Source organism: Mirounga angustirostris, unplaced genomic scaffold (genome assembly GCF_029215605.1).
Source record: "Mirounga angustirostris isolate CCGP_5_RB_7025 unplaced genomic scaffold, mMirAng1.0.hap1 SCAF_1, whole genome shotgun sequence".
In the NCBI taxonomy this organism is placed as follows: domain Eukaryota; kingdom Metazoa; phylum Chordata; class Mammalia; order Carnivora; family Phocidae; genus Mirounga; species Mirounga angustirostris.
In genome coordinates, this window is record NW_026991709.1 from 26053712 (window position 1) to 26197890 (window position 144179).

At 39.2% G+C, this 144179-nt stretch overlaps 2 protein-coding genes and 1 pseudogene across 4 annotated transcripts; 2 read left to right on the forward strand and 1 right to left on the reverse strand.

Moving 5' to 3' along the window:
- The first annotated feature begins 11666 nt into the window (after positions 1–11666).
- BTG3 (BTG anti-proliferation factor 3) lies at positions 11667–31456 on the forward strand. 2 transcript variants are annotated; one of them, XM_045902643.2, is made up of 5 exons: positions 11667–11834; positions 15964–16142; positions 20040–20177; positions 25804–26011; positions 30778–31456. In XM_045902643.2, the coding sequence occupies exons 1-5, from the start codon at positions 11820–11822 to the stop codon at positions 31015–31017; spliced, it is 780 nt and encodes a 259-aa protein (XP_045758599.1). In that variant the 5' UTR covers positions 11667–11819; the 3' UTR covers positions 31018–31456. The 2 variants fall into 2 exon arrangements, with proteins under 2 accessions (XP_045758599.1, XP_045758600.1); XM_045902644.3 differs by lacking the exon at positions 11667–11834 and adding an exon at positions 12196–12335.
- A 153-nt stretch (positions 31457–31609) lies between these two features.
- On the reverse strand, positions 31610–87435 carry CXADR (CXADR Ig-like cell adhesion molecule). Of its 2 annotated transcripts, XM_045902629.3 has the most exons (8): positions 87269–87435; positions 65249–65415; positions 60615–60819; positions 54472–54627; positions 52649–52771; positions 51994–52132; positions 50760–50943; positions 31610–31969 (listed from the first exon to the last, which is right to left on the reverse strand). In XM_045902629.3, exons 1-8 carry the CDS (start codon positions 87309–87311, stop codon positions 31928–31930), a joined length of 1059 nt encoding a protein of 352 aa, XP_045758585.1. In that variant the 5' UTR covers positions 87312–87435; the 3' UTR covers positions 31610–31927. The 2 variants fall into 2 exon arrangements, with proteins under 2 accessions (XP_045758585.1, XP_045758584.1); XM_045902628.2 differs by lacking the exon at positions 31610–31969 and having other exon boundaries at positions 46719–50943.
- On the forward strand, positions 55629–57693 carry LOC123863613 (large ribosomal subunit protein eL43-like; annotated as a pseudogene).
- Positions 87436–144179: the final 56744 nt, after the last annotated feature.

Consider the following 144179-nt stretch of genomic DNA (forward strand, 5'->3'; position numbering starts at 1 on the left):
TGGTTCACTTCCTTTGGCGGGTGTGAGGGAGCCAGGGAGAGGTCTGCTTCTCTATATCAACTTTCTCTCTATCCATTTCTGCTACCTTTGTCTTCTTGATCTATGCCATCCAATCCACCACCCTCTTGGAAAGCAATATATTTTGGGGTTGCTTTGTTTTCTTCTTACATTCTAGCTCTTAATCTCCTGGCTATATCCAATCCTCAAATGCACATTTATTTCCCACCCAGACTGATGTGGAGATATCCTGGGTTATTCTCACACTGCTCAGAGAGCCTGATATATATAAATAAAACAACCTGCCCAGGTGTTTTTCTAAACAAAAGTTATTTTTCCTGTAACTTCATTGACTTCCCCTCTCTCCACAGACAGAATTTATCATTCTCCCCTTTTTGTTTGCATAGCACTTTAAAAAATATCTATATTGAAACATTGAAGCTATGATTATTTTTATTTATTTATTTATTTATTTTAAAGCTATGATTATTTTACGTGTCTGTCTTCCCCAGTAAATTGTCAGCTCCTCTAGAAAAGCAACTGTGATGGCTAATTTTGTGTCAACTTGGCTGGGCCACGTGCTGAGCAAATATTTGGTCAAACATTATTCTGGGGTTCTGTATGAGATTAATATTTAAATCAGTAGACAGACTAAAGCAGATTGCCTTCTAGCATGTGGGTGGGCTTCACCTAATTAGTTGAAGGCCTGAGTAGAACAAAAAAGCTGACACTTCCCTAAGCATGAGAGAATTCTTCCTGCCTGACTGCCTTCAAACTGGGACACTATCTTTTGCCTGCCTTCAGACTCACTGTAACTAACATCAGTCCTCCTGAGTTTTGAACCTACTGACCACTGGATTAAAAATCGACTCTCCTGGGTCTCCAGTTTACCAGTTCATCCCACAGATCTTGAGACTTCTTAGCCTCCATAATAACATGAGCCAATTGCTTGTAATAAACCTTTTTAATATGTACACATCCTATTGGTTCTGTTACTTTGGAGAACCCTAATACAGAAATGATATCTTATGCATTTCTAATGGTCCCAGAACTTGGCACAGTGACAAACAACATGTAGATGCTTCTTTTAATGGTTTATTGAATTAACTAGTATTTTAATATAGTGTTTTAATGGTCTCCTAAATGTAAGACTTATATTTGATTAGTTAGTTAGTTAGTTAGTTAGTTAGTTAGTTAGCTAGTTAGTTTTGAAAATAGAAAATGTTAGGCCCTACAATGGTATGAGAAAGAGTGAATTCCTTGCTTTTTTAAAAATTGCAGCTAAAATGTTAGTCAACTAAGAAAAGGAGGAAACTAGGGCACCTGGGTAGCGCAGTTGGTTGAGCGTCCAACTCTTGATTTCAGCTCAGGTGGTGAACTCAGGGTGGAGTCTGCTTAAGTTTCTCTCTCTGTTACCCCGTACCCCTCTCTCCCTGCTCTCTCTTGCTCTAAAATAAATAAATAAATCTTAAAAAAAATTTTTTTTTAAATTGAAAAAGAAGGAAAGTCCTAAACTAGACTAGAATTAAACTACTTTCCATGTTTTATTGATCCATTCTTTAAATTTGGTCACACATCCATTCTTTTATCAGTTTGGGTCTGAATTTTCTCCTTATGGACCATGAAGCTAACTCCTCCCATTTCTCCCTGGTTCTGGCATTTCATCCCTCTTATCTTTCCCAGTGCCAACTATAGGTTAATTTTCCTAATACATTGTTTTTATCTTATCCCAAAATTTTTAGCAGCTCTCCACTATCTACATCCTTCACCCTAGTATTCAAAACTGCTCACAATCTGATCACAACTTACCTTTTCATCAGACTCTCAAGCAAATCCTCCACCCTTCCTGCTATGTTGGTTAATACACACCTCTTTTATATACATTCAACTAAATTTAGTCCAGTTCTTAAAATGCCTTCTCCCTTACTCTTAGCAAGTCCAAATCTCTCAAGAAATAGTGGAGAAAGCACCAAGTCTGGATTTAGGAAACTTCGGGTCTAGTCTTTTCCAAAAGCACCATGTTGTGTGACAGGGGGCAACTGAGTCAAATCACTTCTCTGGAACTCAATTTCCTTATCTGTATGATAAGGAGGAAAGACAAGAGGATTCTAAGTTCTTTTTCAGTTAAAAAAAAAAAAAGTTATGTTTTCTTCATCTACCAGCACAGCTCTGTCATTAATTCAATAGTTCTTGAGTATCTCTTATGACCAATGCACACCTCTGAACCCTTAAACTTTTTTTTTTGAATGCTTAAACTTTGAACTCTATGAAACCTGAATAGCCCTCACCCCACCCCTAACAGCTGGACTTGCTGACTCAAGTGCACTTATTTTCTATGCCATTAATTTGCCACATATTATTTTTAGATCTTAAATATAGTATTGTCTCCTTAGGAGCAGCGGCTTATGCTTCTGCATATATCCTTGACAGAAAAAGTTCTCAAACTTTGTAAAACGTATACTTGAGAAACTTATTAACAATGTTGATTTCCAAGCCTCTCATCTATCTCCTTCCAATTCTGATTCCATAATTGGTAATCGACGTTAGAAGTATTCCTCCCTATCCCGTGATTCTAATTCAGGTGGTCCAGTGACAAGACTTTGAGAAAAAACTGTTCTGCTGTTTTTTCTTGCCTGCACTTAGCATGGGTTCAAAAACTTTATTTTTTTTAAAAAAAATGTGTTTTAATTCAGAAGGATAGGTATGCTTGCATTGAGAAAATTCTTTTTTTAAAGATTTATTTATTTATTTGAGCGAGAGAGAGAGAGCTCATGCGTGCTAGCGGGGGAGGGATAAAGGGAGAGGGGAATCCTTGTACAGACTCCCCGCTGAACCGGGAACCCAGCACAGGGCTCGATGCCAGGACCCTGAGATCATGACCCTAACCAACTGAGCCACCCAGGTGCTCCGAATTGACAAAATTCTTAAATAGAAAATAGCTCAGGAGGGATGGATAACTCTAAAATATTCTGCCGACGTTATCAAAGATAATAACCAGGAGGAAAGTAAAGAGAAACATGCATAGGGAACTAAAGAGACTGCATAAGGTGCTGCTGGATGGATCAGCTACAGATTAACAAAGACCCGGGTTGAAACCCTTAACAATGGTGAAGGGAAGGTTAAATGTCAGGATGAGCTGATACTCCCACAAGGGGCTGTTTAGCTAACTTCAGAGAAAAGTGTTCAGATCTTTTTGTAGTGTAGATGGAGATAGAAAGCAAAATCTTCAAAAATCTCATTTTGTGCTCATTCTTTGCTCCAAGCAAAGCAATTTTAAACAAGAAAGAACAAAACAAACATCATAGGGAGGGGAGTTAAAGAAAAAGAAGGAATGGTAACTCTGAGGGGATTAATATTTCTAATTCTAGAGTCATTTATAGATTAAGGGCTCACTGTCAATAATTTTTGAGGAAATATTTTAAATAAGAGAAATACCAAGAATTTGCAAATGAGATATATCCTTATTTTGAAAAATGGAAAAAATGAATTCTGAAAATTACAGACTTGAGCTCTTTCAAGTTTTAGAACAGATTATTAAAAAGCTTGTCAGCACTTAGAGATGGAAGAGATGAAAACTTTGAGCTAGTTTATGTACGCCAAGGATAGAAATGCCAACCCTGGGGGGCACCTGAGTGGCTCAGTCAGTTAAGCATCCAACTCTTGATTTCGGCTCAGGTCATGATCTCAGGGTCGTGAGATAGAGCCCCACATTAGGCTCCTCGCTCAGCAGGGAGTCTGCTCAAGATTCTCTCTCCCTCTGCCCCTCCCTCCCTCTCTAAAATAAATAAATAAGTCTTTTTTTTTATTTTAAAGATTTTATTTATTTATTCATGAGAGACAGAGAGAGAGAGGCAGAGGGAGAAGCAGGCTCCCAGGGAGCAGAGAGCCCGATGCGGGACCCTAGGATCATGACCTGAGCCGAAGGCAGACGCTTAACCATCTGAGCCACCCAGGCGCCCAATAAATAAATAAGTCTTAAAAAAAAATGCCAAACTGGTTTCTTTTATGATAGATTGGGCATAGATGCTATAGAAGTTGCCACTGATGACTTCAACAAGGTATTGGACAAACTAATAATATTCTTATGAATAAGTTTTTTTTTTTTTTTTTAAGTTGCTCTATTAGGTCAATTCAGTCTTAGTCGACTCATTTTTCTCAGACACGATTAATGGAGTGAGGGCTCTAGGGCTTTTTGGTGATTTGCATTCATTCAACAAATATTTATTAAACATTTTACCATATGCCAGGAACTGCTGTAGGTAGTGGGAATCCAATGGTGAATAAATCAAAGTCCCTGATCTCCAGGGATTTTAGTAGAGGGAGACATAATAAACCAGTAAACAAATATATTCTATGTCAGCCAATGGTCAGAGAAAGGAAAAAAAAAAGGGGTTAAAGGAAAAAAAAAAGCAATGGCAAGTGGGTATTTCTTTTAAAGGCTGGTCAAAGAGGCTGATAGAATCTGGTGATAACTAAGCAGAAACCTGAAAGAAGTGATGGAATGAGCTGTGTAATTATCCAGGGGAAGAATATTCAACATTGCAGGACAGCAAGCATACAGGTCTTAAAATGGAAGCATGCTAGGTCAAGAGGCCCAATGGTAGGCAGAATAATAGTACCCCAAAGTTGTCCATGTCCCAATTCCCAGAATTTATGACACTGCTATATTTCAGGCAAAATAACTTTGCAGATGGAATTAAAGTTCCAGACCTTAATAAAGAGATTACCTTGGATTATCAAGGTGGGTCTCACATAATCTCGTGAACCTGAAAGGCAGAGAACTTTCTGGCTATAGCAAGGGAGATTTGGCAGAAGAGTAAACCAGAAAGATTCCAAATATGAAAAGAATACTATACATTGTTGCTGGCTCTGAGATGTAAGGTCCCCTGAGCAAGGACCAGAAAGAGACCTCTGGAAGCTAAGGGCAAGCCCTAGCTAACAGCCTGCAAGGAAAAAGGGACCTCAGTCCTACAAACATAGCACAAAATTCTGCCAACAACCAGAGAAAACAGTTAAACCAACCCTAATTCTGACCTGCAGAACTATGAGATAATAAATTTGTGTTGTTTTAAAGTGCTAAATTTGTGGCAATTTGTGGTCATTTGCTTTGGCAGCAATAGAAAACTAATATAGACTACACTGGATTGAAACAGGTAGGGAAGGGCGCCTGCGTGGCTCAGTTGGTTGAATGTCCGACTCTTGATCCTGGCTAAGGTCACGATCTCTGGGGTTGTGAGTTTAGGCCCGGCACTGGGCTCCATGCTGGACCTAGAGCCTACTTAAAAGGAAAAAAGAAAAGAAAGAAAGAAACAGAGTATAATAGGAGATGAAACAAGAGAGGTAGAAAGGATGGATTGCAGGAAGAAGGTAAGCAAGAGGGTGGCTGTTGTGGGGCCTTCTAGACCACTTTAAGGCCTTTGTCTTTAATCACAGATGAAATGGGAGCAAGTGGGGTTTGAGGGTAGGCATAACATGATTACATTATAAAAGGACCACTTTGAACTACCTTGCATAGAACCCAGCTGAATGAATATTGCAATAATTCACACAACAGTATAAACTAGGGAAATCATAAGGGAGATAAGAATACTCAGATTCTGGGTATGTTAGGTTGAAGCATACAGACTTGCCATTTGAGTGGCTCAAAAACAGTCAAAAAAATCAAAGGATGAGTCAAGAGGATTTGCTCATGGGTGGCCTAAGGGGTGTTGGGGAAATAAAGGAGTCATTGTTGACTCCAAAATCATTGGCCTGAGCCAAGGGTACAAGAGTTGTACTGAGATAAACAGTGCAGGAGAGGGGCAAGTTTAGTGAGGGCTGAGGGGCAAGGGCAAGCAAAGAATCACCTTGGGACATGTTATGTATGAAACGCCTATCAGACATCCAAGTAAAGATGTTCATTAAGCTGTTAGTTATATAAGTGTGTCGTCTGAGCTGGAACTATTAATTAGTGAGTCCTCTCACAACAAACGGTGTTCAAAGCCATGAGATCAAGAGTTCAAATACGCAGGAAATGAGTGTAAAGAAAGAAGAGTGGTGCTTCCTGGCTTACTCCTTTTTGAAAGTCTTTCCTAGATCATTTTTTTTTTCCCTGACTTGTATATACAAATAAATGAATAATCTCACAATCTGAAATATTTTCTAAATATTTAGTTATGTATTTTTAATGAATTACCTGCTGAAGGGCCCCAGGCTGCCCCAAAATGTGCCACGATGACATATTGATTATTTTGAGTTAAAGTTACTTAAGAAATAACCAGTGCAAGAAGAACACTCTGACCCTCCTTTGTCTCCTGAAAGCAGGAAATATATCTCCCAAGTGAAAGGTATGTTCCCTCTACCAGGAGGTAAAGAGACATCCTTAGCACCAAAGTAGGGAATTCAGGGCGAAGAAGCCTATATAAACAAACCTTGTTACTTTTACTAATTTACTACCCAGACCAAATTCTCTTTAGAATTCCTTACTAATTGAAGCTTTTGAACATAAATTTACTTTGTCCTGTCAACCCCTCACAGATTTATGGTTCTCTGTCCAAAAAATATAGAAGCTACATGCCTTGGTCATTTCTTTAGGTCTCAATTTTTTTTTTTTTTTTTTGTTCTTTTTTAGGTCTCAATTTTATTATTGGGCCTCTGTGCACACATTATTAAACTTTTTTTTCTCCTATTCATCTGTCTCATGTCAATTTAATTCTTAGACCAGCTAGACGAACCTTGAAGGGTAAAGTTAATTTTTCCCTTTCCAACACTGCTTTAAAAATAATAAAATTGAGTAATATCTATACTATTGCAGAAAATTCAAAATAAAGAGCCATCACTTAATTTCAGGTATTCCAAATTAAACACAGATCATATAGTTGAAAAACCCTAGTGAAATTAGCATAAACTATACACCCATATCAAAAGACAAATGAATTATATTCCCTCAATAGCTGTTGCTCTGAGACATTTTCACATCCTATAATTATTTACATTTTTATATAACATTTACGCTGAACATCTGGTGAGGAGTATTATTCTTTCAATTCATTTCAGTTCCTCAACACTATGAGAATTCAGTATTTACATGTCTGCAATTAAAAGCAAAAGCAAAACAAAATTACCAACCTAACAACTTTGTTCTACTGTTTGTTTCCTTCCACACCTATTGCCCCCATTGTGTTTTGGCTGTTGCTCATGATATACACAGGTCACAGCTAGTTTATTGTTCTCACCAACTTTTCTTCTGAGAAAAAAAAAAAGTATTTGTGGGCACTTTAGATTAGTATAAAAACACTAATATATATATATATATATATAATATATATTACATGCTACCTATATATATTATATATATAAATTTGTCACAAATCTGTCATGAATCTCTCATTCTCTCACTCCTTCTCGCAGAAAGAGATAAAGCTTTTATTTATATATATGAGATTATAAATATTTACATATATGTATTTCATACATATAAAGTTTTTTTAATCACAAAAAATATTACTGAAACATTCCTACAAGGTAGAGAAAAACCTGACCTGCTGCAATTATCTCCCTAAACACTCCTGGGAGCACAATTACAAAGTATTTTTGCCAACCACATCACAAACAATTATTAATGTACTAACTTTAGTTCCATGTTTTGAGTTTCTCCTGGGCCAGGTGTGGAGTGGGAACATGTTCTTTATGGAAACATCTCTTTGGATCATCTGCTGACAAAGCACATTTTTAAAGCGTACCCATAATCACTCTAATTAGGCCATCAAATGTCAGGACTTGCTGTGTGAATTTGATTAATTCTAGCCATCTCTGTGGTGCAACTGAGAAGTGACCCTCCATTGGAAACAATTTCCTTATGCTATGGCCTTTCCCCCCTCTACCTGTCTGTACCGAAAAGTAGTAAGGAAAGTTTGCAATGCTGCCCTTATAAGTCTGTGAAACTTCCTTTCAGCTGGGAGCTCAAGCATATCCAAACCCTTTTATATGCCTGCAATACTATTGCCTTTATACCTTTTTGTGACACTGAATTTATAATACAACTTGTAATATGTAAGGTAGATTGTTTACATATCTCTATCTTCCACTAGGTTGTGAGTCACTTATTTGTCGTATTTTGATCCTCTCTAATGGACACAGTATTCTCAATGCTCTAGCACAAATATTTGACAAGGTTATGCAGAAGAGGGCATGTGAACACATCCACTCCTCCCTCCCCCACTCTTCCCCATCTCCACCATCAAACAACTGAATGAAAAGAACAAAGAAAAATAAAACAAGGGGATTTGTTTTCTTAATGAAAACATGCCTTATATTGTTCACTAAGGGATTTGTATTTTTAAACTTAATTATCATTGTGCCTTTGAGGAAATACTATTGAATGGAGGTCACTGTGATGGTTAATCTTAGGTGTCAACTTGGCTAGAGCATGGTGCCAGTTGTTTGGTCAAACACTAGACTAGATATTGCTGTGAGGGGTGTTTTGTAGACGTGATTAATATTTACCATCAGTGGACTTTCAGTAAAGGAGATTACCCTCAATAATGTGGGTGGGCCTCAATCAGTTGAAGGCCTTATGAACAAAAATTGTGGTTTCCAGGAGTAGAATAAATACTACTTCCTCAAGATCGTAACAGAAATCCTACCAATAGATTTTGGACTCAAGACCGCAACTTCAACTCTTGCCTGAATTTTCAGCCTGCCAACTAGCTGCCCTACAGAATTCAGATTTGCCAGCACCCACTATAGCATGAACCAATCCCTTAAAATAAATCTCTCTCTCCATTTATGCATCCTATTGGTTCTGTTTCTCTGGAGAACCCTGACTAACGCTGCATTTCGAAGTAGTTCTATCTTTTATAATACTTCTGAACCTTTTGCTAATTGAATATACCATATTCTTAATTTTCTTACATGGAGTTGGAGTAGGGGTTTATATACTACTTACTAATAGAAGTCAGTTTCTCTGTTGGTACAAAGAACAAGAGAGTTGTCAAAGGAACGCCGGAACCATGGCACATGTCCTGCCAAGCATGGAAATTTTATACCAGAGGTTTCAAATATGAAGCTCTATTTGAGCCCAGAGTGTGCAGCCTATCTAAATATTATACCCTATTCCCTAAGTTAGGAACATTTTCCTAAGCTGGTTTATACAAATTAACAAATCTTAAGCAATTACCAATAAAGAGTCTGCGTAGTTTGATCAAAACATTTTCTTCTAAAAAAAAAAAAAATGCCATATTTGGGGCATGGCTGGGGCAGGGAGGAAGGTTTCAACAATTAATGCAACTCAAAATAGGAGGTTGGTGTGCCCAGTTTCCATTGCCTCATTCATCAAGAGAGTTTGTGTTGTGACTCTTGGAAGTCAGTTTTATTGCATGATGTAATGGAGAAAATAATGAAGATTACAAATTTTCTTTATGCTTATGTGTTTTTAACCACTGCCAGTTTATGGATATTTAAGAAGTTGAAGCAAAAAAAGATTTAGTTTCTTTTAATTTAGCCAAATGGTTAGGTCCTAGAAATTTCTGAAGAAATACATTAAAGTGTTTTTAGAATTAAAGTCTGAGATCCCACTTGGTAGACCTCCAATGGCCCTCAGAGGTTGCACACTTTTCCCTGATGTTACATAACGGAACTCTCTCCGTCCACTATAAAAGCAACGGTTTTGTATTCCGATTTAAACTTGACATGTGGATTGAGAAGATGGTATTTGAAACTGTTCTGTTCACAATGCTGAACTTCTCCGAGCTCAAAGGAATAACAGATTTTGTTTATTTATTTATATTTTTAAAGATTTTATTTATTTATTTGACAGAGAGACACAGCAAGAGAGGGAACACAAGCAGGGGGAGTGGGAGAGGGAGAAGCAGGCTTCCCGCTGAGCAGGGAGCCTGATGCGGGGCTCGATCCCAGGACCCTGGGATCATGACCTGAGCTGAAGGCAGACACTTAATGACTGAGCCACCCAGGCGCCCCTAAGGAATAACAGATTTTAAAGAGTTACACAGTTATTTAGTGGAAAATAAGTCCTGATTATGAAAGCAATTCATAGATTTTGGTGATTGAGTGAGTGTTGAGTCGTGTTCTCTGACTTTGGGATACCACCGCAAGAGGTGTGTGATTATAGACACTGACCTATTATGGCGGCTCATTTTCAAAACACACACACACTCATACACAGACACACACACACTTGCCTTAAACTTGTTCTAAAACTACCATACCCATTAACACACAGTATTACTGAACATTGGAGTTAACTGTGGAAAGGAATCAACTGTGAAAGGAAAAATACATATTAATGGGTAATTTTATCAGCTCTGCTTCCCTCCTCCAGCCTCCTAAAGAGGATCGTGCCTTGTAGATCAATTCTTTTGGGCTTTTGTCATTCAGAATCAGGAAGAAAGAGAGATGAGGGGAAAGATCTGAAGCACACACCTCCAGGGCTGGAGAAGAGTAGGGCACGTTTTGAAAGACAGATGCATACAAGCAGCTGTCTTATGTGAAAACAGTGGATGAGAGAAAAAAAGAGAGATGTTTAAGATATGTTGTTACGTATCTGCTTCACAGTGTTTGGACTATGAGAATTTTTTAAGAGTTATTTCAAAATTAGGTTTCAGGTATTTGCCTGTGTATTTTGAATATGGTCCCGCTCTAAGACTGGACTCTGTGGGTCACAGATTTATAAACATCACACAAAATACTAAACTCAAGCTATAGAAATTTCTGGACAAATTCTTAGTAATGTTTGTGGCTACTTGGCTATTTTATGAACTTGTAGAGATAAACGCCTTTATCAGTAAAATAACCTCAATCAGATTGTTAGAGGGGTTTAGAATGATGAAAACACCCTCCTATCTCCTAGAACAGTCCAGGGTGTAAATATCAACATCCTTTTTAAATCAACCAATAAGTAGCCATAGGTCGAACAGTATAATTTTTTTTCTTAACAAATAAAACTTACTGTTCTGGTTTTGGAATTTCCTATTTATTAATGCTAAAAAAACATCGCTTTGAATTGTGAGTAAGCTATAATCACCAGAATCAGTAATAAAAATAATACCGTAATTTTAAAAAATTAAAATATTCATAGAACTGGGCTGAAAACATGCTCCTAGGCCTAGAAGGCAGTGAAGAATCTGGTCAATCTACAATTTCAACAATCAGTGCTTGAGCAATTTACATGTTTCAGCTGGAAACAGTGAAAACTGGCTCTCTTTCGCAAATAATTTTTAAAAGAAATATCTTGAATTTTCCTGGTCTGATGTATTAAAGTGCTTTCGCAAAACCAATAACATGGTGCCAATTCAATGTAAAAGATTGGAGAGAGATGCTCCTTTTTTCAGAATGTTAAAATGCACCTTTTCCACATCTGTATTTGCTCAAAGATTAAGCTTTGTATCGCGGAAACCCTGGAGTAGAAACGTCTCAGTAACAGAACGCTTGGACTCTCAAGGTTTCATTCATCCGGCCAACATCCCTGGAGCCCCTCTTTTGTGCAACACACCTTACTCAGTGCCAGGCCGGGACATCAGTCAACGGGGGGTAGCCCCTGCTCCGAGGAAGCCTCCGGCCAGGCCAGGGAACGGCTCAACTGGGAGTTGTAAGCAAACAACCTAAAATATCACAGAGCAGCTACACAGTGGACCCGCCTGAAATTACAACGAGGACGAGGATCCGTCCATAAATGCAAAGTCTCCCCTCCATCTGATACGGGTCGCCACCCCACCTCTCAAGAGCTGGAGCAGAGCTGGGTCTAGAACTCGTGGACGGAGGTTGTCAGGGGCAGGTTGGCAAGGAGAGCCCAGAGGGGAAAGCGGAGGCCCAAGCGCGACCCCCGGATGGCGATGCAGCAGGTAGGGCGGGCGGCTGGCGGGGGTCAGCTCGGCCCTCCGCGTGGATCCCCACAGGGGAGCGAAGGCCGAGGCGCTCCGGGCCTAGCCGTCGGACTGGAAGGGTCTCCGCGCCGCGCGGCCCGGGTCTCGGGGGCGGGCTCTCGGCGAAGCCCCGCCCCTCCGGCTCCTACCCCTCCCCCCTCCCCCGCCCCCAAGGCGCGCTAGCCGGTCCCGCGCGGCGCCAACCCTTTCCCGGGTCATCGCCCCTCCTCTCTTCCGGGCTGCGAGCCCCCCGCGCGTCGCCTCAGGGCTGTGCTCGCTCGCTCGCGCGCGCGCGCGCTCTCCCGCCCGCCCTCTCAGCGCGCGCTCGGTCGCCCGACGACGCGGGAGCCACACGCTCCGGACTAGGCTCGCCGCGCTCGCTGCCGCCGAGCGCCGGCCCGCTGAGGCGGCGCCCTCGGTTCCCGGCCCGGAGACGGTCGGGACCGCCAAATCTGCGGCCCCAGGGCGGCGGCGGCGGCGGTGAGGAGACCGGGCCGGGGGGGAGGCGGACATGGTGGAGCTGAGGACACCGGGAGGAGGGTGGTCCCGACGCCCCTGAGGCCACGTCGAAGGCTCGCGGCAGGCGGCGCGCCGGGGAAGGGGGAGGAGTGGGGATCGAATCGGGTTGCATCGGCCCCGGCCCGGCGCGAAGGAAGGACTGTGGACGGAGGGGGGTGGCCCGAGAGGGTTTCCGCGGGACCCTCGGCGGGATGGGGACGGAGGAGACGCCGCCTCGAGGCTCCTGCCACGCTTCCACCGCGCGTTACCCTCCGCTCGGGGTGGGCGACAGCCTTGCGCCTGCCCACCCCCCTTCCGCGTCCGTGCGTTTTCTGGAGCCGGGGACCGGGCTTGCTGTCTGGGGGGGGGGGGGCGGTTCGAGCCCGAGGGGAGCCCCGTCCTGGATCCCAGGGCCACCCGGAGACTGGAGTCGGGCCGGTGGCAGCGGACCGGCGGGCGAACGGGAAGGCGCACCCTGCGAGGGAGGCTGTTTGGGGGGAGGGGGAGGGGGAGGGGGCTCCCGGCCCTTCCCCCTTAACTCGGGGAAAACCGCGACTGCAGAAGTTGGACGCGCTTGCAGGCCGTTCTTTCCAGAGTGGGTGGAGATGTTTGATGCCTACTCACCTAGCACTCTTAAAACCCAAGCGTGAGTGCTGAGCAGCAGGTTTTGATGGCTTAAAAAGTCCAAGTCCCGGCCCCGTGGGAAATGCCGTCTCCTCAGCGCCCGGAGAGCCCGCCTTGTAACGCCGCTGAGGCGGGTCAGGGGCTCCTCACCCCCACGGCCAGGATCCCCGCTTCCTCAACCTTGGGAACGTCTACCAGAAATACGTGTGTCTAGAAACGGTTGCGATGAGCCTCTCGTTGGAACACAGGGAAGAGTACAAAGTTATAAACTCCTGGAAGGTTGGGCTTGGTTTTCCTTTGGGTTTTACGCACGCCACTGTGAGCGGAGGAGCCTGTGGAACAAAGTAGAACTTGAGGAGTCGCCGCCGCGGCGACTACGTCCCGGGATGACGTCACCGTGCGATATTTAAAATGGGAGCTTTTCGCTCCGAGTGTGGGTGGAGGAATTGCGGCCACTTACTCGAGGCGCCGAAGGTCTTATTGGCCCAGCTTGCTTCTAGTTTCGCCCTCTGACTTTATAACTGCGTCTTTCACCTTTTGGTACTCCCAGAATTCTAACTGCTGGGAGTGGGTTAATTTTTCTGCTATTCCAGGCATCATTCCTTCAAACCGGAAAAAAAAAAAAAAGTAATTCCATATGACTCATCTTGTGTTACAAGCAATAGCAACCACTAAGTGGTTCTTTCCTTCCTTTCTTTTATTTTTTGATATGAAACAGAACAAAACAAAAAGGAAAACAAAACCCTAAACTCAGATATGTAGAGCACAGTAGACAAATTTAATGAATGGGGAGAATGATACAGTTAAAAGGATTCAGTACTTTTCTTTAGTGTGGTTCTTTGTTTTTTCTTTGGTAGATGGAAGCTAATGTAGTTCCATCAGCAAGCAACTTTCATCCCAAACCGTATATTAAATTGCAGTGGGTTTTCTTTCCCATTATAACGTGGTAGGATATAAATATAACTTTATACAGTGGAAATGGCTCAACATTTTTCTTAGGAGGATGCCTCGGCAGTTGTGGAAGACTGGGGTTGTATGTACCTCCGCAGCTCTTATATCCAGTTCCTCTTGTCTGGTAGCTGGCCAGAAAAGGTGGATTTGGCATTCTAGGGTTCCAGTAGGAAGGTTTGGGTGTCTTCCCATCTGAGATCAGGGTGGGTGTGTGCTGGCAGCCATACCCACCCTGATCTGTAGAATTTATTTCACAGTGAGATCCCTTGTTTGAATTTGCACAAGGAGTAAAGGAATCATTCTGAGAGACTTTAAGAGGTTTCAGAAAACAAATGTGTGAGAACACAAACTATCAGCTAGGTTAGTTTGTTTTTATAGTAAACATAGCAGAAGCTGTATGTCTTTGATAATTGGCTCTGAAAGGGGTGATACTGCTTAGTAAATGCAGCATCTGAATAACTCCAAGTTACTTAAAGCAGCCAAATGAATGAGCTCATCACATAAAGACAGAATATACATCGAAACAATACCAGGATAAGGTTTTTGCCTTTATGGATTAATCAATGGTAAATCAGATCTGCCATTTAAAGAGAGTCTTTCTTGAGGCAATTCCACAATGCAGCTAAATCTCTGATTATTTCTTTTTTTTTTTTTTTTAAGATTTTATTTATTTATTCGACAGAGAGAGAGCGAGAGCAGGAACACAAGCAGGGGGAATGGGAGAGGGAGAAGCAGGCTTCCCGCGGAGCAGGGAGCCCTATGTGGGACTCGATCCCAGGACCCTGGGATCATGACCTGAGCCGAAGGCAGACTCTTAACGACTGAGCCACCCAGGCGCCCCTCTGATTATTTCTTATAGTTTAATTTTTCTGTGGATGACCCTGAATTTCTGTTCTCTTAAATGTTTTGATAGAACCACTGTTTTTGGTCATATCTTTTAGGTAACTATATCTCTGTTCCTGAAAGAATACTTAGAGAACCTCAGTGCTGGATTTTTTTTTTTCTTTATGTGTAACAGCTTTGTTATTCAAATAGGATTCACATAGCATGCAATTTACATATTTAAAATCTACAGTTCATTAGTTTTATTGTATTCACAAAGTTGTGTAGCCATCACCACAGTTAATTTTGGGATATTTTCCTCACCTTAAAAGGAAACCCTATATTCATTCATTGATGCCTCTCCTTTCCTCCCATCATTCCTGCCCCTAGGCCACTAATCTACTTCCTGTCTATATGGATTTGCCTATTCTGGAAAACTCATATAAATGCAGTCATACAATATTTGGTCTTCTGTAACTGGTTTCTTTCCCTTAACACAGTGTGTTCAAGGTTCACCTCTGTTGTAGCATGTATCAGTACATCATTCCTCTTTTTGTTGCTGAAGAATATTGCATTGCATGTATGTAACCACATTTATCTCTCCATCAATTGACAAATGTCAGTGTCCATCAGTTGGACATTTAGGTGCTTCTATTTTTTGGCTGTTAAGAATAATGCTGTGGACACTTGTGTACTTGTTTTTGTGTAGAAATATGTTTTTACTTCTTTTGGGTGTATAGCTGTGAGGATAGAATTGATTGGTCTTATGGTAACTCTAACTTTTTTTTAGGAATTACCGCTGTTTTCTATAGTAGCTATACAATATTGTGTTTTAAAGTTCAAATTATTTCACAGAATTTTAAACTTAAATTCTTGTAGCTAAACCTTGACATGTTTAGTAAAAAGTATATAATGGTATCATTGTAGTGCTTTTCTTTGAGTGATATCTCTGATTTTATTTTGGCCAACAGGAGCAATTTGGTGTGCTTTCTTTACTGAACTTCACAAAGCTAAGTGATAAGATTCTTAGTATTATAATAAGGTCTTTATGGCCTAACTTAGTGATTATTTGTTCCTTTTTCCAGATATGAGCCAATGAAACACAAGATAAAATTGAAAGAAGGGAGCTGTGAAGGAGGGATATTTTGCAGAGCTTTATCTTCCAGTTTTTGTGTTTTGTTTTTTTGAGAAAAACTTTTATCTTTCTTTGCAGGGAAAGATGAAGAACGAAATTGCTGCTGTTGTCTTCTTTTTTACGAGGCTAGTTCGAAAACATGACAAGTTGAAAAAAGAGGCAGTTGAGAGGTTTGCTGAGAAATTGACTCTTATACTTCAAGAAAAATACAAAAATCACTGGTATCCAGAAAAACCTTCAAAGGGACAGGCCTACAGGTAAAGGATTAGACTGGACAGTTGGATTGGACTAAGAGGCTGATAGCTCCTGAAATGAGTACAAGGCCAGAGAACTGAAAGGTGTCTAGTTCATTTCTTTCAGTTTAACTGCAAAATACAGAACTCTGGGATGTCTTTTGGTATTTTCTTTCCTTACGCATTTTAAAATACAGGTATTTGTTGATGGAGTTCCAGTACCTGGACTTGGGAGGCCAATACTGTCAGCTCATGGGAGTTAGTCTTGTGGTTGTAGTTTGGCTTCTGACTGAATGCATTTCTTTATGTATCACAGGTACTTGAGGGTTTTCACAATTCTAGAGGATCCCTAAAACTCACCCATAAATGGGCATGGTAAGAGTTGAGAGAAACGAGTTTCTTTGTTTCTACAAATAAATTACATGTTACATGTTTTTGGAAAAAGTAAAAGTTTTATGGCAAACAAGAACTAAGAAAATTAGACCCCTAATGCATTGTTGACACAGAAATAATTTCACTGGGCGCCTGGGTGGCTCAGTCGTTAAGCATCTGCCTTCGGCTCAGGTCATGATCTCCAGGGTCCTGGGATTGGGCCCCGCATGGGGCTCCCTGCTCGGTGGGAAGCCTGCTTCTCCCTCCCACTCCCCCTGCTTGTGTTCCTTCTCTCGCTGTCTCTCTCTGTCAAATAAATAAATAAAATCTTAAAAAATAATAATAATAATTTCATTTATACTATGCATAATTCTTTATGGTAGAAGCCACTGTAACTTTTATTGATGAGGATAACTTATTACAACCTACAAATGGTAAATATTAGCTCCACGATTTGAACTCAGGTCTAACTGACTCTAAATTCTTATGGGCTTCTGCACAACACAATTTGACCATTGCCCTGTCTCTGAGAAGGAAAGTAACTCTCACTTGCAGCTGTCTTTTTGTACTCTGGTTTATAAGTTACATTTATAGCTTAGAGTAAAGAAGAGCAAGCTCCTGCAAAACATGTTCTGGCATGCTCATTCCCTAGTATTTATGTGATCACTGTGTTGAGAACCTGGGTTCTGCTAAATAACTCAGCTGTCAAACCGTGCCCCATTTGTGGAGGTGGCCACAAAAAAGTAAAAGTAGAACAGTTGTGACTACAGAAATTCTTTTATTTATGCATATTGCTGCCCCCAAAGTTTCCTTCTCAAATCAGCACTTCTGTGCTTTGATGTAAAAGGGCTTCCTTTCAGTCACTTAGCTCTTATAAGTGCAAGACTATTCAGGGAGTCTACAAAGGGAGTGGAGATATGATTTGTTTAGTTCTCATTTGCTGAAAGCCACAGGTGAGCATGTTTTCTATTGAAGAGTCAAAGTTATTGATACATTTTCCTCTTCATTTTTATCCCAGGAGGTTTCCTAGTAAATTGGAAAATGTGATAAAGTAGAAATGTGGATGTTCCATATAAAGCAGACTCCAGTTATTTTTTATCTTCTCACTTGATTCTCTTAATTTTTTTCCTGCACATCTTCATTTCTGATAGAGTGAACAACTTTTGTGAGTTAGAGCTGTTGAGGGTTTTTACACTGATGTAATTGACATTGGACAAAGGCTTTTGGAAGTGCCAAACCAACTTTTTACTATTACTGAGAAAAGAGAAAAGAGACACTGTCAAGTAAATGCTTAAAGGTCAGACAGTTTCATTTCCATTAATTCTAAAACTTGAGGAAAAAATTAGCTAAACAGGATTAAATTGGCATATGATCAGAAGTGTCATTATTGAGTCATTTTGAAGCTGTCTTTGAAGTAGAAAACTATTAGACTTAATGGTGGGTTGTTACTATTATAAAAATGAATAGAATATAGGATTAGCCAGAGTGAGACTCTTGAATCCATAGAGTACGTTGGAAGGTTCTTTTTCTTCTAAAGTGTTTATAAATTAAAATTGTTTCTCCACAATATCTACAACTAAGAGGCTTTTGGAGGGCAATTTGGCAATATTATCAAGATCTGTAAAAATACTCCTATTCTTTGAACAGTAAGTCTCCTAAAAATCTATTCTAGAAGTATAATCAGAAATGCAGATAAATATGTATGAATATGGATGTTTCTTACACTGTATAATTGCAAAAAATTGGAAAGAACTGTCAACATTAAGTAAATGATAGAGTGTTTTTATGCAGCTTTTAAAATCCTGTTTTTGAAGACTGCTTAATGGATAAGTAGTCACAGTATAGAGTTAAAAAAAGCACAAAAATATGTAAGATATGCAAATGAAGCAGAGTCTCTAAGCATCTTTATTTACATACATGTTTTTTAAGCTTAGAGCCTACATCACCCTTATTTTAGATAATAAAAACACATACTTCTAAGATCTATCTCCTTACCTATAACTGCTTTTGATCCTGGGGCACATGGGACTTTTGAATCAACCTATACAACACTAGAATTTGTAAACATAGACCATCTTAAAGAAAGGAACAAATAGCATCTTACGTGCTGCAAAACAATTTTTTTTACTCTGAATTGCTTACTTGTTAATGGTCATGTTAAGATTAGCACAGACAGAATAGGATATTTAATAAAATCGACTTTGGAGTCCAGTGGTCCAGATAATACCCCCTGGATTCACCACTTTCTAGTTGTGAAGTTGGGCAAGTTACTCAACTCTGCCTCCTTTCTTTCTTACAATGGGGAAATGGTATCTAACTTACAGGATAATTGTGAAAATAAAAAGTTAATACATGTAAAGCACTTAGGAAACTGTCCATTGTGTAGTAAACCTTCAGAAAGAGTTATTACTATTTAGAAATCTGTATTAGCTGTTACTTAATGAGAACTTTTTTACTGTTGTAAGTGAAAATTGAAATCAAATAATTTTTTAAAAACTTTAAACAGCATGTTCTATTGATGTCATTGTATTTAGTGGTATAATTACTATTTGTCAATGAACTTGTATTTTCCATATTTGAGAGCTTTGCATCTGAGGAAGAGGTGAAATGACTTAATCTAAATTCACCTAATAAATAAGTACTAGGACTAGTACTAAAACCTGGCATCTCTTGATTGATTTCTTAGTTGTAGAAGCAGTAAATACTTTTATTGTAGCCACCATTTCTGTACATAAGCAAAATGCTTACTTTAACATGTATTTTTGCTTTCATCCTGGGAGCTATCTTTGAACATTCCATAGGTAGATGTGATATTTCTTAGGTTTAAAAAATGGAATAGAGGCTCTATTGATTTAGTTTTGGTTTTTTTTTTTGTTTCGTTTTGGTTTTTTCCATTATTTTGACTTTTTTTTTTTTTTTTTAATGAAAACCCTTTGGTAACAAATAAATGAGATAAGCCAGTAACACTTTGGATTATATTTTAATCATAACTATGTAATATGAATGGTTCTGTGTCCTGGACTGATTATATATTTATAGAACAATTATAGGTGAAGAAAAGGACACCTTTCTTAACACTGTCTGGGATTTATAAGCAGGGAAAGACCAAAACATCACAAGAATTTCAAAATCTTTGAAACATTGGTTAAGGTCTATTGTTATTTGGAGATTTTGTTATATAGTAACTTGACCTATTAATACTTCTACCTTTAGAGCTCTAAGTAATTTCATGTAGCTTTAATGCTCCTTGGTCTTTTAATGTACATGTGAGATTGAATAGTTTCTGGCTAAAATGATGTAAAGCCAGTTCTTATGATTTCCCTGGGCTCGGACAGATGCCCTCCTCTTTACACCAGGCTGAGTAGTCTTACTGATGATGCTGCCTCTTTGCCTTCAGTTCACATTTATTATCTATTTAGGATAGATATGCTCCTGGTTTCTCCATCAGGGTTGGTTTGTTTTAAATTCACATTGGCAAATACTAATACTATAACAAGGTTTATGATTAATATTCAGTTAAAGTATTAACATTACTCTACTTTGTTGTAGATGCATTCGTGTCAATAAGTTTCAGAGAGTTGATCCTGATGTCCTGAAAGCCTGTGAGAACAGCTGCATCTTGTACAGTGATCTAGGCTTACCAAAGGAACTCACTCTGTGGGTGGATCCGTGTGAGGTGTGCTGTCGGTGAGTTCTTGAGTGTGCCAGCTGAACTGATTACCATGCTGGAACTGATTTTATGAACTTCTCTCAGGTACTGCCTGCTTGTGTGTGTTTTTGGCTGGAAGCTGTTGTTTGGGCTTTCTCAGTTGTGAACTTTGTAATCTGAAGGTGAAAGACTAGTTACATTCCTTTTTTACAGCTAAAGAAACTTAAAAACTTGATTGGGTAGGGTTTTCCTAGGGCTCTGCCAAGAAGTTTATTATATACCAAGAAGCAGAATTTAGACACCTAGACTTCTATAGGTCAGTTATTGTCTTTCATTGGTGGTACACCTGTCTTTCCCCTCTTCAAATTAGGAAAGAAGTTAAGCCCAAATAGTAGTGGGTAATAATAACTTTTGCTTCGTTTCTGTTTCTGTTTGTTTCTATTCTTGCCTCCCTCTCCCTTTTTGATTTTTAAGTGACCTAGTATTATTTTCATGGTTTTGTTTTTATAGTGGAAATTATTTCTCATCTAATGAGCAGAATAGTAAAAGGTGAGTGTTAGGTATGATATCTAATTGAATTCCATTCATTCTAAAAAACATCAATTGTGGACCAGGCATTCTTAGTTGTGGTTTTTTTTAAGATTTTATTTATTTATTTGACAGAGAGGGAACAGGAGCGGGTGGAGTGGGAGAGGGAGAAGCAGGCCTCCCGTGGAGCAGGGAGTCCTATGTGGAGCTCGATCCCAGAACCCTGGGATCATGACCTGAGCCAAAGGCAGATGCTTAACAGCTGAGCCACCCAGGCACCCCAGTTGTGGGGTTTTAAAAAATGAAAGGACATTCTGCTGTCAGGTTGTTCAAAGCATAATAAGGGAGAAGAAAGAATAAGCAGATTACAACAGTGTGATTTATGCTGTAATAGAAATATGTACAAAATGCAGTGGTTGGTGGCACAAAGAGAAGGTTACTGCCTTTGCTGGGAATTAGAAAAAACTACCAAATGGGGGATTCTAGAGCTGGGTGGGGAAGGATGCAGTTGACTAGATGACAGGGTGGGAAGGACGTTTCCAGGCGGGAAGAATTCGGATGAATAGATGCATGGAATCCCCAGCAAGTGATTTCCTACAGCTGTTCCTTTAGGGTATTTCTTTTTGGTTTTAAGTGCATTTCAACCTGTTGACTACAGTAGAGATGCTTTTTAATGCAATCCTAATATATTCCAAAGGTGGTCATAGCCTTTGACCTGATCTCCAACAATAAAAGTAGAGGTGATGACATGTCATGACAAAAATACATGGTAATTCTTCCACTGAATTATTCTGGACCACCATGGAGCTACGTGGTATAAGCTGTTTGTGTAAGCTTCTTGCTTTGGGAAACTTAGGTACTAGATTATCCAGCACTTCTTTCTCAGTTAGAAAAAGGAGCAAGACATCTCAATTTTGGTCCAAGAAGGTCAAACATTTTTAGATTCTGGGACTAATTTAGGACTCATCTTAGGCTAAGGTCAGACTTTATAGATGTTGGCCACGGAACCCCTGCTGAAGACCTCAGTATATAAGAACTAGCTATCACAAAGTTACTATATTGAATTGCTTACTTTTTTATTAGGCCTGCACTTAGATCCTGACTCACTTATTTAACACACAGCTTTTCAGCCATAAAAAATTATAAGCAGTGTTTGAAAGGGGCTTTTTCATGTAGTTATAAAGCTACCAAAAGAATATCATATAGTCTTATATGGAGGCGGGAGCAAAAAAGCTAAAGAGTTGGCAAAATGTATTATTACCCAGTCAAATAATGAGTATTTAATACAATGATTTTACATCATTAGGGAAATGTTTCTATGTTCAAAAATGCTTAAAAGGTTGGGTAATTATATAAACATTTTGGGCATATTTATTTGAAATGGCTTAAACTAAATCTTGGCACCTGAAGATAAAAGCTTTATATAAATAGACCTTCTGCTTAGGTGGATACTTCATTATGTAATGATTCCAGATAATGAAAAATTATTGTTCTTTCATCTTATTAATATATGAAAATCTTTGCATTCAGTAGCCTTTTAATAATTTTACACACAATTAAACTTTTGCCAAAAATTGGCTGTGATGTGATATTTTTTCACAGCTAATAGAAATCACCTTCAGAATGTGGGGTACTCATTCCATGATAATAAAACCCCAAAGAAAGACATGCTAGCAATTGAGTAGAGGTGATTGTAAGTTAATAGAGGAGATTGCAGTATTGGTTAGTGCTTTGGGACCAAAACTGTAAAGATAAATATTCTGAAAATTAAAATAAAGCTAATCTAGCAGTTATATAATTGAACAAATATCTGAGAGTCACTAATAATAATAACTCATTGGTACACTAGAGACTAAACTTATAAAAAAATTGAAATGCACTGAAGGGAACATTCTTCATAGTATGACTGAGTTATTCCATCAGGATAAAATATTGGAAGTATACAAAGTGTTATGTAGTTAGAAAGGTTATCACTTATGGGGCGCCTGGGTGGCTCAGTCTTGTTAAGCGTCTGCCTTCGGCTCAGGTCATGATCCCAGGGTGCTGGGATCAAGCCCCACATTGGGCTCCCTGCTCAGCGGGAAGCCTGCTTCTCCCTCTCCCACTCCCCCTGCTTGTGTTCCCTCTCTTGCTGTCTCTGTCAAATAAATAAAATCTTAAAAAAAAAAAAAAAAGGTTATCATTTAGTGAACTATGTGAGGAGATACAGAATAGATAACAGATCCTTCCTATAAAGAGAATGCCTGAGAATGGCTCATAGCTTTCTTATCTATCCAACATATTGTATATCCTTTTTTTTGTAATTTCTGTAATCCTTTTCCTGATACAACAGAGCATTAGATACTATTGATTTGTTTCAAATTAACTAAATTGGACTTAATTTTAGCAGTGTGTGGTTGAAAAATGGAAAGTTTAAAAGTTGTCCATTACTAATTCTAAGACATTAACTGCCCACACTAATGTTACAATAATATAGTAAACTGCTTCACTTACCATGAAGAGAATTCTCATACCAAAATCCTAGAAAGGGAAAGATGCGGTACCTAATTGAACTTGCATGTCAAAGAAATCTGAGTTAATAAAGCTAGGTGTCTGCCCTTGATTTAGTTTTCTGTTTCTACAAAGGTAAGGGATTTTTCTCAAATTGCCTGCCTTTCTGTTTACTTGAATTTTGACTCCATTAATGGGCAAAACTGAAGGTAGGCCTAAACCCATTGTTAATATTGCTGATATTATTAACATATGAATTAACCTTTGTATTGAAATTTGTTGAGTCTTTAAACCCAGGGCAGGATGGAGAGGTACATTTCCATTGCTAAAACTTAGCTAAGTAAACTGGAAATTATAGTACAAGAATTCTGTGTTGTGAAGAACTTGCCTAACTGCTCAGGCATTTTATACTAGGAGGAATCGCTAGCTGAAGACCAACCAGTATCCAGCCAGTTCCAGCTTTCTTGCCCAGCAGATAGGAAACTGTAGCCTGGAGACATTAAATGACTTGCCCCTTGTCACAGAGCTAGTTAGTGGGAGAACCGGAACCAGAAACATGTTCAGTGCTCTTTCCACCATCTGTAGCAACTCCTTTTATGAGATAAACTGAAAAAGAATAGAAAAAGGAGTTATGTCCCATATTTAGGTAGCATTTATGGCCCCATTCAGCCTGTGTGAGAATGGAAGACAGCACAGCTATATAAAGAAGTAGAACTCATCTGTGAGGCTACATGATTTCCGTAAACCTTTCAAAGGCTTTATTGCAGCTTGGCCTTTTACTTTATTATACATATCCTGATTCAGAAATAATTTGAGACAAGACTTACCTCAAAATGAAATTGACATAGTTATTATTAACCCTGTTTCTCTCTCTTTTTTTTTTAAGATTTTATTTATTTGACAGAGAGCGAGAGAGAGATCACAAATAGGCAGGCAGGCAGAGGGAGAGGGAGAAGTAGGCTCCCTGCTGAGCAGGGAGCCCGATGCGGGGCTCCATCCCAGGACCCCGGGATCATGACCCGAGCCGAAGGCAGACGCTTAACCTACTGAGCCACCCAGGTGCCCCTAACACTGTTTTTCTATCCAGGTTTTTGGTTTTTTAAGCTTAAAATTACCTGGTCTCCCTAACTTTAATTACATATTGTATAAGAACTGCTTAACAATTCATTTTCTTTGGGGCGCCTGGGTGGCTCAGTCGTTAAGCGTCTGCCTTCGGCTCAGGTCGTGATCCCAGGGTCCTGGGATCGAGCCCCACATCAGGCTCCCTGCTCCGCGGGAAGCCTGCTTCTCCCTCTGCCACTCCCCCTGCTTGTGTTCCCTCTCTCGCTGTGTCTCTCTCTTCAAATAAATAAAATCTTAAAAAAAAAAAAAAAATTCATTTTCTTTGTCCTAACACTTACTAGAAATTGTTTCATAGTGTTTATGTTGTGCAGTCTTATTCAAATAGATTGGTGGGTTTCTCCTATTCTCCAAATGAAAACTAGTTTTACAGGGCACCTGGGTGGCTCAGTTGGTTAAGCATCCAACTCTTGATTTCAGCTCAGGTCGTGATCTCAGGGGCATGAGATCAAGCCTGCATTGGGCTCAACGCTGGGCGTGGATCCTGCTTAAGATTCTCTCTCTCTCTCGGGGAAAAAAAAAAAAGAAACTGCTAGTTTTACTATTAATTATGCTATCTTCCCTCATTGCAGAATTTTCCTTTTTTTTTTTTTTTTTTTAATAGCCAACAGCCAAAGTTACATATTCTAACAATTGATCTTCTAGCTCAAGGCTCTAAAAATATTTTGGCATGATTAAAAGTAAAATAAATTTTACTTTTTAAAAAAAAAATTAAGATGAGAAAGTGAGTTTTCCTAGGAATCTCCATTAGGTAAGCAATATAATTCAGGAAAAACCCCTTTATTTTCAGGGGTTATTTGTTTTTCAGTTGCCTCAGTTCTCATTTTTGTCAGTGTGGATATAGGCAATCCAGGCCCCTCTTTTATTTAATCATGGTAAAAGTAAATCTCAAAGGAAATGTCTAGTTAATTTGTGACTTGAATTACTAGTATATCTACATTACAGTGGTTAAAAACACATTAAAAAATTTTGCTGTACAGCCAGTTTAATGGTATATACAAAAATGTAATCAAAACAGTGAATTTCTCTTTAGTGTTTTAAACAATTATTTTTGTTAGTGGCAGTAGGAAAGAAAATTGGGAAGAGAATGGAATCACTTTTATTTGCATTAAATAAGCCAGAGGTAGAAAATGATGGTCTGCCTATTGGCATGGAATTGGGTTAAGATACTATATATATTTTTAAGATTTTATTTATTTATTTGACAGAGAGAGAGACAGAGAGGGAGGACAAGCAGGGGGAGTGGGAGAGGGAGAAGCAGGCTTCCCGCCAAGCAGGGAGCCTGATTCGGGGCTCGATCCCAGGACCCTGGGATCATGACCTGAGCCGAAGGCAGATGCTTAACGACTGAGCCACCCAGGCGCCCCTGGGTTAAGATATTATATTATGTAGGATTATGTTCTGGGAGTGTTCCTTCTTTGCTTTGGACCAATGGCATATCCAAGCCTGTTTGATTGTTTTATGGACAATTTCTTGCTTTTGTTGATGGCACTTCAAGGTTTATGAGTTTGTTTTTTTAATCCTTAGGTATGGAGAGAAAAACAATGCATTCATTGTTGCCAGCTTTGAAAATGAGGATGAGAACAAGGATGAAATCTCCAAGAAAGTTACCAGGGCCCTTGATAAGGTTACCTCTGATTATCATTCAGGATCCTCTTCTTCAGATGAAGAAACAAGTAAGGAAGTAGAAGTGAAACCCAGTTCTCTGACTGCGACCCCAAGCCCTGTGTACCAGGTAACCATGGAATGGCTGTCTAGTAAAGGTTGTGACCTTGCCAGGTCATTCCAGGTAGTCCTGTTCATGTTGCCCACGGTTTCTGATTTGAGAGTTTGAATGCCAGTTCTTTTCCACGTAAAAGGAAGCTGTTCCTTTGAGATGTAAAGGGGCATCCTGAGTCATTTATCAAGGGTCTGCTTTTACTACTCAATTAAGTAGGATAAGTACATTTTTTTAATTAATTAATTTATTTATGAGAAATAGATTTTAAAAGGTGTGGGAAAGACGAAAAAGTCATGGTGATAAAACATTCCTATTTTTTAAATCTTTATTGTATTAAAAAGTAGGTATTCAGTTTTTGTCGTCTTCAGCACTTCTGATTCATACCGTTGGGTTTAGCTTTCTTTTCTCCATGATTAAAGAGAAACTTCACTGAAGTATATGAGTTAATTTTTCACTCAAGTCAAAACAATACCTCCTTTACTTCAGCAGTTGAAGCAACCATGCATGCACTTACAAATTCGTCCACTTATTTATTATTTATACCCCACATAACCAAAGAATATTTAATATACTTTAAAAAATTCTCAGTATGATAATACTCTTCGACAGAAAAGATAAGTCAAAAAAATTTAAAGAAATCTTTTGAGTTGAGCCTTACTCTGTACATATACTTTTTTCTAATTTTGAGTGTATTTTAAAATATACCTATTTTTATTAATTTGGCCTTAATTAGACATTATGAAACATAACAGGTTCATGGTAGGGTTGGATTGAGTTTTAGTAAGAATTTAGACCTGAGTAAGAGTTTTGAGTATAAGAAACTAAATCTTTCAATTCACCATACATTTATGTAATGAACATGCTTTCAGTATAACTTAATTTTTCATTTCTCTCTTTTCATTTGTTGAATTATCCTTCTAGGCTTATGAGGAAGACTAGTTCTGAGGATTATCATTTTTAGGGATATATGTATATATGAATATTGTAAGATAACATGCACTTGCTTTAAACAACTTCAAACAGTGTAAAAGAATGTAATAGTGACCAGGTCTTCCCTCACTACCCCCAACCACCAGTCCTGTACCTTTCCATGGAAGTATTCATTACCAGTTATATTTGTATTCTTCCTGAGAGATTCCCTATATAGATAAGTAAACATAATATTTGTATTTCAGGTATCATTTTTAAGACTTTTGTCATAAATTTGGGGCTTTTTTTTTTCTCTGCATGACATATTATATCTCTAAATTACAATTGTTAAATTGCCTGGAATTCATTCACATGTGGCAATTTTATCTCAGAATTTTATTGCTACTCAACAAAGCAAGAAAGTCAGTCTCAAATTGAATTGATTGCTGCTGATACTTTACAAGTAAATTGACCTTTAATTTTTAGATTTTCCTTTTAAATTGTATTTATTTCCCCCCATGTTGAGAAACTTTTAGGATAAAATTATAACAAAGGCATGAAAATTGAAATGTCTATTGTATGCTTTTAAAATAAAACATTTTTACTTGACATTATATTCATTAACAAAACATTTCATGACAGAGAAGCATGGCTGTTAAAAGCTATTGTGTAGAAAGCTGGTGCAAGTGGCCCACTTTAATCTTTTCTTCCTATCTACGTTTTCATCTTGAACCTGCTGAAAGGTTTAAAAGGGGCCTTATCAAAGTAAGGATACAAAGTTCCTAGCTTGGGATCTTTGTTCTCTTAGGAGTCTGTTTTTTAAAGGTACCCCCAGAGATTACTCTACTAATTAAGAAGTGAGGATTGTCATTTCTCCCCAAATTGATCCATAGATGCAACTCAGTATCAATCAAAATCCCAACAAGATTTTTCTACAAAGTGATAAATTGATTCTAAAATTTATAAAAAGGAGAATCAATTTAGAGGCCTTACACTTATATAAAGCTATTATGTCTATCGAGACAGTGTGGTAGATTTAAAGACACAAATATGTTAATGGAACAATATAGAGAGCCCAGACACAGACTTGAATATGTACAGTCTTTTTTTTTTTTTTTTTAAGGAAAGTGTCAGAGCAGTTCAGTAGGGAAAGTCTTCAAGAACTGGTACTAAACAATTGGATACTCTATATAGGAAAAAAAAAAAAAAACCTAACTTCTTCCTGACAGCATACACAAAAAATTTAATTTGAGATGGGTCATAGACCTAAACATAAAAGCTAACTTCGACACTTTCAGAAGAAAATATTGAGAGATATCTTTATTAGTTGAGATAAAGATTTCTTCCAGGGGATACAAAAAACACAAGAAAAGAACTTGATAAATTTGACTTCATCAGAATTTAAAATCTTTGCTCATCAAAACAAACCATTAAGAAAATGAATGGAATGGGCAAAGCATAGACTGGAACAAAATATTCTCAGTACATACATCAAAGGACTTGTTTCTGGAATATACTTTATAAATCATTCCTATAAATCAATAATAAAAGACAAACGACCCAATTAAAAATAATGGGCAGAAGATGTGAATAGACACTGTACAAAAGAAGTTATATAAATGTCCAATAAACACATGAAAAGGTGCCTAACCTTATTTGTCATCTGGGAAATGCAAATTAAAACCACAATGAAACACTACTTCTTCCAGAATGGCTAAAATTAAAGTCTCACACCACCGATTGTTGGCAAGGATATGAAGTAGCTGAATTCATAAACTTGGTGGGAGTGTAAAATGGTATAACCACTTTGGAAAACTCTGGCATTTGTTAAATATGCATCTACACTATTACCCAACAATCACACTCTTAAGTATTTAACAAGAGAAATGAAAATAAATATCACAAACTCATGTATTAGAATATTCTGTTTATAGCAGATTTTTTCATAACAGTAAAATGAAAAACAACCAAAATGTCCATTAACAGGTAAATGGGAGAAAAATTGTGAGGTATTCACACAGTAGAATAATAGCAATAAAATAGGATGAACTAATAATAGACACAATATGGAAAGACCTCAAAAACATTTGATTGAGCAAAGAATTTTGCCATACACAAAAGAATACATGCTAGATGATTCTATTTACATGAAGTTCACAAACAGGGAAAACTCAGTCTGGTGATAGAAATCAGAGCAGTGGCTGCTTGTGGGATGTGAGGATTAACTGGAAAGGGTAATGTAAGCTCTAGAATTTTGTCTTCTTTCTGATAGGGTTTTGTTTTGTTTTTTTTTAAATAAAGATCTTATTTTTAAGTAATCTGTACACCCAAAGTGGGGCTTGAACTCACAACCCCGAGATAAAAAGTCTCATACTCCTCCCACAGAGCCAGACAGGCACCCCTTCTTTCTGACAGTTTTAAAACCTTTTCAGCATCCCAATATAAAAAGAAATGAAAACATTTCATTTTGCTACCTGTTTGTAGTATAGGTCAATTATTAGTTGGAACTCTAAATTCTTTATTTCTTCATTATTTTATATAATCAAGAATTAACTATACTAAGGTTATTCATTGAAGCATTATTTTATTTGTTGTGCATTGTTTTGTTTTTTAAAGATTTTATTTATTTATTTGACAGAGATACAGCGAGAGGGAACATAAGCAGGGGGAGTGGGAGAGGGAGAAGCAGGCCTCCCGCTGAGCAGGGAGCCCGATGCGGGGCTCCATCCCAAGATCCTGGGATTATGACCTAAATCAGAGGCAGATGCTTAACGACTGAGCCACCCAGGCGCCCCTGTGCATTTTTTTTAATAGTAAAACACTGAAACGGCCTAAATGTTCCATCATTGGGACACTAGTTAATTTAGTTGTGGCATAGTCATTGCATTACATCTAGCTGTAAAATAATGGAAAAGGAATTTATGTATTGATATGAATGTCTCTGAGATGTATTTGTCAAGTGTAAAAAAGAGTAAACAAAATTGTATGTGCATGTTTTTTAAAATGTGTGTATAGATGTACCCCCAAGTATATGCATGAAATATTTCTAAGGGTATACACAAAAAAAAAATAATTCGTGTCAGTTGCCTCTGAGAGGGTAACTGGGTAGCTGATAATCAGATAAAGAGGGACTTTGTCCTGTATATGGTTTTATACCTTTTGTATTTTCTATGATATGAATACAATTTTATACAGAACATAAATTTTAAAATACTTGTACTAAAAAGAGAAGATTAGAAATCAGAGAATTCAGAAACTCATAGTCACAAGGTATAGCATTCTGAGCAGGGGGTCCAAAACTGTTGATAACTTTTTGAGTAATGTGAACTTGATGTCCCATTTGACTTAGGGGATAATCTAAGACTGTTGTTCCTAAACACAAACTGGCTACATCAGAATCACCTACATTGTGGTCAGAATACCTGGCCTCTGATTCTAAAATTTTGTTATTCTTACTGTTCAGTAGACCAGGGCTAAGGCATGAATATTCTGTGTTTTAAAAGCTTTTTAGGTGACTCCTTATTAAACAGCCAGCTGTGGAAATCACTGGTTTAAAACATGATAGGTCCTTTCAGCCTTCCATTGATTTCTGTTTTGATCTTTTCTGGTTGTTTTATTTATTTTTGTTTATTAGAGTGCTGTTTTGTGTTTATTCATTTTCATTCATTCAGAAAACTAATCAGTCACCTATTACATATGAAGTTTTTAACATATTTAGATCTGACCATAGAAATGTCATTAGACACCCATACTCTTAAGGGTATGGGTGAGTGATTTTGTTTTTCTTCAGTGGGTAACCTGGAAATTCACCTTGTTTTTACATGTGACTAATTTTTCCTTTGAATTAACTTACTGTTTTCTCTTTCATGCAGATTTCAGAATTGATATTCCCTCCTCTTCCAGTGTGGCACCCGTTGCCCAGAAAAAAGCCAGGAATGTACCGAGGGAATGGTCATCAGAATCACTACCCTCCTCCTGTTCCATTTGGTTATCCAAATCAGGGAAGAAAGAATAAACCGTATCGCCCAATTCCAGTAACATGGGTACCTCCTCCTGGAATGCATTGTGACCGGAATCACTGGATTAATCCTCACATGTTAGCACCTCACTAGCTGCTTTTGATTCTGTTGGTGTCAGTGTTGAGAGAAGGTAGAATAAGCCTGACCACATTAAAAGTTAAAAGTTCATACTCATAGTAGTAAAGTTAGATGGGCCAAACCGTCAAACTTATTTTTATAGAAAAGTTATTGATAATAATCTTTCTTAAAAAATATATATGCACTTTAGATATATTGATATAGTTTGAGAAACTTTATTAAAGTTAGTCAAGTGCCTGAGTTTTTAATATTGGACTTGAGTATTTATATATTGTGCATCAACTCTGTTGGATACGAGAACACTGTAGCAGCAGACGATCTGTTCTAGCACCTTTGAGCATTTACTTTATGGAGAGTATGTAAGTTATTTATACACAAGGAAATCTATTTTATGTCATTGTTTAGAAGAATTGCGTGAAATCATGTAGTTGCAAATAAAAAGTAGTTTGAGGCATGACAATGTGTGCTTCTTTTCTGTGCATAAAAAAAGGGAGAAATAGCAAAGGGGATTATTTCACTTTAATGTGTTTAAATATTTAACAAAGAAAAAATATAAGAATTTAAATTTTTCTTTAAAAAAATCAACTTTTTATTAAGCATAACTTTCCCCAAGGCAACTGTATCAAAATGTGCATATAAAAGTCTACAGGTTATTAGTAGTACTAATTGAAAATATAAATACAATAAAACATCTTTCAGCCATCAAAGTTGCTATAGATAGGACTTTCCTAACCAAGAATTTAGCCTGTATTCACTTTGATACGGCATCTGACTTACATGCTTAGTGCCACTGCATATAAAGCAGAAATGTTCTTGTATCTCTATTCTGGTTCTTTTTTTCAACACATGAAAGTCTTTAATAGATGTCTGAAATAAAGCCAAATAGTACAGTACTTCATTCGGATTCTTCAGTACTTCTTCATATTTATACCACCGTAATGCCATCAGTCTTGTAAGCGTACTTGAACTACAAAAAAGAAAGAGATGTAAGAATTTGGATTTTTTCCCCCAAAATTAAATTTTTTAAAAAAGATAAATACTTTTTCCCTTTACCCACATCTTTATAGTCATAAATTATTTGACTATCAGAAAATCACAGCTTGCTAATCATTAGAAGGCCTTGGTTATTCCAAATATTCCTGTTGTCATTTTTTTCTGATAAATTCTATTTAAGTATAGAGTACCAGAGAAGTGCACAAATCATAAGGATGCATATAGCCCAAACGTTTGAAAATATGTGGAATTTAAATTCTGCAACCTCAACAGGAAACTTGTTTTTAAACCTTAGAGACTTTTCTAGTTTTAATATTATCTTTGATAAACAAATATCTCTTTTAATACATTTCTAAACATGATAATCCTTTTTTCCTGAAATATGAATTGCTATTCAAAACAGCCTATTTTTCTAGGGGTAACTGGCATCACAGGAGATTAGTTTTATTTAAGTTTGAAAATGTTTCAGTTTTGTGTGATAATGGCGGTTGTAAAGGTGGCAGGTTTCAAGTATTTTTATCATGGAGTTAGATAGCATTTGTTCTTTTAGTTTGCCCATGTTGCAGTTACAAGCTTGTTGGAAGAATTAGAAGCATAGTAGCCATACTGTCAAGAAGGGAAGTATTTTTGGCACACATCTAGTAACCAGATTTTTCTTTCCACATTAGATTACTATAAAACCTAAATCTCTCATTCATTAGTGCTGACAGCTAAATGGCTGAGTGCCTTGAAAAAGACTAATTTTGCATTTGACTGTGTGTTAGACATACTACCTGTAGAAGATTTTGCCCTTTGATTGACTATCCAGCCTCCCACCTAGCTAGAAAAGTTATTAAAGCAAAAGAAAACTCATCAATACAGCTTTTCCAATCCATTCTAATGAAAAAATCTTTCTCTCAGTGGTTGGGTCTTAAATTCAGTCTAGTAAGCGTGAGGTACAAGTTTGTCAAACTTAACGGTATTTAGGACTCCAGGAGTTGCAACATCTCTAAGTCTGTCTCCCTTAGACAATTTAGGACTGCTCTAATGAAGACTATTGCTTCGTAATTTCAGCTTGAAAGCCTTTTCAGGCTCTTTCAAACGGGATTGTGACACAATAATTTGTTTTAATTTTCCACCTTATATTTGTAGGTGTAACTGCAAAGCTCTAAATTCAGATATTAAACTTGGACATGAAAATTTTAATAGGTAAAAAATACAAGTTATTTTGGTAAGTTCTATTATATCAATACTAAAGTGCTTATTTCCGGTTTTTTAGTGTTATCTTAATATATTTTACTTTTAAGCAAACTTACAATTCAATCTAAGATTAATAAAGCATTTATGTTGACTTCTACTCAACTATCACTGTTAAAGTGATTTCTTATTGATTGGGAAGAAGCAAAACTTAAACACTATCATGTGCATTCACCTTGCCAGAGTAGCCGTTCTATCCATTTTCTAGATAACATTAAATAAGTTTTAAAATTTTTCATATCTTTGTGCCAATAACTTATTTAATCCTCATAATAACCCCATGAGGTAGGTACCATTATTATCCCAATTTAGGTAAGGACTCTCAGAGAAGTTAAAAAATGCCCAAGATAATAGCTGAGAAATGAAGCCCTAACTCAAACCAACCTGGCTTTTGTAAAGCCAATACTTGATGGTGATACCTGGGTTCAGTTCATTATTGATAATACTGTGAGAAGTTTCAGTATCAAGCCAAGATTTGAAAAAAAGTAACAGATGAAGCAAGTGAGGATACAAGACATTAAAATATCTGTTGGTTAACAATAAAGCCTTGACAAAGTCCCTTATTTGTTTGAACTATAAGTCAAACTGCAATAGGAAATACAGCACACTTGACAGGATTGAGATGACAAAGCAAACTGTACCAATGATAGGTCAGGGGAAAGATCACATGGAGAAGTAGTGGTATTATTAAGGCCCAAGTTTATCATCAAAAGAAGTTTAACTTCCTTTAGTTATCAAGTATTTGGTGAGTTAACATCGTATTCAGTGTTCTTATAATATTCTCTGGAGTCTGTACTGCAGTTGTGAAAGGCAGTAATACTGTGAGATTTGACAGGAAACAACAATATCACTAAATTACTAATGGAGCATAGGCTTATACTGGGACGTTGTCATGCAAGCGCTAATTCAAGAAAAGGCTTATGTAATTCCTGTTTAAAATGTACACACTTTAGGGGCGCCTGGGTGGCTCAGCCGTTAAGCGTCTGCCTTCGGCTCAGGTCATGATCCCAGGGTCCTGGGATCGAGCCCCACGTCAGGCTCTCTGCTCAGCGGGGAGCCTGCTTCTCCCTCTCACACTCCCCCTGCTTGTGTTCCCTCTCTCGCGGTGTCTCTCTCTGTCAAATAAATAAATAAAATCTTAAAAAAAAAAAAAATGTACACACTTTATTCACCACGGAGTTTATGGTCTGTCTCCCAATTTATATAGCATTAGGCACCTTCCAGATTCCTTTGTTCTTTCATGTAATTTAATATATTTTTTTAAGATTTTATTTATTTATTTGAGAGAGAGAATGAGATAGATCATGAGGGTCAGAGGGAGAAGCAGACTCCCTGCCGAGCAGGGAGCCCGATGCGGGACTCGATTCAGGGACCCCAGGATCATGACCTGAGACGAAGGCAGTCGCTTAACCAACTGAGCCACCCAGGCGCCCCTCTTTCATGTAATTTAAAGGATAACATAAAGAATGACATGGAAACCCCATCTAATCCTTGTCAGAAGCAAATTCCCCATTAGTACTTGTAGCAGATACACCACTGCAATTAGCGTGGTTTGATGTTTATTCCTTAAAGCACATGATCAGCACAAATAAAAGTGCTAAACTTTGTTTTTACCCTCAAAGGAGTAACTTGCTACAGAAACGACTCCCATAAGTTACATAATTGGAGCCTTGCTTAAATTTCATAGGTCTTGAAAATACCAAGTATTCTGATGTAGACATCCGTAACTTGGCTTTTTTAAAACGCCACCATTTTTGAAGGGCAATTAAAATTGTAAATGCATATCTTTTGACCAAGAAGCTACTTCTAGGAATTTGTCTTCAGAAATACTCAAACAAGGGGGCCATTATCTATGTAGAAGTATTTATTGCAAAATTGTGAATGGCAAAAACAAAAATCTAAGTAGCCAACAAGTAAACAGTAAAATCTGAACATCTACTAAAGAGAATACTATGGAAAATATCATGTAGCTACAAAAAAATAAATAAATAAATAAATTGGGGAAATACTGCAAGTGGGAGATGAAAAATATTTCTATGATGGTGCCAAAAATTGTCCAGAAAAATAAATACCAAATTAACAGTAGCTAGTGTTCTCAGAGGCAGGGGAAGGGGTCAGATACAAAGAACTTTATTTTTGTAGATTGTACATTTCACTCTTTAGTTATACTGAGCATTATTACTTTGTAACTAGTGGGGCAGAAAGACAAAACATTTTTTATGAGCACTTAATTTAAGACAAGTTTGGGGGAGCCTGGGTGGCTCAGTCATTAAGCGTCTGCCTTCGGCTCAGGTCATGATCCCAGGGTCCTGGTATCAAGCCCCGCATCAGGCTCCCTCCTCGGCGGGAAGCCTGCTTCTCCTTCTCCCACTCCCCCTGCTTGTGTTCCCTCTCTTGCTGTGTCTCTGTCAAATAAATAAATAAAATCTTTAAAAAAAAAAAAAAAAGACCAAGTTTGGTGGACTTATTTTTAACAAATACAAATGTATCATTGATAGCCAAATTGCATGTATGTTTCATGGGCAGTCTATTACATTTCTGAATTAAAGGATTGCAATGTGGTTAAAAATTTTGTTTGTTGATCATACTGTGTCTAGAAGAAAACGCCAAAGAGACTCCAAAGAGAAAATTTCCACACCATGTTCCAAAATAATAAATGCTTTTAATAGAGTGGTAGTATTATATACTTTTACTCCACTGTTTCCAGTTATATGTAAATATTAATTTCATAAGAAAAAATTTAAATAGTGCTTTATGGGAGAGAACCCCTAATACTAAGAAAGAGTACTAAATACCTGGAAATAAACTAACAACAGAAAGGAGTGAGTCAAATGGAGAAAAATTTATAAAAATTTACAAAAAGAAAAAGAACCAACTAGAAGAATATGCTGTATTTCTAGATTGACTCAACACTATGGAAACTTCACTTTTCAAGTTAATACGTAAAGTCAATACAAATCATAATTAAAATTCTGATAAAATTGTAATGGAACATGAAACCCTGATTTTAAAAAGTTTACATAATGGTAGAATAATTCTCAAAAATAACCAAGAATTATTTTTAAAAAACAAAGGACAGGGAGTATTTTTACATGATTTCTCAATATATACTCAAAAGTATAAAATAGGACTGAACAATGACCAATGAAACAGAATTACAAGTGCACGACCAGAAACAAAAGTTTAATGTATGGTGAATGTGACTTTTCAAATTGAAAATAATTCACTAATAAAAAAATTAATAGTGAACTGTTTGAGTATGCATTTTTAATTTTTTTTTGAAGTTAAAGTTTATTTTTTTATTTATTTGAGAGAGAGAGAACACGAGCAGGGCAGAGGGAGAGGGACAAGCAGACTCCTGGCGGAGCAGGGAGCCCAGCGCGGGGCTCGATCTTAGGATCCCAGGATCGTGACCTGAGTAACGGCAGACAATTAACCAACTTGAGCCGCCCAGGCATCCCAAAGTTTATTTTTTTAAATAATCTCTACACCCATTATGGGGCTCAAACTCACGACTCCAGGATCAAGAGTCACATGCTTCTCCAACTGAGCCAGACCGCCACCCCTGTATGCATTTTTTTTTTAATTAAATTCCTACCCTAAGCTATAAAAATATATCCCAGATAGATTAAAGATAAAATGTTAATTATGAAACTAAAAGTACTGATAGAAAATATGAAGGGAGATATTTACTAACTTTAGCTTAGGAAACTTTTCCCAATTTTAACAGGAACGTTGGTGGTTTGGAATTAAAAAGTAAGCTGCATATCAAAGCCATCATAAAGTTAAAAGAAACTCCAAAGAGAAAATTTCCACACCATGTTTAAAAGAAAATGAATTACTATTCTGAGAATATGAAAAGCTTCCACATACAATTATTTAGCAGAGCTAAATAAATACAAAAAGATGCAAATGGCTAAAAGCAGAAGTGTGTTAATGGCACATTAATGACAAGGGAAATATAAGTTGAAGCCATGAAATAACCATTTTTCACCTAACAAATTGACAAACATTGGAAAGATCATGGTTTGCAATCTTTGTGAAAGACAACTTAACAATGTTTTTAATGCATATATTCTCTTAACCCCATAATTCAAATTCTGTATACCTAGAAGATAACCTATGGAACTACTTTTGCAAATGTATAAAAATGTACAATTGATGCATTATTTGCCATAATAAAAGATAACTCATTCATACTATGTAAGAACATGAGACCAGTAAAAGAATGATTTGAGTCTACTCATGTGAGAAGATGTTCACCATATTGGGGGACTACCAGTAAGTCCCTTTCATTCTAAGATAAACCTATGTGTGTTTTACTATTCTCATCTTTTTTTTTTTTAAAGATTTTATTTATTTATTTGAGAGAGAGAGAATGAGAGACAGAGAGCACATGGGAGGGGGGAGGGTCAGAGGGAGAAGCAGGCTCCCCGCCGAGCAGGGAGCCTGATGCAGGACTCGATGCGGGACTCGATCTCAGGACTCCAGGATCATGACCTGAGCCGAAGGCAGTCGCTCAACCGACTGAGCCACCCAGGCGCCCTTTACTATTCTCATCTTACACGAGGAAACTGTCGAGAATATTCAAGTAAGTTGCCCCAGGTGACCTAAATTATCAGGGCTTCAGATCCTGGTAGTTTAACTCCAGGACACATGTTGGGAACATAGACTAAACTGTTAGGAATAGTAGGTGAGCAGTTTTTGCCATTTAGAAAGGAATAGAATAGATATTTTGGTGTTATTCTCTTGATGTAGACGGATTTGAATGAAAAAGAATAAACTACCTTATTAAAATTATTGGCCACAAGAGGGCATCAGATATTCTTTTTTCCAATTTAGAAGTGGAAGGCTGTATTTGTAGTTAATCTCCCTTTTCCATGAAAAGCACTAGTGGCTACAGTTTTTATTAAATTTTTTTTTTAGCTTTTAAGTTTTTAAAATTTTTGGTTTTTTTTAAGTTAAACCATTGCTTTTCCTATGGATCTACATGTAGGATTTTCATTGGTAATGGGGAATTCTAAGTATGCCATGCTTACACATTTCTTTATTAGAATTATTTTTCTGCTAACAAAAGTAGTATACGTTTAGGAAAAAAAATACCTAAAAGCACAGAGAAAGATCATTAATCACCTATAATCACTCGAGCAGAGATAACCACTGTTAATATTTTATTAGATGGGGATATTTAAAAGGAGGACGTTTTGGGGCGCCTGGGTGGCTCAGTAGTTAAACGTCTGCCTTCGGCTCAGGTTGTGATCCCAGGGTCCTGGGATCAAGCCCCGCATCGGGCTCCCTGCTCGGCGGAAAGCCTGCTTCTCCCTCTCCCACTCCCCCTGCTTGTGTTCCCTCTCTAGCTGTCTCTCTCTCTGTCAAATAAATAAATAAAATCTTAAAAAAAAAAAAAAGAAAGAAAGTTTATGCTTGGGGCACCTGGGTCGCTCAGTCGTTAAGCGTCTGCCTTCGGCTCAGGTCATGATCCCAGGGTCCTGGGATCGAGCCCCACATCGGGCTCCCTGCTCAGCGGGAAGCCTGCTTCTCCCTCTCCCACTCCCCCTGCTTGTGTTCCCTCTCTCGCTGTGTCTGTCTGTCATATAAATACATAAAATCTTTTTTTAAAAAAAAGGAGCTTTTACTTTATATGGTCCTATACTGTTGTATTATGAAACATATTCATTTTATGGTCACACAATTTGAAAATGTGAAACATTTTCTTATGTCTATTTTCTTTTTTTCTAAAACATGATTTTTAGCAGTTTCATGGTATTCATATGTATGTGACTCAACCGATCTTTATCATTAAATATTAAGCTACAAATCTCTTTTGGAAATGTCTTCAGTCATATATCTAAATATATACCACCTTTGTTGGAGTGGCATTGGGTGCAGGGGAGTATTCCTTTCAAGTTTAGAAATAAATGGACAAGTTGAAGGGCGCCTGGCTGGCTCAGTTGGATCCTGTGACTCTTGATCTCCGGGTGCTGAGTTCAACCCACCTTGGGCCTAGAGCTTAATTTGGGGGGGCGGGGGGGGAAGAAAAGGACAAGTTGATCATGTACCAGAACTGCCAACTTTTTGAATTCATATAGGAAATGTGTAAATAATTAATTTTAGAGTTAAATTAATAAGTAATAAGCCAATGTGATTGTTTCACTAAATTCGATAGAAAAAATGTTTTTGCATCTTATAAATCATGAATCAAACACTTCTTCTAAAGAAGTGAAATTAAGTTTACTGATTAAAATGAAAGTATTTAAAAATTTGAGATTTGTCTAAAATGACTGGAACATGAAAAATGTGAAATTTAGTTTTGTCACCTAAGTGAATCTATTTCATGTTTCCCAATGATAAGAGACTATATTTAAAATCTGATATTGATAGCTAGTAAGATCCTTTGGTAAATAATTTTGAAGATACCATTTGTGATGCTTAACAAACTGTGAAATCTGGGAGGGAATACACAAGAAGTTAAAATACAGGATCTAACAGGGATTTGGCACACAGATTTACAACAAAATCCCTCTCCCCTGACATAATTAGGAGTGCCAATCAAAAAAGTTTTAAGTGGAAAACCATTTAAAATGATGTATCCCTTATATAATTTAAACATTATAAATGTTTAAAGTGTATCAATATACTTTGTCATTATTTATGTAGTTAGGAATTTTTCTTAGAATATGGGTCCACGGCAGGGCAGTTAAGCGTCTGCCTTCCACTCAGGTCATGATCCCAGAGTCCTGGGATCAAGGCCCCCCTCAGGCTCCCTGCTGAGTAGGGAGCCTATTTCTCCCTCTGCCTCTGCCCCCCTTCTATCCCCCCTCCCCACTCATGCTCTCTCTCCCTCTCTCAAATAAATAAAATTTTTAAAAAATGTATGGGTCTATTGCTAGGAGTTGTGTTTTCTTTTTCCCATAACCTACATCCATAATATACTGATCCTAATTTAAAGTCTAGTTTCTTTGTAGCTGAATGAAAACATTTTGGAGCTATGTGCCAGCAGAATCATTTCCTTAAATAAGTTGTCTTCACTGTATCTAGTACAGCTGATATGTACAATTTACTTAAACTATGTAATCAGCAACGTTAACAGCAAAAATGGGCTTGGTACCAAACAACATGCACTCTAGTCATAACCCCCAGTGAGAGCATCATTCCATCTGGGAGAAAAGTGAGCTGTCAATGCTCAGGGTGCCCTGGGCACTGGTGACCGTGTTTAGGAAGGGACAGAGAGCCCTCGTTAGGCCAGAGTCGGCTCTTTTCCACTGGCCTTCTGCCTGGTTGGTGTTGCTGCGAGCAGTGAGAGATGAGAGAGAGCCACACACTCTAAATTCCATTTTTCTTTCCTTTCATATGGTTGTCACGGGGCCCAGACTGCCAAGAACTGGAAGTCCTTAGAAAAATACCAGTTCAGGAGTCAGGAAACCTGAATTTTGTTCCCAACTATGTGGCCTGGGGGGGATTGAAACCTTTCTGAATCTTGATTTTTTCATAAAATGGTACTGAACTAGCCTATGGATATTTTGGGTTGTTTTGTTTTTATGAAACTTAAACTGCCATGTCAATTTTCTTAACTAAATTACAAATCTTTTGCCCATATTGCAAAAAGTTTAAATCAAACCTACATAAACTTGGTAACAGCCCTGTTGGCTACTATCCAGTGTATCTTTACCTTCTCCTGGGCATAGCATATAGTATCTTTAAGTTGGCTAAACAGATTACATTCCATGTAATTATTTTACTTTTGTTCTGTTGTTTCTGTGAACACATAAAAGGTCCCCTCCTTGTTAGATCAAAACTAGTGGAGGCTAAATGTCAGAGGACTGTGACTTTCCAACAGGCTCCAATTCAGTTATTGGTATCTTCTGTATCACACTCTCCTCTTAGAATTGCAAGGTCAGGGGCGCCTGGGTGGCTCAGTCGGTTAAGGGTCGACTCTTGATTTCGGCTCAGGTCGCGAGCTCAGGGTTGAGAGCTCGAGCCTTGCATCGGGCTTCCCGCTCCCTCTACTCTCCCCGCCCTCGTGCCCTCTCTCTCTCAAATGAATAAATCTTAAAAAAAAAAAAAATTGCAAGGTCATTCTACTGTTCCCTAGAAGTGTTCTCGCTGTTGACAGTTCCGGGACTACGTGAGAGGGAAAATGTCCTACCTCGCAACATTAAGAGCACGGTGCCAGTAGCCAACATTCAACTTGGAATTGACCTGACCTAACAGGGGACCTAGACAACTCTTCTTTCCAAGGGCAAGATAACTCATTTTCTTCATTAACGTAGTTCTGTGCTGACTCCATGCAACTGCTATGAGCCCAAACACCAGCAACCTGAAGAAACCACAGACAACTTGAGAAAAAGCACACTGTGATGGGGTACGTGTGGCTATGACTTGACGTGCACACAGCCAGAGTGCTGCAATTACCATCAGCAACACAGATTACTGAGAATCTCTGTGTTGATCATTTGGATGTAAAGATGTTCCACCTTTGAAAGGCCTGACATCTGCTTAAGGAGAGAAGACAAGTGACACTCAGCTTAGGGAGAAGTCGGGTTGAACCAGGAGGCTGGCTTAGGAAGGGTTAGGATTACATGATCAGAAAAGGCTAAGACCATAAACAGAGTGAAAGAGAAAGGGTAACCTGGAAAAAAAAAATTCATTTCATATGACAAAGGGCTAATTTTATTAATATTTAAGAGCTCCTCCGAATTAGCAAAATAGTAATACAGAAGAAAAATGAGCAAAGCGTATGAACACAGTTCTCAAAAGTACAGAGGGCTTTTAAACACAGGAAGGTAATCAAGTGAATAAACAAACAGAATTTTAACCCATGAGATAAATTTCTTCTCAGAAATCAAGAAAGATCAAAAAGTTGGATTAAGAGTATGGGTGAGGATTTGGGGCGAGATAAGCACTCTGATCCATTGCAAGCATAAGCTGCTGTTAACAAGAAGCTATTTTAATGATAGCTATCAGAATATTATTTACTCAGCACCTCCTTCTCTAGACATTTACCTTAAGGATATAGTTATACATATGCAAAACAACATGCATGCAAATCTACTGCTTGTAATTTTATTCATTATATCAAAAGGATGGTATCAATTTAAATGGTCCTCAGTTGGAGACTGGTTAAGTTACAGTGTATCACTATGATGCAACATATAGTTTTGAAGACAAAGGTTTTAGGTAGGTAGATAACATAAAGGAGAAGAGATACAGAATAACCTGAGAGGATTTGTTAAATTAAAAATTTCATGTAAAACTTTATTTAAAAAACAAAACATGTATATGCAAGTGTAAGCATAGAAGAAGTGTGGTAGTGGAAGGGCAGTTGTGAAAGTCTAAAATCAGGCTAGAATTTGACCTTTTAAGTTAGAGGTTGTCCTGGAAAGCTTTTGAGCAAGAGAGTGAGCCTAAATGCTTTAAGAAAATTAACCTAGAAATGGAGAGTTTTAATCAACTCTTGTCTAGATCATAGGTGATGGTAGAGCAATGGCCATCTATCTGCTTCCACAATCAGGTGGATTTTTTTTTTCTTCCTGAAGTGGTCCATATCACCTCTTCATGTCTTCCTGGGGTTAAAAACTATTTCTCCAGAAAAATAGCTTCATCTTGTCAGCAAGATTCATAAGACAAATCCATAACTACATCATCAACTCCTTTTTCACTTGAAAAACAGATATGAGGTTAACAGCACATATGGTCACTCCATATTTGAAATAAAGATAGTACACTTCTGGGGGAGGTGATGGGGGAGACGGACACCATTAAATAACTTTGCTGGCATAGTTATTTAGGGGCTGGTATTTTTATTTTCCACTAAAAATTAAGCAAAGAAACCCTCTGGGCATGTGTTCCATGCCAACTTTCACTATTTTATTAGTTCTTCTTCATAATTTCCAATCATCATTACTGACATGGGTTGAATTGTGCGCCCCCAAAACTAGGTTGCAGTCCTAATCCCCAGTACCCCAGAATATAACCTTATTTGGCAAATAGATCCTTGTCATTACAATTAGTTAAAATTCGGTCATCAGGGTGGGCCTCAATCTAGTGGCACTGGTGTCCTTATAAAAAAGCAAAGTTAGGACACAGAGATACCTGTCAAGGAACGGGGATCTAAAGAGACACAAAGAGAAGACAGCCACCTACAAACCAAGGAGAGCAACCTGGGCAGATCCTCCCCTGACAGCAATCCGAAGGGGCCAATTTTGCCAACACCTAAATCTCAGACATCTAGCATCCAGGACGTGAGACAGTAAATTTGTTTAAGCCACCCAGTTTGTGGTACTTTGTCACGGCAGCCCTAGCTAACTAATACTATTATACACAGAAATTAATAATAAATGACTAGTCATTTCAGGCTATTTTAAAAGACTTGAAAACAGTTGACTTTTTTTTTTTTCGGAAATTAAAATCTTCTAAGAAATGGTATTTTAGTTATCTAAGTAGGTCTCCCTAAATTCTGATAAGAAATATTAGTATACCACAAGTAGGCAATGATATTTAAGGCTGTACGTTTTTTGGCCTCTCTGAAGGTGTACTCAAAATATTTCTGGAAGTTTGTGAAGTCCGAGAAAAAAATATACCACCATTAATGACTTAGCACAGAAACCAGTCATCTGCAAAGGGTTTCCTAACAATTCAGAGGTTCCCATACATAGTTATCAAAATAACCCTGGAGAGAAAACAGTCACTAACTTCACTCCAGACCACTCAGCAGCATCTCTTCTCAGGAGGGTTTTACAAGTTTACTTCTAAAATGCTTCTACACTTGTCCAGTTTTTTATAATAATTAGGCTTGTTCTTGTGTTTGCTCCTATCTGATCAGGTCACCCACCCCCTTCTGTATTTGTACAACTTTTTTTTTTTTTTAAGATTTTATTTCTTAGAGTGTGCGAGTGGGAGAAAAAGAATCTGAAGCAGACTCTGCACGGAGCGCAGAGCTGGACACAGGGCTCGATCCCATGACGGCTGTGAGATTATGACCTGAGCCGAAACCAAGAGTCTGACGCTTAACCGACTGAGCCACCCAGGCACCCCTGTGCAAGTTAACCTTTTAAGCCACGTGCACTTTCCTCTCCCCACACATACTCACTCACCCTTTTTCTCCGGACAGTCTTTTTGGAAGCGACCAAGGAAGCGGTCTTGGAGAACATAGGACACATACCAAATCAATGCACACTTGCCCCCAGTGCTCACAGTCTCCTTTCTGAAAACTCACTCAGCATTTACTGAGCAATATGCAAGTCAGAGTTAGGCACTGAGGATAGAGGGGAGTAAATCCACTTCAAACTTGTAAAAGGGCGTATTAAACAGGTTAAACAATTGGAACGCAAAGGATTTGGGCCCTAAAAGACTTGTACTGGCAATGTTGAGGGCCCAGATGCACCCCTAATTTATCTTATAAGTGAGGGGAGGGGTGCAAATCAGGAAAAATGACTCAACTTACACTTGCAGGCCAGGTAAGCAAGACAGGACTGTTCTCTGGCTTAAGAAACTGCACACTTGGGCGCCTGGGTGGCTCAGTTGGTTAAGCGACTGCCTTCGGCTCAGGTCATGATCCTGGGGTCCCGGGATCGAGTCCCGCATCGGGCTCCCTGCTCGGCGGGGAGTCTGCTTCTCCCTCTGACCCTCCTCCCTCTCATGCTCTCTGTCTCTCATTCTCTCTGTCTCAAATAAATAAATAAAATCTTAAAAAAAAAAAAATCTTAAAATCTTTAAAAAAAATTAAAAAAAAAAAAAAGAAAGAAACTGCACACTCACAAAGGTATGAAACCATGGCCCCTTAGCTATTGAACATGGCTACTGCATAAAGATGCACCTGGAGGTGTGGAGAAAATAAACCGTAGAGACGTGGAATGGACCTGGAAAGCTTTTATATCAGGTTGATGATCTGGTTTTTAATCTGATCATATTAACATCTTAAGACAACCAACCCACTATGACTTAGTGGATTAGGGGACAAGGACGCAGGGGAAGAGAGTCAAGATCATGATGGTTTCAGGTACTTTGTTGGAGACTGGCAATGTTTTTACTTCTAATTTCCTGCATCTTCTCCCCCCTTTCTCAATCTCCATTAGTTAAAATTTTCACAGCTCTGTAGTGAAACGAGAAGCAAACTGATAGATCACGGACCTTATCCTGAAATTTATTTCTTGGTTCTTCATTAACTCTAGAATTTTTTCCTGCAACAACTTTTTCTATAAATAGTTACCAAATTTAGAAAAATCACTTAAGTAACAAAACAACACATCACACTTGATTTAGATTTCAGAAATACCAGCACGAAAAACTGATTTGGGTTCCTAGGACTGGCTTCATGATCTTTTCACTGTTGACTTTATTACATTTAGAAATTACATTTGATTATGCCTTAGGCTTAAAAGCTATCGACCATTTTTATTCAAAAACAAATTACTTTATATTCAATTTTATCTCAGTTTCATCAGTTTTGCCATTCGGTACTTATTAACCAGAACTATGACCTGGCCTTTAGAGCTACAAGGTTAAAATATGGTCTAAATTAAAGGCATTAAAGGCATTAAGTTATACTCAGTAGTTTCACTCAGCATATTTTATTGTAATCTTGATTCTTTGAAAATCTGTGTACCACGATCAGCATCCCAGCTCTCAGGGACAAATGCACAGAATTTTCATTATATCAATTCTCTCTTTAGAACCATCCAGCATCCCCCAGGATGTATAATTTTTCTCCCCATTTTAAACACCAGGAAAGTGAAGCTAAGGAAAGCGAAGCTAAGGAAAGCAATTAGTAATAAGCAGAATTTAGACACGTTTGATTATAAGGCCCATCCCTCTTAATCTCTGAGTAGAAAATTTCACCTTAGTATAAACTAGTGGTTCTCAACTGGAGTAATTTTGCCCCCCACCCAGGTGGACATGTGGCAACGTTTGGAGACATTTTTGACTGTCACATCTTGGGGAGGAAGAAAGAGGCCAGGGACGCTGCTCAACATGCTACAGTGCAGAGGGCAGTCCCTCACAACAAAGGATTATCCAGCCCAAATGCTGCTAAAAATGCTAAGACTGAAAAACTCGATTCTAACAAAACATTCCTAAAAATGTCTTCTTACAAAAGTATTACGACCTCACTGTTCTTTTCTGAAATCATTGTTTAGAATCAACGAAAACAGCTTTATACCATAACTAGGTGTTTATGTATTCAAAGCTATTCTTCAAGAACTCAGATTTGAGTTTATGCTATAAGTTGTGAACTGATCGCAAAACTTTTGGAGGCTTCAACCCCAAATATTATGTTATTTGGTGTCATATAAACGCACAGGAGTGGGGGAATGTATGTATGTCTGACATGTTTTCACTGATGTGTGATAGTTTGATCTTTATTCTGTTTAACAGGGGGTGCGGGGGGGGGGGGGAGGAAGAAAGGAAACCCTGAGGAATAGTATACTGAAGTTTTATAAAGTAGTCATTTTTAAAAAGGCACAATGAAGCCACACCATGAGGCAGAAAACTGCTTTCTTGATTTTATTTCAAAAGTACACAAGGTCACAAAACTAGAGCAAGTTTTTGGTTTTTTTATAAACAAATTTGTTCTTACAAATTTCAAAATCTGCACCATTGGATACGTAAGCCAGAAACTTTAAATACAAAATCATTTTTGAAACTGACACTTACCAATTCTCTACTTGCATATGTGAAGTGTCAAAATATTTTTTCTCAGTAGTACAAGTGTATTTATCACAAAAGTTCACAGTTAGGAATGAGAATAAGTGAATAAATTGTGGTTCTCTTAAAACTTATGTCATTAAATTAGCAGAAAACAGAGTTCTTCCTTGATTGGAGCTTTTAGTGTTCATGACCAAATCCAACCGTTATACACCATACTTTTAAAATTACAAAACAGGGTATTTTTTTTTAAATAATAGTAAGAGACTAGATGACGAAATTATTTGATGTTACCATCTATAAGATAAACAGAACCACAAGTCACAAGTTTATTTATTATTTTTCCTTACTTCTGTAACATTGTAGAATTTGTGCTCAGTTATGGACCTTTTTTAGTGTCAAAATAGGCAAACGAGTAAAAAACTCCACCTGCAGAATGTGTTGCCTCTATTGCAAGACTATCTAAAGGCATTGGAAATATTAAAACTTGCCCAGAACATTTATACTACCAAACACAAGAATATTACAAAGGTATATGTACATATATATAATGTCACAAGCCGCTAAAAAGTTAAAGTTGTGCCAACATTTTCTACAAACTACTCCTTAACGTGACACATCAAAGCATTAACCACATAAAATGTTTGTTTTTTCTGTTCACACTGGAATAAGGCATCCGACAGCCCGAAACACTGTGGAGATGATTAGAAATAAACCTTAAACATTCAGAAAACTTCAAATTTACATGCCGCACGCACACAAAAAGACAGAATAGTTATTTTAAGAAGCCATACATTACAGAATTGGATATCCAACTTCATGCAATGAGTTCTTTCTATACTTAATCAAAATGTTTACTTGCCCCTTCACTTGCTCCAAATTTCCAGAACTCAATCTTAAAAATTGTCATTTTAACAAAATCAGGTATTTCTTCATATCCGTAAATCTAATGAACTCCTCCCAAGACACACACAGGCTGTGTTTCCATTGTAACCACTCCTTGGCATAGTTATTTGCCTGAATAAACTGGTCAGTGTAACTGTGGTAAGAAATTTGGGGGGTTCTCGAAGAGGGGAATACTGGTAAGACTGCCAATAAGAAAAAGAACACCAGTGAACTACATATTCCAAGCACAGAACTCATACCCTCCAGTATCATTTCTTTTCAAATGATCCTGTGTAACTCAAAACAAGATGGTGTCAAGTGTCTCAGGTGTCAAGTAGAATCAAATGGATTCTCCTCAAAGATGCAGGGCCGTTCTGGAGTGGCCCGGTTTGGCCTTCTCATGGTAAGGATTGAATAACCAGTTTTGGTTAAATTGCTTGATGATTACTAACAGTCATTCTAGAACAAATATTTCTAGTTCAACTGAATTATCACGGAGAATTACTTGGGAAGTTATCAGTACCTGACTGACCTGACCGCGGGATCAGCTGAAATTTACAATGGGAACAGCTGGAGAAGTAAGTCTAAAACTGAACTTCTGTCCTGGAAACTTAATCCCACCCAGCTGGTCTTCTTACGTCACACAAGTGATGTTTTACGAGCTGCGTTCTCAGGCTGTAAGCGGTATGGAGCTGGAAGCGCTTCTGGGAGAGAGTCTGATCACTCAGAGCCAGATCCTAGACTAGAGAGGAGGAGGACATGTCCACCTTTTACCGTAGTTCCTACTTAGACTGCAGCGAAATCTTTACTGTACGAAAACTAGGGGTGGGAAGGACCAAATGCTTTCATTATTTAAGTTTGTGATCTGTTATTTATTCTTATACTATCTTATAAATTTTATCATATAAAAGAGGCCAAACATCTGGCACTCAAAATTAGCTACTGATATAAAATCATAAACACAGTGCTGGGGATGTTGAAATTTTAAAATCTTTATGAATAACACAACCAGTTAAGTTGCTACCAAAAAGAACAGGGAAGTGGAGGCAAGAGTCAAAGTATGAAAAGAAAAGGTGTCACAGTGATGTGTTTTTAGGAACAGTACCTTCACCTCTAAGCACCTTTCAGGTGATAGCTAGCTCATAGGCACCAGAAATTCATAATAAAAATTAAAATTACCCAAAGGCACAGATGAAAATGTTAACACAAGTATAAAAGCAATATTATATAGGGTTAAAAACCTACTAAAAAACGCTTCCAAATATATAAAACTATACACTAATCCATTACACAGACATTCAGCTTAAGTTCAGCATTAAAAAGTATACACAATACTGTCTAATCTCAAATTCATACGAACATCAATTTATAATGTAGCATTTACCACCACAGCACCCAAAGAGATCAACAGAAACCAACTCCCTACCAAAATCTAGGGAAAAGGTTTTAGAGCTAGTGAAATAATTTATTGCAAACCTTATTTACTATAAAGAAACCGTTGGCTCATTTTACTATATCCACACTCCCTCACAATCTTAAGGGAAATACAATAAACTCACTTTCTTCTACTACAACAGTATTTAACACATTTGGCAGTTAGGAGTATACCTTCTACTCCTTTTCCTTTCATTTCTTCCTTTTTTTTTTTTTTAAAGAATAAATCACTTTCACAAAACTAAGACTCACTCTTTTCAAAGCTCATCTTGATTTTCTGCAACTATACAGAGACATGTTGGCCATACAATAGCAGCTACACATCCTTCCCAAGTCTGAAATACAGAATCGATGGAGGACACCTACTAGCTGAAAATGTATTTCATCATTCGAGTCCATGAAGAAAATATCCTCCAGGAACTGCATTCAAGTGGGTAAATTTAGGGTTACATGTTTCTAGAACATATATTATGCAACACCAACACAACAACCCCCCCCCCCAAAACACTGAACCAACTAGGGAAAAATGTTTTTAAATTTGGAACCAATAATTGGGGAATTTCAAACTGTAACTGTCAAATAATAAGTGAATTATAATTTTTCTTATTAGAAAAATATCACCTCAAGGGCTAGTATTTAGTTGGGAACTGCAAAATATTCCATCCTTGTTCTGACTGGTCATTGTTCTGAAGATGGCCATGGGCCTCAAGGCATCAGATCACTCATCAACAAAACCCATATTCACTACTGCACCACTAACTAGTATCATTGCTGTATGTAGCTGGCAGCAAATGTTCTAAATGAATCAGAGATGCTCTTTTATTTTAGGATATAAAAGACCTTACTATGTCCCTGTTGCCTATAGCAGTCTATCAATTAAATAGCTAGAAATCATTTCATAGACAAGGTTTATGAATGATTCGGAAGTAAAACTAGTAATTTCTAGAACACTGTAGTGTTTTCTATGTTATTAGAGATATTTCAAACTCATATTTAAATGAGCTTCCAAAGAAGCTATAAAAAGAACAAACATAGATGTGTCATAAGTATTTTTGCCATGAATGTTTCTTTACCAATTTGGAGGGGACACTGGATCATAAATTGAGAAAGGCAACCTAAAACTAATGGTAGAAAATAGGGAGTACCACTTTCACATGATTCAAGTATCAACTTAGGGTGCATGTGAGTTCACCAATTTCTTCCCTAGGATTTCATATTCAAAGTGCTCTATCTTAAGTATTGATATTCAGAAATCTATCATATCATTCTCTTAAAGGAAATCTTTTTTCAGTTGGTGAATCTGTCTTTAGTAACTTCAATGCTGTACTCTTTCAGTAGCCAAACAAAACTTTTTAAAGTATAATTTTTAGTTTCTGGTTAACTTCTTGATATATTTTGAGGCTGGTAGCAGAATTGAGAACGGAACAGTCTTCCTACTTGAAGAGGAGAAAAGAACCACGGAAAGCAGAGGTGAAAGCACGCAGGCTCTATACTATAGACCCGTCCTTGCTCTGTGCTGGAATCATCACAGGCACCGCTCCCATCCTACTCAGATTAGGGGCAGCTACCTTAGCAGGTGGGAGAGTCGGACTCTGAGGAGCACGTTCAAAGTCTTCACTCGGTACTTGGTTATATTGAGTCTTGGAATATCCTTCCATATTGGAAGGAGACATGGAGCCCAGGGATGAGTGATTGCTGCCCATGTAGCTCCTGGCAGTGGATGTACGGCTCTTTGGAGGAGGCACATCTTCCCTAGAAAGCAAAGATCCCAACACAAGTTCAAAGAACAAGCTTCTAAAAACCTACAATTATGTAAGCTATGAAAAATGGATACGGGTGAGGAAAGATCCTCTGTTTAAATATGTATATAAAAGTGTGTGCGACACACAAAAAAGCAATCGCAATAAGCTACAATGTCGTGAACTGTGTATTCATCCCAAATCTATCATTGACAAGAGTGTACACCTTCATACATAATAAAATGTGATTTTTACAAAAGTCTGATTCTATAATGTTCTTATAAGGAACAAACTTAAATTTCTTCATACTGTGCTATCCCTGACCAAGATAATCTATAGTGATAGTCAGCCAACACATTATAGTGGATAAGGCACTAACACCTATAGAAATATTTCTACCAGAAAAAAAGAAAAACTTTTTCGTTATGAAAATTACTTCTCTAAGACCTTAGCTGAAAGCTTAGCAGATTTAAATTTGCAAAAGCTGAGAATTCAGGCTTAAGAATTTTTACACCAAGCACTGACAAAGAATATTCACCTGAGTTACCTCTGGTGCAGTTTAAAAAAAGACAAGTGTCAATTTATTTCCTGGATGTTATTTAAGTCATGTTATTTTTTAAAGTTCTATAATGCAACACACACTTCTAGTTAAGATCTACTAGTTTAGAATATTAAAAAATAAAATCACATTACCAACAGTTCTATATAACTACTGATGTCACCTGATACTATCCGGTCTTTCTAAACCTCAACATCTGCTCCTTTTTTTGAAAACTTCATGCCTGTACTTTATTGGGAGAAGGTAGACAGTCTTAAGATAAGCATTTTGCAGTAGCTCTTAAAATAGGATTCAAAATCAGGGCTGGAGGCGGGGCACAATGGCGGTTGGTTGATTCCGCACACCTGAAATTGAAAGTAAACGCTTTCAAATGTATTGAGGGGAAGAGCTACAGCTTTTATCCAGTTCTAATGGGGTAAATGCTTCACATGATTAAGAGAACTAATGCTTTAGAGACATAATACATTTAGTTTATTTTAGTCAACTCTTGTGTCACTTAATTACCTGATATCATGATGAACTTCCTTTTCGTATTTTTCTTCTCTGCGCTTTTTACGACAGCAAAAGACGATAAGACCAATGAGCACTAGAGCAAGCAAAACTCCTACAATAGCTCCTGCAATTGTTCCAGCTCTATTTGAAGCTAGAATAAGATGTTAATAAGAAAATAATTAATGGTAAAAAAAAAAAAATCTGTATCTACTCCTATTGAAGGTTAGGGATACACATTGATGGACTGATTTCACTGTATATATTAACTTTAAGAGACAAATTAATTTTTGGTCCAGTGGGAAAATCCACTGGAAAGAACTTTCTTCTGAACTGTATAATCTATTTCAAGCATAAAAATCATGAAACCAGACTAAAACATTTTAATATTCAAAGCTTTCTTGGCTGGCATATAAGAATGTTCTAATGATACAAGAGTCGATTTGACAACTCTTACCTTCTTAATGTCATTACAATAATGAAGTCTTTATTAATATAGTATTTTTTCCCCCTTTCCAGGACTTAGGATAGCTAATAACCAAGCCAGAGTGCTTTGCCAAAGTTAGCATCCCTTTGCCCTCAATACATACTTGCTGACTGAACCAAAGGAAGCTGTGTGAAGACGACGGACACAGACGTTATCACAACAAGACTGAAAGAAGGTACTTACGTGGAACAACATTCAGGTGTAGCTGGCATTGATCGGAGCCTACTCGGTTTGTGACTGTACAGCTGTAGGTCCCAGAGAACTCAGTAGAGGCATTTTTTACAGATATAACAGGTGAATTCATGTCTATGGGGAAGAAAAGGGGGAGTATGTGGCAAAACCTATCTTTATAAAATTGTATTGCTAAGTTTTTAGAAAAGGCAAATCCTATTAAACTTGACAATCCAGGTAAAAGTGAGACAAACTGAAGCTGGGTACAGTTCCAAATTTCCAGGGAGACATGAGCTCGTCTCCAGAATGCAGACACAGTTGACTCTTAAATAATGGCAGGGGGTGGGCAGGTGTGTAAGGATTCTGATCCCCTGCACAGTTAAAGATCAGGGTATAACTTTTGACTCCTCCGAAATGTAACTGTAATTTTTTTTAAAGATCTTATTATTTATTTTGAGAGAGACAGTGTGCACACGTGAGTTGGGAGGGCAGAAGGACACAGGGAGAGACAATCTCGAGCTGACTCTGCACTGAGCTTGGAGCCTGAAGCGGGGCTCCATCGCATGACCCTGAGATCTCCACCTGAACTGAAATCAAGAGTCTGACGCTCAACAGACTGAGCCACCCACATGCCCCCGAAATGTATGTACAACATAAACAGCCGATTAACACACATTTTGTATGTTCTATGTATTATATGTTACTAAGAAAATCACTAGGAAAATATATTCACAGTACTCTCTGTAAGAAATCCACGTATCAATGGACCTACATAGTTCAAACCTGTGTTGTTCAAGGACCGACTATAATTGTCCTCCAGGTCATTTGTATCACAAGTGAGAGTACCCACGACTGCCTTAGCCAGGTACAGTCTCAGCTGAAGCAGAGCCACACTGATTCTAAAAAATAGTGGGGCACCTGGCTGACTCAACTGGTAGAGCATGCCAACTCTTGATCTCAGGGTGGTGAGGAGTTTGAGGCCCACACTGTGCACAGAGATTACTTAAAAAGACAAAAACAAAAAATTCCATCCCACAAAGGCTCTTTGGGGAAGCAGGAAGATTTCAAAACCGATTTTATCCCCACAGATGGAAGAAACATACAAAAGTCAGAAGGGGTCATATAGTTTGGCCTCTTAGTTTGAGAAAAGAAAGAGGTGGAGAGAAATCCTACTTCAACATGAATCTAGGCAAAACATTCAAGATCCTACTCTTATTATAACCAAGCCAATATCTATATTATGATCGTATTTTCCATCAGTATTACTATCAATTAAAAAATATACAACAGGGGCGCCTGGGTGGCTCAGTCGTTAGGCGTCTGCCTTCGGCTCGGGTCCTGATACTGGGGTCCTGGGATCGAGCCCCGCATCGGGCTCCCTGCTCCGCGGGAAGCCTGCTTCTCCCTCTCCCACTCCCCCTGCTTGTGTTCCCTCTCGTTGTCTCTGTCAAATAAGTAAAATCTTTAAAAAAAAAAAAAAATATATATATATATATATACACACACACTACAAAGAAACTATAATATCCTAAGCAGTGAGATTATAAAAATATTTTCATTAACATGATTATGATATTAAGTTGACATTGTAAAACACTGAATAATTCTCATGGATTCTTGATTGTTCTGTACAGAAAAGGGAAGGTATCTGGGAATTTCTCTCTACACACACACACACAGACACACACACATGCACAGACACATACACACACAGAGACAGACACACACACACGCACAGACACACACAAGCACAGACACACACACACGCACATCCCCACTACTAGATCCAAGTCCAAACCAATGGCGTATAGTTCAACTTGTAATATGACCAGTACCTGGTAACCATAAGGCGGGCAGTTTCTGGGAGTTGGACAATTTCTGCCATTCATATTGTAATGGAAGTGAACCTTCTTTTGGTTCACATTTTAGTTTAAAGTCATTTCCAATTTCTTCTGATCCATCAACGTAACATCTTATACCTGAAGGCTTAACTGAGAAAAGAATAAATTGTAACTTTATACAAGAGAACAGAATTTACGTTTGCCACGATTAAACACACAGTACATCCCATAACCACTGACTCATTGTCATGTGGTTGGTGACAAGACTGAAAGACTAATAAGTTATTAGCACCAGTTTACTCAACTTTATGCAACACGAAGCAGGCATGAATGAGCTCGAGTATCTCAGGTGGGAGCTCTGGGCTCCTTCATTTCAAGGGGGCACATCTGAAAAAAGAGAAGGACGGTGCAGGCGCGCCCCACTTCAGACTCAAGGAAGCTTCCATCTCCCTCTAATCCTTACCTCTTCTACTCAGTGCTTGACATGTAGGTGGTGCTCTGGGAGTCTATGCCATGTCATATCCCTCTGAGTGCTGTTATCTCACTATTCGGGGGATTTATAATAAATAATGCTGATAACAGGAACAATTAACACTCTGCATTATATTAACCCCAAACCATCCAGAGAGCAGGGTTATAAAAAGGTAAACCTGAGGTTATACTCCAGGTCTCTCCGGGAAACTGTTTCGAGCAGCTGCTAAATCCATCCCTTGTCACTCACTCCAAACACTGGCATAACACCTTGGCATTTCGTACTCTTCTGCTGGACTTTATTAAGGCACAGTGAATGTACAATAAAATCAACACCATCGCATCTTGTGGGATGATCATTTTTAACAACTGTAGAAGCACCACCGTTAAGCGTGGCTCGCCTCCTCTTCCAAGCAATTTCCCTCATGTTGAGATCTGATGCCACAACCCTGGTCCCAGGCAGCCACTGATCAAATTTCTATCACACACTAGATTCGTTCTGCTGCTTCTAGAGTCACATAAATGGAATAATACCCATTTACTTTGGCTTTTTGTCTTGCTCCTTTTATTCACGTAAGGCTTTTGAGACTGATCCATGCAGTCTGTGGTTCATTCTTTAACGCTCCGCTGTATTCTATCAAGGGACTAGAACACAAATTTGCCTCTCCATTCATCCACCGATGAACACGGTTTCCAGTTTTAGGGCTCGTGTTAAAACTCAATCAGCTAAACTCAACAGGAACAGGTGTGTAGTCTGTCACCATCAGAGGAGGGAATCTGAAGGATTCGGAGGACGGTCTAAGAGCAGCGTGGACCCATCCTAAAGCAGATGCTGTTTCTGAGGCAGGATTAGGAGAAGCAGGGATTAAATTGGAGATGGGGGCCATTTAGCAACGGAATACCCCAGGAAAAAGATGAGTAGTGCAGAGCAGGGGCACCACGGGGGAAGCAAGAGCAGCCTCTGGTTTACTCCTGCTCCACAACCGTGGGAGGAATAGCGCTCCCGCCAGCCTGCTGGCTTTTACTGCACGTCCTCCATTCTGAGAAACAGCAGGACTGCTTTGTTCTTTTTCAGTCAGAGCTAATTTTTGTTCTTTCAAGTCCTGGATGGGCTTTTATTCTTTCACTGCTGTGAAAACATAAATGGGTTTTGTGCTATTACAAATGCTGCTTGAACACTTTGTAAATATTGATGCATGTTTTCCTTTTTCTTGGTAATTCCTGGATCATATTTGGTAAGTGCATGTTTAACTCAGTAAGAAACGTTCAAACTGTTTTCCAAAGTTGACCAAGAGAATTATTGGGGAGCATCTTTAACAAAGGTTGTTAATCATGATCTCACTTCTTCACACATTTCTTGATAAAACTTAAATTTGACTTTATTTCTCCACTTTCTTACTGCCTGTACCTTTTAACAAGGATGAACACATGCATTTAATTACATTGATGATTTTCCTAAGCAAATGTGTTTCTTTTTCAGATTGATCAGTTACCCTGGGGACTACATCAATTAAAAACTTTTAAATCAGTTTTGCAAATTATTTCATCCTGTGAATCTTCAACGAAGTGAACTTTATTCTCCATTTCTTCAAACTACCAAATAAATCCTTCATTACATAAATTAGCAGATATTGTGAGATATTAAAGCAATGCTTCATACATCAAAAATCTATTGGTAATACAGTGTTCTAACCCTAACCTTCATCTTTTCTAACAAAAATATCCCTTTCCCATAAACCAAACATATCCAATAACGGGCAGTTACTTAAAGTGACTGCTGAGGAAATTCAAGGCCCCACTGAGCTTGAGATACACACCATCTACAGCAGACTAGATGTTACCAACACTGGCTTCTGGGTGTCACTCCAGGGGGGCCCACCTGCTTTCCACTGGGAGGAGAAAGCGCAAGTCTTTCACATGCCAACCCCAACCATTATACCACAGGGAAGGTAACTCTTAATGCATGGCACTTGCCTATATTGAAAGAAAGATAAAAACCACAAAGAACGCAGATAAAAGTCTTGTCTTCTAATGTTTCTTTGGCCTGCGGTTCCAGGATACCTGGCTATTGTCCCCAGAACATTTGCTTCCACCATCATTGGCACAGCCAACAGTCCTTCTCAAGAGAAGGTGCATGTCCATCAATTTGTACTTGGGCAGCGTCCCACCACTGTAGTAATGCTGTACTCCATCATCAGCCCCCCAAGCTAATGGCCTGCACCAGTCTACGGGAGAAACACTCTAAATTCCTACACGGGACAGGATATACTTTTATCATCACATCACCCATCCAGGAATGCTATTTGTGCTTGGTTGAAAATACCCTGCTCTCTGGGCTCAGACCTAGTTTGCCGTGACATAGCTAAAGGCATCAAGAAGGTCCAAATCGTGGCTAAGTGTGGGACCTGTTATGGTGCCTCCCTCAAGAAAATGGCGGAAGAAGATTGAAAGAAGCCAGCACGCCAAGTACACGTGCTCCTTCTGTGGCAAAACCAAGATGAAAAAACAAGCTGTGGGGATCTGGCATTGTGGTTCATGCATGAAAACGGTAGCCAACGGTGCCTGGACCTACAGCACCACCTCTGCCATCACAGTAAAGCCGGCCATTAGAAGACTGAAGGAGTTGAAAGACCAGGAGAAGCTCCACCACTGGAAACACTGCTAGCCTATAATAAATGGGTTAAGTTCTGGAATAACAAAAAAATACCCTGTCTCCAGGTGAAATCGTGCACAGAAAACCATGGGCAAAGTTTGAGGGGAAACAACATATTTGCATAGTCTCAAAGTGGGTCCCAAGATACGTTATTTTTTTTAATTTACAGAGAGGAAAATAGGTTTGTTCTAACAGAGAAACTTTTCTATTTTATTTTGTATTTCAAAATAAAAAATGGAACAAAAAAATGCCCTGCCCTTTACCAATACAAATACCAATACAAATCCCCCAGGGCCAGCGTTCACCAAGCTACCCCACATGCGATTGCGTGGTATACAACCAGGAAATGATTAATTGTGGTTATACTCTTCAAGACCAGCCAATCTGTTTATATCAAAAGGTCTCAATAATATGCCCTTTCAGAGGTCCAGGGGCAGAAGGTGCTAGTGATGTGTGGCCACATATTAACCCTCAATCAATTCCCTCTGTCACTGAGCTGCATCCACACGAACTTCTGGCATATCTCAAAGAGTAGGGCAGGCTCAGGCAATGGGGAAAACTCTAGTAACACTTCACCTCTCACACCCAGGCAACTAAGTCATCCCAGTTCATGTCCACACAGCACACAGGGCACACTGAATAAACGTCGTTACTCTGTGAACACTTTGGTGGCATCTCCTCCAGATTCCCCATAAGCGAATCAAGGTATTAGGCAGGGCCTCCAAGTGAACTGAGCTCCAGTGGACTAACAGTCTGGTCCCTAGAGGGCACTTCATTTTATCTTTCCTCCAGACTATCCAAGTGGATTTCTCAGGTAAAGCTAACAGAAGCTTCCACCCAACAGTCACTTTCAAGAGAAAATTCTGGTAGTTTCTCCCAGCAGCAGCCATGACTCATCTGAAAACATGGAAGAGCGCTATAGGAAATTCTCCTCCGGCTCTGACACAGCTTCTCAAATCAGAGTATTAGTCATTCCCACTCCCCTCAGCAATCATTTACTTTTCTCCTCTTACCCTCCACTTAACCCCTCCTCCCTCCCTGCTTTGGATTCACAGCTCGCTAGGCCATGGTGATCCCCTACAGACGTGACAAAAGGAGTTACTGTGTAAGCGCTTCTCACTTACCCATCCTGACGTATGAGATGCTGGGTGGTGAGGTTTAATGAAAACGGGTCATTTCTCCTGAGTGGCAGTCCTGACTGCTGTCATGAGCATGCTTAGCCACATGACATGCCAACCATTATTACTGACTCGGGTTTCTTCTAGAATATGAGCTGCCTTGTGCTATAGGGGTCCCTTCAGTCAGGACCTGCAAATGCAATCCAGAACCTGGTCCCATGGGAACATACACACGCCCACAAACACTGTGCTTGTTCACACTGTTTCTGGAAATGTCTGCCAACTGCATTCTTCCCAGTGTACCTGCCCACCTCAGGGTCCACAACAAATAATTCTGATAACAGGTAGAGTCTGGTACATTATGGACCAGTTAAAATTCCATCTCTATCTTAACTCAATGCTTCCTGGAGAATGTGTTCAAAGAAGATACACAATCAGAGTTATAATCCCAGGTATGCCTGGGCCTGGGGTAAGAGTTCAGACAAGTTACACCCGCTTTCACATTTACAGAAGAGAAAGGTAACTCCACATTTACTAAATGTAGACATAGAAAGCTAGAATTCCCAATGTTACCATATTCCCTCTCCTGGTTCCCTGTTTAGGTTCACTGGCTTTCATACCATAGGAAACATTTTGAACTAGGGCCATTGAGGATGAAGTGCCTTTTACCAGGACTCCCTTGTGTGCCCACTCAACAATGCGGCCAGTGGAAGGCAGTCTTATCAACCAAGACAGCACCTGAAGTTGCCACTGGAGTGCACAAAAATCCACACTTTTGTTCCCAGTCTCTACCTGCTCTGATATTGATATTCATTCTTTAGAAAAGAGTGATGTTTTAAATGAGTCTGGAATCCAGCACCTCTAAAGTTTTCCACTCCCCCCAACTAATCGGGGTTTCTCTAAAAGAAAAGTAATGAGGTAGAGTTGATGTGGGCAGAACTGCCCTGATTAGTTATCTCCAGGGGTACGCTAGGCAGTTCTAGCGATCCAAATTTCCTACACAAAGTGGGTCTCCAAGTGTAACCCAAAACAGGACACCTTAGGTCACAAAACAGGGGAATTTCCTGTCATAAAATAGAGCTAGACAATTGTGTTTTTCTACATGGCAGCCATTGTACTGCTGGGTAAAGTCTACCGCGCTAAGACTTTATATGTATATTTATGAACAATAACCTTTCAGTTTCTCAGTCAGAAGGAGTCAAGAGTGCTTGTGACAAGCACAGAATCTAGAAGAATAAACATGGCAGTCTTTGACAGTTTACTGATCCCTTTCCTAACTGTCAGAGAGACAACAAGACATCCCAGTGATCATCTGTCTAATCCCTTTATTCTAAGGATAAAAAACAGTGATGCTCAGGGAGGTTAAATGATTATCTGATGTCTAGTGGCCTTATCCCTTTAATATTCCTTCTACTTCATTCCATCTTCTCGGTTCTAAATACTCCAATTATTCATCATAGAAATCTCATTTATTAAAGTTATGTAGTTTGAAAAAAGCTTAAAATGCCCATAACAAACACTTCTGAAATCAATGGAACAGGGTAGAGATTTAAGGATAATTAAATTTTTTATGTTTCAAAAAGGTAGGCTGAGGCCCAAGAAATGAAGAGTTTCTATTTCTTTTTAAGGCAAATCTGAGAATAATACCAAAAAAAAAAAAAAAACCTGGATCTCCTAATGCCCTGTTTAGGGCTCTTCTTTATCACAAAACTCTGTCATTTGCCTTTAAACTCTTTTATGAATTTCATAAAGAAGTCAGTCACTTCTTATATTTTTATTCCAAAAAGTATGCTAGTTTTATGTTTTATGAGGACATTAGAATTACTTCAAATGCTGCTATTACAGAACCGTGTTGTATTACTTTGTAACAAGTAACATTAATACAAACAATTTACCAAGAACTGTCAGCTGAATCTTCTTATTTCCAACACCAGGAGCTTTTTTCACTTTGCACTGGTATGTCCCAATATCCGACAACCGTAAATTTGTTACATTTATTGATGCATCACCAGATTTGAGGTCACTACTTGTAAAATGTACCCGTCCTTTCAGATCTTGATAGTAGTCATCATAAATTTTGTCTCCAGAATATAAAATAATCTGAAAGAAAACCAAAATAAGACAGGGAAAAAACAAATAAGCAAACCCTCTTGTCTCATTAAAGGAGCTCTGGATATACCACGGTACTCTCTGTAGGATCCAAAAAAAGAATAAAAACACAGTATTATCAGGAAAACTACAATTATTCAAATCACAGATTCAGAGAACAGGGCATCACAGGGTGCCTGACTGGCTCAGTAGGTAGAGCATATGCATAACTCTTGATCTCAGGGTTGTAAGTTTGAACCCCATGTTGGGTGTAAAGATTACTTAAAGATAAAATCTTGGAGGGGGGCGGTGCACCTGGGTGGCTCAGTTAAGTGTCTGCCTTTGGATCAGGTCATAATCCCAGAGTCCTGGAATCGAGTCCTGTGTCAGGCTCTCTGCTCAGCAGGAAGCCTGCTTCTCCCTCTCCCTCTGTCCCCACCCCCCACTTGTGCTCTCTCTCAAATAAATAAATCTTTTAAAAAATAAAATAAAATAAAATCTTGGGGCACCTGGGTTGCTCAAGTCAGTTAAATGTCTTGACTCTTGATTTTAGCTCAGGTCATGATCTCAGGGTCCTGAGACTGAGCCTCAAGTCAGGCTCTGCACTGAGTGTGAAACCTGCTTGAGATTCTCTCTCTCCCGCTCTGCCCCTCAACCCACTCACTCTCTCTCTCTCTACGGTACTCAATTTAAAAAATAATAAAATCTTAAAGAGAGAGAGAGAGAGAGCACTGGGATCCTTGGGTATGGTCACACACTTTCATTTTAAATGGAAAACCAGGTGCCACCCACCAGCAGACCTGAAGAGGCTGCTGGCAGCAACAGTAGGAGCTCCAGGAAAAAGAAAAGGCTCCAGAAGTTATCCCAGGAAGATCAGAATGGGCATTGACCTGGTAGGGCATAACCCACACGACATTTCCCAACCTATCCCTTATATCCCAATAAAAACAAATTCACAAGAAAATGTTAATAAATAAATAGGAAAGCCAAGACCCAACATAAGTAATATAGCCCTACGTCAGAGAGTGGTTTAGTTAGACTGGACAAGTACAGAGACGTGTGAATTCCTATACATTCTGTTTTTCAGCTGTCTCAGAGCTTATAGCATGTCAATCACATGTGTCAACTCAGGTAAATACCACCACCCCTATTCAACAAAAAAGGCTGGTGATAATTTACCTGTGGAATCTAACAACAACAAAAAAGGCAACATTTTTTTGTCTTAATACAAAGTCAGAGGCACTTGAGGGTTCTAGACTCTAAAAGATAAAGTCATAAAATGAACCTCTTGAAATACATGTGCCCGGGTTAACGGGACCTTTCAACTAGTCTTCTGAGACTAAAAGCAAAGACCCCTTTCTAATTCCTCTGAGTTTTCTGAGCCACTGTTACAAGCTTTAATGGAGATAACCAAAGGCTAGATTTAGAGGGAAAATAAATTGTGTTAAACTTGGCTTGGAAGAGAATTACAATGGTCATCTCTATCATCCAAATTAACATACTTTATAATTTTTTCACATTTGCTAATGAAATCCTACATTCGGGTCATCTGAGACCCAAGGTTCAAAGAGCAGTGGCACCAAACTCAAGTAATAATCAGAGCACATGACTACAGTCTGTATCCTGCAAGTAATTTTTATCTGAGATGTAATTATGGGCAGTATAATCAGAATCAGTGTCCTCGGCAGGAATTTCTTGATGACAGGGACTTGGGTTCTTTTCAGTATCATCACCTCCCCTGCCATGCTTACCCCACTCCTTGTCCACTAGATTTTTAAATTTATATATTTAATGTCTGCACTCAATACCAGTTCGCTAAGTAGATTAAAAAAAGCAGTTGAAAGGTCCACAGCTGACATTCAAATGAGGCTGTCCTAGCTTCCTCTGTATTTAACTACTGACTCCCTTATTCAATCTACAGTACTCAATCCCTCATTTTGCTATAACTTAGCAGTTTTTTAAGGAGAGTCTGACATGTGTCCTCACTGTTAGTTATTTTGTAAACTCTCTTAGTATTTTCCCAGGAAAACAATACTACAAATGGTGGTCACACGGGGGAGAACTAACATTTACCAGAAAATTCTGACTCCTCTTCACAACCCTACAAAGACAGTGGCGCCGTCCAGTTACCCTCAAAGCTGAGGAGAGCAGTGGCTCTCACAGATGAACATTTGCAAAGTCCCACAGCTAAGATGCAAACCAGATCCAGTTGACTTGGTATGCTTATTGACTTGGTACTGACTTCATTAATTTCTACAGGACTTTTAAGCTGCTAAAATCCTTATGGATACAGTATTTCAGTGAATTCTCATTACAACCCTGTCTTTTTCCTATTTTACAGGAAGATAGAGGCTTATGAAATGCGGGAGGCAGTATGGGATGGTGCAAGGGATCACAAAGTGTGGCAGGAGAGCGAGAGAGACCTGAGTCCAAGCCCCAACTGCATCTGTTGCCAGCTGTGTGACACTGGGCCTCCATTTCCTCTTCTTCACGTGCATAAAAATTCTCATTTTAGGGTGTTCTAAGGCTTAAATAACTATGCATAATTAAAATCTATAAAACACTGCCCAGCACATAGTAAGTGCATAGTACATGATAACTGCTGACTATAAGTGCATAGTACATGATAACTGCTGACTAAAGAGATCACACAGGGAACAAGGATGGCTAACTTCTCCAGCCTGGTCCCCTGCTACAGTTACTCCTAGTTTAAATTAAAATAATGGCTCAGCTAACAGATAACATAGCTGAAATTCTATATAAGCATCCTCTTCTGCATCATCTTTCCGTATCCCTTTTACCTTTCTTTTCGGTTTGATTTTACCGTATTTTAGGTTGAAGGCTAGGTTTTAACCCAGAAATGGACACTAAAACCCAGTTCCTAGTTTGATACTTGTCTCCGAAGTCCCATAGGCAATAAAGCTCTGCCTCCCACTCAGCACAGAAGACTCTGGGTCCTCCTGCCACGAACGGGCACGCCAGGCTACAGGGCATACTGTGCTTCTTGGTCTCTAGACGTACCTTTTCAGAGGGCTTCACTCAGGAGTCCTAAGCCAGAAGCATTTAAGACCCATGCTCTCCGTTCATTCATCTGAACCACGGAAGTGGTCACGGGCTCTGCGGCCCTGGCACTACCAGGGGAGGGATATGCAGAACCTCAGGGAGAATAGAAGCCTATGTTCAAGGTGCTGGCGCTGCCAAGGAAAGCAAGCAGGGAGGCACAGGGTATCTGGGCTGAGCAGACAGAGTGGGTCGGGCTCTATCTTGCTTAGAGAAGACAGAAGGAATTTCCTTCCGGTAGCAGAATCGGGACAGAAGTTAAGTATTTGGAGGAGGTGGCGCTGGTCATTCACAACCTGGGAAGACATTAATTTTTTCCTTCACAAATACATCAGGGGTAAACTGTCTGAATTTGCAAAAACAGTAATTACCTAACTGCACTGTTTCAGTCATTAAATGGCTTAATAATCTCTTCTTTTCTATGGACCATAAATAAAAATAAATTTTCTCTTCCAAATGTGTGTATTACTACTATATTCCTGTAAATATTTGGACTTATTTTTCTCTCCCTGATCTAATATAATGTGTTATTTTTTAGAACTAAACGTGTCAGATAAAGCTAATATGAAATATTCTACGTTAAGTGAAATATTTTAGTACTAATAAATAAAGTGTGATACATGTATTTGGAGAGATTAGCAGGCAATTTTCCTCCTTTGTGCCACTTTTGGCTTTCCAGGCTTTCAACACTGGGCTCTTAATACTTTATAATTAGAAAAATTTCTATAACAGTATTTTGCTATTTCATTTTTTAGATTAAATATTTTATAAACTGTTTTGCTATGAAGATTTTGTTTTGCTTTTTAAGAAATCATTATTCAGGATATTTAACTTGAAGGATATGGAAAACAGACTGTTGTAATATGTACTTGCATTACACTGTTACATTCGATGACCCTTATAGTGGTAACAGAATCCTTGTATTAAAAACTGAATTCTCAAAAAAAAAAATTTAAGAAATAAAACAAAAAACAAAAAAGCTGAATTCTTTCTAATTCTTCACAAAGTCTAGTTTACTTGCTGTCCCCTAACACGTTATGCATGTTCCTACCGTGCTATCTATCATGCCTGCTCCATATACCCCTCCCACCCCTCACGCACATTTCCAACTCCAGGTTTTCAGAACATTCCTAAGTTCCTCTTCTTCCTTAAAGCCTTCACTAAGAAATCTCAGGCCACTTACCCATTTCATTCCATTACACATGTGTCCTCACTTTCCATCCAGTGACCGTCTTCCTCACCCAGACCACAAGCCAAAGAAGTCTGGGGCTTTTTACATAGCTCCCCCATCCCCACCCCTGCCTGTGTGATCAGCATAGTGATGGACACCTAAGAAGTTCCACAGACATCTACTAAGTGAGCAAGCACTCAGCAAACTTACCACTTGATCCACTTTCTGATTATCAGCTGGTGATAGCAGCCACTCGATGTCCAGTGGTCCCTGGTCTTCTGGACTAAGGGTAAATTTGCATGGCAAATAAGCAGTTTCCCCTTTGGCCTTTTCAATCATCTGATCAGGAGTAGTGATACTCAAACTTCTGGTGAAATCTGGAGAAAGAAACATGCACATGGACTAAGCATCTGCTGTTAGACTGGCAGCACGCTTAGCGCACCCCAGCTGTTCAGGAGAACAGGATGCGATTTGTGACCAGAGCGATGAAGTTCAAACTCAGTGGTCCCCAGTTTTCAGTTTGTGCCTTTGTAGAAATGGAATGCCAATATTAGTACCATCTTATCTGATACAATTTCCTTTAAGAGCATTGCGAATCTCCCAACATCATATGAGATACAAGTTTCTATTAGTAGAGGGTATTCTATGTCCAAGCAGATCTTTCAAAGTGAATTTAGCTAGTCTCTAAAAGGTCAGTTATATCATACTAACTCAGGGCTACATTTATTCCTACTTGCCACAGTGCCATAGACAACACTGGTAACTCTTGCTGCTGGGACACATGCTGATGAATTTTGACAGGTTTTCTACCAAGGCTTCTTTAATTCTAAATTTTTATTAAATTAGAGGTGTCTGGCTGGCTCAGTCAGTAGAGCATGTGCTCTTAATCTAGGAGTCATGAGTTCAAGTCCCACATTGGGCATAGAGCTTATGTTAAATAAATATTTATTTATTAAATCAGATTCTATAATTTTTACTGAATGCTTAAAAATACTTTTTTTTTGAGAGCGAGCAAGCGGTGGGGAGGGGGAGAGGGAGAGAGAGAATCTTACGCAGGCTCCATGCCCAGTTGCCTGATGTGGGGCTCAATCTCAATCTCAGGACCATCTGAGATCATGACCTGAGACGAAATCAAGAGTCAGACACTTAATCAACTGAGCCACCCAGGCACCCCTTAAAAATATTTCTAAGCAATAAATCTGATAACAACTCAAAGAGAAGAAATGCTGTGAATTTATGTATTTTTGAATTTATCAAATAGTTGACCTTAATATTATCTAAGACTTCTCTTACTGTTCATTCCTTTCCATTTCTTTTCGGAAAAAGTCCATCATATTACTGTTAAAAAGACATCTTAACATTCCATAACTTATTCTGGAATTTGTATTCTATAAAATTTCCACTTAGATCACAGAGAATTAATGCTGAATGGCAATATCTGAAAAATATATAAAACAGAAATAAGATGTCCTGAGGCCCAAACAAAAATTCCAAGACTCTTCTGATTAAGTCTGTTAAAAAGAGATGGTTTAAACCCACTGTATCTTTATGAGAACTAAACAGGGGCGCCTGGGTGGCTCAGACGGTTAAGCGTCTGCCTTCGGCTCAGGTCATGATCCCAGAGTCCTGGGATCGAGTCCTGCATCGGGCTCCCTGCTCCTTGGGAGCCTGCTTCTCCCTCTGCGTCTCTCTCTGTCTCTCATGAATAAATAAATATATAAAATCTTTAAAAAAAAAAAAAAAAGAACTAAACAGTAAGTCTCCTCTTTGCTCCTAATGGTTTACTATAACCAAACTAGTATCATTCACATGCAAAAAAAGGTAAAAGTAAACTACAAGCAAAATGGTAGTTTGATACATATCAGAGAAAAAATACTGAGTTTAATCCATTCACATTTTGTTTTTCAAGAGAAAAACAATTTTGTTCATACCAATTCACATATAAAAATAGGTTTGTTCACTACATATGTCTTATAAGATCAAAGTTTGAAAAAGTCAACAATTAGATACAAAATGTAAATTTAGTATGTAAATAAACTACCACACAAAACTTATTTTTTAAACTATTTACACTATGAAAGTTTGCATAGCACTAGTTTGTCACATCTGTTTTCCTTGAGATAACCCAACATTTTCTGTATGCAGAACCAAAGTCTCAAATGGCCATTCACTTGGTCCTCCCCATCACCCAACACTGACTTGCAGGGCTGGATGGTGACCTGGAAGAGGTCCTAAGCACGAAGACTATGGTACATAGGGCCTGCCTCTCTCCCCTTCCCTTCCCCTGCTGCCACCAAAATACTATCTTACAGCAAAATTAAGAGTAAGTAAATCCAAGTCCTAATTCTCTATAATGATGATTTTGATGTTTTTTTCAAATAATAAACCCCAACAGACCAAACCAAAATGAAGAATTAAATTATCAGCCATCCCACGATCCTTTCCATTATCCCCAAAGAAGCTTAATACATATCAACTGTCAATTGTAATAAAATGTTAATAAAGCTGAAGCCAACAGATTGAGAATGAAAGATGTTACATTCGAACCATTTATATTCAAGCACCATTGTAAGCTTTTAATCACATTTAAGGGCACTCCTCAAATAGCAGATCCAAACTGGACACAAGACTATCTGCTCCCTTAAATCAGAGGCTGGCCTAACTGACCAACAGAATAGTCTGAGCGCAGCTGTGAGTTCCAAGGTGAAACCTCAAGAGACCCTGCTGCCCCCACCCTCGCCCTCTCAGACCCCTGCCACCGACTGACCAAGCCACACAGGAGAGAACAAAGGTGTTCAACAGCTGCAAGTGCTCCATATGCGGCCACCTTAGAATTTCAAGCCCCCGTTCCAGACCAGCTGCCTGCAGCCCCATGGGTGACCAGAACTTCCCATCTCAGCCTGGCCTAAACTGGCAATCCACAGGATCACAAAGCAACACATAATTTTTTGTTTTAAGCCTCTAGAGTTTGGGTTGGTTTGTTACACAGCAAAAACTGATGATATACCATCCAAACCCAGTGATTCAGTCCAAATGGACTGTTTAATATCCTAAAAAAGGTCCATTACTATTCCAATCTCCATTTCATGTCCACATTTTTATTTAAAATTATGATTTGGTATTTATGTGTATAATCTCAAGTGTTTCTCCTGAATTAATATTCAATCCTCTCAATAAATACTTTCTACCATTTCTAATAAACTCAGTTCCAATTCCTACCTCATTCACTCAGGCACTCTTCTCTCTCTAGCCTACAGTGATTTATCTTTCTGTCTTTCTACAAATGTTCACAGTACTTTACTTTCTGCTATCTGATTACCCTTTTGGCACTTACTTAGTATTTATACTATCTTGGGGTTTTTCCCTTTATAAGCTTTATTGTGAAGTTGACTTAGGTAGCCTCCAAGGTTTTGTCATGTGTTCTAGATGTTGATGAGCTTGTCTTCTTCCCATACCTTGCATCTTTAAGTAAATTTTAAAATTCCATGTCCTGATTTAAATCATTAGCCCCAAAAGGGTTTAAACATTTTTGTGGATGCCTCTATCTCTTGTTGTAGTTCCTTGCACATTAGCAGAAAAGAACTGGGTGACTAGATCATAAATCTGATCAGTTTTATAAAGGTTGAAAAAGAGTATTAATCTACCAGAAGTTGTTCCTGCTATTTGAGGATCTCCTTTCTATAGCTACTACAATTTGTTACCTCCATTTATCTGAGTATTGATACTTTATGTATTAAGGTAAGAACAATCTGGGGCGCCTGGGTGGCTCAGATGGTTAAGCGTCTGCCTTCGGCTCAGGTCATGATCCCAGAGTCCTGGGATCGAGTCCCGCATCGGGCTCTCTGCTCCTTGGGAGCCTGCTTCTCCCTCTGCCTCTCTCTCTCTGTCTCTCATGAATAAATAAATAAAATCTTTAAAAAAAAAAAAAAAAAGAACAATCTGAGTACACTCCAGAATGAAAATTCCATTCCAAAATGAATCAAGACATAGCCCCAAAATATCAAAGCCAGAATATAAAAGAAAATGAACTTTTGTTTAAAAAAAAAAAAAAAAAGTTAAAACTTTCTGGTCCCTCTGTGCTTTTTGAGTTTTTATTTTATAAAAATCAAAAAAGTCAAATGACACCAAACATATTCAAATCCTAACCATGCTGTCTGTACTTCTATTGCAGTCATTAGAATAAAATGCAACTCAGTTTTCATGATAGTTATCTTTCACTCTTTCTTGTTTGACACATAAAAATTACTTTTATCTTAAAACACTACCTTAGGAAACAGTTACATATGTATAAAAATGACCGCAAAGATATATCCTAAACTGTTAAGAGCAGTTATTTTTTGAGAACTGAGATTTTAAGGTGATTGCCCATTTCTGCTTTATACTGGTATTTTCTTAATGTGTGTGCTGCTAAAAAAAATATTAAACAGATTTTTAAATGGCTTTCAGCATTTCTTTCTAAAAAAAAAATGTTTAAAACATTCAACTGCTCTTCAATGTGTTGCACTAGAAATGAATTAAAATCTCAAGATTGTACAAAACAGTTACTGGGTCTCCTAGCAACACTGAAGGGGCTCTCTGCACAGAGGCATAGTTTTTCAAGTGCTGAAGTATGCAACAGTCACAAATTGTAGGAGACAAAAGGCTGACACTAGGTCCCATGCAGCGTCTCTGAAGACTCTTTCGAACAGGTGCTGCCCAATTCTATTTATGCAGCAAATTAAGTGATAATTTAAACTGCAAACTACTTGCAGGTTCAAACACGGCCTGAAAACTAAATCAAATAACAAATCTTATAATTTTATTTAAACTGATATTCAGTGTGGTGAAATATGTAGAACATTATGAACTGCAAGTATTTGCAGAATCCAGTTAATAAGTACTCAGCACTGGATTATATAAGTAAACAAACTGAATCACATCCCATTTTGGCAGTGACTGAAATAACATCTCCCAGTTTTCTGCTTGCTTTTTTTTAATCTCCAAATTTCAAACACTTGGATCTTCCTTCAGAGCTTCTCTTCTGCCCAGTGTGACTTCTACTGGAGCATCAAAATGACACCAGCTCATCAAAGTATTTTTTAGCCTTGATGTTGTCATCGCCTACCAAACTTTAGAAGATCTATTTCTGCCCTAAGAATGGAGGAGAAACGAAGATAATGGAAGACTCTAGTCCTCTAGCAGGAAGGCAGCATTTTGAACCAAGGACCTGCTTTGATTTCTCTAACAGACTTCTTCAAGTTTAAGTTACCCATTGACCTGGATGGTCTTCAGTTATCTTTTTCTTCTTGCAATCTTAAAATCATTGGAAAATGGAAAGTGCTCACAAAACTTTATGGCTGATTTAAAAAGAGAAAGAAGTAAACGTGACAATTTTCAATTATGTTTTGAGTAAGCCTTAAAATTAAAGAACACCAAAGCTATGAAGGAAAAAAACACAAATTTAACTGTATTAGGTCAGAAAACCAGAAGCTAGCTTTTAATAAATTTGCTGGAAAAAGGAAGGTTTTTTTATTGTTCTATCACTTGGGAAACAAAACAGAATAGCTTCCAACATATTTTTCATGTTTTTACCTCTATCAACAAGATACTAAATGTTAAGTCTGACCAGTGATGGTATGTGCACGGGGATTTTAAAGATCACGTCTGAGTCCAGGCACATCTTCTAGGAGGCATTCCTTGTGCCCAAACATGGATTGAATTAGATGTCCTCTATGTACACCTTGGGCAACTGATAAGGCCTCCATCATAAGCACTTTCCTGCTTTACTGAAGTTGCTACTTTACTGTGTGTCCTCCTACTCTGTACCCCCAGTGAACATTTCACATCTGATTTTGAAGTCAAAGACTCAGTTAAAAAAGGGCGAAGGAAGGAGAGAAAGAAAAGAAACAACACAACTCACAGGCACAAGTACCTTCATGTAAGAAAAGGAAAACAGATGAAAGATGGTCCATTTCAAAACAGTGGAGAAAAATTAACAAGTTGTAATGCAGTTAAAAGTAGGTGAAAATCAGGCACCTGGGTGGCTCTGTCATTAGGCGTCTGTCTTCGGCTCAGGTCGTGATCCCAGGGTCCTGGGATCGAGCCCCGCGTCGGGCTCCCTGCTTGGCGGGAGGCCTGCTTCTCCCTCTCCCACTCCCCCTGCTTGTGTTCCCCCCCTCGCTGTGTCTCTCTCTGTCAAATAAATAAATAAAATCTTAAAAAAAAAAAAAGTAGGTGAAAATCAGTTAAGACCTTTCTCTATTAAAGACGGAACTATGATAAAGTATCTGGGGCCAATCAAACAGGAAATCAAAGAAACGAGAGGAAGCACTGAGAAGAAAAAGTAAGTCCTATTTGTGGAGCACTTGTGTTTGCGCATGCTGCCCACTTTCTCCCCTGGCCCACCCTCTCCCACTGAGAGCATCTCTAGCCACTTATCAAAGTACCTCTTACCTGTCACCTCCTTTCTGAAGTTTGCCCCGTTCTTCACAGGCCATGTTCAATTGCCTCCTCTGTATTACACAATGTGTTCCTCTATTGTTGGGAATTGTTTATGGGGCCCCATCCGAAGCCCATACACTGTCACTCAGTTGACAGTGTCTCAGGGCTTCATCTCTGAAGGGTATGTCCCAAGCCTCATTTAATAAACCCCCGGAGGGGCGCCTGGGTGGCTCAGTTGGTTAATTGTCCGACTCCAAATTTCGGCTCAGGTCCTAAGATAGAGCTCTGTGGCAGGCTCTGGGCTCAGTGGGGAGTCTGCTGTAGATTTTTCTCCCTCCCCCTCTGCCCCTCCCCCTGCTCACACTCTCTTCCACTCTCTCTCCAAAATAAGAAATTCAAGGGGCGCCTGGGTGGCTCAGTCGTTGAGCGTCTGCCTTCGGCTCAGGTCATGATCCCCAGAGTCCTGGGATCGAGCCCCGCATCGGGCTCCCTGCTCAGCGGGAAGCCTGCTTCTCCCTTTCCCACTCCCCATGCTTGTGTTCCCTCTCTCACTGTATCTCTCTCTGTCATATAAATAAATAAAATCTTAAAAAATAAATTCATAAAATCTATAAAAAAATGAAAAATAAAACAAAAATAACCCCTCCGACCTGGTGTTGGCCAAAACTGCTGAACTTTAAGTAGAGAACAGGAGCTCAGAGTAGAGGGAAGGTCAAGGAACTGTTTACTGTTTGAAAGAGGAGGTGGGGACGCCTGGGTGGCTCAGTCAGTTAAGCGTCTGCCTTTGGCTCAGGTCCTGATGTCCTGGGTTTGAGTCCCTCATCGGGCTCCCTGCTCTGCGGGGAGCCTGCTTATCTCTCTGCCTGCCACTCCCCCCCTGCCTGTGCTCTCTTGTTTGATCTCTGACAAATAAATAAATAAAATCTTAAAAAAAAAAAAAAAAAAGAAAGGAAAGAGGAGGTGATTAATGGGACACAAAACCATCAGTCCTTGGGGGAAAAGCGTAAGAAGGAGGGCTATGGGAGACCATGAATCCAGGAAAGCAAAGGAATAAAACAATGATCCCTAGAAAGGAGATACAGCTCAGAAAAAGCTGAACAAACCTGGTCATGTGCTGATGCTTATTAGTTTATAATACTCATATTACAAGAAATATTAGCAAATCTGATAAGAAATTAACAGTATACAACTTTATAGTTCCATTAACATGAGAGAAACTGGACATTAAGAAAAACTTAAAAAAACCCTTCTATTTGTAAATATTCTAAAATCACAACTGTAGCTGAAGAGAAGTTACTTGTCCTATTTTTCAACTATCCTTAGAAAACGAAGCAAAAATAAAAAATACTACATACTGATGCATGGTTTCTCAAAATATCTGGAGTCATTCCAAAGATATTAACAAAAAAGGGGAAAAAAGACTAGAAAAAAAAGAATTTAAATTTACATTCCAAAAGTCTTGCGTATTTCTTTGATTTCTTGGGAAGGGCTACATTATGATGACCTTAACATCGATGGTTATAATTTACTCAATATTAATTTCTTGAAAAATGTCAAAGAACGTCTTAAGAGTTACTATTTTAATGTTAAGAAATAAACTGGGTAAATCAGGAACTGATATGTTTAAGGGACATGTTCATCAGGACAAGTTTAATTCTGTTGTGTGTATCTAATAACAAATACTACAGATGCCTGTGTTAGCAATCAAGTCACTAGGATATTCCAATATCTGCAAAAATGCAATTCCCGGAGCACCTGGCTGGCTCAGTCAGTAGAGCATGTGACTCTTGATCTCAGAGTATGAATTTGAGCCTCATATTGGGGGCAGAGTTTACTTAAAAAAATAAAAATAAAATAGAAATTCTTTTAAAAATGCAACTACCGGGGCGCCTGGGTGGCTCAGTCCTTAAGCGTCTGCCTTCCGCTCAGGTCATGATCCCAGGGTCCTGGGATCGAGCCCCTCATCGGGCTCCCTGCTCAGCGGGAAGCCTGCTTCTCCTTCTCCCACTTCCCCTTCCCCTGCTTGTGTTCCTGCTGTCGCTCTCCGTCAAATAAATGAATAAAATCTTAAAAAAAAAAAAATGCAACTGCCATGCTATTTAGATCATTTCCTTGACCCTCCCTCTAATCTGTGGCAACTTTCCTTTTCACTAGGAAGTTGCTCTGGTATTAGCAATTTATAAAAGCCACCTAAATAGTGAGTCTTTCTAGAAAGGAAAAAGAAAAAAACATTTTAAATATGTTACTATTATAGTTAACTACTCCAACTAGGCCTTTCAATATTGCTGGGGGAGAGAAGAAAAACACTTAGAGGAAGGTAGAAATTATGCTCTTTGCTGTCTAGGGGTTTTGCTTGTTTAATTCCCATGTGGGCTACCCAGTACATTATGTTAATATGTACTCAGAGCTAAGAAAATAATACTTAGTTAGATAAGTTAATAAGAATGAGAAATGACATTAAGTGGACTTACATGCTTTTCTATGCAGTTTTTAAAATACAAATTTCCAGGGGGCGCCTGGGTAGCTCAGCTGTTAAGCATCTGCCTTCGGCTCAGGTCATGATCCCGGGGTCCTGGGATGGAGCCCCGCATCGGGCTCCCTGCTTGGCAGGGAGCCTGCTTCTGCCTCTCCCTCTACTCATACCTCTGCTTGTGCTCTCTCGCTCTGTCAAATAAATAAAATCTTTAAAAATAAATAAATAAAATACAAATTTCCAGCTCCCCGCCCCCATCGAGAAATAAACAAGCAGGTGTCCAGGAAATAAACTGAAATGGAAATGGGGAGGGAAATCATTATCTTAACAACAAACAGTAACTAACAGTGACTGGGTGCTTATTATGTGTCATTTCAAAAGTGTACATATATTAACTCTAAATTCTCATAACTCTGAAGGAGGTATGACCATTACCCCATTTTACAGTGAAGAAATAGAGATACTGAGAGGTATCTAAGCTACTAAGGGGAGCAAGATACAAACCTAGGCAGCCTGGCTGCCAAGCCACATTTATTCTGTAAGTAGAAGTTCACCAGTAAACACACTTGAACACAGAGATCTTGTTTCAAAAATCACTATGGGGATGCCTGGGTGGCTCAGTCGGTTAAGCGGCTGCCTCCAGTTCAGGTCATGATCCCAGGGTCCTGGGATATAGTCCTGCATCGGGCTCCTTGTTCAGCGGGGAGCCTGCTGCTCCCTCTGCCTGCTGCTCCCCCAGCTTGTGCACTCTCTCTCTCTCTCTCGGACAAATAAATAAAAATCTTTTAAATAGATAAATACATAAATATCACTATGAATCACCAGTAGCAGGTTTTAGACCCCACTCCAATCACCACGGGTGGAGGAGGGTTTGGAATTCACACTTTTCCTCTGCTATACTGAACTTCTAAGGAGACAGAACTCCTCTGCTATACTAAACTTCTAAGGAGACAGAATTTTAGGTAGCACACGGTTCAGGAGTTTGGGTCAATCTTTATTTGTCAGTTTTTGTTTAATTTTATTTTTAAGTAATCTCTACATCCAATATGGGGCTTGAATTTACAACTCCAAGATCAAGAGCCAGACAAGTGCCCCTGGTTGAACTTTTTTTTTAACAGGGAAATAAATACCAGACTAGGAATCTGTTGTCATTTGTCACAAAACAACAACAACAAAACCCACTATCATCATGGACATGTTGTTGCTTCTTTAGGGCTTAAACATAAATTAAGGGTGTTGAACTAAAATATCTATTTCAGATCTAAATATGTCCTAATTTTAGACAATCGATCAACCAAGGAGTCTTCCCCAACATTCATCTCCTCCCCTTCTTCCTCAACTCAAAGGTAGTAAGCGGCAGTTCTCAAGAGCTCACTTAAACGTGCAGACATTTGTGACACATGAGCGTATTGAATTATGGAAGCAGTTCTGTCCAATAATAGCATGAGCTCCAAAGATCTGGGTTCAAATTCATATTGAGCTTACTAAATGCTTGGCTATAGGCAAATTTCCAGCCTTTTTAAGTTAGTGTTTTTCTCCTTTAAAGTGGGAATTAATAGTAATAATGCCTACTCCATTGTAAGACTTAAAGAATGCATGAAAAGCTTTTAGAACAGTTCCAGCACAACCTGGTATCATCTTTCAATAAACAATATCTAATTTTAGTATACGTGCTGCCGAAGCGAGCACCAATAAACAGTATCTAATATGAAAATTCACTGTCATCTTATAAGCCTGTCACTTCTACTAGGACATAAACTCCTGTAGTGTTGAGAAGATATTTTTATCTTTTATCCCTTACACTTAGCAGTGCCTTCCATACAGGAAGAACTCATCAAAATATGTTATGTAAATAAAGGACTCTGAAATGAATCTACTATGTTTGAAAAAAGCACAACTAGTGACCTAGGCCAAATCTGATTTAGTAATGGCTTTGGGGAGTTGCAATGGGATGTATCTATCTACAGAGTTAAATGTGTTGGTAGGAAGAAAGTGGTGGAGTGTGGTGTGGGGTCAAGGAAGGGTTGTTTTGAAATGAGAAATGTAGAGCATGTTTCTATGAGTCAAAAGGAAAGAGCAAATAGAATGAAAGAGGTTTAAAAATACACAAAGCAGAAAACTCAGAGACTGAAGGATCAACACCCCACAAAAGAATGATGCCTAGAAAATAGGAAACAAGACACCTTTAAGTAAGAATGGGAGGGGGGTGCCTGGGTGGCTCAGCCAGTTACTTAAGGTCTGACTCTTTTTTTTTTTTTTTAAGATTTTATTTATTTATTTGAGAGAGAGAGACCGAGAGAGAGAGCACATGAGAGGGGGGAGGGTCGGGAGGGTCAGAGGGAGAAGCAGACTCCCCGCCGAGCAGGGAGCCCGATGCGGGACCCGATCCAGGGACTCCAGGATCATGACCTGAGCCGAAGGCAGTCGCTTAACCAACTGAGCCACCCAGGCGCCCAAGGTCTGACTCTTGATTTGGGCTCAGGTCATGCATGATCTCAGGATTCTGAGATGGAGCCCCACGTGGGACTCCACGCTCAGTGGGGAGTCTGCTTGAGATTCTCTCTCCTTCTCCCTCTGCCCCTCACCCCCCACCCCCGCTCACACGCTCTCTAAAATAAATAAGTAAACCTTAAAATCAATCAATCAATTAATAGATAAAAATGAAGGAAAGGACATAAGAGGACTGGTACAACTATGGATAAGCTTACACACTGAGGTATAAGAAATTAAGGGAATGTGTAACTGATCGAATCCAAATGATACAAGTTCATAGTTGATGAAGCTGAGCTTTATCATATCGTTTTTCCTCGTTTTATATATTTGAAAACTTCCATAATTAGGATGTTTAAAAAAATGATACGGCACTATACACCCACCAGAATAGCCAAAATGAAAAAAAAACCACGATGAGGATGTGGAACAACTGAAACTCTCATGCTCTATTGGAGGGAGTGTCACCTGGCACGATTAATTGTGGAAACCTGCTTGGCAATTTCAACTAAAGCTAAACATAGGTATTACCTGTGGGACCCCAGAAACACCATTCACAGGGAGGGAAATGTGTACGCATGCGCACTGAAACACATGAAGGAGAATGACGCAGCAGCATTTTTCACAACAGCAAAAAAATGGGGGGAAAAAGCCCATCAGCAATAAAATGGATAAATCAATTGTGATATAGTCACATAATAGAATACCACATAGCAACGCAAGTGAATAAACTACAGCTACACAAAATCAATAATCTTTCTAACGTGGTAAGTGAAAGTTAGACAAAAACATAGACTGTATAATTCCATTTATATAAAGTGTTAACACTAATCTACATAGTTAGAAATCAGAAGAGTGAAGAATTGACTGGAAAAGCCTGCGAACTTGGGATATGTGAGGGGAAACAGAAGTGACTACTGTTTTGAGGAACTTGGCTCTCTAGGGTAGAAGGAAAGTGGTTAAGTGTGATGTGTGGTCAAGGAAGGGTTGTTTTGTTTGTTTAAAGATTTTATTTGACAGAGAGAAAGTGTGCACAAGCAGGAGGAGCAGGCAGGCAGAGGGAGGGAGCAGGGAGCCAGATGAGGGGATGCGGGGCTCGATCCCAGGATCCTGGGATCACGACCTGAGCGGAAGGCAGATGCTTAACCAACTGAGCCACCAAGGTGCTCCTGAAGGGTTGTTTTGAAATGAGAAATGTGGGATATATTCTATTTCCTAATCAGGGTGAGATTAAATAGATGGTTCTGCTTTGTGAAAATGCTTGTGTTTTTGTTAAAAATATAGTGTCCCTATACTTTATAAATGGACTTTACAAAAAAAAAAAAAGAAGTCTAGCCACATTGGGACAATAAAGTCTTCCCAATGTACCCAGCTGTGCACCACAGTCCATGAGCAGGAGCAAAGAAACTGGCCTGTAAGATCAATCCATATCAGAGACAGAACTGAGGTCTGACCAGGGGACCCTGGATTACTGAAGAAATTCTGATTTTAAAGTAACCAGAAGTGGGGTAGAAGGTGGTAGGGCCCAAAGATCTTAGGGATAGAAGGTCTGATGAAGTTCAGGAAGTTAGGCGACAGTGCCAACAGAGTTCAAGATTTCTTCAGGGGAAGAAGTATAAAGAGAAGGTTGCTTCAGTACACTGGAGAGAAAAATCACTGTATTTGAGAGGTCAAGTAACTGCTGTGTAAGAATGTTACAAAAGGGGTGAGTGGGTGGCTCAGTCAGTTAAGTGACTGACATCGGTTCAGGTCATGACCCCAGGGTCCTGGGATGGAGCCCTCTGACGGGCTCCTGGGGGAGTCTGCTTGTCCTTCTCCCTCTGCCCCTCGCCCCGGCTCGTGCTCTGTCTCTCTCTCAAATAATAAACAATAAATAAATAAATGTAAATTCTAACAGACCAAGATAACGCTATGATGGGAGGGGGTGGGACAGGAGTATGAGGCAAGGCGTATCTTCCTGGTCATTGTGGAAAAGCAACCAAAAATTTGGTGTAAACAGAGGGCAGGAGACTCACAGGTTGAAGGGTTGGTACATAAAGTGGAGGGAGCGGAAAGTGGTCAGGAGAACCCAGTGGGGCCCCAAGAGAATAATCAGAAAACCATACATCTTTATATCAAATAACATTTCTGCTCTGATCCCCAGCCTGCTCTGCTTCTCTGGCCCCACGCTTGCTGACAGTATCAGAATGGTGTCTTCCTCATATCTTCTGAAACATTTATCACAACACCTCACCCATACATACACATTATATGATTTATTGACCCCCAAATGTCTTCCATAGGAATTCAAATTCTAAATAAGAAATATTTATGTTATAAATCAGGACCAGGAAAAATGTAAATTATAGTGGAAAGCCAGGGGGACCTAAGAATGTAAACATGCAGATATTTTTTGTCAGTATTCGTTGAACTGGATTGTGACACCCCTTTCCCCGCCCTCCTGTCTCTCTCCACCCCCCCCCACACAGAGAAATACTCATCTCAGTAATTTCAAATGCAATCAGAATTAAGTCTCAGCCTTTTGTCAATCCATGCAGTATATTACCTTCCCAATGTTCCTTAATACACAGATGCTAATTTCAGAATTCTCTGGCAAAACAAATGCAAATAGCGTATTTTGCATTATGGGTAAAGCAGATCCACTGCCATGGTGAATATTTCATCATCTTACAGTATAATGGGATGGTGAAAAAGTAACCACACTTAGTTACTTGAAATCTAAATATATTTTTATTTCTTCGAAATAAATGAAATCAGTCATTCCCATTCCAACTTGTAAAATACCTTCGAAATAATAAAGGAGTATTGCTCTATTTTTTAAAACCTGCCTTTTCCTCCTTGCTCATAAAAACCTCAGGCTCTCTTCCTTTAATTAACATGAAACAGTAAAAGTGAGTACTTGGCAAAAAACAAAGCAAATACACATACACAAAACTCAGGTAAAGTGTCTTATAAAGATGAGATCACAGAAAATTAGAAAGCAAAGAAATAGATATAAGAGCAAAATGAGTAAATATTATCTCCTTATGGAAAATCCTGAAGGTAATAAAGGGTTAATTACAATAAGAAAATCACCCCTGCTGTAAGCATGTCTAACTTGATTGCTTTAACTCAAGGTAATTCCTTTCTAATATCCCAAAGTGAATTCAAATTTCCCTAGCAACCATCATCAGGGGCCAGTCTATCCTTATTTTCTACGTTCCCATAAATGCATTTATTTCCCTCACACGCAAGTTAAAAATGTGATTTTTTGTGCATGCATTTCTTTTTTCTCCCTCATACCTAAAATGTAAATGCATCGAATAAAGGCAGCTGATATAATTTTGTGCATAGGTAACAAATGTTCTGATAATTCCAAGAAACTAAGTAAGAAACAAGAGACTTTATTTAGCTTGTTACCAACAGGAATACTGTGTGATACAAATAATTGTAATTATCTCATGAGCACATCACACCCATGATTTTTCAGTTAGTAGGATGTTCGGAGACTAGATATGTTAGAAGGTGACTGGAACTAAAACTCTGATTTCTAGACTTGGGCTGACCAACAGGGTAGCTGCTACCCACATATGACTACTGAGCACTTCAAACATGGCTACTGCGATTTGAGATGTAGTATGAGATTTCAGACTTAGTATGGGGGACAAATTTAATCTTATTAATGTTTAATTTGATCACATACGGAAATATTTTGTATATACTGGGCTAAACAAAATATATTCTTTTTGAAGAACTGTAATGTCTCACAACTCTAGACTCAAGTATTTCTACAAGGCACAACCTGCTGGGGCTGAGGAGCCCAAGAACTCCAATTCCATCTAAATCCCACCACCCCTATAACATCTGCAGATATGCTTAAAGCAAGCCAGAAAAAAAAGAACACAATATATATATTCAAATTAATTTCACCTTTATTTCTTTTTACTTTTAAATGTGGCTACCAGAAAACTAAATTACATATGTGACTTCCATTTCATTTCTACTGGACAGCACTGTTTAGACCAATGTCACAATCTATTGGACTTAATTCCTATAAATGAGAATAATACAAAATGTTCTTCCTACCGGGAGGTTGTCAGGAGAGCAGATTCAAATGAGGCACTTATAAAATTGTCTTAAAAAATAAGTTACATCGGGACACCTGGGTGGCTCAATCGGTTAAGCATCTGACTGTTGGTTTCAGCTCGGGTCATGATCCCAGCAGGGGAGTCAGCTTGTCCCTACCCCACACCTCTCTCTCTCTGGATGTAAGTTACATCGTAACAACTATGCATTTTGGTTCACTGTGATGATCTAGATTTAGTGACTGCAACATGTTTATAGCACTGATTCAAATTCCATCCCTGATGAAGTTATATAAATAATGCATATACTGATACCTTTTATTACAAAATATAAATTTAAAATTTGTATAATGTTCTTGTGTTTTTTGAAACAACATATATGTGTATGTTTACGGGGGAAAAAAAAGGTACAATCACTTTTCTAGCCCAGAGTTACCAGTTCATTCTAAAAGTATCAGATTTCACATTGTACAACCAAGTAGTTAGAGATTCTTCTCAATTCTTACTGTACAACAACCCAGGGCACAACACACTCAAAAGGTTTTGTCTGGCCCATTAGGGAAAACCCCCATGGGAATTGCTGGTATTCAAGAGTTCAAAGCTCTCTTCACTGGGGAATCCAAGTGAGACTGAAAGGGTTAGCTACCGTCACTCTAACAATTCAACAGAGATGTGGCTGAACTTGGTTCACTGTATCTGAATATGTCCTGAGATTCCTTGAGAGCATGGGATCTGTGCAGCCAAACTACCCCTCCTCTGGAGAAACCTATAAAACTCACTCAGAACATACATTTACACTATGGGATGGTGAAAAAGTAACCACACACTTAGTTACTTGAAATCTAAATACATTTTTATTTCTTGGAAGTAAATGAAATCAAAGTCATTCCCATTCCAACTTGTAAAATACCTTTGAAATAACGGTGATTTAATAGTTTCAAAGGAAATTTGCATTGTCTCAGTTAACCAATTAATACTGGTTAATTTGACTGTAAATCCTTTTTCTCACCAACTATCAAAAGACAAACTAAACCATGCCATTGATCTCACACCTACCCTAAAAATAGACTGTTATTATCTCCCTCCCTTAGCCTACCTTCCCTTTGTTAACAGGACAGGCCGTAGTCTTTCTCTTCTAGAGCACACTGCTAATTAAAATAAATTGCAGAAGCGCCCGAGTGGCTCAGTTGTTAAGCGTCTGCCTTCAGCTCAGGTCACAATCCCAGCATCCTGGGATCGAATCCCACATCCAGCTCCCTGCTCAGTGGGGAGCCCGCTTCTCCCTCTCCCACTCCCCCTGCTTGTGTTCCCTTTGCTCCTTCTTTTCTCTCTCAAATAAATAAATAAAATCTTAAAATTTACTTAATAAAATAAATTGCAAATACTGCTGAGTAAAGTTAAAGCCTGTAATGCTTAAACTCTAATTGGCTAACTCTTTATTAGAAACCTGGAAGAGTGAGTCAATGAGGTGAGGGAAGAAAGGTGACAGAAAAGGCCTGTGGGAAAGCAAAAAAGAGAAACTGTCTCTTTAAGTCACCATTTCACCACTGAATATAGAAACATTTTCAGCTTCCTTTGCATTTTTACACAGAGGCAGTAATGGATTCAATACAGTGAACAAACTACAAAGCAATACCAATGATAAGGCCCCAAGAGATCACCAAACCAAACTATGAACTCGGAACCAGCTTCCTCAACAGATCACTTCATCATGCCAGGGTGATTATTTTCCCAACTCCCTCCCATTCCACCATTTGTCATTTCAGCCCCCCCCCCCGCAAAAAGTTGAGTAGAAAATAAGGTAGGGAACCAGCACCAGAAAAGGTTGCTGGTTTTTACTGATACATAGCACCACACGCTACAGAAACCAGTCTAATTCCAATACCAATCTAACAATTATTCTAGAATATTAGATTTTTCTTTAAAAAAAAAAGTTCATTTTACTCAGATAATTTTTAATTTGTCTGGTTTCCTTTATCATTTTAAAGTCCAAATCCATGCCTTGCTGGCCACCAAATGAACCAAATTAAAAGTTCCCAGTATCAATTCTTGCCTTTATTTGAGAATGATTTGTATATAATAGAGGAAAGATGGAAACAAGGGGATTGGGAGAACAGGCTGCAACAGAAGATTAAAATGAGACTGAGTGTTCACACAAATTCTCTCCATTACTGAATGCAGAGCAAAGCTGACAAACATCAAGCTGGCCTGTGCAGGATGTTGAGCCCAGCCCTGCTCACCTCTTCCATGGTGTACCTATTCTTTTTTGTTGTTGTTATGATGTACCTATTCGTGACCTTCAAATGATCTTTCCCTCTAGGTCTTTTTCTCAAGTCGATATACATCAATTCCTGTCTGGAACACTTTCCCCATTTATTTCATTAACAGACACTGTGCACACACTGGGAACGAATTAGGAACAAACAGATAATCCCTGACATCATGAAATGTACAGTCTGTTGAGGAAAAACAATTATAATAAAGGCCCACTTGATAAATGTTAGAACACACTCCAGTAATGTAATGTACTCGGAGTAGGGGAAAATTCACTTACCGGACACCAACAAAGCTATTTCAACCATCTTAATAGATGCTGGCATAACCTGGACTCTGGTGGCTGGAGGGATACAAGTGACTCAGAAACTGACTGGATGTAAGCAGACGAGAGAATAGGAAGGTAGGGTACCCAGATGTCTGCCACTTAATGGGAGACGGAACAGTGGTTATGTAGACAGGTTCAACTGGAGGTGCCTGTGGAAAGTCTAAGCAGGGGATGTCAAGTGGGGGTTTCAAATGATGGGAAAAAGCCTGGGAGACACTAGAAATTGGAAGCTGTCAAGACATAAATGCTAACTGAAGCCATAAACTGAGGAACCCCAACTGCTGAACAGGGAGCCCGATGCGGGACTCGATCCCGGGACTCCAGGATCATGACCTGAGCCAAAGGCAGTCACTTAACCAACTGAGCCACCCAGGTGCACTTCTTGAATGCCTCCACAAGCTTCTTAGTGCCACCACGGAGGGTGGTATAACTTGACAAATGTCAATCATCTTTCGTCTCCTACTAAGTTCTTGGCACAGCCTTAGAGCTTCACCCACCCAGAGTGTGGTCAGCAGTGACATCATGAGGAACTTGTTAAAAAGCAGAATCTCAGGCCTCACAGGACTTTCTTATAAGAACGACTCAGATACACATCAAAAGTTCAAGAAGTGCTGGTTAGATGCTTTAATGAACTGAATTTCTCATCTGCCAAGACACATCATACCCTTTCAGATCTCCAAGCCTTTGCAAAAGCTGTACCATCTGCTGGGAATGTCCTATCAAAACTCTGCACCATGCAAAGTTCTATACTACTGTAAGGGCACCTAGCACAGGCAAAGAACATAGTAGCCAATAAATATTTGAATGACTGGATCATGTAATCAATTAATTAATGGATGAGTTTGGCTCCAGACTTGCAGAATCTGAGACATTCAAGTGCACGCAGGTGGAATGTGAATGTTAGGCAGTTGGACACAGTGGCCCAGAATTCAGAGGAGAGGTGGACTGAGCTGGCACTATTTTTAAGTCACTAGCAACTATTTGGAGGTTATAGTAATGGATAGATGAGGTCACCCACATTTAAGATGGAGAGAAGAGGACTATGGGCTAAATCATGGGGAAGGCTGGGATTTAAGGGACCTACTATGAAGTCGATGAAGAGCAGGTTAGCAGGGTGGGAAAGAACCAAAGTAGGTATCAAGGAGCTCCGAAAAGATAAATGGACTTGGCACACTGTTATTGTTAACCTCTGTCAAATGAAGTGGAATAGAACAATGAAATCAAAGATAAGGCAAGAGCTTAGCACTTCTTTAGACTACCAACTGAATGAGACGAGGCTATTGGAATGACCACGACAAGGACCATCTTTATTTGATGAGAAGGGAGAGAGAGCTGGAACTGATGAGAGCCACCTCATATACACAGGCCTATCGATAAAAAGGCTGCAAACTTTCAGTCACATGCCATTTGCTGAACATTTGCTATCTGCCACACACCATAAGCTAACACTGGGACTATAACAAGAACACAAGTAATGCCCCTGCCTTGTGACCTATGAGTGCAATGAGATAAACTGAGTAACTGATGGACACCCCACAACAAATAGGGTAAGGAGCCAATGTAAAGTGGCTTGCCTCGGAGGAGGGGCAACATTTTTTTAGGTAGTTGGTATAATGGCCAAAATGTAAACAGTAAGAGAGGTATATGGAGGGGATAAAGTTCACATTTAATCTTCATATTTTTTACGCAAAGGAAGACTCCAGGAAAGCAAAATGATAAAACATTTCACTTTGCTCCGTAATGACTCTGAGATGGTAGGATCCCTATTCTTGACACACAAAGCACTGAGGCACACGGAAAGGACAGAGGGATAGAAATTTAGGAGGTCAATTAGAGGTAACCGAAGAGGAAAGTGGCTGCTTTAGAGGCAAAAACAGCATAGTGGTAAGAGCAAGGATTAAGGAGGAAATTTGTGACCTTGGCAAATTAAGTTATATAACTATTCTGTGCCTCAGTTTCCTCACATGTACAACAGGGATCATTATAATACATACCCTCCAGGGTTGCTAGGTAGAGGAGTATATGTAAAGCCCTTAACAGTGCCCTGGCGTTTAATAACTGTTCGATCAAGGCTTTATTTTACTACTACTTCTACAGCTCTACTACTACTGCTACTATTATTACTGGTAGTATGACCTGCTACTGGGTAGGTAATAAAATGCATCAAAAGGACGTCCACTAGCAACCAGAATATATAACAAAACTCTTTACAACCCATATGGAAACAGATCTAGAGAAAAAATAGCACTGCAATTTTTTAATATGTAAGCCTCCTCCGCTTTGTTTTGCCAAATGTAGAAGCCAGTCATGTTACCGCTCAAATCGAATTCATAGCAATGAATGCTTAAAATGGCAAGAGTTATCTGAAGAAATACTCAAAGCCATACATCAATTACATAGCTTTTTGAGTTGTTCCCTAAGCAGGAAAACTGTACCTAAAAATAGTTGTCTTGTTAAGCTAAAGCTAAGCTAAAGTCTTTTCATTGAGAAGTTCACTATCCTAGTACACAGTTTATGAGGAGAATCACTCTATCAAAAATATCTTCAGTTGAGATTATTTCTAACAAAGTGAGGTGTCCAGAAAAAATGAAATCCAGACAATTATCTGGACATCCCCGGAGGAAAACAAATCCTCTACATGGTTTGTTATTCCACTTTTCTGCTCTAGATGTAGCCTAAAATAATTTTCCCAGAAAGAACATGCGTTTTCCACTTCAACTTCAGTTCAGTCCTTGACAAAACAAAGATGGGAACGTACCGTGTAAACTGGTTATTGACCCTTTATCTTTTCCGGAAGGCTTACTTTGGAAATTTCACCCACGTCTAAAGGATATGTATCAAAAAGGTGGAGGTGGTGCTATACATCGAAGATTAGACTTGTTAATAGAATGCTGATCCCATGAGTAATGCTCACAGATGTGGCATCCAACAATGGAATTAACATTTCAACAGGAAGCAGAGAGCCATCCCAACAAAAAGGGCCACCCGATCCTTTCGAACATTAAAAAAAAAAAAAACAACCTTCCGGAGGGTGCACAAAGTGTGCCTCCTGAGAGTCGCACCTATGGATTTTTTTTTTTTAATTAACCATTTGGTTCTAAACGTGACATGTGCTTACCTTGACAAACGAGATCAGTCAGTTAAAACACTGGTTGAAAACAGATCAGTTTTTTAAAGCGTCAAATGATCATGCCTTCTAATGGTCCACACATTTTTTAAATGCCTTTTTTTCCCTCCCGAGAAAGGCGCAGTCGAAAAATGTACTTAGCGAATCCTTTAGGAATTGCCCTGTACAAGTCATCCCCTCTTATCTTCAAAATAAATTAACTCATCATAAACGCAAACCGAGGTTACGAATTTCTTCTTTGCACTTTGCTCCGAGGCTGCAGAAATCATGACTAAATACAGCAGGAACCTAGTTTGGATTTCCAACCGTCTACTTCGTCGAGCTACCTTCTAGTTAACAGCTTGTGCTTGGGCTCGCCTCTTCTACGAGATCGAGAATGCTCAAGCTACTGTTCGTCTCGTGCTTGGTTGGGCTCGCCTCTTCTATGAGACCAAGAATATGCTCAAGCTACTGTTCGTTCAGCGCTTCTTTCCTAGAGGTAGCTTAGATGATCGGAGGCACTGAAAAGCTCGGTGTCTATTTAATCATGGCGTTTGTAATTCAGCCTCCCCGCCTGGACTGCTCAACACCTGGAAACTCGCAGCCCAAGGCTTTTGAAATCTAGTAACCCCAGAAGGACACGACACGGCGCCTAACAAGGGAAAGGGCAAGAGCAAATAAAGCAAAGCTCGCACCCGCAGCAAAGAATGGTCTGGGAAAGACGCCAGGCGCACCCGGCATGCCGCGCCCACCCACCCGCGCCCGGGGAGCCCCTCCACTGCCGCCCCTCATCTCCGGGCTCGGTCCCTACTACCGTCAACTCCCCCCCGCCCCCGACATCTCACGCCCCCGCATGGCTCCCTTCGGAGCCGTTCCACCTTCTCAGCTCGCACGCCTGGCTCCGCAAAGCCACACCAGTGCAATACCGCCCGCACGGCCACCACTGCCGCAGCGTCCCCAAATCGCACCCGTCCCCTCCCCCACGCCTCATTGTTCCCGGGTGGCCGCAGGCAGCGAGCGCCCCAGGGCGGTGCCGGCAATAGGAACCCTAGGAGCCAAATTGCCCCCCACTCACCCGCGACTCCGCACAAGAAGACGAAGCGCAGCAGAAGCGCCATAGTGGCGGCCCGGCCGTGGGCGGTGACTGAAGGTAGGCGGCTCTCACCCGGGGTCTCAGCCGCCCGGTGCCTGCGCGCTCCCGACTGGCTGGCGGCGGCGGCACCTCCGCACCCCCGTCCCACCCCACCCTCGCCTGGCAGGTGAAACACGTCACTTCCGGTAGTGACTGAGCCCCGCGGCGCGCGCCGGCTCCGCCAGGAGCGTGGGGTTGCCATGGCAACCAGCGCGGGCTGCCCTAGGGATCCTCGGGAGTAGGAAACTCCCGCGCCAGCTGCGCTCCGCGTTGGGGTGAGCGGGCAGCCCTTCGCCCCAAGCAAGAGCCGGGGTCCCTGCTTCAGTGCCTTCAGTTAAATCGGGGTTTGCGCGCTAGGGTCGGGCCAGCCCCTCTCCCCAGACAACTGAAACTGCGGTCGCGCCCTTGCTTCAGGGTGCGGCACCGGACAATACTCGCCCGCCTGCCCCGGGATCCTGAAGGGCGGCGAATGTGGTTGGCCCCGCGGGCACTCACCCCGCCCTCCCCTCAGGGTAGTAGGGAGTGGGGGTGGTTTCCAGCCACGCGTCCCACCTCTGGAGGTTTGCTGCGAGGTCTCCCACCTAAGCCTCTGGGAAAGCGAACTGAGCAGCGCCTCCCCCACCCCCCGCCTCAGCATTTCCTCCCATTTCATTGAGTCGGTGGGCTGCTGTGGAAGGCTCGAGAAGGTGTTTCCCCATCTCCAGTAATGACTGAACCCCTAGACTGCGGCTCCGGATTTGGGAAGTACCTGGGCTGGTTTTTTGACCCTTTGTATTCAAAGGTTATTCTCTCCCTAAAATTAGCCATCAAGGACCAGTGAGCTTTAAAAGTGGGGTTAGGTAGGGGTGGTTAAAGGCTGGAGGAGGTGTTGGGGGGACCGGGGAATTGGAGATTTTGAATCGCCTGGTCAACCTACAGTGTCACTTCCTGGTATCCTCCATACTCATTCTTGTGTCATTTGTGTTCTTATTTGCTCTTTGCAGATAACGTTTATTTATAACTGCTGATAGACTTTGGTGTTCTCGACAGTTCCATCATCAGGAGTGAGTGAGAGGAGAGAAGCAGTGTGGTGCAGTGGGTAAGTTCTTGGGTCCGGGAATGGGACAGTTAACTGGGCAAGTAATTTAAATACACCTAGCTATGAAAATTAGGTAAGATAATGCATAAAAGAATGTTTGGCCCTGTGCCTGGCACATAGTAAATACTCAGTCAAGTGGTAGCTAATAAAAAATGGTATTGGAAAAATTCTTATTATTTATTGAACCAGCAAAGGAAAGTAAATCATTTATTAGTAAGACCAGAGTTGCTCAACTGAAATTTAGCCTGGTGGTCTGTTATCCTGACTGCACATTAAAATTTTCTAGAGGGGTGCCTGGCTGGCTCAATCAGTGGAGGGTGGGACTGTTGATCTCTGGGTTTGAGTTGGAGCCCCACCTTGTGTGTAGAGATTACTTAAAAATAAAATCTTTTAAAATATTAAAATAAAGGGGGCGCCTGGGTGGCTCAGTTGGTTAAGCGACTGCCTTCGGCTCAGGTCATGATCCTGGAGTCCCGGGATCGAGTCCCGCATCGGGCTCCCTGCTGGGCAGGGAGTCTGCTTCTCCCTCTGACCCTCCTCCCTCTCATGCTCCCTGTCTCTCATTCTCTCTGTCTCAAATAAATAAATAAAATCTTTAAAAAAAAAATTAAAATTAAATTATCTAGAGAACTTCTACAAAATACCAATATCTGAACCCCCACTCCACTGATCCTGATTTAACTTGTCTCCAATGGAATTGTGACTGATCTAAGAAGAGTCCAGAGTAACTGCTAGGGATTTCCTATTAAGGAAACAAAAATTCTCCTGGATATAATTGAAGGTATAAAATATTTGGAACTTAAATTTTTACTCAACACATTATAATTCATGAAATTAGACAAAATTAAGTATTAAAGTTACATAATCTATTTCATATCTATTTCAGACTGTTATATAAAATTTTTCCTACTCTTAATCACTTAAAAGCAGCACAGATTTATTATGTGTCTCCTCTAGTAGAAATTAAATTCATCCTTCATGGGTTATCTCAACCACTTACTAGAGGAAATCTTATGAAATTATCCAAAAGGATTTTTATCTTAATCCCTTCGCTTCTAGTACCTTTTTTTTTTTTTTTTTTTTTGCAATCCCTACCTTTTGCTTCCTTCTGTGGTACACATTTTCATACCTATTAGTCACTTACCTTACTCTGAATATTTCTGGAAGGCCAAAAAGGCACATTACTCATCTTTGTCACTCTTGGAAACCAGCTCACACTAGGTTCTCTAGTATTTGTTGAACTGAATATATTCAATTCATATATTGATATATTGACATATATTAATAAAAAGTATTTAATACACATACAATAACTCAAATTATTATATCTTGATATATCTTTTTAGAATATATTATTAAAAATGTAAATTTTAAAAAATTAATGTTTTATACTTCATTAGATTACTGAACACAAATTTTTCCAAGTGTATCATCTCCAAGGTTTAAGTAACTTTGGAAGGAGCAATTTATCTTATTCAGGAAACTAATTCTTTATACAATTATATTAAAGCTGGGGAAAAAGAGGAAAAAACTTAAATGGAGTCATCTTTAGACTTTGGTTTGTAACTACATTATTTCATATAAGCAGCAGCTAAAATTATGCAAATATCTGAAACTTATCAATGACACCTTAAAAAGCCTTTGTGACTGTAGTTAGCTTGGAAATTATGTCTCCTGAAAGCTGTAATGAGATAATCTCATTAATTTTGGATCATGCAAGTTGATTGATATTTTCAAACCAAGCTAACAGTAGTGCACAGCCATTAAATGAATTGTCCTATCTTAGTAAAGCACCAAGCACTCCACATTGTATAGCTTCTAAACCAGCAGACAGGTGATTCTTGGTCTGTCAAGAAGATGGTAATTGTGGAGACACAAACAACTATGGTTAATATAGCATTTGTTTTTACAAAGATATCTCAGCGGTAATGGATTTGTCAACACACCAAGAGATGATTAAAATCTTATGATCACATTCAGAGATTGACTTCTTTTTTTTTAAGATTTTATTTATTTATTTGACAGAGAGAGAGAACACAAGCAGGGGGAGTGGGAGAGGGAGAAGCAAGTTCCCCGCTGAGCAGGGAGCCCCACGTGGGGCTCTGGGGCTCAATCCCAGGACCCCAGGATCATGACCTGAGCCAAAGGCAAATGCTTAACCAGTTGAGCCACCTAGGTGCCCCAGAGATTGACTTATTCTTAATTAAAGGATTTTTACCTCTTCAGAGCTGGAATATAAAGGCATATAAAACAAGAAACTTTCTTTCATAGGTGACACTTGTTATTTTTACTTTCTGGAAAATGATCATGCTTTTCTTAAGAAATGAAGGTTTCTGGGGTGCCTGACTGGCTCAGTTGGTAGAGCATGTGACTCTTGATCCCAGGGTCATGAGTTCAAGCCCCATGTTGGGTGTGGAGCCTACTTTAAAAAAGGAAAAAAAATGAAGGTTTCTCAGTATATTACAATACCGAAAGCATGGGCTTCATGGGTTAATACCATCCAAGTCATCTATTTACCCCTGTGCCAATGAGTTTATAAATACATATTTAATTTTATGCCATGTATATAATATTTAGAAATCAAACCTTAGCCAGTGACCTGGAATTTTTTTAGATTATACAGACCAAAATTGAAGATTTTATTGATGGCATTTTAACTTTCTTATCCAAGAACAGTCTCTATTTGTTCCGATTGCTTTCTTTGTTTTGGTCTGTCACTTCATACTAGTTGCTTTCCTCCAATTTTGGCTAATTCGTTGTTTTCTGTTCAAAGGTTAAAATAGGGCAGAAAAAAAGAAGCATATTGAAAGTTCTGGGTTTGTTGGTGACTGGGTTGATCTGGGGAGATCACCAGTGAAATTGCCTTTCTTTTTAAAGATTTTGAGAGAGAGGACATGAGTGCACACAAGTGGTTGGGGGGCAGAAGGAGAGGGAGAAGCAGACTCCCTGCTGAGCAGAAAGCCTTTTGCAGGGTTTGATCCTAGGACCCTGAGATCATGACCTGAGCCAAAGTCAGACACTTAACTGACTGAGCCACCCAGGTGCCCCTACTTTTATAAACAAACAAACAAACAAAAACCCCTGCAATCTAGCACTTGAGTGTAAACACATGGTGGACCAGCTTTTTTTTTTTTTCTTTAAAGCAGGCTACAGTGTGGGGCTTGAACTCACAACCCTGAGATCCAGAGTCGCATGCTCTACTGACTGAGCAGCCAGGCACCCCTGGGCCAGCTTTCTGGAAGGATGGCTGGAATAGCACGGAGGGCATCAACTTTCATGTATAAAGCTCTGTATATAGTATATCTTTTTGATACCCCCTGTCCAAAGACCCACTTTTACCCACCCAGTGTTAGGCCAGCTAGCAGAAGGGGTGAAGGTGGGAATCTCAGTTTCTTAAACTAACTTTTTTTTAAACTAACTTTGAACCAGTCACCCTGTTTTGGTTCATCTCATCCCATTCTCAAATGTGCCTGATGCTATCAAATCCTGAAGCTCTCTGAAGGTTCACTTAGACCACTGCTGGCTTAGAACTCAGCTTTTTTTTTTTTTCCTTTTTAAGATTTTATTTATTTATTTATTTATGTAGGCTCCACACAAATTTTTGTGTTTAATTCCCCATCTTTATGCAAAAATTGTCTTCAATTGAGGTGAAAGTCTTTGTGTGTGTGTGTGTTTTTTTTTAAGATTTATTTATTTGAGAGAGAGAGTGAGTGGGCATGCGAGCCAGGGGAGGGGCGGAGGCAGAAGGAGAGAATTCCAGGCAGACTTCTGGCTGAGTGTGCAGTCTGACTGGGGTTTGATCCCAGAACCCTGAGATCATGACCTGAGTTGAAACCAATAATTGGTCATTCAGTCGAGGAAGCCACCCAGGCACCCCTCATATTTTGTGTTTTGTAGTTTATACAGGTTCTTACTTAACATTAGGTTTCTTTTTTCATATGATTATTTTTTATTGCAAGTGGATTTTGTGGAACTTTTTCTGTGTGAAGTATTTGAGGGTTTTAAGTATTTTCCTTGAGAGGTGATTTGTATTAGCTTCTGCCAGGATCCAGGGGCGCTACCAATCCAGGAAAACTTTAAAAATAATTTTTGGGATTAAGTTCCCAAATGACACAGTTAATACAAATTTGAATCAGAAACCAGCATGAGAGGAGACTGGTCGTTATAAATTCTCAGATGAGACTCATCATTCTCAAATCTTCATTAGTCCTTTTAAATAAAACAACATTCCTGTGCTCTGTAGATTGGCTGGCTATATGTAGAAATCACATCTTCCTTTGTTGACAGCCCTCCAGGTTTTTTCATTTAGCTTACTTCAGTCAGTTTGTTGAATCACTTGAAAAACATTATATATAGTTGCTTCTGCAAGATTCTCTAGTGTCCGGGTGGAATAAATAAATCTTCATCAGGGATTTCCTCAGCAGATTTTCCTCAAAATATCCAAGTTTCCAGGGCCACATTCTGATCATTAGGGACCCTAGGTACTTCTCTCTTTGTGGGCCCCTTCCACTGCAAAAGATCATTAAAATTGTCTTTTCTACTACACCTGAAACCAATTTTACCATATATGTTAACTAGAATTAAAATAAAAACTTGAAATAAAAAAATTTTAAAAATTAAAATAAAACTGTCTTTTACAACTGTGCTGGTATAAAGACAAATTTAATCTAGGCTGGATTATGACATTATTTCTTCTGATTTTAAAAGAAATGAAAACATTTTCAAAGGCCCTGGATAAAATGACTCTGAGCATTTCTTGTCTCTCCCTCACTCTCAATTCCCCTATTAGAAGTTGTTTTGTACCAATATTAAAGGTTTAATAGGAAAAGGGTGAACTTAGACATTTTCCTCTCATCTCTGTCTCTGTCACCTAAGGATAAAAGTATGTTGCTTGTTTTATTGAAGCTCTTCCTTCATCTCCATGTTCTGTAGTTTATATTTTGGCTTTGAGGTGTTTGTGTTTGTTTTCTTGTTTGGGTGAAAATAAATAGGACTGGCGGAATAAACAGGAGTTTATATCCTCTTTCTGGGATTTTACACTAACTTCGCAAGTGACCTTTGGAAAGAAAATTAAACTCTGTGAACTCTATCGTAATCCTCAGGAAGAATTATAATGGCTGGTGTTTATGACATGTACATAGGGCATTTTGAGAACAGATGACTTACTGTTTGCACAGTGCTCTGGGCATTTTAGATCAAAGATGCTGAGCCTAACCAGCATTAAGCCCATTTAATTTATACCCAGATTATATATTTAACTGACAGAAGTGGATGGAGACTCATATACTTTGTATTTTGCCAGTTTCTTTTTGGCTGGAGACAGCTTTCTGTCTGATAGATAATAGCAATGCTTTACATTTATAGACCATATAACATCTTTCATCCAAGGAGTTCAAAGAACTCAGCAATTATGACTCATTGTTCCTTAAAATATCTCTACAAAACTTGAGATGACATGCATTGAGGTAAACTGATTATTGAGGTAAAGAAACTAGAGTCATGGAGGCATTAAAGTGTTAACAAGGTATTTCAGGAGTCAGAGATAGAATTCAGGTAAGTCCCCCTTTCTTTGATTAGACCTTAACATTCCATCCCCATAAAGGGAAGCTCTACAAGGACTTCAGTTGTATTTATGATAAAGATAATACTTCTCAACTATGAAGATTTTAGCTCTTACTTATTTCTCCAAGCTCATCTCCTTATCCCTGCCCTCCCCAGGTCCTCTCCCATAGCTGCACCCACTCTGCAGATACTGTCACTGTGACCAGAACATCTGACCTATCAAGTGGCTCCTATCATCATTCCCATATCAGAGGAAGTGTCTCCTCCTAAAAAGATCCCCTGATTAAATCAAATTCCAGAATAATAGTTTCCCAAAGTACCAGGCACCTCCGCTTTAGAGTACTTGCCATAGTTACAATTGTATATTAAGTGTGTAAATTATTCGATTGATTGATTAATGCCTATCCCACTCACCCAACTGTAGACTCCATGAGTGCAAGGAACATGTCTGTTTTTTCTTACTATTTTAGCCCCAACATCTAGTTTAGTGCTTGGAGCTAAATATGGGCTCAAAATATATTTGGTGACTGAATTAATTTAGATTTGAGGAGAAGTGTTCTTTCAGAATTTGAACCCAAATCCTGAAACTTCAGTTTGTAATTATAATCAGTAAGAAAAGAGTTGGCATTCTAAACTATTATTCTAATATTTGAATAGGAAAATATATAGAATGCCTCAACAACTTAATTCAAACTAAAACCATTAAACTAGTACGATGACAAGAGACCAGTTAGGAAAATGGTGAAAAGGCAGGCGCTCGTTAAAAATGTGATTCAGGGGGAGTCTGAGATTAGACAGAAAGCCAGTGGAATTTTTCTATAGCAAGAGTCCCCACTTGAACCCGAGAAAATGGACTTCTCTATTTTTCTTTGGCTTCCGGTCATCTTCACATGCTAATCTGGGTGGTCAGGAGGGGCTTACTATAGATTTTTCTAGGACACCTGAGGAAGAAGACTGATAGAAGACTAGCTGCATTCAAACTGTCTATTCCCTGGCCTTACTGAAGGGCTCACATGTGAGACTCGTGGAGAATTCCTGCCAGCAAAAGCCTGAGATGTACTAACCAGTTGCTTGAGTATAACACGGAGTAGGTAATAATCTCTCTTCCTCTGAAGTTAGATTTTTTAATTTGGCAGGAAGAACAATCCAAGGGGTGTGTGTGTGTGTCATTGTTATTTTGTTTTGTTTTAAAGAGGGCCTTTCATAATTCTGTCTTTGTTTTGGAAAGAAACTGTAGAGGCAGTACAAGGATAGATCTGCAGAGAGTAGGAAGAAACAAGGGAGGAGATCATTGAAGAAATTATTGTCATAGTTAAAATAAAAGCTGGTGGGGTCTGAACTCCAGTTGTGGTGAAGGAATAGGAGACATTTCGGAAACAGGACTAGCAGGATTTGAGCCCAGTTGGATGTGGGCTGTGAGGAACAGGAAACAAAACCAGCTCAGGTTTCTAGGTTTGGGCCATCAGTGCATAAGGGTGCTATTAACTAAACAGGGAATAGAGGACAAGCAGGTTTAGTGGAGTATAAATGTTAGGTTTTTGGCACCTGGGGGACATCCAAGTGAAGATGCCAGAAAGAGAGACGACCTGGCTGGAGAGCCAGATTTTGAAACCTAGATTACACTCCTTTGAGGAATTTGTTTGGTTTTTGTATTGGTTGCAAATCTCATAGCAGCCATGCTGTAAATGTGAATTTCCCAAGGAAGCTGACAAACATCTATTTAGCCTTGGTCTTCCTGACAGAGCATGATGAAACATCCTTCCTAAGAATGTTTCTCTGGGGACTTGCATTCACAAGGCCAACTCTGCACTCTAGTAAAGCAACTTCTCTCCATCAGACACCGAATTGGGAGCCAACACTTCTTTGCCAAACCTTACTCTTTTCCCAGGAACAATGGAGCATAGAATGTTTGAGGGCAAGTTGTATGTATTTAGGGTATGGGACTAATATTGTTTATGGTTTTAGGGAGAAGGGACTATATTTGCATTTAAATAAGTGAAGGGGAGAATTGGTAGATTATTCAGTGATCCAGCATGGATAGAAGCTGTGGGGATACAGTGGAAAATTGGAGTAAAGGACCCTGGTTAGAGTTGAAAGAGTGAGTGAGTAGCAGGAGCGCTGAATCAACAAGAAAGCAAGCTTGGGACCACAGATCCCAGGCAACTTTGGCAACCTTATTATAAGTTTGGGAAGGTATCAGCTGTGATATTGTGGTTTATAAGATACTGTGATATATATTTGGTCATTTAGAAAAAAAATATTTTAGGGGCACCTGGGTGGCAGCCGGTTAAGCAGTTAAGCATTTGCCTTTGGCTCAGGTCATGATCCCACGGTCCTAGGATCAAGCCTGCATAGGATCAAGCCCTGCATTGCATCGGGCTCCCTGCTCAGTGGGAAGCCTGCTTCTCCCTCTCCCTCTGCCTGCTTCCCACCCTGCTTGTGCCTGCTCTCTCTCTCTCTCTGTCTAATAAATAAAAGCTTTAAAAAATATATATTTTGTTCATCTGAATGACCAGATATATATGAGAAGTCATATATATTTGATCTATTTGATCTTCACATACAGTTCCTGGCCCATAGCTGCCAAAACTCTTGGAATTTCTAGAGCATTAAGAGCAATGGGAACTTTGGGGCACCTGGGTGGCTCAGTTGGTTAAGCGACTGCCTTTGGCTCAGGTCATGATCCTGGAGTCCCAGGATCGAGTCCCGCATCGGGCTCCCTGCTCGGCGGGGAGTCTGCTTCTCCCTCTGACCCTCCCCCCTCTCATGCTCTCTATCTCATTCTCTCTCAAATAAACAAATAAAATCTTTAAAAAAAAAAAAAAAAGCAATGGGAACTTCTTTTGTTAAAATCTTTGGTCTCTTATCTTCAGTTCCTGAAAATGCTTCAGAGCCATAAAGATGAAATGGATGTTTTGTTATTCATAACCAGCCCCTTTCCACCACCACTAGGTTTGTTAATGAGGTGATTTTTGGAAATTCCCTAACTTTTGGGGGCTGGTTGCCAAGAGGACCAACCTGAAATAGAGGGGTAGAACTTTCAGTCCCACCTTTGATTTCTGGGGAGGGGAGAAGAGCTGGATGTTGAATCAATCACCAGTGGCCAGTGATTCAATTAGTCATGCCTATGTAATGAAGCCTTCATAAAAATCCAAAAGGTGCAGGTTCAGAGAGCTTCTCTGTTGGTGAACCAGAACGCTTCCATCTGCCACCATGCCAGGCCCCCAATTCCACAATGATAGAAACCCCTTTGTTTGCGCCCTTGCCCAGTGTATCTCTCATCTGGCTATTGATCTGTATCCTTTAATATCTTTTGTAATATACTTGTACTCGAGTGGATACATGGGTTTCCTGAGTTCTGTGAGCAGCTCTAGCAAATTAATCAAACCTAAGGAGGGAGTCGTGGGAACCTCTGATCTATAGCTGTTCAGTCCGAAGCACAGAAGACAACCCAGACTTGACACCTGGCGTCGGAGGTCCACGCTAGCAAATTATGCCCAAGGAGGGGGTTATTGGAACCCACAATCTATAGCTAGTTGGTCAGAAGCATAGGTGATAAGGTGGGGGAGGGTCCAAATGTAGAACTGAGCCCTCAACCTATGGAATCTGATGCAATCTCTGGGTAGATAGTGTCAGAATTGGGTTGAATTGTAGGACACCTGGCTGGTGTTGGAGAATTGCTTGGTGGTGTAGAACCGCACCCCCCATACACACATTTAAATTGGGGAACAGAAGGGGTGCCTGGCTGGCTCAGAACATGTAACTCTTGATCTTAGGATCGTGAGTTCAAGCCCCATATTGGGGGTAGAGATTACATGAAAAAATTTTAAACTAAAAAGTAAAGAAATCATTTTTAAAAAAATTGGGGAGCAGAACCTTTATCAGCCATGCATTCTGCTAATCAGTGGTGAAGAAGAGGAGGAGGATGAAATTGAGGGGGTGCCCAGGGGAAATGGCAGTGGGCAAGGAAAGGCTATTCTTTGGACCGCCAGGTGACTCCGTGGCTAGGACAGCCTTTCACAGGTACACTGGATGTCTCTAATTTCAGACTGCTAATAGTGAGAACATATCCCAGTTCAAAACTCAAGCTCTAAAGGACTAGGAAACTTGTAATTTCCAATTAAAGGAAAGATTTTACTATTGTATAGAGGACTTGCTATCAAGGTGGTCTTACCTGCCCCTACTTTTATATGTTTAAAAGTCCGTTACACATTCCTTATTCAAAAGCACTTGAAAGATTGAAGAAGCCCCCTTGTCATTAAAAAGCATTCTTGTCACCACTGAGCATTATGATTTCACTTTTATGAACACTTTACTGCATATAAAAATAAACTTTGGCTGATTTATTTATCTGATTTCCCTTCTGTTGCTATTGCTAAGCAAGAAGGGAATATAGGGAGTATCACTGAAAGGAGATTAATTTCTGTTGTGTTGTTGAATCAGACAAACTTCAGATATGACAAATGCTAAATGGGGGTGGGGGTTAGGGTGGAATTTGACCCTTTGTAGAAACTTGAGAAAGCTGAAGAAAGACTATTTAAACACATTTAATATGTATTTATTAAAAAGCTATTAGGTGGCTCCAATTCGTGGTATTTTAGTTTTTTGTAATCTCTGCTAGAGATTAAGTATATTCTTTCGTGACCAAGTAGAGTTGCATTCAGTGCGTATGTTGGATTCTGTTACCATGATAGGAATTTTGCAGACTGTTCTGCCGATGTGTTAGGCCATATCTTTTTTGACTTTTTTATTACAATAGTATGTGTTTCCTACTTGCTTGATTGAGGAAAGAAATGGACTTCTGGTGAATCGTGCCAGGATATCCCATATGGCTCTCAACAAACGGCTGCTGGTTTCCTGACATTCTTTTAGATGCTCTTTCATGCACTAAAATTGCTTAATGGACAGGAGACGAATCAAATGGACAAACATTGGCAACTCACATAGAAACTCAGATGACAATTCAAAATGGATAATTAGGTTTGGTCTGCAGAACTGCAAAAAGCCATCTGCCAAAAGACATGCCTGCAGATTCTAGGGGCTGACTTCTTAGAGTGGTACTAAGATTCCAGTTACTCTCTCAAGGTTGAGAGCCCAGTAAAGACAGCAAGAAGAAGGGTCTCAATTCAAGTCGAAAAACAGATAAACCAAAGTAGATTATAATCTTCAACAGAATAAGGAAATAAACATTTAGCCTCCTGATATCCTAGGTCAGCTCCTTTCACACCCTTTTATCTTTCCCCTCAGGCCCTAAAGGGCTGCTGAGAATTTTCTTTTCTCCGTGTTTATAGTGCTATATTTTAGAAGCCTATGCCTAATCCAAGCTTCTTGAGATTTACTCCTACATTTTCTTCTAAGAGTTTTAAGTTTTAACTCTTTTCATTTAGATTTATGAGCCAAACTTCTTATTTTGCATATGGATATCCACTGTGTTAGAACCATTTATTGAAAAGTCAGTTTGTCCGTCATATAATTTTTTCGGCACCCTTGTTGAAAATCAGTTGACCATGGACGCCTGGTGGCTCAGTCAGTTAAGTGTCTGCCTTCAGCTCAGGTCATGATCCCAGGGTCCTGGGATCGAGCCCCACATCGGGCTCCCTGCTCCGCCGGCAGTGTGCTTGTTCCTCTTGCTCTGCTGCTCCCCCTGCTTATGTGCTCTCTCTCTCTCTGTCAAATAAATAAATAAAATCTTTAAAAAATTTAAAAAAATAATCAAAAGACCATAAAATGTAAAGGCTTATTTCTGGACTCTTTTCTATCCATTGATCTATAAGTCTATCTTTTTAATTTTTTTTTAATATAGGTATATCTATGCCAGTATTATACTATCTTATATACTGTAGCTCTAATAAACTTTGAAATCAGGAAGTCTTCTAACATTGTTCTTTTATTCAAGATTGGGTTGGGTATTCTAGGTTCCTTGCATTTCCATATGCATTTTAAAAATTCAGCTTCTCATTTTCTTCTAAAAAACTAGCTGGAATTCTGACAGGGATTACACTGAAACTGTAAATCAGTTTGGGAAATGTTACCATCTTATTATTAAGCCTTTTGGCCCATAAACATGGGGTATCCTTCCACTTCTTTAGGTATAGTTCTCAGGGTAATAAAAGTCTTAAATTTCTTTGTTAAATTTATTATATTTGATGTTGTTATAAATAGAACTGATTTCTTAATTTCATTTTCTGATTGTTTGAGGAACCAATGGCTCAGAAATGTTAAGTTGCCCAAAGGTCAAAGATGCTAGTATATAGAAATACAACTGATTTTTGTATGTTGATTTTATATCCTGCAACCTTGTTGAACTCATTTATTCTAGTAGTTGCTGTTTTTTGTTTGTTTGCTCGTTTGTTTAGTGGATTCCTTAGGATTTTATATATACAAGATCATGTCATCTGGAAATAAAGATAGTTTCATTTCTTCCTTTACAATCTAGGTGTTTTTTACTCTTTTTTCTTCTCTAATTGTCATGGCTCGAACCTCTAGTACAGTAGAAGTTGTGAGTGGAAATTATTCTCTTGTTTCTGATGCTAGGGGGAAAGTATTCAGTCTCTTACCATTAAATATAATGTTAGCTATGAGTTTTTCATAGATGTTCTTTATCAGATGAGGATGTTTCCTTCTATCCCAAGTTTTTTGGAGAGTTTTTATCATGAAAGTGTGTTGGATTTTGTCAAATGCTTTTTCTGCATCTGTTGAGATGATCATATGTGGTGTGATGCTGGGCACAGAAGCCTAAGATATTAGGAAGAATTTGTATTTTCTCCATCAGCTACCTCTAGTGTGATATGGAATGTAGTGAGGTTAAATACAAAGTCGGGTTAGGACAAAAGACCCCAATAATTAGACAATACAACTGATAGACAAAATGGGTCCCTCATGTCAAAGGAGGAAAAAACTAAAATTTTTAAACAGGTTGAATGACCATGTGGAGGAAAACCAGTCAGCACAACCTAAGGTGGCAAGCTTGCACAACATTCAGCAAAATTTGCAAAAGACCCCTGCAACATATCCTGTCATGCTCTCAAATGGCTGCCACATCCTGAAAGTGCTACCAGAAATAGTGAACTCTATCCTCCTTGCCACTCCACTCATTATACTTGCAGTTTGGGACTTAAGTCTGACCAGTCCCCATAAAGGGCACAGAATTTGCAGTTTTTGTCCATTTAACCCTGAGCCTAATCCTTCCCCTTTGGAGTGTACTTTCAGTTTGCAGCCAAAGGTTGTATTTCCCTGGTTTGCAAGCTGCATGGCAAAAAAGCTTTTCCTTGTCTCTAACAAAATCCTGGCATTCCAGGATGTTTTTTGTTGACAAGGGTCTAATGTAATCATTACAGGGAGATCAGTGAAACACAGCTGGTTTCCAAAGAGGAATATAGAACTTGACCCATTTAGCAAACATTCTGATTTTAGTATTGGTTGGTTAGAGTATAGATGAACCAAGTGATAGCCAAAATGGATGATGTCTATGGGAACCAGTAGAGTAGTGGTTTGACTTGGGTTGACCCTGAGGTACAGATGTGAGTGCACGTTTTTATTTAGAATATGATTCCAGGAAACACAAGTAAGGAAATTGGGAAGTGAGACAACCATGGAAAAAAGCCAACAGAAGGTATGTTGATGAGCAGAATGACTCTGTGGATAATGGATCAATCCCAGTGGGAGATCCTGGTAGATTATATAGAGTAAGTCTTGGAGTTGTCCCATCTGAGGAATGAGGAACTGGGGTGTTTATTTACCAACTCCCATCTGTTGATGGCTGGAGACTGTGCCTGGCATATTAACTCTCCAGCATTCTCCATCTGTCCTTTAGGGGTCCAGCACACTCATGCAGTTGGAGAAGGCCCTCAGTCAGTCAGTCAGTCATTGATTTTTCCCATAGGAAATATGGGAACAGTAAATGCTGAATAAATATAGGTCTGGCACCAAAACATCTGCTACATGGTTCTTAAGTTTTTTGGTTATCAACTAACTACTTGGACAATTTGATTAAAGTTACAGATCGTCACACTAGAAAAAACAATAAGTGCACATATGTATATGATTTTGTATTCAATTTTTTGGGATTTAAAAGTTACACCCGAAGTGCCAAAGAGTCACTATCTTTCGGGATCTATGCTGATATATGGAAAATTTTTACCTTGTCCCATTTTGCTGGAAAGTGAATACAGGGTGGTTGAGGCCAGTTAGGGAATTACCAGTCTTAGAGAGCCTTGTGGAAGAAAGTATTATGAAATAGATTCCATAATTATATTGAAATACAATGTTCTTGATGAAGGAATGGATGACATTATTAGAAGGATTCAGGGACGTGAAGGAGAGAAGTCCAGATGTTCTTGTAGCAGGTGGTATATAAGAGAGGAAGAAGCAGGCTCCCTGGAGCAGGGAGCCTGATGCGGGGTTCGATCCCAGGACCCTGGGATCATGACCTGAGCCAAAGGCAGATGCTTAACCAACTGAGCCACCCAAGCACCCCACCCTAGAGTTCCTTAGTGTCTTCCACCATGTGAGTATACAGTGGGAAGAAGGCTATCCATGAAGCAGGTCCTCACCAGAAACTGAATTTGCCAGTGCCTGGATCTTGGACTTTCCAGTCTCCAGAACTGTGAGAAATGTTTGTTGTTTAAGCCATCCAATCTATGGTATTTTTGTTATAGCAGTTTGAACAGACTAAGATAAGTATCTTCCCTAATTGGGTGAATTATGAACCTTGATCCAATTTTCTGGTAAGGCCATCTAAAATTCAAAACAGTCTATTTTATTTTACATTTTGTTTGCTGAGTGGGTAATGCGACTGTATGGTTTCAGTTTTAGTAAAGGATATAAAAATATATTTTTTTCCTTATGGCCTGCCAGTCATCTAGAGTTCCTCCAGAAGCAGTAACTGTTATCAGTTTCTAGCACAGTAGTGTTGATGGTTGTGGGAAAGAGATTCCCAGTACCTAGGAAAATTAACCAGTATTGAAACAGTAGCCATAATTGCTATGATGTCATCATGACCTTGGGACAAAGGCAATATCATAAAACCAGTAAGGATAGTCCCCCATGCCTGCTCCACTTTCAGAAGGAGGCTTTTTGGCATACTGGTTCTGGCTTACTGAGATTTCTGGCATGGCATAGACCTTGTATGTTGTGACCTGCATACTTTCTCTCATTGTGGTGGATTAGGAGTCACTGGATATCTGTTATGACTGGGTTATGTCTTTAAAAATGCCTGGTAAGGGCGCCTGGGTGGCTCAGTTGGTTAAGCGACTGCCTTCGGCTCAGGTCATGATCCTGGAGTCCTAGGATCGAGTCCCGCATCGGGCTCCCTGCTCGGCGGGGAGTCTGCTTCTCCCTCTGACCCTCCTCCCTCTCATGTGCTCTCTGTCTCTCTCATTCTGTCTCAAATAAATAAAATCTTTTAAAAAAATATAAAAAAATAAAAAAATAAAAATGCCTGGTAACCCACTGGTGGGGATGTAGTGTGAAAGTCTTGGGTTCTGGCCCATGTTGTGGGGCAAGACAGGCAGCGGTCTGGTCTGTTGCCGAGATAGAGTCTTTCTCTTAAACAGAAGCTGGTCAGTGTAGATATCATAAAACAACTCATAAAGGCCTAAGAATTCTTTTCCTTTGTTTTCCAAGAGGACCTCTTGATATAAAAGAGAGTAAGTGGTGGCAACACCTTTGATCTACATGGTTCCCCTGTGGTGCCTGAATAACTGGGAATGAATAGTGGGGAGTGGGAACTGTGGTTTTTGTGCCAGAAACTCCAGTTTTGGGGTGGCAAGAATATAGGTGTTTCAGAAAATGAAGCAAGAAAATACTGGGATCATTCCCATTTCTTAACTAATTTAAATAAATAAATGATGGCCCAAAAAAAAGGTGGGGAGGGGGGAGAAGAGGAGGAACTATTGTCCATGATTCAGCTTCTTGCTTATCTGCCAGTGCTTGTACCTGGTGATTTTCCTGGTGATTTTCACCACAGCCCAGCTTCCCCTAAGTCATACTGCCAAGTCTCTAACACCGACTTGGTGACCAACAAATTTTGGTCTTTGGTTCTGTGTGTGTGTGTGTGTGTGTGTGTGTGTCTGTGTCTGTGTCTGTGTGTGTGTATGTGTCTATTTTTTAACAGGTCTGATAGTTCTGCATGGTCTGAGTCATTTAGGGAGAAATGTGCACACAAGAATGAAAAGATGATTGTGACCTGTGTTAGTTTGTCCTTCAAGAAACAGATGTTAAGACAGGATTAGATATGCATGAAATTTCTTGGGGAAAATGCCTTTTAGGGAAAATGGAGAGAGAGGGAATAAAGGAGACTGAGAGAGCCTCAGACCACAACACCCTTCTGATACCTGTGAAGGAGAGAGGGAGGGAAGCTACAGAGGGTGAGAAGAGGCTTAGAATGCAGAGCAGTTCTAAAAGTTTCAGCAAGGCCAATGGGGAGTTCTCAAGCCAATGTCACTAGTGAGGAATGAGCCTGCCTTTGTTTCCCTGCCATACTTGGTCATCTGCTGGGAGCAGCTAGTGGGCAGCTTGACCTGGAACCCATGTTGTGGTAGATTCAGAGCCCAACACCTGGGGTTGTTCCCCGGGACTCATGTAGACAGGACTGTTTTTGTAATTTTGAAGATATCCGCAAAATTTGTGTGGGAGTTTGGAGTATTTCAAGGTTGTAGGGGAGTGGAGGTGACATTTTCAGTGAGAATAATAACAGCCTAAACAACCTACATTTAAATGTGTATCAAGTACTTGCTAAGTGCTATACATGCATTAAATCATGCAATGCTATGATAACGTTGTGAAGTGGTGTAGTAGATAGAACTCTTTCAGTTGGAAATGACAGGCCTAAAATTAACCTGGGTGGAAAAAAAAAGAATTTATAGAATAACCAAGATATCTCAGAGTTGGGATTAAAGGGGGACAAGTGAGGTAGGTCATGCAAGTGCACAGTAGGATCCTGTTTTTATTTTAAAAGTCAATATTTTTTTTCAATCATGGATTTTTTTACATTAATTTTGATTTTTAAAAAGTGTGGTTTAAAATACTTTTTTTTTGATGGCAGTTTTTTTGTGTTTTTTTGTGGGTTTTTTTATATCCCTTTAAATTTTGCTCCTGAGATGAGTGCCTCACTTGCCTCTCCTTAGTTATGACCCATCACTGAATCCAGAGGTTCAAATGACCACAGCATGAGTCAGCTCCTTTGGGTCTGCTTCTTTAATTTTGGTAGGTGCTTTCTACATGTGGCTTTTAGCACTCACAGTTTTAGAGGGAAGGAGACCTTTTCTCTCCTATATGTTCTTGAGTCTTTGAAAGGACTCTCATTAAATCTATCTAAAACCTTGGGCATTCTGGAAGAATTTTAAATTATAGGATACACTCTAATCCAGGAAGACATTTTAATTTCTGGATTAATTTGTATTACCTTCTTCTTGGAAAATCAGTCTTCTTTTCTTAAAAATCCTTTATAATTTACAAAATTCTCATTGGAAGGCAGAAACAATTATACCTAACTTCTATTGATTAGGTAAGAAAACCAAAATGTCTGTCATTGAGATAGCTTTTTATGAAATATTAATATATCTTTCTTCATGAAATAACTGTATCAAGGATATTTTGTTAACTGAAGAAAGCAAGAGGTAAAACTGTATCTGGCGTATACCACCATTTGTGTGAAATATGTATGTGTATGCATATGATTATTATTTCTGGAAAGGTAAAGGAAAAAACTAGTAATAATTATTGCTTCTGAGGAGGATATTTGGGTGGCTAAGAGAACACAGGAGGAAAACTAAGTTTTTACTGTATATCCTTTTATGTCTTCTGAAAGTTGAATACTATATGAATTAATATAAAATTGATAGATTTTTTGAATCTCTTTTTTTCCAGTGAATGTGTGATAGATACTATTATAGTTATCAGGGACAAATGAGGGAATAAGAGAGGTTTCTGTGCTCCAGGAGTAGATTTAGCCTTGGAGTAAATCAGGCCTTGACTTAGTAGAAAATAAAATTTGATTATAAGATCTCTGGAGTGTAACACAGTCAAAATGGCATGACTGTGTTTGAATGATCGGTATTGATGTGGAAGGCAGTTTTCATTTTTTCACTCCTGACTTCCCTTACTCAAAATGAGATACCAGCAGATGTACAAACCAGGCATGCTAGAATTTTCTTAAATTTGTTTGAGAGAGAGAGTGAATGTGAGCAGGGGGAGTGACAGAGGGAGGGGAGAGAATCTTAAGCCGACTCCTTGCTGAGCATGGAGCCTGACATGGGACTCAATCTCATGACCCTGAGATCATGACCTGAACTGAAATCAAGAGTTGGCACGTAACCAACTGAGCCACCCAGGCTCCCCCAGGCAAATGTCCTGAGATTAAAGAGACAGAAAACAAATATTAGTTGATAATGGCAGTCTGTTCCCAATAGTAAGTACAAAGTACAATTCATTACTGACCCCTGCCCTTAGCAATGAACATGGGTTGTCTTGTCAATAATGTTAATAGCTCTTATGAGCCTTTAATGAACATTGGTATCCAGAATTCCAGGAGCACTTGGGTGTTGGGTCAAAGGGGATATATACTGATTTCATGAATCCATGTGTTCTAAAGACCAAAGAATTAAGAGAGTACCTCGGGTTACTCTGGTGTGAGGTGGTCCTCATAATCATGAGGAAACGTAGGTGCCTCCATGAATTTACTACGCTAGTTGGAGTAGGTGGTCATGACAGTGACAGCAGGAGCTAAAGTTTCTAGTATACAGGTACTAGGCTAGGTGATGGCAACATATGCTTCTCCAGTGAGGAGACCATGAGAAACATTAGAAAGAATAGTGTTTCAGGGCGCCTGGGTGGCTCAGATGGTTAAGTGTCTGCCTTCGGCTCAGGTCATGATCCCGGGGTCCTGGGATCAAGTCCCGCATCGGGCTCTCTGCTCCTTGGGAGCCTGCTTCTCCCTCTGCCTCTCTCTCTCTCTCTGTCTCTCATGAATAAATAAATAAAATCTTTAAAAAAAAAAAAGAATAGTGTTTCAGTAATAATGAATAGAATTACCTTCTGTTTGTTCCTATGCTAAACCTGATTAGGTCCAGTTTTGGGGATTAAAACCTTAAAAAAAAAAGCTTCAATACCAAAATTTACTCACTGAATGTGTCAATTCCTGAAGAGCTCAAGGGCAAATGATAATTGACTTCTATGAACATGAAAATGGTAATTCAATTTTGAATCTGTACCTAACTAGGTCAATGTCTGCAAAGCTTCCAAAATTAATATCAGGAGGTGATGCAGGGATATATGGATGTGCAGGAAGCATGGGGCCAAATGGATCTCCCATTACAGAAGGTAGAAGAAGGTACTCAGCTGCTGATGTGGCTAGATTTGCTGCTTCTGGTAATTTCTTCTCTGGACTATTTACAAGTCTGGAAGAAACAGCTTTTCTACCTTCATTTTCATCTTTTTTTTTTTTTAATATGTTGAACTTTGCTTGTATGAACACAATTGCCATTAATAGATGGTTATTCATGTCTCTCTGGACTTGTTAGATGAAGTGCCTGGTTGGTATATTTAGATTCAGTGTTTCTCCCTCTTATGGTTTTAAATCACTATTGATTATTATTTAACATTTATGTAACTTCATCATAGGTAGACACAGAGAGAAGCCAAGAGATCAATCCATCTTACTTATTTTGCAAATGTTAATGCTGAGGTTCAGGGAGGGAAAAGGTATTAATCCATCCATAGTCAAAGGAAAATTATTTTGCTAAAACCACTTGACAGTTTGGAAAAATACATTTAGTTCACCTTATAACAACATACCCAAATGGATTAAAAAATTTAAAAAATGAATAAAATAACCAAAAGAATATATGTGTATGTGTGTGTACATATACATATTTAGAGGCTAGAAATGTAATGTAATTCAATTCAAAGATCTTTACTTTTGAATTATCTTTGGTTAATTTTATTGAAATATACATACAGAAAAAGTACGCAAATCATAAGTGTGGGGGATGAATTTTCCCTGAGTGAACACTCCTGTGTAATTACATAAAGCCAAAGGAAGAAAACATAAGGGAAATGATTGATAAGGTTGACAACATAAATAATTTAAAACATCTGTATGTCAAAAAAATGTCAAACAAAAATTAAAGGGGAAAATGATAAACTGGGAAAATGTTTGCAAATATATGACAAGGATAATTACCTTAACATTTTTTTTCAAAGTAAAAAAAAAATCATTAAGGAATTTGAATTAGTTATAAAGTACACAGGAGGCAATAGAATATATGAGAAAAAAAATATCCTTCTCTAGTAATTAAAGAAATTGGCCATACTGAAAAAAGTAACACCCCATGAGAAAAGGTGCTGGAAACAGGCCTTTGCATGCATTTCTAGTGAGTGTGCAAGTGAAGTTTAGTGTGACTATGGGGGAGGGGAGGGGGTAGTGGCTGTGTGCAATTTGCAGTAGGTATCATGAGCCTGCAACATGTATAGACACTCTTACCCAAAAATTCTACTTCTAGAAATTGCTTGAAGTAAATAATGGTAAAACACAAGAAATAACTTAAAATATCTGAAATAGGAGTTTGGTTAAACAGAGTATAGCTTCTGCAACCATTAAAAATATCACAAAAGAATACTGAATAACATGAAAAAAATTGCAGTATGGTAAGTGAAGACATCAAATTATAAAATTAAATGTATGCAAAGAATCCAGTTTTTGAAATAAATGATATGTGCATATATGTGTCAAAAAAATGCTGATACATTAAAATGTGAACAGGTTTGGGGCACCTGGCTGGCTCAGTCGGAAGAGCCTGTAACTCTTGATCTTGGGGTCATGAGTTCAAGCTCCATAATGGGTGTATAAATTACTAAAAAAATAAATAAACTTAATGTGAAGAGATTTATATATATATATATTTTTTTTTTAAGATTTTATTTATTTGACAGAGAGAGACACAGCAAGAGAAGGAACACAAGCAGGGGGAGTGGGAGAGGGAGAAACAGGCTTCCCGCGGAGCAGGGAGCCCAATGCGGGGCTTGATCCCAGGACTCTGGGATCATGACCTGAGCTGAAGGCAGACCCTTAATGACTGAGCCACCTAGGCTCCCTAAATGTGAACAGGTTTAAATCTGGCTGAAGAAGTATGGGTGATTAGTTTTCTCTTTGTGTTTTTCTATATTTTTCAAGTTTTCTGTAGTGAATATTAATTTTCTAGTCAGAAAAAATATAGGTAATAAAAATAATTTTAACTTTTTTTTTAATTTTAAAGTTTTCTATAGTGTGATTTAGAGTCTATATCCTAAGCAGTAAAAATGTCCATTTTACATGTGCTAGCTGCACATAAATAAAAATATGGACTCATTTTATCTTCCTTAAAAGCGTGAAGATGGGGTGCCTGGGTGGCTCAGATGGTTAAGCGCTGACTTCAGCTCAGGTCATGATTTCCAGGTCCTGGGATCGAGCCCCATGTTGGGCTCCCAGCTCAGCAGAGTATGTTTCTCCCTCTCCCTCTCCCCTTGCTTGTGCTCTCTCTGTCTCTCTCTCTCAAATGAATAAATAAAGTCTTAAAAAATAATAATTTTTTTTTTTTAAAGCATGAAGAAATTTTATACTCCTCATGAAAGATGTACACATTATGGTTGCCTTTCTGTGGTGACATTTTGACAAGCATTCAGTGTGTAACGCCAGGATTAATCAAGAATTACCACTAATAAACTACCAAGGTAGTACTCTTGACAAGCAATAGAGACACACATTCTCCTGAAACACCAATAGATAAAAGGTATTAGAATACTAGCGTATCAAATTACTATGATAATTCTCAGCACTGTTTGAAGTGTTTCACTGCATTCCACTGAATTACAAGTATATAAATATTAAGCTTTTATTGACTTGTCTAATAGGACAATCTGCCAAATTTATGCCCTAGGGGGGATTACATGAATAGTTCCTTTCTTTTCTTATGCAAAAGATGTTGCCATTCCGTCCTTGTATAAATAAAGATGGAAGACCATCTTTGAGCAGATCCTTATACCTTGTGCATCCTAGAAGGCATGGACTATAGGAGAAAGGTAAAAAGAGGCATTTAGTTTAAAGCCAGCTCTTGAACTGAGAAGTTGAAGGAAAACATTTACATCAGGAGCCCAAAGGTCTTCTGGAAAGGGAAACAAATCGCCCCGATCCTTGACCCCCAACTTTTCTACCTGAAGTTTGGTTTCAGGTAGATTCATAGATTTGGACTAGGTAGTCCCATCCGAGGCCCAGGTGCCAGTTATGCAGCAGGGCCCCTGAAATGAGACTGTGGGAGCTAGACTCTGGCTTGACCCTAAATCAAAAGGGGAGGTAGGGCTGGGAGAAGTTGGCCCTGCAAGTCTGTCCTGAACCAGAAGTTCACAGTAGTGAACCTCACTTACGCTGTTTTTCAGTGAAAGAAGAGAGATAATATAAGTCCTGTTTCTAAGCACAATTTACTTCAGATATGCAATATAAAAAAAGAAAAGTGAAACTAAAGGAATTATTGAAATTGGGCATCAGGACAGAGCTCTACACAAGAGGTAATCTTTTTAAGATTTTATTTATTGATTTGAGCATGCAACTCTTGATCTCGGGGTTGTGAGTTTGAGCCCCACATTGGGTGTAGAGATTACTGAAAAATGAAGTCTTAAAATTCTTTTTAAAAAATTAAAAAGGAATAAAGTAACAGATATTTTCAAAAGTCAGAAACATTAGACAACACAAGACCCATTAAAAGAACTACTTGTTAAGAAAAATTAGCCAATTAAGGGGCGCCTGGGTGGCTCAATTGGTTAAGCGACTGCCTTCGGCTCAGGTCATGATCCTGGAGTCCCTGGATCGAGTCCCGCATCGGGCCCCCTGCTCGGCAGGGAGTCTGCTTCTCCCTCTGACCCTCCCCCCTCTCATGTGCTTGCTCTCTCTCATTCTCTCTCTCTCAAATAAATAAATAAAATCTTAAAAAAAAAAAAAAGAAAAGAAAAATTAGCCAATTAAGAGACGGAAGCAAAGAGCTCAGAAATGAAAAACTGGTGAAGAAAATGACAGTGAATACTGGCTCTGTTAAAATGGAGAAATGACACTAAGTCACTCTGGAAATTTTGCCACAGACTGGAAAATAAATGTTAAAAATCATGAAATGTGTAACTATAATAATAGTAGTCTAAATAAACAACATTGGGAGGAATTGCAGGAGTGCTAAGGTCCTTGATCTTTTCTTAGCAAGATGTTAACTGCTATCAGTTAAAATGTACATATTTTAAGAAATAAACACAACTCCAACCTTGTTATATTTTTCATATGTCCTTTGTTAACCGATGAAGAATCTTTCAGAAAATATTACCTCTTGGGGCGTCTGGGTGGCTCAGTCGGTTAAGCATCTGCTCTCAGCTCAGGCCTTAATCCCAGGGTCCTGGGATTGAGCCCCACATCAGGCTTCCTGCTCAGCTGGGAGTCTGCTTCTCCCTCTGCCTCTGCCCATCCCCCATGCTCCATGGACTAAGCCAGCCAGGCGCCCCTCTGTTACTTTATTCTTGAATACTGTCTTCTCTGAATAGATTATTCTTGGGTCACACTGTTTCTCTTTTTGAGGATTGTTTTAATTATCTATGGCTATGTAACAAATCACTCAAAATTTTAGCCATTTACAACACACCTTTGTTATGGTATGCAGTTTCTGAGGGTCAGGAATCTGAGAGTGGCTCAGCTGTGTGGTTATGGCTCAGATCTGATAACGTGTGCAAGCTGTGTGCTGGGACTGTAGTCATCTCAAGGGCTGACAGGGCCTAGAAGATCTGCTTCCAAGATGGCTCACTCATACAGTTGTTCTTGGGAGGCTCTTCCTCCCTGACTGGTGGCAAAAGACTTCATTTCCTCATTGCCTTGACCTTTGCATAGCAGCTGACCTACCCCAGAATGCGCTACCCAAGAGAGGGTGAGAGTACAACCAGGACGGAAGCTGCAGTGCCTTATTATAACCCAATCTTGGAAGTGACATACCATTACTTCTTCAGGATTCTGTTGGTCACACAGTTCAACCCTGTTAAAGTGAGGGAGCGGACTACACAAGAGTTTGCACACCAGGACGTGGGGATCATGAAAGATCACCTTGGAAGCTGGCTAATACTGCTCTTTTCCTTCTGGTGTTGAGTATTACCATAGAGAAGTTAGAAACCAGCCTAAATTCCTTCCCTTGCTAGTAGCTTACCTATAAAACCTAGATGCCTGGAAAAACACCTTTATTTTTGAAGCTCTTTAGTTTGGGAGTTGAATGTTCCATATCAGATTTTCTTGGAGGTGATTTTTTTCTGCAGTTTCAGTTGTTTCATTTCAGGGATATTTCTTAAATCAGATCTTTGAATAAAACTTGTCTTTCATTTTTGGGTTCTCTTCTTCAAGATCATCAAGTTAAAAAGGGGCAGAGCTATTTACTATGTGGAATGCAGAGAGATGCATCTTCCCCTTGCTTCTTATCGGTAAAAACAGTATTAGTACATTGCTTAGCTCATGCTATAGACCGAATGCTTATGTCCTCTCAAAATTCATTTGTTGACATCCTACACCCCAATGTGATGGTACTGGAAGGTGGGTCGTTTTGGAGGAGATGAGATCATCAGAGTGGAGCCTCTCATGAAATAGGATTAATGCCCTCCTAAAAGAGACCCCAGAAAGCTCCCTTGCCCTTTCCCCCTTGTGAGGACACAGAGAGAAATTGGGCATCTATGAGCCAGGAAGCAGGCTCTCCCAGACATTGAATCTGCCAATATCTTGATCTTGGACTGCCCAGCCCCAAGAACTGTGAGACATAATTTTGTGTTGTTTATAAGCCACCCCATCTATGGTGTTCTGTTATAGCAGCCTGAATAGATTAAGACCATTTATAATAAGCACTCAGTAATGTTAACTGAGTGCTTTATATGCACCATGTCACAATTCAATCAGGTAAGGTCTCTTAAAATTCCCATTTGATAAATACACAAACACACGTTCATATTAATATACCTAGTGAATGGCAGAGTTGCATTTGAAGCCAGGCCATCTGACTTCATAGACCAGACAAGGGGAAACGTTGCCTTCTACATCCAGATGCTGGCCCCTCAGCGGCACATGTCTGCGTGTTCAGCAGCCGCGGCAGCACCTTCAGCAAACGTCGGCATCACGGTTGCCATTCAGCAGATGGGAAGTAACCAGACTCCTATCTAATAACTGCAGTGAGGTGGAGTAGGAGAGGAGAAACATGGTTCCAAGAACTTGACCAAGTTGCTTATGGAAAAACCGTCTCTCGTCCCCCTTAGACCAATTCTGGAGGATATGAGAAAACTGGACTTTGCAAAGAATAAAAGCAGATCTGGGGAAATACAAATTTATGGCTGCTTTTGCCCATAGTTTTACCTTAGGCCTGGCTCACCTAAATGTAAATACATATGTGTACAAATGGTAGAATGAAGTTCCTTAGACTATGTATAATCACAAAGGGGTTGACTCAACACTTTCTGAGTAGGGTGTTGGAAAAACCTTTAGCTGAAAGTAAGATAAGCAGCTCTCTACTTGTTCTCTTGTTCTGGCTCTGATACACCTGCTGATCCTTTTGAAACTTTCATACCAGTCTTTCCCCTGGGTTGTATCATACAGTTTCATGCCAGGCTGGGAACTTCCTGGAATGGGGCCAGGGGCAGGGAATAGAAACTGTATAAATCCTCAGTCTGTGTACAGCTGTTAAAGGTTCAAACTGAAACACTCAAGAGTTTACATCTAGACCTGCTAATTGTTCTAGATATTTGTTTCTATTTGCTACAATCAGCTCTGTGTACCTAGTATGATTCTCTTACTCTCTGCAAATGGTTTCCCTTTGCTTCCACTGCTATAGTGGGAGGGTTTTCTTTTAGAGAAAAAGAAAACTTGCCTGCTTTTAGAGGCAAGTTCCAGATGGAGTGATTTATGAGGATTCTCCCACTTTTTAGAAACAATTTACTTCAGTTGTCTGGGGCATTACTCAATGTCATTGCCTTACCCCCATCCCTACCGCATTATTTATAATTATTACATAGGGCACCTGGGTGGCTCAGTCGTTTAGCGTCTGCCTTCGGCTCAGGTCATGATCCCAGGGTCCTGGGATCGAGTCCCACATCGGGCTCCCTCCTCAGCGGGAAGCCTGCTCTCCCTCTCCCACTCCCGCTGCTTGTGTTCCTGCTCTTGCTATCTCTCTCTCTGTCAAATAAATAAATAAAATCTTTAAAAAAATATATATATAATTATTACATAGCTTGAAGCAAGAAATATATTTGCATATGAAGAGCAAATTGTTAACAATGCAGATTTGAAGTTTAATTGCTTTAGAGTCTAGACCTTGTTCTTCCTAACTGTGTGACCTGGGGCAAAGTACTTAACCTCTCTAATCCTCAGTTTGCTTGGCTGTAAAATGACAATTAAATGACAGCCAGCAACAAATACAAAAAGCAGCCTCTCCCCTTTCTTTGGCAAGTTTTAAATACTTACAAGGAGACAGTTCCTTGCTATTTATTTACTTATTTTTAAAGATCTTTTTGGGGTGGGGAAGTAATGTTAGGAACTAATATTTTTATTTGGGATTGTGAGAAAACTTTAGCTCTCCGAAATTCACAGTTCTTTGTTTACCAACTGCGTCTAACACAATAATTAAAAAAATAGATTTTCTCAGAGATTTCACTGTCTATATCAAGTAGTTTTCAGTCTGCTAATTATTTCCTCAAAGATAGAATTCCTGAATTTCTTGGAGGTTTTTTAATTTAAATAGACAATAATGAGAAATTTATTCAAAAGCAGTTGTTGGTGAGTAAAGAACTAATGGCAGGTTTTTTTTTTTTTTATTGTGGTAAAATATACATAACATTTACCATTTTAACCATTTTTATGTGTACAGTTTGGTGGCAGCAAGTACCATCACGGTGTCATGCAACCATTACTACCATCTGTTTGTGCCTTATTCATCTTTCCCAACCGAAACTGCACCGATTAAATAGTAACTCCCCATTCCCCCCTCCCCGCAGCCCCTGGCAACCACCAGGCAGATATCTGTAATAGGTATTTTTAAGGAGAAAGGAACAGGATGGGGCTTCTCTAGTGTGTGGCAGGCATTGCATTTCTACTGCAAGCCTGTCATTTCTAAGCTGTTCCACTGAGATGTTAATCTGGTTTCTTGGTATCAGTGGCCCCAGAGGAATGTCCAGTCTGACCTGAGCACCTGACTCTATGGAGGGTGGGGTGGGGACAGCCAGGGCTCATTGTGTGCTGCCTGGGGGACCTGACAGCAGCCTCGTCCCTTCCTGCTGCTTTGAGCAATCACCCTAGTCTTGATATCCTGTCGTAGGCTCTGCTCAGCCTCTCATTCTTCCTTTGGAACCCTGCATTTCAGGCCGGGGACTCCAGCTGGTTTGAGACCCGCCTGCGGATTATAGCTCAATTTCTACCCCACCAGGAATTTACCATGCAGCAACCCAACCCTGTTTCCTCCTGCCCAAATACCGACCTAGTAAAGGCATGCTAGACCTTGGTGCTTATCTGTAAACTGAAGAGGGTGAATTAGGTAATCTCAAAGGTATAGTGCAGCTTTAAAGTTGTTACTCTCTGTTTAAGACAAACAAGTAGTGGTCCTAATGTAATAGCCTAGATAAGATTCTTTTGTACAAACTCTCTCTCGTACTGGGATCGGTCATTTTTTATGTAAACTGAAAGCATATGTTTGCTTTTCAAAGTTCAGGTAATGGTCAGCAAAGGGTTAATGCATTTAGGAGAAAAGATAATCTGTTAGTCAGTACAAAGAATTTCATATCCTGAATATAATCCTGAAAAAATTGGAGATCTCTCAGGAGCCTTTGGCTGGGCTATATTGTCTTTGCATAAGATGGTTTTAGCTTTCACTCTAATAGAGCTTCAGCCCAGGCAAGGGCTAGTAGCTTGCTATTTGATAGGGCTATTTGCATTTCAAAGCTAATCAGTATTAAATAATAAGCTGGTAAGGAAGAGTAAGAGGGTCATTGTTGTACTTTATTATTGTGTAAACTCGGAAAACAAGCCGAGAGGCGGAGAGCTCACTCATATTCTAGCAGATAAGAAAGCGGTTTAACGTGAAAGGTCTCTTAATGGGTGTGTTACTCATTTCTTTCCACTCGCAGGACTGCTAGGCTTGATAAGGAAGTAAACATAAAATGTGGAGAGAAGAACCACGTTTATTTCCAATACAGACCTTATACTTAAGGTGAAAGCATTCCTTAAATCTTTAGCTTGTATTCCTCTGTAACTAGATGGTTACTTTTTAGGATCTTTAATAGTTTGAATTTATAATTGTAATGTTTTATTGGCTAATTCAGATCAAACTTGATTGTAAGTATGATTTAGTGGTTCTTAACCCCAGAACATTAGAACTGTAGCTGGGACTCAGGGCTGCAAGAGTACCTGGCTCTGGGCAGACCTGGTTCCATCACTTGCCTCTGACAAAATCCAAAGGCAGAGAAACAAGTGGTGGTGAAGCCAGAAAGGGATTTATTTCAGTGAGGCCAACACCAGGAAGACAGCAGAGTAGCATCTCAAAGACTGTCTCCGAAGTGCTGGTAACACTTACAGGTTTATAAAGAAAATGTGTGGCAAAGGTGGGTGGGTACATGCGGGTAGGCAGTAAAGGCCAAATCTATCACTTTCTTGGGGTCAGTCCATGTGGGTTGTCCTGGCTCAGGGCAGTTCTCACTGCTTGAGGTGGTAGCTTTGGTTCCCATCAGAGGACGCCTTGCCCATTGGGTCTTTCACCTGAGTTGAAAGATAAGCTAGAAAGAAAAACTTAATCAATTAGGAAGTTTGAAGTCAACACGAAGGTAGTTGAAGTCCCTTTCAGAAGCATCAAGGGCAAAGAAAAATACTGATGTTTGTTCACACCCCAGAGAATGACATGATTGGTTTGGGGTGGGGCCTGGTCATCGTTATCGTTTAGTAATTCCCCGGTGATTCTCCTGGGTTGAAGGTTGAGAACCACTATTCTAATTTTTATTGAGCATATCTTTATTCACGAAAAAAACTCAGAAAACAAAAACAAAACTTTGTTGATGTTCCCAATGTCAATAGGTGGTCTCAGTTTTTGATTGCACACATCTATTTAAAAAAATTAGAGCACATACCAAAGTATCTCTGTGTTTGTACTACTTTACTAATATATTATCTGTATCATAAAACAGAGAAGAGTAGGCATTTATAAAAATATGAGTAGTAGTAAATAAATATCTTCGGGGCACCTGGATGGCTCAGTCAGTTGAGCATCTGCCTTCGGCTCAGGTCTTGGTCCCGGAGTCCCGGGATCTAGCCCCGCATCGGGCTCTCTGCTCAGTTGAGAGCCTGCTTCTCCCTCTGCCCCTCACCCTGCTCGTGCTGTCTCATGCCCTCTCTCTCTCAAATAAGTAAGCAAATGACTGAATGAATGAATATCTTCTTCCTGTACCCTTAGTATTCTTGTAGCCACTCTGGAAACCAGTGTTCCACAGGATAAAGTCCAGATTCCTTTGCATGGAATTCAAGGTTTTCTCTAAACAGAATTTGATCTCTCTCTGATCATTGTTATATACCATACTGTGTTTGTTTATTGTTATATTTCTTACTGTCTTAGGCCACTTTCCTGGGAAATAGACCCTGAGATGGAAACTTGCATGTAGAAAGTTTATCGAGGAGCAGAGGAAATAGGATTGGGCAGAATATGGAGAAGATAAAGTTATAAGAGAGTTCTGGAGCTGGGTGACCCTTCAGAATTGCCCCACCTTGAGGCAAGGCAGTTAGGCCTTCATCCTGCATTAAGTCGTTATCTATGTGAGCTGCCCCTGGGTGAGGTGGTTCTGATAGCAAATCCCCCACAGCCATCACCCACCGACCTGCCTGCTGTTGGGGGAATGAATGTCTCCAGTTCCAAGAGGGGATGCTTACCACAGCAACCACCATGTTCCCTGCAGCATGTCTTAGCACAGTTCTTCCTTACACAGGAATATTTGACCCTATCTGTCCTCAGAAACCAAGCACTCCCTGGTGACTCAATTTAAAATGCCACCACTTCCTCAAAGTTTCTGTGTACTGCTCTGCTAGGAGTAGTACCAGGGGACACTGCACAGAGAGCCGAGACTCTGGAGCACTTGGGTGGCTCAGTTGGCTAAGTTCTGACTCTTGATCTCAGCTCAGGTCTTGATCTCAGGGTTGTGAGTTCAAGCCCTGTGTTGGGCTCCATGCGGGTGTGGAGCCTACTTTGGGAAAAAAAGAAGAAAAAAAAAAGCAGGGACTTTGATGTCACGAACACCTGGGTTTAAGTATTATATTTTAGGGACCTTGACTGGGCAAGTTATTTAACTTCTCTGAGTCTGACTGGAGCTTATTGAGACCTACTGTAAGGATTTTTACAAGGAATATTGAAATAGGGATGCCTGGGTGGCTCAGTTGTTAAGCGTCCGCCTTCAGCTCAGGTCATGATCCCAGAGTCCTGGGATCCAGTCCCGCATTGGGCTCCTTGCTCAACGGGGAGTCTGCTTCTCCCTCTACCTGCTCTGCCTGCCGCTCCCCCTGCTTGTGCTCTCTCTCTCTCTGACAAATAAATAAATAAAATCTTAAAAAAAAAAAGAATATTGAAATAATCACTCAAGCCATGATACTATGACCTTTTTTGTTCTAGCTTTTACTTTCTTCCAAATTTCATTTACTTAAATGATTTAAATGGCAAAATAAAAAAATTTAAAAATAAATGGCAAAATAAACATAATTAAGAAGCTGTAGTGATTTTGTCATGTTTATTCAATTTAAAAGTTTATTCTTTATTCTGAGATGTTTCTACTTTATGAAAAATTGATTTTTTTTCATTATGAAAATCTGATGGCGGAGTAACAGATTTTTCACACAACTTTATGGTGGTATAATTTATGTAACAGTGGATTTTTGAAGGAATCTTAATTAGGAAAATAAACTTTTGTCATATATACACACACATATATGCATTAATTAAAGAAATTATTGGTTCTTGAAATTAAAAATGCAGATATAATCACTACATCTTAACACTGATTCATTATGCTAATATATATTATTCTACATATTTATAATATATAGATTTTTACTTACAATGTTTATAAAATAGAATATATATGGTCATTAATTTCTTTTGTTTGTGCCAATTATTTGTTGAGTACCTATAGCATCTATAATATAGAAAACATTTTAATTATTGCTACTAGAGAAACATGAAATGGGATCCCTATTCTGAAGGAGCTCAAAATTATTTAACTGATGAAAAATAATGAATATTTCAAATAACATTTCAAGAAAAAGGAGGCCTGTTGGAAACAGTTTAAATCTTTCATGTAATTTGTACTGACATTTCTTCTTTTTCTTTTTTTTTTTTTAAGATTTTATTTATTTATTGACAGAGAGAGAGAGCGATCACAAGCAGGGGGAGTGGCAGAGGGAGAGGGAGAAGCAGGCTCTCTGCTGAGCAGGGAGCTGGATGTCAGACTCGATCCCAGACACTGGGATCACAACCTGAGCAGAAGGCAGACGCGTAACCGACTGAGCCACCCAGGCTCCCAGTACTGACATTTCTGAACATACCATAGAATTTCAGGAGCCAGGCAGGTCTGGAGAAATTCTCTCAAAGGATGGGTAGGATTTAGATGAGTTATAAATTCCCTGATTAGTAGTGACCTGATCTGGTATAACTTTGTATCTTACACACTGCTTAATATATGCTAGGCCTTCAGTTTAAAAAAAAAAAGTAATTCATGCAAACACACACACGTAATTTAAATAAATGCTGAGTATATAAATTGAGTATCTGGAGAAGAATGGGGAAGGATTCCAGCTTTGTGGTACTATTTATGGGAAACAACTAAGGTGTAGAGATCCAGACATGCTGGGAGGTCAGAGTGAATATCTATTTGGTGGAAGTGAAGTCCTCAGGCAGGAATGGAATGGGCAAGAGGACCAGCAACAGAAGGTATGTCAGGAGAGGTTTTTGTAGACCTTAAGTCATACAGTTTAGATTGTACCCTGTATGGAACAGGAAGAACACATAAAACTGTACTAAGGGAACACAGATCTGAGCATGTTATTTCCAAGTCCCAAGATTTACACGGTTTAAGTCTGACTGCCTCAACCACCAGACTTCCATTCTTTTTTTTTTTTTTTTAAAGATTTTATTTATTTATTTGACAGAAAGCGAGAGCGGGAACACAAGCAGGGGGAGTGGGAGAGGGAGAAGCAGGCTTCCCGCTGAGCAGGGAGCCCGATGAGGGGCTCAATCCCAGGACCCTGGGATCATGACCTGAGCCAAAGGCAGACCCTTAATGACTGAGCCACCCAGGCACCCCACCAGACATCCATTCTTAAATTTCTCAAAACTTTCTCTTCAGTTTCTTTTCATTCTTTTATCTCCTTGTTTTTCTCCTTCCTCTGACATCCCCACGTGGTTGCTATACACACTTTCACATCCCCCATTTGGAGTTAATCTTCCCATATTCTCAAAGCTCTTGGTTTAATTAATGGTTATGGCCCCTGTTAGATTGCATTTTGAGTAGACATGGGTTTCAGGCACCAGAGTATGCGTGTAGAGAGAACAGATAATGTCTTGTTCATCTTTATATTCACCTCCTTCCAGCACTCAGTATAGACCAGTATTGAGTGAAGGTTATTTGAAATAGTGATTTCTTATTATAAACCAGTGAAAATGCTGAATGTCATTTTCTCTTACAAGCTGATATTAATACACATTACAAGTAGGCCCAAAATAAAAAGCTGCTTAATGGATGGTAAAAGGCAAGTCATATAGGGGCGCCTGCCCCCTGTCGCCTAGTTAAGCGACTGCCTTCAGCTAAGGTCATGATCCTGGAGTCCCAGGATCGAGTCCCGCATCGGGCTCCCTGCTCAGTGGGAGTCTCCTTCTCCCTCTGAACCTCTCCCCTCTCATGTTCTCTCTCACTCTCTCTCTCTCAAATAAATAAATAAAATCTTTAAAAAAAAAAAAAGGCAAGTCATATAAATTGCTCTGCTTGAAGAATTATTTCTACCTGAGTCACAAGGTATTTTTGATCCAACTAACCTAAGTAGTTACATTAAGTCTTAGAAATGTATGACAGGGGTGAAAAAGAATTATGACAAAGGTCAGTTACTATAAGGAAAAAAGTTTTCTTACTGAAAGAATTTTTTTTTTTTTTTTTTTTTTTACAAATGATAACAAATAAACCTCTCATGACTAGATTATGTGACCTTCCTGGCTTGTTTGTATTAAAGAGAAGCGATTTTTCTGTTGTTATAGCTTGATTAAAAAAAAAATAGAAGGAATAGAGATGACAATTAAACTTGACTTTTTGTCATTTATGAAGGTCATGTCATCAGCTGTGTTGGATACAGGGCTGGACTTTATTCCATTGGTTGATAAGAGTTATCAACACTTTACAAGTTAGAAACTTTATGTGAAAGTCAGCATTTTTATTGCCTAGTGTATAGTTACTTTCAGATCTCTGCCTCTTTTGTGCTTACGTTGATCCTGTATGTACTTTCATGTCAGGGATAGATAGAGTGTCTGGACCAAGAAAACCTAAACTTACACTATTCATTAACAAATGACCAGCCTATATGAATAAATAATGCAATGAATGTACAGTGATCTACTTGTTTTAAAAAAGGTTTATTAATCACTCCTGGAGGGCCTAGGCTAGGTGACTATGTCATGTATACCTTTTTTATCCCCATCAGTAAATAAATATACAACTGCAGGGAGTGCCCCCCTTCCCCAAACTCAACTCCAGAGAATGAGAGAATAGTGCTGTCTGGAGTTAGGGAGCGCAGCAGCCCTGCACACCATAGAGAGTATTCGATAATGATTCTTGAATGAAGAAATGAACAGATTACAGGGTTACCAGAAAGCTAAGGCAGAAGAGAGTTTGACAAAAGCCATTTCTGAAGCCAGTATTATTCTAATATTAGTCTAAACAGGGTGATACATGAATAAACATGACAGTGCCATATAAGCCATACCAGACATTTAAGAAAATATAACTCTCCAGGAAAATCAGCTAAAAACGAACAATCCCACATAAAATTATTGTAGATGTTTCCTGATGGAAATACCAGGGCCAAATTCAACATCAATATGAAATTTAGAAAATTGTTTCTGCGTATTGGGTGCTCTTTTTCACACATTTTCCTCCTCCACTCTTCCATCCCTGGGGCACAAGAGCTGCCCTTTCGTTTGAGTAAGTAAGAAGCATGGGTGAGTCATAATAGCTATTTTTAATACACAGACATGTGAGAGAGCTGTTTGATAGAGGATTTGCTTGCAAGCAGTTGGATTTAAGAAAGTCCAGGCTTCAAGCCAGATTCTGGAGTGAGGCAGAAATGGGGACTAGACAGAAAAGCTTGTAGGCTTTTCAGACTGAAACAGAGAGAATGTGTATGTAAAACTAGGGTTTAATTTGAGTAGTAATTTAGAGTAGGTGTTGATTTAGGAAGATCTGAAAGATATAGAATTAATGGAAAGGTTAACGATGGGCCTTCTGCAATGAGAGAATGATGACAGGTTATGGAATACCCTTAACTCCTAAGCATTATGTAATTTAATGCCTAGGTGCTAAAAAGTGGTAGCTAAAAATAAATAGTGGCACATTTTTAAATAGTGGATTTCTTCCTCTCCCTGAACTTCTAACCTTACTTCATGAATCTGAACCTAATTTTAAAGTAAAGTAGCCTCATACTAAGCAGCAAAGCAGAGAGACTGTATTAATTCTTCAACTTATAAGTAGAGAAGTACTTATTGAGACTGGGGAATTATTATTTGTGTGCTTATTCATGGAATTTATGTGTATATTTGGTGCCTTGTTCCACAGATAATTTAGGCAGAAATGATAGGTAACATAGGACAATACCGAATCAAGACAAAACTCTCCACCCAGCCATCTCACATATCTAGAACCCAGATGGGAAAATAGAATAAACCACCAAGTATCACTGCATATAAATAGATGTTATAAGATTCATGCATTAAGTCAGTATTTTTCAATTAACACACACACACACACACACATGCAGGCCCTCGCCCATTTATTTACTTTAATTTTAGACATAATAAGCTTAGTTATCTGGGTTTATCTAGTCCACAGGAGACCAGAATAGTAGTACATTGCTGCACATTTCCTTGGCATTAACAATTATACAAAGGGCTTTTGCATGCATTATTAGTTGTTCAAGGCAGACACAGTAATAACATCAAGAAGTGGCAGTTGACTGCCTGACAGCCCCAAGAAGATAGAAGAATTCTATTTTTTTGTATTTTAAAAAGATTTTACTTATTTGAGAGCGAGAGAGCATGAGCAGGAGGGATGGGCAGAGGGAAAGGGAGAAGCAGACTCCCCACTGAGCAGGGAGCCCGATGCAGGACTCAGTCCTAAGCCCCCAAGATCTGAGCTGAAGGCAGACACTCAAGGCTCCCAATAGAAAAATTCTAAATAATAGGCACATAAACTGCAAGAATACACTAGTCTACAGCCATGATGAAGGGGAAAGAGAACAGCATGCATTACTCTTCCTAGAAGGTATCTCCACAGTCCAGACTCAGAACCCTGGGTGAATATAGAGCTCATCCAGTCCAGCATCCCAGTCAGCTCATGGTTCATCTCTACCGTTTTTCTCTTAGGTAGCCTCTACTTATGTGTTGTCACTTATGAGATTCTTTCTGAATCTATTGATTTATTTTATGTGTCAGCTTGGCTGGGCCGTGGTGCCTAGATATATGGTCAAATATTCTGGATGTTTCTGTGAGCGTGCTTTTGGATGAATTAACATTTTATTTTATTTTTTTTTAACATTTAAAAAAAAATATTTAGAGAGAGAAAGAGATAGCACAAGCTGGGGGAGGGGCAGAGAGAGAAGGAAAGAGAGAATCCCAAGCCGACTACGCCTTGAGCACAGAGCCCTGTGTGGGGCTTGATCACATGACCCTGAGATCACGACCTGAGCCAAAACCAATAGTCAGATGCTTAACTGACTGAGCCACCCAGGCACCCTGTGGGTGAATTAACATTTAAGTGGTGGACTTTGAGTAAAGTGGATTGCTCTCTATTAATGTGGGTGAGCCTCATCTAATCTGTTGAAGGGCCAGACTAGAACAAAAGACTGACCTCCTCTGAGCGAGAGGAAGTCCACAGCAGATGACTTTCAGACTTGAACTGCAGCATTGGCTCTTCTTAGAATCTGTAGCCTGCTGGCCCACCCTGCTGATTTTGGATTTGCCAGTCTCCATAATAACATGAGCCAATTTGTTAAAATCTCTCTCTCTCACTCATTGTTTCTGTTTGGAGAATCCTAAATACAGAACCTCTTTTAAAATTAGGACATAATATATTGAATAGCTCAGATTGTGTCATTGCATTTCTAAAAATTCTTGATGGAAAATGTTCTTTGCAGCTTTATAATAGCAGTAAGTTGGAATTAACCTAAATATCCATCAATAGTGAACTGAATAAGTGAATTGATGTGATAGGATATATCCTGTACAGTAGAATGCTATGATTTCATTGAAAATGATTGAGATAAGTAGGTGAAGGGGATTAAGAGTACACTTATCTTGGTGAGCACTGAGTAATATATGGAACTGCTGAATCACTGTAATGTACCCCTGAAACTAATATAACACTCTATGTTAACTACACTGGAATTCAAGTAAAAAAAGAAAATGATTGAGATAGAGCTATATCTGTATGTGGTGACATAAAATAGTGTCTAATACATATCATTGGCTAAAAGTTGCAAATTGCAGTGAAGTATACATAATATGACCTCATTTATGCTGAAATAGTTATATGTGGCATAGTCTTGTAGGAAAATAGTATCATAAAAATAGCTAACATTGCTAGCAGTTAACTGAGGGCTTCCTATGTGCCTGCACTGCTCAAGGATCCTTACATGTATTCATTCTATTCAACAGATATGTATTACATACTGTGCTAAGTGATAGACATTCAGCAGCAAATGAAACCAGTGGTTCTTGACTTGGGGTGATTTTGCCCCCCAGGGGATATTTGACTATGTCTGGAAACATTTTTTTTGTCACGAGAATGTATGTATAGGGGGATTGCTACTGGCATCTAGTGAGTAGAAGCCAGGGCGCCACTACTTATCTTACAATGCACAAGACAGCTGCTCACATCAAAGAATTCGTCAACCTAAAATGCCAGTAGTGCAAAGGTTGAGAATTCCTGAACTGGACAAAATCCTTGCCTTCATGGAGTTGGCAATTATTCATTTAATCCCCATAACACCTCTATGAGCAGGTGCTATCATTATGTGTTATTGTAGATGAAGAACCTGAGCCACAAAAAGGTTAAGTAAAGATACAAGCTAAATTGTTTATGTGTACCTCTGGGAACTGGGTTTGATGGTCAGCTTTCACTCTGTATGTACCATATTTTGCTATCTTTGAATTTTTAATAATGAAGTTGTTTTATAATTTTTCTAAATAAAATTTGAGTTAAAAAGGATTTTAAGGGCGCCTGGGTGGCTCAGTTGGTTAAGCGACTGCCTTCAGCTCAGGTCATGATCCCAGGGTCCTGGGATCGAGTCCCGCATTGGGCTCCCTGCTCTGTGGGGAGCCTGCTTCTCCCTCTCCCACTTCCCCTGCTTGTGTTCTCTCTCTATCAAATAAATAAATAAATATCTTTAAAAAAAAAGGATTTTAAAATGCTTTGTCACTCCCAGTTGCCTATTTGTTTATTTATTTATTTGAAGATTTATTTGCTAATGTGAGAGAGAGAGAGAGCGTGCACATGGGGGGGAGGGGCAGAAGGAAAGGGAGAGAGGGAGGGAGAGAAGCAGACTCCCCATTGAGTGTGAAGCCCAACGCAGGACTCAATTTCATGAACCTGAGATCACGACTTGAGCCTAAATCAAGAGTCTGATGCTTAACTGACTGAGTCATCCAGGCAACCCCTGCAATTGCCTATTTAAGACAACCTAGTATCCTCAACTTAGCTTTCCAGGTTCCTCCATGTCTGGTTCCATTTACTTTTTCAATTCTCTCTGCTTCCCACATCACATATTCTGTGTCCTAGCTGCAGTAGGCTATTGCCTCATGTGGGAAGCCTGTACTTAAGTAGCTCATCTTTCTATTACCTGTGAAACTAAATAGGGTCTTTTTTTTTTTTTAAGATTTTATTTATTTATTTGACAGAGAGAGACACAGTGAGAGAGGGAACACAAGCAGGGGGAGTGGGAGAGGGAGAGGCAGGCTCCCCGTGGAGCAGGGAACCCTATGTGGGGCTTGATCCCAGGACCCTGGGATCATGATATGAGCCGAAGGCAGACTCTTAACGACTGAGCCACCCAGGTGCCCCTAAATAGGATCTTATATATAAATCGTGAACCAAAGCAAATTACAAAGATGAGTTCCTTTTATATTGAACCAAAATATGCTCCCCTGTAATAATTTTTACCCATTGATCTTGGTTCTCTGATTTAGGTATTTGCAATTTTTAGCTAAGGCATCTTCACAAGATAACACTACCAACATTTAAATATTTATCTTTTCTAAGTTTTCTCTTTGTAAGTGAAGCCTCCTCTAATTCTTTCAGTCATTTCTCTGACTAGACCTTGTTTCAAGACCACTCACCATCCTGGCTGCCCTAGAATGCTCTACTTTGCTGATATCCTTCCTAAAGTGGGACATGCAGTATGGTGCATTCAGTTCAGGGGTAAAATGAGTAGTTTTTAGGAAGCAAACAATCTTTTACTTCTTTTTTTTCTGAACTTTGTAAGTATATGTAGGCTTTCCTTGCATTTTCTTCCTTTGGCGGTTGGGTCACACATCATTGAATCACAGCGCACCATGATAAAGAAGGTGTTTACTGTGGTTCTGAGTCATCAGTAAAGCATTAAATCATATTCAGCACACTCTGCTTAAGAAAGTAGGGAAGCAGGACACCTGGGTGGCACAGTCAGTTAAGCATCCAACTCTTGGTTTTGGCTCCACTCAAGATCTCAAGAGTTGTGAGATCTAGCTGAGTCCCACATAGGGCTCCGTGCTCAGTGCTGAGTTTGCTTAAGACTCTCTCTCCCTCTCCCTCTGTTCTGCCTGCCCCCCACCCTAAACAAGCTCCTGCTCTCTTTCTCAAATAAATAAATCTTAAAAAAAAAAAAAAAGGCAGAGAAGCAGTGAATGCAACCTATATTTTTATATAAAATAGATATAATTTTTTTAAAAAAATGGTGTTTCTTAAATGGTCACAATTATCTGGAGCACTACACTCTACCAAAAAAAAAAAAAAAAAATTTCCCCAAAGATCTGGGAAAACAACATTTAATTGTACCATGAATCAGAATGAATCAAGAGAAACCTTTTTAGAGCATAGCAAGAATCCTAAAGATTAGTCTGTGTGTGCCAGTGATTTCAAAGCTTGTTTTTGAAATACCTAGGATTTAGAATAAAAACAGTTATATGGTTTGCTAGAGGTCACTCAAAAAGTCAGTGACACATTCCCAAGTCCTAGGTCAGGGTCTGAAATGCCCAAAATAAAATGAATTTTAAATATTTTACATCTAGGGGCACCTGGGTGGTTCAGTAGGTTAAGCAAGCATCTGCCTTCAACTCGGGTAATGATCCCAGGATCCTGGGATCGAGCCCCAAGTAGGGCTCCCTGCTCAGTTGGGAGTCTGTTCCTCCCTCTCCTTCTCCCCCCCCCCCACACTTGTGCTCTCTCTCTCAAATAAATAAAATCTTTAAAAAATATATTTTACATCTAAAAAGTTGTGCATTTGGGAGATAGTGTGTCTGAGAACAAAAGATTGGTGCATACTCAATTGGGTGTTGTCTCCACAAATTCTTCTTTATTCTTTAGTTGACTTATTAATGAAACACTTGGTTTTCCATCTCCTATTAGAAGCTACACTTTTGACAACAATTTGAAATATGTAATAGCTACCGGTGAACAGCTTTAGCAGTTGTTCAAGTGATGAACATTATCATTTACCTTCTCAATCATCAATTCTCTTCCAAGTGACAAGGCTTACCTTCTTCTAGTATTCATGGTAGTATTCTGATCACATTACTGTTCTCCAAAGTCTTCAGTGGCTCCCAAATGTTTTAGAAACTACATGAAGATTTGGAATAGTGGATTTTGAGACCCTCTTACAAATTGACTTTTTTTTTTTAAATAATCACACAGGGCTTTAATTTTCCTCCACAGGCAGGAGAGACTCCCTGCTTTTCCTCCAAACAAGACTTCACACCCCTGGAGTTTGAGGACATGCTTGCTATGTTAGCTCATGCTTGTAAGAGCTCTCTCTAGGGTTATGAATTTTCTCAAATGGTGTAAGTTTAATAGTTCAAATGGACTCATTTAAGCCACTTCTTCACAAACTAAAAGTGCAGTGGAATCAAGGTTCAGAGAAGATGGCTTGAGGATCCTGCTTAATTAGGAAGGAAGTTCTGAAATGAACACCTGTTTGGTTTGGTTTTGTTTTTTTACTACTCTTTTCAAACTTTCATTTATTACTTAGTTCTTTGTTATGTCCCCCTTTGAGCCTCTTCATGTAAGACACTGAATAGAGAACATAGATGAAAACAGTAAAAATAATAACAATTGATGAGTGCTTCATATATGTCGGGCCTTTTTACCTACTTTATCACAAATCTTCACAATTTTACAAGGCAGAGGTGGATAAACTTATTTTAAAGGTATAAACTTGGCTGAGAGAAGATTAGTAACTGAGAAGGTCCTACAAGTATCAAATACGTAAAAGGGGAAATAACAAAAAAATTTTGCAACTCATTATTAGGTACCATTGTACCTTGTGGGGAGAATGGAAGAGGGAGATTACAGCGGGGGTTGGGGGCGGCAAGATCCAAGAGCTTTCCATGGATTCTGTTAGGAAAAAATGGAGACCTTATGGATTAGGGTGTAAAAGTGAAGGTAGTGCATTTTGGGGGTGAGTTTCCCTGACTAACACTGAGTCAGATTTACTTTGAAGTTGGAACCATTTGAATTTTTTATTTTTTTATTTTTATTTTTATTTATTTATTTTTTTTAAGATTTTTATTTATTTGTCAGAGAGAGAGAGAGCACAAGCAGGGGGAGCAGCAGAGGGAGAGGGAGAAGCAGGCTCCTCACTGAGCAAGGAGCCCGATGTGGGACTCGATCCCAGGACCCTGAGATCATGACCTGAGCCGAAGGCAGACGCTTAACGACTGAGCCACCCAGGCATCCCCCATTTGAATTTTTTAAAACAAACTGATAAGTGGATGGTAGATAGGGGGCTGAAGGTCTTTTATGCCTTTATTTTTTCACAGGTTTACCATGAAGGTTCTGGGATGTCACGTTGGGTGGGGGCTATTTCTGTGTGGCTGACATTTGAATGGGATCTAAAATGGAATTGTAGCTTTGAGATCTGAGTTTGTGAAACACATGGCTCAATAACAAAATATATTGATTTGAATAGTTCATCCAGTTGGCAGTTTTCCATTATGAGAACCTGGATGAGTAACATCTATGGATAATTTCTAAGTCTCAAGCATTAGTTATCCTTCATCCAAATTGCCCCAATATCTATGAAAGCTACTCAAAGGAAACATTTGAGATGCGTTAAAGATTTACTTCTTCGGGTGCCTGGGTGGCGCAGTTGGTTAAGCTATTACCTTCTCCTCAGGTCATGATCCAGGGGTCCCAGGATGGAGTCCCGCATCGGGCTCCCTGCTCAGCAGGGAGTCTGCCTCTCCCTCTGGCCCTCCCCCCCTTTCATGCTCTCTCTCTCATTCTTATAAATAAATAAAATCTTAAAAAAAAAAAAAAGATTTACTTCTTCTTCCCTTCCAGATCACTCCTGTTTGTCTCATGAAGTAACTGGAAGGAGACGGATATGGAAAGGGTCTTCACAACCTACATATTGACCAGCCAGCCTTTGAAATAACTAGAAGTTACTTTAATATGGTGAAAATCAAGGTTACAACTTCTCTGTGATATATATAACCTATTTGCTAATAACAGTATTTTAGTGTTTTATTTTTCTGTTTGTGATACCTAAATATCGATTTTTTTTTTTAAAGATTTTATTTATCTATATGACAGAGAGAGACAGCGAGAACAGGAACACAAGCAGGGGGAGTGGGAGAGGGAGAAGCAGGCTTCCCGCCGAGCAGGGAGCCCGACGTGGGACTCGATCCCAGGACCCTGGGATCATGACCTGAGCTGAAGGCAGACGCTTAACGACTGAGCCACCCAGGCGCCCCCTAAATATCGATTTTAACACTAATTTAGAACATGACAAGAACCCAAATGGCATTATCCTTCCTGGACTATAGCTACATTTTTTAGTTTCCTGAGTTTCACTAATTTGGGCCATGTATCACATATCCTTAGCCTAAAAATTCAACTTGAAATGAAAAATGGAAATTTATGTGTATGTGTGTATATAAAAACAGGAAGCTAAGGCAAATATTCTGAAAGTTTGTATGAGTCAGAAAATTATATTCCTTGCTATATGATCAGGATCACAAACTGAGATAGGATGACCATATATTAAAAGATTGTATGTTTTGGGTTCCTGGGTGGCTCAGTCAGTTTAGTGTCTGCCTTCGGCTCAGGTCATGATCTCAGGAGGCTCCCTGCTCAGTGGCGAGTTGGCCTCTCCCTCTTCCTCTGTGGTCTCTCTTGTTCTCGCTCTCTCAAATAAATAAATTTTAAAATTAAAAAAAAGACAGATTATATGTTTAAAAAGTTGAGAAATAGCATAAAATGATTATGAAAATAAAAGTCAAGTAAATTGGCAAGCAGTTTTTATCCTGGATAGGACTATTTCTTTGAGTCTTGGAACTGAAGAACCATCTGGAAATAGAGTTGACTTGAGGATGGAGATTGGAGCTGCGGTGGGGAAACAAAACGGCACCACATGCTCTCTCTGTCCCTTGCGCCTTTGCCAATAAATATTAATTTGTCTCCTCCATTGACCTTCCTCATTGTCATTCTCAATTTAACTTTTTAAATATTCTAAATCTGGAGGATAAATCCAAGAAAAGTTTGACCTCTCGCACCAATATGATTTCCATTCTCAGTTCCTGTGAACCTGAGAGCCCTCTTTTATTTCTCTCTGTCAGGGATAAGGCTTGCAGAAAGCTGTAGATACATACCAGCATCAGATTTACACAGATAGGAAATTATAAGTAGATAGAGTTGCTGTATAGTTCAGCTATGTCTGAATTAGAAATAAATCCTGTTTGTATAATCTAGTCTTAGCTAGTTCTGTTTATTCAGCCAAGTTATTTCCTGCACAGAATCTGCCTTTGCCTGGCAGTTGGAATCTTTTTTTTTTTTTTTTTTTGCTTCAAATTGCTTCTCATTACACTTATTTTGAAGTGCCACCACATGCAGCTTGTACTTGATTTACTTTCAGTCCAGTTAATCTCACCCATAGTGCTCATCTTAAGTAAGCAGGTTCTTACAAATCTGTTGATTTCCTAATCATTCTTTCTGTAATGAATCATGTAGTGTCATTAGACTTTACAGGGTTTATTTCCTCACCTTTACAGAAATAATTTGTTATGAAGTATGATTTGTTGGAAAGAGAGCTATATTGTATGTTGAGGCACCTTGGTTATTTTCATTGTGTCTCCTTTCTACCCAACCAAGTGACTTTACCTGTCATGTTTGCCTCATCAGCAAAATGAAGGAGTAGGATTATATCCATTGTTCTCAATTCTGGGTGCATATTGGAAGCATCTGGGGAACTCCAGAAATACTACTGCTTGGCCACCCTAGACCAGCTAAGTTAGATTCCCTTGAGGTAAGACCTAGGCATTGGCATTTTATTAAAAGCTCAACCTGGGTTAGAAACCACTGGATGAATGATTTTCGTGGGTTGTTCCAACTTTATGATTCCCTTATTCTGATACTGACTGACTTGGACTCCTTCTCCTACCTGATCTTCACAGACAGGACAGGAAGAGGAGACCTTGTTGATTTGGTTAACAGTTACGGATATGAGCTCTGCAGCCATTGTGTGACATTTTAACCTCACTGAGTTGTGAAAAGTAAGTGCAGTAGAGAGTTTGTGTCCTGAATCTCCTAAGATTTTATTTATTTATTTATTTATTTATTTATTTATTTATTTATTTGAGAGTGAGCGAGAGAGAAACAGCATGAGAAGGGAGAGGGTCAAGCAGGCTCCCCGCTGAGCTGGGAGCCAGATGTGGGACTTGATCCCAGGATCCTGGGATCATGACCTGAGCTGAAGGCAGTCGCTTAACCAACTGAGCCACCCAGGTGCCCCTTAAGATTTTCTAAAAACAGTTAATTTTTATTTCCATAATTTTAAAAAAAATGCCCTCTATATACTAAATGCTAAACGAACAGTTAAGATGCCTTCCATGGTATCTCTCCTGAGGGGGACAGTCAAGAAAACCAGGGATTAAGAGAGGTATGCATGAGGCATAGTGGGAGCCAAAAGAACGCTGCCTGGCCCAGACTGAGGTACAGGACAGGGAAGAATTTGTTTAAATCTTGTGTCTGCACTGTGGGCACAGGTATTTAGAGGAAAAGGGGGTGGATGCTGGAGGATGGGGTAACGGGGAAGATGTGGTGTCTTCTGAGAAGTGCAGGGAGTTCAATGTGATGTGGACAGCTTGGGATGAGAAAGATGGAAAGGTTATGGGGGAGCGTATTGTGAAGACCTTATTTGAACTTTATCCATATAATTAATTATCTGTGCTCACTTCCCTAGAGCTTAATGGAATCACTCAACCTCTCTCCACCACTATGACATTAGTTAGATGTTTTCAGAGATTTATACTATTATATTTAAATAAATTAAAACAATAAACTCCTTGGAAAAGAAAATAATTTGAAACAGGTTTATAGGAAATTTCTGGTTTGGTAATATTTTTATTCACTTTGTAAGATTTTTAAAATTCTTATTCATTCTTCCTTGACCCAATATCATTATTGTATTAGATTTTATTTCCTTAGCTTACTATAATTCCTCAGTTTTTATTCTAGTAACTATTTGGCTAAATAACAAATTGTTTTTCTTCACAGACATCCTTCTTATAGTGGAACAAGGGTGATTTCCTACACAAATATATTTCAGCCTCAACTGAATAACCCTTAATTACCATGTCTGCTTTCTTTATCACCCTGTAAATTAATTCTCTCCCCCTTCTCCTATCCTCTTCTTTAACTAGAAAAAATAAATCTTTTACAAAGCTGTCCATCATTTTTTTTTTTTAAAGATTTTATTTATTTATTTGACAGAGAGAGACAGTGAGAGAGGGAACACAAGCAGGGGGAGTGGGAGAGGGAGAAGCAGGCTTCCCACTGAGCAGGGAGCCCGACTCTGGGCTTGATCCCAGGACCCTGGGATCCTGACCTGAGCCAAAGGCAGATGCTTAATGACTGAGCCACCCAGGCGCCCCTGTCCATCACTTTTTAAGCTCATATTGATTTCTGCTTCCCCTAGAATTTGTGGTACTTGATTTTTAAAAAATTTTTAAATCAAAGCACCCCAAATTGTTTTGTATTATTTTCTATTTTATTAATTTTTACTATCTACATGATAGCAATATAAATAATGATTAGAATATTGAGCCACATTAGCCTAGAAAAGCCTTAGAGAAATAAAGAGACTCATGTCACTAGCTATTATAATGTACCAAAATGCTCAATAAATAAACTTGTATGGTACTGGTATTAGAAATGATGTATAGATCAGTAAAATAGAAGTAACAACCCATGAACATGTCTAAGCATATTTTTCCCCATTTTTAAACATTTTTAAATTTAAATTCAATTAATTAAAATATAATGTGCTATTGGTTTCAGAGGTACAGGTCTATGATTCATCAGTTGCTTGTAACACCCAGTGCTCATTACATCACGTGCCCTCTTTAATGTCCATCACCCAGTTACTTCATCCCTCCACCCCCATCCCTTCCAGCAACCCTCAGTTTGTTTCCTATGATTAAGACTCTCTTATGGTTTGTCTCTCCCTCTGGTTTCATCTTGTATTTTTTCCTCTCTTCAGCTATGATCCTGTTTTGTTTCTCAAATTCCACATATCAGTGAAGATCATATGATAAATGCTTTCTCTGATTGACTTATTTCGCTTAGCATAATACCCTCTAGTTCCATCCATGTCATTGCAAATGGCTGTCTAAACATATTTAATGATAATTCCAGTTTAGTGTGGATCAATGAACTGGTATCTAAAAGGCCTTTGACAAATCCTGTACTTGTATCTTAAAAATTCTGACAAATCTAACATTCTTTTTCTTTTTTAAGATTTTATTTATTTATTTGTCAGAGAGAGAGCGAGAGAGAGACAGAGACTGAGCATGAGCAGGGGGAGTGGCAGGCAGAGGGAGAAGCAGGCTCCCTTCTGAGCAGGGAGTCCAATGCAGGACTCGATCCCAGTTCCCTGGGATCATGACCTGAGCTGAAGGTGGATGCTTAACTGAGTAAGCCACCCAGGTGTCCCCCCCCCTTTTTTTTTTAAGATTTTATTATTTGAGAGAGAGAGAGAATGAGCGAGAGAGAGAGAGCACAAGCTGGAGGAGAGACAGAAGGAGAGAGAAACAGGCTCCCTGCTGAGCAAATTCCACATATCAGTGAGATCATATGATAATTGTCTTTCTCTGACTTATTTTGCTTAGCATAATACCCTCTAGTTCCATCCACGTCATTGCAAATAAGCCAGCATCATTTTTAATGGAAGCTTTATAAGTTTTTGTCATGACAGATGAAGAACCCTATCATCAGTACTAGTACTCCCTGTGTAGAAGTACTAATATAATTAGACATGAGAAAGTACTGAGAGTTATGGATATTTGAAAGAAGGTGACACAATAATCATTACTGGAAGATGATAATATATTAAGAGAAACAGATAAGAAGTAAGAGAATATTATTACAGACAATGAGATAGATTAGTAAGGTGGTTGATTTCACATACAAAAATGTATCCAAATCAATCATTTTCCTGTATATAAAGAATAGTTGGTTAGATAATGTGGTGGTGGGAAATTACCAATTGTAGTAGCAACCAAAGAAGATACTTAGAAATGAAACTGACAAAAAATTTGCAGAAACTAGTTGAAGAAAAGTCAATACTCTTGAGAGATTCAGCAGAAAAAGATTGGAAGAAATACTCTGATAAACTGGAGTTGGGCAAGATGTGATATCCCCAAAGGGCATTTTCAAAATGAGACGATTGCTCAACTGTCTTCTAAGGAGGGAGATTTTTGGTAACTGGAGGGCCCTTTGTTTGAGCATCAAGACAAGTTGAGGAAGCAAGTTGAGATGAACTGGGTTGTTTGCAAGCCCTTCCCTATTACAGCCCCAAATAGAGCTGATAATGAATAAGAACAGACATGTCCACTAGGGATTTTCCTCTAAGGTGTGTTTTGCAGAACCTGTTTTCCATCTAACCTATAGTTATGTTCAGTAAGGTCTTTGCATGAAAAGATTTTTTTAAGAGTAGGAGAGACATGCTGAGCTCATGTATCCTGGTAGTCTGAGGCATTGAACAAATACAAAGACAGCTATTTGGACACTGTCTCATTCCCCCTGCCCCCCTCCCCAACTAAATTAGGGGACATCTGAAATCTGGGTTACCTTGGGAAAATATTTGCAATATTTTTGGCAAAGTTCTAGTAACATATAATAAGAGTGGTCTTCCAATTCAGTTAGGAAGAGACAAACCAAAAAAGGGTAAAGGCAATTCAAATAATAAAAGATACAAGTGGTCAATAAGCATATAGAAAGCATGCAACTTTACTCATAAAGTAAAACACATTGAGAATAATGGAAATGCAAATTATCACCTATCAGATTGGAAACACCTATATATATATGTATTTTTCATTTTTCTGAAAATGATTTCCATATGATAGCAAACTTGTGAGAAAAAGATATCATCTACTGATGGTGGGATATGAATTGGCACCCTTCTTCTACGGGGTAATTTAGAATTTTATTTAAAAACTAGTAAGGATATGTAGGTAGATGAAAGATAGATAGATAGACAGATAAACAAACATTACTTTTGACCTGTCAATCATTCTGAGAATTTAGGGACACCTGGGTGGCTCAGTCGGTTAAGTGTCTGCCTTCGGCTCAGGTCATGATCCCAGGGTCCTGGGATCGAGTGCCACATCAGTCTCCTTGCTCAGCAAGGAGCCTGCTTCTCCCTCTGCTTGCTGCTCCCCCTGCTTGTGCTTGCTCTTTCTGACAAATAAATAAATATTTCTTAAAAAAAAAAATTATGAGAATTTACCCTAAAATTTAATCCGACACATACAGAAAAATACATGTGGAAGGATGTTCATGTAGAATTGCTTATGATTATAAAAGTCAGAAAAAAATTCAGTCAACCATAGGGTATTTGCTAAATAACTTATGGTATAACCACATTAAAGAATACTATGCACCCATTACAATGATATAGTAGATATTTATTTACTGACCAGTGAGATATTTATAATTTTTTGTTAAGTAATAAAGGCAATTTGTACAACAAAATATAATTTATGATATCATTTGGCTAAGAAAGATTTCTCTATATGTCTGTGCCAGAATCCATATGTATGTATGTGTGTACAAACACACAAACATAGTCTAAATGTTTACCTGTTTAGGAAGTGAAATTGTGATTTCTATGCTTCTCTGTGTTTCCTATTTTTATGTGAAGTAAACATAATTAACTTGTATGATGATGACCAAGAAAGATTCATGGCCCCATCAGATCTTTTAATATTTTACTATTCCCTGAAAAATATTTTTTATGTTCTTACTTCACTCTAGTTCATAACTTTAAACCCTCTTCTTTCAAAATGAAGCAATAGGGGTGCCTGGGTGGCTCAGTTGGTTGGGCATCTGCCTTCGGCTCAGGTCATGATCCCAGGGTCCTAGGATGGAGCCCCGCATCAGGCTCCCTGCTCAGTGGGGAGCCTGCTTCTCCCTCTCCCTCTGCCCCCCAGCTCGTGCTCTCTTTCTCTCTATCTCAAATAAATAAATAAAATCTTTAAAAAAAATAAAATGAAACAATAGCTTCTTCCCATCTCCCTCAGGGAGCTTCGTCCCTCCCTGTACTTTTTGGCAGAGAATAGCTGGTAGGAGGGTGTGTCAGTGTCTTCTGGTGTTTAGAGGTAAGAACATTACTGTTTTGGCATCTGTTCCAATACAGTCGCCCTAAGCAACTCTGAACCAAGAACTCTGCCAGTGTGTGCCTGTGTTTAAGATTCCAAGAAGTGAGCTTGGAATAAAAGAAGTGGTAGATGACAGCTTCTGGGAATATGTGTTTATGCACTTTCAGACAGAATATCTGAAACCAAGCCAGTGCACAGACTACATGGACAATCAGACCATTTTTCTTGCTATTCTTCTATGTAATTTATAAGCCATACCAGTGTTTGTAGATACTCTTGCATTTAAATCCACATAAGATACTTTTTTAAAAAGTTTATTTATTTATTTTAGAGAGTCGGGGAGGGGCAGAGGGAGAGGGAGAGAGAATCTTGAACAGACTCCCCACTGAGCAGGGAGCCCAATGGGGTGGGGGGTCTAACCCCATGACCTCGAGATCATGACCTGAGCTGAAATCAAGAGTTGGATGCCACCCAGGCATCCCTCCAAGTAAGATACTTTTAAGATACCTTTTAAGGTGCCTGTTGAAAAGAAGAAATGCTGTTTGGAATATGAGGATTGAGAAAGGCAGAGCACTTGGGTCAGTTAGGCCAGTTCTCCAGTCATCTAATTTGATGCTTTAAATGTTAATGCCTTTTTTAATCAACAAAGAAATTATGGGGTAGCCTAGAAAGAGGAATCTCTCAAACCTTAAATGTAGGAAACAGAGAGGAGGAAAGAATCTCATCAGTGAAATATCTTAGCAGCATTTTTGTCTTTTGAGGAACTATTAGTATATAGTAGAATTCACACTATAAAAGGATGTAACTTGCAATAAATTGTTCTCCCTTGAATGCAAACTTGTGCAGATGATGATGGAATAAGGGTATGTTTGCTCCAATATGTGTTCCTTTCAAGCAGACTGTTTTTGGTAACATTAACCCTAAACTGCTAATGAGCCTCACCACTTTCCAAATTTGCTAGTAAATTATTGAGCAAAAATTTATTTTTTAAAAAAGTCTAGGGGGCGCCTGGGTGGCTCATTCGGTTAAGCGTCTGACTCCTTTCTTTTTTTTTTTTTAAAGATTTTATTTATTCAACAGAGAGAGACACAGCGAGAGAGGGAACACAAGCAGGGGGAGTGGGAGAGGGAGAAGCAGGCTTCCCGCCGAGCAGGGAGCCTGATGCGGGGCTCTATCCCAGGACCCTGGGATCATGACCTGAGCCGAAGGCAGACGCTTAACGACTGAGCCACCCAGGCGCCCCTAAGTGTCTGACTCTTGATTTTGGCTCAGGTCATGATATCAGGGTTGTGGTATCAAGCCCCACATCAGGCACCCTGCTCAGTGGGGAGTCTGCTTGAGATTCTCTCTCTCCCTCTCCCTCAGCCCCTCCCCCTGCTCACTCTATCAAATAAATAAAATCTTTAAAAAAAAATCTAAAGAAGGTTAGCTAATAAACTATTTGAGTAGACCCAGCAGATCAAATAATTTGCCACATTGACTGGTTACTAGGTTCAGAGTAGCAATTCTAGAGAGGGGCTTATTAAGGAGGTAAGAATGCTTTCTACCTCCACAGAAAAAATGCTGGTTGCTACAAAAGTGTCTGGATATTTTAATATTTTTCTGCAAGTTTTATATTACTTATTATCACTTATGTACCCCCATTTCCTAAAGAGGAAGGAAGGGATAGAAATGAGTGATAAACTAGACAACGGGAGTGGTTTAGTAGGCCATAGTGTCTTCCCTTTGTGTTTCCAGCATTTGCCTACTGCTAAGGAAATCACATTACACTGTGTATAAATAGGGCACAAGATTCATTACTCAGCACTTCAGTCAACAAATCATCATTACTGGCATCTCTATGGTGGCTGTTAGGAAACTCCAGAGGATTTATTGTGAATGAGATGAGCTGGATGCACTGTCTCCTAGCTGGATTTTACCAGTTTGCCCACATTCTGAGAACCAGCCAAATGATTTTTTAAGATGCTCCCAGACCATCCCCGTTTTCATAATGACTCTTGTTCTCTACAACTAGCTAAATTTATTTCATTATGATATGTCAAAGGTTAACTAGGAGGAGTAGCTGGGAACTAAGAGAGTAGGTATAAAATGAAAGAGGAAAAAAAATCATATATTTTGAATGGGTATAATTGGTGGCCTAAGTAGGAGGCAAAATGGCTCCAGAGTGGAATAGAAAAGAATAAAAATAGGAACACAGTTGGGTAGAGTAGAAAAAAACATGCACAGTTAAAACAGATCAATGTGAATATGGCTCTTGAGCCCATTATGTTTCTAAAATTGAGAGCAATAAACATATTGAATGTTGTTTATTCTAGGGACCTTTTTTCAAAAGAATTCTGATTCTCAAGGAGTGAACTGTCTTTAAAGTCTGTCACAGTCTTTTTCACACAGTGTCAGAAGAAGGATGCATCAAAAGTTGATAGAAGTGCCGTAATTCCCTACATGGAGGTAGTAAAGTTCAGTCCTGCTGACTAGAGCAGTTCCCTTCCAGAGGACTCAGATACTCTCCTAAAACAGCTGACATTGCCTGAAAGGGAGGCACTATTGGTAGGTAAGCCAACATCCTAGGGGCTGGGGCTCTGCCAGCATCTCATATAACAAACATGCTGCTGATCCACTTCTGTTTATTTTCCCAGACAAAAATGATTGCAACACACTTCAGGGCCAACACAGAAACTTTGCCTTTGTAATGTATTAACTTGCTCTCAACCTTCAGATGTTCAAAATTGCTAAACTAAACGACAATATCCAACTTAAAGAAAATATGGAAATCTAGCTAAAAACTCAGTTGGCCAAGAGGTTATTTGTATATTACATTTGTAAAGTGATCACTCGTTTTGTTTTTTGGGGGCATGCTTTTTTGGGGTGTTGCCAAAGAAGAAAAAATATCCGTATTTCTGTAAAATATATATATATATATTTATAGAATATAATTTTCTTTTCATCAGGCAGCTCTGATTTAGTGGGACACATACTAGATTAAATTTCAAAACACTTGGATGCTAACTGTGCTACTTTGAGTAAGTCATTTAATCTCCTTGAACTTCATTCATTTGTAAAATGAGGATAGCAATGCTTCCACTAACTACTACACAGTATGATTAAAATAATTCAATGAGATATCATACATGAAAGCAGTTATCACCTGCAAGGTGTGATACTAATGTGGGGACCCTAGGGGTTGTCTTTGTTGTCCTTGCAACAGATGCTGGTCCTGACTCACTGGGAAAGTAGAAGAGACTATCCCAGTTCTATTTTCATTTCTCTAGGACTGAGAGGCTAGAAGAAGAAAAGGGAGTGGCTCCTGAGTTGGCAACTCCCATTTCTTCATTAACATTCAGAGAAAAATAATTTCCAGGCTTTCCCCACCAATGAAATAAGAGTCCTTTCCTCACAATGTTGAAAAAACTCATCAAGTGTTTAGGCTTTTCCTTTGTTCTGCTTCTTTATTTAGCCCTGTGTTGTCCTGTCCAACACATAGCCACTAGTGATTTGTGATTACTGAACTCATGCCAAAGTTAGAAGACAATAGTACAAAAAGAAAGAAAAAAGTAAAACATCTTGTTTATATTTTTTACACTGATTACATGTTGTTATAATAATATTTTCGGTTATTGGGCTAAATAAAATGTGTTAACCTAAATTTTATCTCTTTTGATTGTAAAATGTGGCTACTATAAAATTTATAGTTATATATATGGTTCATTTTTGTATTTCTATTGGATAATATCACTCTAGACAATCAGAGGGAAGGAGAGATGTATTTCCTAGTGGCCTTATTTACATGCCTCTTGCATTTCTCAATCTCTGTCCACCCTAGTACAGAGCTCGTTTTCATTATCAGACCAGTTCTCAGGCAGCCAGTTCATTTGAGAAGTACATGAAGAAACCAAAGAAAGATGAATAGGGAGGCCATTCCATTACCCTTACAGCACTTGGCACAAAGTAAGTCAGTTTCATTCATTTCTTCATTCATCCATTCACGCACTCAGTGAGAATGGAGACATTTGGCAGTATCGTATCCTGAAGGGACAGAACAGAAAGAAATGATTTCTCTCTGTTCACTCTTACGAGTTCTGAAAAGGAAGAAATACTCTGATTGAGCTTTATACTGTATGTGTTCAAGTCACTTATTATAATCTTATTCTATAAGATTGTTATTTGCATGAATTTTTTTATCTCCCTTCTCAAGGTCTAGATGCTTTGAAGTCAGGGGAAGTATTTTACATTACCTTGCTTTGTACCTAACAGGTGCTCAGTAAATGTCATAGAATTTTATGGGTAAAAGAAATAATCAGTTTATTAATTTATCTTTCTGACCAAAAGTAAAATTTGAACCTCAAATGCCGTGTAATTGATTTGATGTTGGTGATATACAGAGTTTTTTAAATGTGGGTTGTGGTGCAAGATACATTGTGTTGCCTTTTATCTGTTTAAAAAAAAAAAAGTCTGATTTTTTAAATCACCTACAGAAGTACTTTATTTGAGAGTGGATAAATACTTCCTAGATTAAGTCCTAACTGGTGAGAAAACATTTATTCCTAAAATGCAGTCCCCACCCACTTAGATCATCTCAGCAACAAACTAAAAACTATCCCAGGAACAAACTGATAAAGGCTGTATGAAATACAAAAACAAAAAACAAAAAACAAAAAAACAACAACAACAGTAAGAGAAGAACAATAATCCCATTAACCTGGCAGATCTGGAATGAAAACTCAGCAGGGGAATGGAGCAGGTTGGAAGTGGGAACAGTCAAATAGCACAGTGAACACTCAGCGGGCTCCCAGCCCGGCAAACCCCCAGGGTCTGAACAGCCTCAACCAGTCTCGAAGGGAGGGCTTGGGGGAAGGGCCCAGCTCAGCTGCAGGGATCAAAGAGAAGCAGGGGAAACAGCCAGAGCAGTGTCTGCTCTTTGAGCAAAGATAATGGAATTCTCTCAGGGTGAAGAGAATGAACACACAGAGAGATTTAAAAACACAACAAACCCAGAGCTGATCTGATTCCTTTATTCCATACCTCAAACTCATCAGGCTTGTCCTCAATTCAAAATCACACCATATTGAATTACAGGGTTAGAAAAAAATAAAAGGGCATCCTGTTGAGTGTTTTTTCAACCGTGTGTTGCAACTCTTTAGTGTGGGAAATCAATTACGTGGGTGGAGATTTGCATTTTAAAAAAATGAAATAAAATAGAAAGTAGAGGATTTGTACATACTAGGGATAAATATTGTTCGTGAAAGTTTTGGGGGGTGTGTGTGTTTGTACAGATAAAGCCTATTTCTTATTATGGGTCTCAGTCAAGCAAACTGAGACTCAGTGAAAACTGATGTTGTCTATCCCCTGTCTAATTGAGGTATACAAAATCAATTCTAGAAAATTAGGTCTTTAGGAATAGCGATTTCATAAACCCTAAGACTAATCCTCATTTGAGGTATTCTTCCTGTATTCTACAAATGTAGAAAATGTCACAGACTCAGTGCAGCCCTTCAACAAAAACAGTCAGTTCTTCAGAAAAGAGGTCCAGGATCAGGCATTTCATTCTGATGAAGCTAATGATGTTTGTCAGAAACTGTGGGCAACCTTCCTTTAAAGCCCCTAATTAAGGAGTGGGAATGGGGAAAAAAAATAATAGCATGTCTCAAACGTGAAGCTGCCGCTTGACTCCTATTCATTAGAGAGCCCACAAAGTGTGGGCTCTATTTAAGGAAGGTCTGGGATGGTTTGAGGAAAAAATAAAACAATCCCTCAAATGTTTCTCTTTAGTCCAGTTCTGCTCTCGGCTTACTTATCTCTCCTTGACTTACTTCTTGAAATTTTAGTCACATTTGGTTTACAATCTGCTTTATGATTTAAAGGCAGACCAGAATGAATAGAGAAAGGACCAGGCAGAGAAGAGAGCAGAAACTGTATAAAAGATTCTGGCAAAATGTGAAGGCTCTCCCTGATCCACTCGAGACAACCACCAGTGACCGAGCGAAGTGATCGATTTCTAACTCTCCAGGAACTAAGCAACAAATTCAAGGCCGACTAAATGAAGGAAGGACCGTTAACAACAGACTTCCGTATTTTATGCAAAGCATAAAAGACACGAAGAGAATTGGGGGGGCGGGGAATCCCTAAAAGAAGCCTGAGTAAAGTTGTGTAACAATAAGAAGGCAGATCTCTTCCCACCCAGACACAAAGGAAAGTACTGAAGTGGTGTGGCCACTAAAAATACCATTTAAAGATGGGCACACTTCTTTATTACCCCAAGAAATCAAAGTAAACCATCTGAAACCCCAGCTGTAGGAAACCCTGATGCTCAGATAAGGACCCAATGAGACCCTGAAACAGCGAGCACTATCACTTTCAGACAGGAGGCTGCCTGGCTTAACCTTGAGCGAAACCTTTCCTTGGCGCTCAGTTCAGTGAAACAGACATTCTCTCAACTGTATCAGAGACATGGATTTTAGCTGTAATTATGGTCTGCTAATCTGGTGTAGCCTTAGTTAAACAAACAGAATCAGCACATTATCATTAGGGTGGCAATCTAGCTTCTCTCTTGCACAGGGCATTGGTCAGGAAGTGAAGACTATTATTGCCAACTTTGATTCTTATCTAACCTTTTAAGAGCCCAAAATGAAGTTTCTTCTAGTTTCTCTAGATGAAGAAATATGTGCCACCCTCCCATCTCACAGAGTTGCTGAAAAAAACAAAACAAAACACCAAAAGGCAGTATTTAAACATGGCATAACTGGGCACTGAATTGCCATGGGTGAGTCTGCATCAGTCCAGCCTCTCTCTCCCACCCACCCTGGGAAACTGGTACAGAATGGGTCTCATTCTCTGTTGTCCTGTCCTTTCTTCCCAGGCCCTTCCCTCCTCTCAGTTTACCTAGTCTGAAGCCTTGGGGATGTGCTGTCATATTTTAGATGCAGAGGAGTATTTCAGGTTAAATGGTTACTTTCTCCTAATACTGAACCTCTTATGGTGGGTTTCCAAGTGCATATAAAACTTGTTTATGCTATACTGGGGTCTACTAAGTGTGCAATATCATTTTGTCTCAAAAATT

Excerpts from the sequence above, each read along its gene's own strand:
- BTG3 (XM_045902643.2), top strand. Across the intron at positions 16,143-20,039 it reads TCAAAGGGACAGGCCTACAG|ATGCATTCGTGTCAATAAGT; the intron begins GTAAAGGATTAG and ends ACTTTGTTGTAG. Across the intron at positions 20,178-25,803 it reads CCGTGTGAGGTGTGCTGTCG|GTATGGAGAGAAAAACAATG; the intron begins GTGAGTTCTTGA and ends TTTAATCCTTAG.
- CXADR (XM_045902628.2), bottom strand. The coding sequence starts at position 87,311 with ATGGCGCTTCTGCTGCGCTTCGTCTTCTTGTGCGGAGTCGCGG. Across the intron at positions 60,820-65,248 it reads ATCAGAAAGTGGATCAAGTG|ATTATTTTATATTCTGGAGA; the intron begins GTAAGTTTGCTG and ends GTTTTCTTTCAG. Across the intron at positions 50,944-51,993 it reads GAAGTTCATCATGATATCAG|GGAAGATGTGCCTCCTCCAA; the intron begins GTAATTAAGTGA and ends TTTGCTTTCTAG.